Genomic DNA, 144,179 nt, shown 5'->3' with positions numbered 1-144,179 from the left:
CCTGGCATGGCCTGGGCGTGGCCCACGGAGCAGATCTCGGAATGTGCTATATAGCTCTTCTTCACTGTCAGGTGTCTCTTGTTACAGGGACCGCCTCCTGGGGTCCTGGTGGTGTTAGGGAGATGAAGTCCAGTTGAAAAGTAACAAGTGAGCCCCTAGCGCAGCCGGACATGGAAAGCACTACTGAATGCTTCTGCACTGCCAGGTGTCTTTCGTTCCAGGTACTGCCTCCTGGGGCCCTGGTGGTGTTAGGGAGATGACGTCAAGATGAAAAGTAACAAATTAGCCCCCAGCGCAGCAGGACATGCAATGCGCTATATAGTGATTCTGCCTGCCAGGTGTCTCTCATTCCAGGGACGGTCTCCTGGGGCCCTGGTGGTGTTAGGGAGATGAAGTCCAGTTGAAAAGTAACAAGTTAGCCCCCATTTTTCAGTGGCCTTGCAATGGATAATAGAAAGGTGCAGACAATACTCGATTGGCCTATTCAAATATATTTTAAAGAAATGCAGAGTTTTTTGGGACTTTTGGGACCAGTGTGAAAAAAGCTTCTCTTTGACATGGTTAGCCCTCACTTCTTGCCTGGTATATGATGTAGCCTAGAAGTTGTTAGTGCCCCAAGCCCCTGCTAACCAGGTTCGCAGGGTCAGAGCTCTTTCCCTAAACTGTTGCGATGCATTTACACGATTGCAGACACCTTTAGCTGCCCCCATAAGTCCCTAGTAAATGGTACTTAGATACCCAGGGCACGAGGTACTAAGAGTAGGCCCCTGAGTGCAGCAGCACCAATTGTACCACCCTCTAGGGCCATGCATCCAGATGCAACCAGCACTGCCATTGCATGCTGAGTGTCCTGATGCAAACCTAAAATGCTAAATTGACATGGCACATTGCCTGTGTGCACTGTCCACTGCACCCTGCATGCAATATAGATAAGTCACCCCTCTGGCATGCCTTCCAGCCCTAAGGTAGGGTGCACTATACTGTATGTGAGGACATAGCTGCATGAGCAATATTCCTCCACTGTGTCCTTCCCAAACCTGGAACATAGTGAGTGACAGAGCAGCCATTTTAATACATGTGCTGGACACTAGTCAATGCGAGTTTCACAGCTACATGATGGGCCACACTGAACCCTGGGTTGTTTTGTATCAAACAACTCAGAATGATAAATCCAAACTGGTCCCAGTGTTGCGTTTCTTATAGAATGTACCCAGGGGTCACCTTAGAGGTGCCCTCTGCAAAAGCTAATCACCTTGACATGGTTGCTGGCCAGTCACATCCAGCCTGCCACCTCCAGACACAAGTTTGAACCCTTGGGGTGAGGGCCTCTGCCCTCTTGGATGTAGAACAAAGCCCTTCCTCTGTGGAGTTGCTAACACCCCTCCCTCAAGAATGTGCACTGCCCTGTTGGCGAGCTTCAAAGGGCTTACTGCCCTTAAACTCGACCTTCTGGCCTGCTGCTAGGCCTCCACTTTTGAAAACCCCCACTTTTGGCGGGAGCAACAGCGGGAAACTCAAGCAAAGGACAGGAGGAGTGGCGCTACCTGGCATGCCTGCCCGCTAAGGTGTTTCATGTGAGGTGGACTCTCCATTTCATTTTCCTCCATCTTCGATGGAAGGAAAATAGCCAATCAAATGTAGGGAAGTGACCCCTGCTCACAACAAGTGGTCACTTAGTGGGTGTAACCACCCTGAGGTAGATGACCCATTGGTCACTAGTATGTTCCCCCTAAAATGCCCAATAAATACAATATTTAGTGGGTACCCCTAGACCAAAAATCAGATTCGACGGACAGAAGAAGACCAGCACCAAGAAGATCAAAGGCATCAGATCTGTGAACCTTCATCACCAAAAAAAAGGAGCCAACCCCTGCCTGCTGCACCCAGGGCTCGACAGTCGCCGCTGAGGAGCTACTGGACAACTGGAAAAACTCTAAAGAACCCCAGAGGACCTCCAGGCTTCACAAATTGCCAGCGAACTCCCTCCAGAGTGGAGGTGCACTCTAAATGCACAAATAACCAACAAGCTAGTGAGGTCTACTTCACTGACTGGATGCTAACTCCAGAACCGGAAGATGCAGCTGGACCAAGCTTCACACCGACAACAGTGATGACAAACCCTGCCAGTCTGCCAACTTTAGTGGCACTGCGATCTCTAGTGGCTGAACCGTACCAATACCCTTGGTATTGGTCCACCGACTTCGGACACCAAGAAAAACTGTCCACCTGGAACTGCAAAAGTACCAGGAGGAAGTCCTAGTCAAAGGACTTCAGAAGTGACTCAGACCTCCTGACATAGTGCCCCCATTGTCCTGCAAACAACCCTTGAACTGACTTACCTGGTGCTTCTGAAGGCATCCTTGCACACTGCTCCTGGATCACCGATTTGCTCTGCACCCGGCCACCCTGTACCGAAGAACCAGCTGTGCCCTAAAGGTCCCCAACTTGTTGCACCCTCAGCACTCCAAGGGGACCCCCAGGATTCACCTTTAAACTTACCTGTGCAGTGCTTTTCCAAGTGGTCCCCCACAGTGGCCCTGCACCAGCTCCAGAGATTTTTTTCCACTGCTCCCGCCTGAACCAGAAGCAGCTGCAACTTCCAAGCTGGCACAGTGTGCCCACCGATGATCCCAACCAACCTGCCAAAGAAGAACTTGGTAAACCGACTTTGTCATTTTATATGTATTTTTAAAGGTTATCCTCCATTGATATTTTTACTAAATTTAACAAATCTATAACTCAAAAAGTACTTGACCAGTTCTGATGATCTTGGTCTTAAAATGTATATAAAAATCTGAAGTATTTTTATAAATTGGTCTCGAGTTATTTCTTTGAGTGTGTGAGTTGCAAGATTGATGCTCTTCTCCAAGATTAGCCTAACTGCTCGACCAAGCTACCATAAAAATTAGAACAATAGGTGGTCTAGTTTTTGCCCCTGTAAACCAACGTGTGGTTGCCTGTTGGCTGAACTCCCTCCATGTGTGCCTAGCTTTGCACACTAGATAGAGAGCCAGCCTCCTACAACTAGCAAATTATTACAGAGAATTCATAAACGGTTTTTTGCAGCTAGTCTTACCCATTACTGATTTACTAAAGAAGAACCAAAATTTTCATTGATCACCAGAAGCCTTGATTGCTTTAAAAAAAATGTTTATTTGAGTTCATTGCAGCCCCAATTTTGCAGCAACCTGCTATCACTCAACTATTTATAGTGGAACATCCTGTAGCATTCTTTTAAGTATAATGCTGTCTAGGGGAAAATATTTACTCGGTGCTGGAGTAAAAACTCCTTGCCATTAAAGGAGCCTTTCTAGGATGGAGACATTTCCAACACCATGACTTCATACTCCCTTACATTCTTAGACCTGTGAATATAGTAGTCAATGCCGTATCAAAAAGTGATGGTGAGTATGTTAATCTGAAAAACTTAGACAGGATAATCAACTCTCAAGCCTTTGTTAATTCTCTGACTTTTATGTTTCTTGAAACAATTAGCACTGAAACCAGACACTCCAACTTATAAAAACTAAAAGAATTGCATCTACACCATTAATTAACACAAACTAACAGCTTAATCTTTGTTAGCAAAAAATATATATTTATTCCACCAAAACAATCACAAAGGTTAATAATACACCTATGTCATACTCCATTGATCTATGGCCATAGCGGGTGATGTGTAATAGAAGATCTTATCAGAAGAAAATCCTGGTGTCCGTCCCTCCAAAAAGATGCCAACATTTTCATAAAGACCTGTGAAGTGGACACCCAGAAGAAATCTGAAACACAGAATAAACTTGATTGCAATTAATACGAGAAATTCCTTCCAAGCCTTGGTTGATAATTTCTCCTGGTTTCATGATGGAATTACCTACCTAGGAGGGTTGTACAACCATCATAGTTACAGTGGATTCCTTTACTAAAATGGCCCGTTTTTCTGTCCTTCCAAAGCTACCAACAGCCTTAGAAATGGCCAAAGCTTTGTTGTGGACTCCCGTTATAGTAACAAAACTCCTGGATTTTGAGCAGCAGTACCATTTAGTATGGGAGACTGAGCCCAGTACCACATTGTGTGACAGCTGTGGCCTAACCCTTCCAGCTAGCTAGCAGCATCTCACCAATACCTAAGGTAGAAGTTATTTGTTGTAGCCTATCGCATGACACTCCTCAGTGAAGTCGTGGTAGAACAGATCATACCTCTTTCTCTTTTTAATACAAGTCTCATACATGCAAAACAGAAGCAGAATCTTGGTTCAACAGGTTTTATTGAAGCAACTGGAGATAAAATGTCCATGTTGACAAGCAGGACAGACCAAGAGCAAGCCAATTTTAAACGGTCAGTTTAAAAGTTTGACAAAAATTTGCTCCAAATTAAAGCCAAATGTTAGCAATAATCATGATCTTTTTAAAAATTACTAATATCATCAATTAATATTGAATTCAGGAAAGAGTCCAATTCGGCAAGTGACAAACTAATCAAGTTGTTGACAAGGAAAGCCAGGGAGCACTCATGTTCCGTTGCCACAGCTCTGGCCGAGGCGGCAGCATCCCATGTAGTGCCAGGTGTTGTAGCACCAAGAGTCACTTGATCCACAAAGGGTGGCTCACAGGAAGCTTCTCGTAGCAACCACAATCTCAATGTGCAATCCTGATAATGAGCCCTCATTGAGAACATTAACAGAACTGTGTCCAAAGAAGGTATGCACTGCATAGCAAGACACACTTCAGGTTTGTGTTCAAATGGGCGCCACAAGCATTTAAAGATGGGCTACACGCAATTCAGAACTGGACTGAATGACAAAGACGAGTTGGACTCCAGTTCTTCCTGGAGTGGTGCACCGAAATACTGTATCACACGTTCACAACACAGTTGGGCTGATTGGAGCGCATCAGTCCTTGTTGACATGGGGAAGCCGTTGCAAATGAAAAAAAGCACCAGCAAAATACCTCCAATTAATGCCAAAGTAACAGGGACTCCCCCCCAAAAAATCGAAAATATGGAGTGTATGACTGAAGTTATTGTGCCACATATAGAGGAGAAGGTGCTGACAAAACCAGAACCAAAAGTAATGTACAATCCCAGCCATGTTAGACACATTAAAAATGTGATCTATGAGTTCACCAAAATGTTTTGAAAAGTTTGTGTTTAAAGAGGACTGTATCTCTGCGGATGACCTTGCCACGTCAAGGGCATAGGTCTCAGGGGCAGATGTGAGCACCACATGTTTTTGAAACAAAAGGGCTTTTAGTCTGCTCAGCTTGTCAAAATTTACATTTGAAATAGCAATGTGAAGCCATACTTCTGCTACTTTTATCCCTCGCATGGGGGTAAAAAGTACATTTCCGCAACAATTTAGAATACCGAAACTATGTAGGAATTCCACAACAGCTTTCTTCATTCAGCATCACATAACTGCCATTCGAGAGCACCTGGAAGGCTGGACAAATCAAAGGGGCAGGAACACCCTTCAAATAACAAGCTAAATTCACAACTGAAGCATTTGATGCTTTGTGCAAGGACAGCTGTTTACTTATCATCGAATGACTTTCAGAAGTCTTGCATTCGCTCCCGCTAATGAAGACCTCTTTCATGCCCTTGAAGCATTTGTACGTAAAGGGTACCTCCTACACCTCCTGGGTGTAATTATCTCCTAGCTTTTCAAATCTGCCTACAGGAATGTGCTTTAACACGAGATGAACTGAAGTGTTGAAATTGGCTGATTAGTAACCCTGTGTATTGCCCAGACTGCTGATGGTATTTCTGCCACAGTGAAAGGGAAGTTTTGTAACTTTTGTATGTTTAGCATAGTATAAGTTGACTCTTTCTTAGCCATATTTGTTGCTTTTGTGTCAAATTAAATGAAGAAACCAGGTCCCTGGAGCTGACATGTTACCAGGGTATGCAACCACTTTTTAGAACTTGTATCATCCAACCTAAATACATAATGGACCTAAGTTGACTCTGTCGAGGGTCTAAAAATGACTTATCATTTTGTATGATGGCAACTACAAATTAAACAATATTGTTTAGTGTGGGAATGTGGTTGGACAAAGTGTTCATACCATTATCTACAACAGCTAGAGCTTTCTGGAGGTTTTCCTGATCTATTTGCTTCAATCGGGTGAGGTTTTTTTTGTGAAAGTTTCCAACTTTCGTTATATATTGCATATAAGAAGCACTTTGTGCATGGTTCTCTTGGACCCAACACTAAATCTTGTAAGTCTGTGTTTTCTGACAAGAGACTAAGGTGTTCTTTAATGGCTGCTAGTGTGGAAGATTTCAACCATTGTTGACGTAATTTGCCCACGCTATATCTGGTGATGATATCAGAGTGTCATGATGATATATAACAAGGGTCTAGTCTACACGCTCTAAAACCCCCTGTGGAATTTACAAAAAGCACATGACAACCATTGTTGTCATGCATCCATTCGCCACAGTAAGCACCCGTTTGGACCTGAAAGTGTCAAATTAAGTGTTCCATTTTGGATCCACCCATGTTCTTCAGTGACATTTAAAGTATTTTGGTATTTGTAAAATTTAGCTGGTGATGGGATACTGGGTGCATTCAGGTCCTTAATCTTTGCTAAGCCTAAACAACTTGTTTGTTGTACAGTTTAATTTAAGAATATAATTTGCATCAGGGAAAGGCATGCTGTAAACAAAGCTTCCCATCCCTGTATTTGCCAATTTCTAGTTCCCCACATGCTCTTTTAGTCAATCGACTTCAGCTAATATTCATTGCATTCAATAGCCAACTGGGAAACAAAGGAATCAGAATAGATTTGCTGACTTGGGAGTCTGTGTTTGCCCTACACATACCTCCTCACTGAGAAACCTTGGACTGCTCGACTTGTGTAACAGAGAGTCAGATGTGGAAGGGTCACTTGGTCAAAATACTCAAAGACCACAGGAGGCCAGAACCCTGGCCATCAGGTGTAAAAGGTCTCAACCACCACATTGGGCCCAGTAACTCCTCTTTGCCCCATGATCCTGTTTTGACAGAGTGGGTAATGCTTAACAAACATTTCATAAAAGTATTGGATTCATTCATTAGTGCTCCTTCAGAAATTCTTGATAATTACTCCAATTATGTGAAACGTGTACTGTGAAATTCATCATTTTTTCAATTATTTGTAGGGGGCCATGGGGCAAGCAGGAGTTACTGGACCCAATCATGGTGATTTAGACATTTTACTCCTGATGGTTCCAAAACGCTCGGTACCAGAGGAAGTAATCATCTAAAGGTAGCCAGGTGAGTAAAGTCTTGAAGATAACTGAAGTAGATGTCAGATCTGCTTATAAATGAAGAGACTTATTCAATGGTTTTGAAGCTGAGTGGTCCTTTGACAATGATGCATGTTTTGCCACGATGATTTTGTGCTTTGAACAATGTTTAAATTGAGAGCCTGCCCTAAACAGTGATCAAGTTGCCACCAAACCTGTCCTCAACATCATAGACTTCAAAGTTGACCAAAAGCCTTGTTGTTTCTCATCTTTTGATTTCTTTTCAGATTTCCACCTCTTGGACTCTGTTGCGACAGAGGAAGGGCCAGTAGAAGAGGGAGCCCAAATTCCACACTCCTCAGATGTATGACTCCAGACAACAAACAATACAGACTGCATGGTGGTCTTTCTGGACCATCTTTATTTCTAAGGAGGAACAGTTTACAAAACAGCTGGCTTTTTGTGAGGAAAACAGAAAAGAAACACCCATAGTCTTAAAAGATGTCAAGTGAATCAAACACCCAAAAGTTTTTTAAAAGGTTTTCCAAATGGCAAAAAGGCTGTGAGCTCAGTGCTGCAGGATTCTGCTGCCAGAAGCTGGAAAAAAACTGGAGCAACTGCCATTAACAGGCTGCGATGGGATAATGAGATAGAAATGTTAGTTTTTCAGCGACTGTGTGCTCCAACCTATCAAATTAGAATCTCCTAATATACTGCCCTCGTCACGCCAGTGGTGGAAATACCACTGCATTTTGAGCTCTGCAATGTTGACAGGTGATTTCTTTAACAAAGTGGTGCTGGTGACCAAGGTAGAGGGAAATTCGGTTACTCAAACTCTAGTGGAAACTATATCAATGTCAGTGGTGGGATTTCCACCACTAACTGTGTGCATGAGGAAAGTTCCCATCCAATCTCCTTAAAATGCTGGGGCCATTAGATATTATAGTTACAGTCTGATGACCTTTTTGAAGTCTTTCACACTTTCCATGGTAGTTTTGCACAAACTTAACTGTGGTAGACCTCGTGGAGGTCGAGTCACTTTAGTTTTGAAAGGTGGTTCACCAGTGTTTCTGACAGAACCAAAGAGGCTCAGACATTGTAATGTTTACCAATATATTAACCCTAAATGGGGCAGCTGTGTCCTCAGAGTTGTGGATCACAGTTAAAAACCTCCTCTAAATATGTAATCAGTTCAAATTAACACAAGACTCAAATTCAACTCCTTAAAGACAGAGATGAAATGCTCAGTTACTTACCGGTAATCTTCATTACTCCGATTCTTCCTTCCTCATCCCCTTCTAAACGCATGGAGTGAAATACCCTCTTCACTCCTCAGGTCACTTTTTAGAAAGCGACTTCTTTCCTTTCTATAAAAGTGAAGAAGGACATGTGCATATTGCACCTTCTCCCCTCCCCCAAAACTACCTGTATATCACCAAGCACCACCATAACGGCTGATGAAAGAACAGGGAGGAAGGGAGGGATGTACAGAAGGGGACGAGGAAGGAAGAATCGGAGTAATGAAGATTACCGGTAAGTAATCCTAGAATTACCTCCTCATCGTCCTTCCTCGTCCCCTTCTGAACGCATGGAGGAATGCCCAAGCAAGATCACTTTCAGCAGCCACACGAAAGAATCAAAAGAAACACAATCAGTGCAGTGCAAAATTTAATGAGGCATACAAAAAACAGGGGAACACCACAGGCTACATGCAGGATACCCGAAAAGTCCAAACACAAGGAGCCAACTCAGGAGGAGGAAGCAGTCACAACCAAAACCTCAGAGCCAAAAGACAATTCAGAACCCTGAGCAACGTGCAATCTGTAATGGGTAATGAAAGTGGAAAGAGATGGTCAGGTGGCAGCATTGCAAATATCCTGAAGTGGAACACCAGACCATTCAGCCCAGGAAGCGGCTGTCCCTCCAGTAGAATGAGCTTTGACCCCCACTCGGAATCGCTCTGCCCAGGGCCTGATAAGCAGAAAAGATAACAGACTGAATCCAGCGGGACAGGGTGGAGGAAGAAGGGTGACCACCTTCTGTACAGGCCTAAAACTGACAAAAAGGTGGTCAGAGGGACTAAACTCGGAAGACCTAGAGAGACAGATCTTCAATGCCCAGCCAACATCCAAAAGGGACAAGGAAGGGTCAGAAACCACAGCTGCCTGAGGGAGGACAGGGAGAACAATATCCTTGTCCCGATGAAAGGAAGAGTTCGCCTTAGGGAAGAACTTAGGATCCAAGGAAAGGAAGACCCGGTCCTCAAAAATGCATAGGTATGGAGGGCAACAAACCAAGTTAATAAGCTCCCCCAAATGCCTGGCAGTAGTAATGGTCACCAGAAAAGAACATTTCAAAGTCAGGAATGTAAGGGAAACAGATTCCAAAGGCTCATATAGAAGGGATTTCAGATGTGAAAGCACCACAGAAAGGTCCCAGGAGTGAAAAGGGTTCCGAAGGGGAGGACGAAGAAGGCTGAAACTCCAGAACAATCTAGAGGCTACGCTAGAAAAAGAGGATAAATCATCCCATGGAGCTCGAAAAGTTTTAATAGAGCACCATTGGAGTTTCAGAGTAGCCACTGAGAGACCTTTATCAAAACCCTCCTGAAGAAACTGAAAAATCATAGATGAAGGTGCAGAAACAGGAGACAAAGAGTGAATCCTGCACCAAGCATCAAAAGAACCCCAATGATGCGCGTAAGGCTTATTAGTGGATCCCCGTCGAAAAGACTGGAGTGAACGGGAAACCTGCAAAGAAAGTCCCTGTTTCATAAGGCTCTCCCTCTCAACCTCCAGACCGTGAGACGCAAATGTGCCAGAGTCTGCAGAGGGAGAAGAGGGACGGACAGAGGGAAAGGGGTCAGAGGAAGACACCACTCAGGCTCTACCGCAAGTAACGGAGAAGGGAGAACCAAGGTCTCCATGGTCAAAGGGGAAGAACCACAACCACTTCTGCCACCTTCCAGAGCAGGAGACAAGAACCGCTGGATCAGGCAAACCAGGGGAAAGGCGTAGAGAAGACCCAGAGAGCACTGACTGGACAGGGCATCGATCCCTAGCGCATCCTGAGAGAGAAACCTGGTGAAGTAGAGGGGAAGCTTGGCATTCAATGGGGTAGTAAAGAGATCCACTGCAGGGACACCCCACTGACTGCAAATCTGGGAAAAAACACCGAAGGAGCCAGGAAGAATTCTAGGGAGCACAGGAACACCTAACTCAGGAGGTCCACCTGATGATTCAGCACGCCCCGAATGTGAACCGCCTGTAACCCGAGGAGATGGCACTCTTCCCAGGATATGATGTGGCAAGCAAGGGGATGAGGGAGGGGGACCTGGTGCAGAACTGGCGATTGATGTATGACATTGCCACTTGGTGTTCCACCCTAATCACCACCAAGTGACTCTGAAGAGGAGCAGCAAAGAACTGGAGGGCATACCAGACCCCTTGAAGCTCCCTCCCAATTGGAGGATATCGAAGCCACAACCACAGACCAGAGACCCTGGGAAGTGAGGTTCCCCAGTACCACCCCCCAGCCCAGGCTGCTGGCATTGGTCGTGAGGACCAGAGGTGTCAGAGACCTATTAGGAAAACCATGGTCTAGGGAAGGAGGATGCAACCACCAGAGGAGATCCTGACCAATAGGAGCAGAAAGAGGAATGAGAGCCTCCAAGTTGCCGCCAGCCGGAGTCTAATGAAACAGGATATGGTGAACCACCGGGCCCAAATGAAGGCGAGCCCACAGGACGACACCAGAACTAGAAGAAGGAGACTGAGAAATAGGGGTTGACTGCCTACATTGAGAATTAAAGGCGTCCGACAGCTGATGACCCATGTCCTGTAGCTGAACGTCAGGTACAGGGGGATGATGATGACGAACCCCACCATCACGCACCCCTTTTGGAGGCAACGCAGAACAAACAAAATCCCACAGGGTGACCAGAAGAAAAAGCAACCTAGGACGCAGCGGGGGACCACCAGAAAGCCAGAAGAAAAACAGAAGGACCCCCGGTTGCAAAAAAAGACATCCGAGGGGGGGAGAAAAAAGGGAAGGGTAGGCAAATGTGGTAACCAGCCCTCAACACAGGAAACCAACATCCACGGAAAGTAGGGCAAATCAGGCACCCAGGCACACCAATCAGCGCTGGCCACCCGAGCAGGTCAGCACAAAGGCACCATGTTGTGGGGAACAACACCAAGCCCAGGTACCCAGGCAAAAGGTAAGGCAGAGGGAAAATCCCAGCGTGGGGGAGGGCAGTTCAATAGATACTTAGGATGCCATGCCCCTCCCCTACAAGGAATAGGGCGCCCGCAATCCAGGAGACACCAACATTCAATGAACAGGGTTCCCCCACAACCCAGGAGGCGTCAAACGCATCCTAAGGAATTAAAATGGTGCCCAGGGAAACCACACCGGGAGTGGCAAACAAAACAAGAAAATGACCGACAAGGAAGCCGATATGCACACAAGTAGAAGCAGCACCCATGCAGCCGCACTCACCGCAATGCAAGTTCAGAAGAACTCCAAGGGCTCCTCTGCAGCCCAAACTGCACTCGTGTTGCTAGAAACTAAGAGGTGCACAAAGAAAAAACCTGTAGTTCGGTGGAGAGGAGGAGGTATATGCACATGTCCTTATTCCCTTTCATAGAAAGGGAAGAAGTAGCTTTCTAAAAAGTGACGCGAGGAGTGAAGAGGGCACTTCACTTGATGCGTTCGGAAGGGGGCGATGAAGGACGATGAGGAGGTAATACGGTTTTACGAAAGTACAGATCCCCATAGAAGAAACTTGGCCAAGATTAGGGTTTACCTTTTACCAACCTTAATTTGCTAGCGCTGTTTCGGCAACCTTAATTTTGCATACTAAGGTCAGTAAATTGAATACCATTAAACTAGGTAGTAGTAACACTTGTTACATATGACTTAGAAACATCAGAAATGCAGACGTTTCATTCTTCTGAGGCTGATAGATTTAGTACCATAAAACTGGATAGCAATAATTTCTCTTATTTAGAACACAGACATGGCCAAAATTGCAGCATAAGTGGTTTATAGATAACATGCTTTAATAATGATATGCTACAAAGGCACATTTTTACTAAAGAACAGAACAATGTTACAACATTCTTGAATGTGCCGCTTTAAAATCTTTTCAGGCACGTGATTCAGAAAGTCAGAAGGTGGATGTTGAGTATGCAAGGAAACGTTATCTTCAAACCTAGATGATTTAGTAGTGCTCTGTTCACTGAATAAAGAAGCAGACCCAAGTGATGCTTTCCATTGCCTGAAATCGTCCTCAAAATGGTTTGACGAGGGGTCTTGGTGAAGGTGTCCTGAGGTAATGGCAAGCTCCAAAAGCAGACTGCACTGATGGAGGCCAACACATGATACATGCTCTTTGGTTTGCCACTATTGCTTCTGTTCATGTTGGTTCTCTCAAAGATGAGCTTATGAGGAAATCTTTAAATTGGTGCAAGTCACAGAGCACCTTCTAGCAAGATTAGTGCTACTAAACAGGGATGGTTCGTGTCCTTGGTGAAGAACAATGTAAATCTTCCCTTTTCAGCTTGTCAGACTGGACTAAAGGTGGTTTAATGATCAAAGAATGTGATAAAAATGGTTTGATTCATCAACATCGGCTTTGCAGGTCTTAGGGGCATATTTACATGTAAGTGACACATCAGCTCCAATGCGCCAGTTTCCTTGCATTGCCTTGCGCCCCCTTAACGACACCATGGTAGAGCTGTATTTACAATACAGCCCACCATGGCGCATGTTAGCATAAAAACTGTTGACGTTATTGTGGCACTTTGCTCGACTAGTGGCAAAAATGTTGACGCTAGTCCGACAAAGCTCGGGAAGGCCCATAGAAAGCAGCCTTGAGTGACTTTAGCAGGCGTTAAAAAAGGATGCTAGAATGGCACAGTGAAAATTCGGTAAATTTCACTGCGCCATATCTTTGGGGGCCCCACCTTGCATACATTATACCTGGTGCAGGTATGATATGGTGCAAGGGTGTACAAAGCGGCACAATGCTAGTATTGAGCCACTTTATAAATATGGTGCAGGGTGAGGACATGTTTAGCGCTGCCGTAGCGTCGAAAAAATTAAGCTACAATGGCATTAAGGGGCGCAAGGGGCTTGTAAGTATGCCCCTTAGTATTCTTCTAGGATATTTCAATTATATGCAAGTACCAAAAAAGTTGGGGGCTTATTTACAAGAGTCTTCAACCGCCGAAGCGTCACTTTTTTAGATGCTTCAGTGGCACAGGCCTCTCAGTCATATCTATGAGGTGGTGCAAAGCCACCCTGCGTGGCTTTGCATGGCCTCATAGGTTTTGAGGAAGGCAAGGCAGTGCTGTGTTGCCTTCTCTGCGTTAAGGTTCCTATGCAACACCCATGGATTTTGACGATGCCCCAGAGTTACAAAATCACATAAACCTAGAGCAGTGCCAAAACCTTACGCCTCCTCAGAGGAGGCGTAACAAGGAAAAATGTTTCAATTTCTCCTGTTTTTTACCTCTTTCCATATGTGCTGCATTCTGCAGCACACATAGAACAAGGAAAACACCTCCATGGAGTGGGTTTGTGCAGGAAGGTGTCCCTTCCTGCACAAACATAATCCTGCCAACAATACACCGTTACACCAGGATGCAAAAGTGTCTGCATTGGCAATAGGCACCGAATTGTGCGCCGGCACTGGCTGAAGGAACAGAAATGCATTGTATCTCGTAAATACGGTGCATTCCTGCTCTTTCAATTTTGTCATAGGGCAGCACAGCAAAAGGATTTGCAGCGCTGCCCTACACCATATCTTTGCGAATGAGGCCCCCAGTGCCAACTTAACTCACCTTCGGTGTTTCAAGCAAAATGACTTTTTGCAGTGTCAGGGCTCTTAGAGCTCTTTAGCTGGTCTCTATTTGATACCTCTGCTCTCAGTAAGTCTTGAGCTTGAGCACCACAGCCACCACACTCAATTGTCTTCAAGGCACCTGGTTTACAGTGCACATGTTAGTCTCTGAGGGGCATAATTATGAAATTGTGACGCAGCGCAGCAAAACAGCTTGCTGCCTTGCATCGCAGGAAAAGTACAGGAATGCACATATGCAGTTTCAAAGATTTAAGTGACCATCCTGCCTTAGAACAAAAATGGACGAGTGTGGTTATCTAGTCACGCCACACGGGGACAAAGTCACAAGTTCAGGCCGAATGCGATAAAGCATCTGTGTTTCTTCTTTCTCCTCTGCACCCCGTCCTGCGTGTTCTCTCTTCTTCTGTGTCCTTCTTTTGTGTTCTTCATCTGTATTCTTCTTTCTCCTCTGCACCCCGACCTGCGTGTTCTTTCTTCTTTCTTCATCTGTGTTCTTCATCTGTGTTTCTTCTTTGTCCTCTGCACCCCGACCTGCGTGTTCTTTCTTTCCCCTCTGCTTCTCAGGTCTCTCCTCTTCTGCCTGACTCCTCTTCTTGACTCTTCTCTCCTCTTCTTCTTTACCCTTCTTCTTGGCTCTTCTCTCTTCTGTTCTTGACTCTTCTCTCTTCTGTTCCTGACTCTTCTCTCCTCTCCTCTTCTGTTCTTCCCTACTCCCCTCCACCTCGGTTCTTCCTTACTCCCCTCCACCTCTGTAACCCCCCCTTATCTTTCTTCCCTACACCCCTCCACCTCTGTAACCCCCTCCCCTATCTTTTCTCCCCTCCCCTCTACCTGAACCCCCCACCCTCCACTTTCCCGCCGCCACCTCCTGCTCGGCCCCACCCCCGCTCCCATTCGTCGCCCCCCTCCTGCCCCCCGCCCCCAGCTGACCCCTCCTCCCCCCCTTCTCCCTCTTATGGCGGCTGCTGCGCGGCCGCGCCGCTGGCGCGCAAAGGCAAGCCCGTCTGCGCCCGTCCGTGCCTGGACCGCGCCCAGCGCCACGACCCCTGGCCCCCAGCACTCCCAAACCCCGCAGCACTGCTACGACCCCAACACCCTCCACGCCCTCAACCCGGGGCGCTCCAGCACCTGCTTCCAAGCCAACCCGAAACGTACCCACGGACCCTTCGCATGCCACACCTGCAAACTCACCTTCCACCGCGAAACCACCCCGGCAGCCAGCCCACGCTCCAACAACCACCTCAAATGCATCCTGATCAACGCACGCTCCGTCCACAAGCATGCCATTGAACTATGGGACCTCCTGGACTCCACCGCACCGGACGTTGCCTTCATCACTGAGACCTGGATGAACGCCTCTTCGGCCTCCCGACATCGCCATAGCCATCCCTGACGGCTACAAGATCTCCAGGAGAGACCGCACCAACCAAGTCGGTGGAGGAATCGCCATCGTCTTCAAGGAAAACAACTGGGAATGGCAATCAGGCCATGGTTCAGACCCACTGTATGGGAGCAAGGACCCACGTGTCGGCTTCGCTCTCTTCACACTGACCTCACCAAATATGGCTTAAGTAATCCACACCTTGAAGAACCTGTGCAGGTTAACCTTCCAGACCCTCACCAACTTCTAAACCTGTACCACCACATATAATGCAACTTGAAATGGAATACCAACTTCTCCAACCACGAAACAAAACATCTCAGTTGGCCAACACGACTCAAAGGGACATGGTATTTCTAGGTTCAAAGTTAAGTGATGAAAAAAGTTAAAAAAACAATACGAGTCTCATTTATCAATGCCTCTTCACTTCAGGCTATTATTATCTCTCTTGCTAATAAGGAAGTATCTTAAGACCTGTTTTTGAAGGAGAAGCACTCCAGCTGGTCACAACGTCTTCACCCTTCCCCTCCTAATATTGTTCACAATCCTACAGTGTTGTTTCATCTATTCGTACCTCCTTCCTGTGGAACTCTTGTTCCCCTGCCTGTGAAGTGCTCTGATGTTTCAAAACTAAACTTGCACTACGTGAATACTACTACACACACACTACCTAAAGGCTAGAGGGTTGGTTCCCAGACAGCTCTTGTGTGTACCATTCTGAATAAATGATGTACATCATAAATTTCACTTATGAAAGAGGGTGGAGTTGCAACCCTTTTTAGAACTCCTTCGCAATTACACCTAGTCTTTTCCAAACACTGAATTCTTTTGAAGACCTCACATTAAAGTTTTCATTACAGGTAATCTTTTTTTGTTTAAATATTGTTTATTGATTTTGAACAAACAGAAGTTTACCCACATTGTACATAATATACGCTGACCATTGTGTAGAAAGAAGATCGAAAGTACATATTGTATCTTGTAAAATAGAAGCTGTTTGAATGAGAGCCCAGCAAATTCAAGAAAATATGCATGGCAACAGCTAAATTGACTGTTTGCAAAGGGCTAGCATCGCTGCTGAATACAATTAGTCACTATTATTGCATAGGCATCTAGAGTGTCAGTCAGCATCACCCAAGAATGAAATACAGTAAAAGGGTACCAACAAATGTAATGAATAAAAAATAATGTTCTTGAATGTGGGGCGATCTTCTACTGAAGCCCCTGTGCCTGCCAGTGAATGGGGCAACCAAGCTGAAGTGGTACACTCTGAAGAAACGTTATGTTAATTTAATTTGATATCGTGCACAAATCACCCCTGGAGGGGTATCTCGGCTCTGAGGACAGCCGCAACAGCAGGGAGCAGAGCACAAAGTTAAACAAATCAGTCTTTAGTAATTTCTTAAATTTGCTGTAGACAGTACAAGCACGGATATGGAATGGCTAGTTATTTTAGTAGGTGTGAGACAGATACTAGAAAGATCCGCCTCCACACCTTGACCATCTGATTCATAGGATGGTAAGTAATGCTTCCTCCATGGATTGCAAATTCCTGAATGGATAGTAGCGTTTTGGCTTCCGGTGTAAGTAGCTAGAACCTTTCCCCATTAGAGCTTTGTGGGTTAAGCAGCATACTTTAAGTGCAATTCTCTTTCTGACCGGTAGCCAGTGCAGCATTCTCAAAAGTGGAGTAGAGCAGATCTCGAGGGAAGATTGCTTCTGAGCCATGCTGCTGTGTTTTTTATATCCTGTAATTTGGACAGTAGTGCCTCACTGGCGAAAGCCAATAGTGCATTATCATAGTCCAGCCTGCTAACAAGAAGAGCCTTACCAAGGTTTTCCTAGCTGCAAGTGGGAGAAAAAAAGGAAATGCTTTCCTTAGAAGGCACAACATATAGAAGCAGATACCCATTGTAGATAGGACCTGCTCTTTCATTTTTAGAGTTTGATCTAGCCAAACACCAAGATTGTGTACATCCTGACTGGGAGGAGGGGCATTATCTAGTTCTGATGGCCACCAGTCGGGGTTCCAGATTTGTTGGGATTTCCTAAAAAGTAGTGATCTCTGTTTTTCTGTGTCTATCTGAAGATAGTTATTTGACATCTACTCTGCTATCGCTTTCGTTCCATTGGGGAAGCATTCCTTCACTTTCTCTGTATCTTTCTCAAACAAAATGACCAGCTTAGTGTCCTCAACATAAGACAGAAGTTCAAAATAAAAGGATTTGATAACCTTGGAAAGTGGGGGGGGGGGCACATACATTTTTAATAGAGTGGGGCTCAAACATGCTCCCTGAGTGACCCCCTTGTCAATCAGCATGGTCCGAGACTTGAAGGCACCAAATGAGATATCTTGGGATCTATTTTCCAAAAAGTCATAGAACCACTCTAAAGTTGTCCCATAAATCCCTATCTCATTCAGCCTTTAAAGCAACCTGGGATGCAACACAGTGTTGAAAGCTGCGGACAGGTCTAAAAGCACAAGCATAGTTAGAGTGCTGGCATCCGGAGAACATCTTATGGAGTCTAACACGGCGACCAAGGCCGTCTTGGTGCTGTGCTCCGATCTGAACCCAGAGTGAGATGTTGCCAAGATCGAGCTTTCTTCAAGATAGTGTAACAGCTGTTTATTGATTGTTGATTGCTGCTGATTGATTGTTTATTGACCTTCCAGTGGCCTAAAAGTGGAAGCAGGGTAATGGGATGGTTGTTCGTGAGAATTGAGGAGTCAACATTAGCCTTTTTCTGAATAGGCATGACCTGTGCGGATTTCCAGGTTAAAGGAATTGTCCCTGTCTCTATTGATAAATTAAAAAGTGATCTGATTGCAGGTGCAATATGCTTAGAAAATAACGCTGAGATCCTTGGTGGGCATGAATCCGAATGTGAGCCGGATTTAGCTTTTTCTAATGATTGCTGTATTTGCTCACGTGAAAAAGTGTTCAACTTTCCCATGCTGCAACTACCGTTTCAGGGAGAGGAGATGAAATTCTATGTAAGGACCGGAGGCACAGATTACGCTATCTCTCTCTTTACTGATCCACACAGCAGCCAATCAAATTACAATAAATGAAAAAACTACACATCCCAAGATGCCTGTCCCACAGTCACATGGTCCAATCCCCAACTCCGACCTTTGCCCATAAATATCCTGACCCACGATGTCACTTCCTCTTTCTTTGCTGCTCCACAGCAGATAAGTACCTTTTCTTCTTATTCTCTATGGCAATTATATGTACTTGGTATGTGTATTTACCGTGTTTAGGTTTTATTAGCGATGCGATTCCGCTCGTTTAGTGCGTATTTATTTAGCGCTCCACGAGCTGTGTTGTATCGGCTTTTGCCATTTTTTCTGCCCTTGTTTATTGTGGAGCGGGAGCTGGCTACGTGCTGTGTAGGTAGTCCTTTTTTCTTTTCTATACTTCGCGCCCTCGCGCGTCGGACACAAGCGGATTGTCTCAGTTTCCCTTCTTCTGAGAGATCGGCTCGTGTTTTTAGACTCGCGCGGTGCTGGAGTCCTCTTTTTTCTGTCCCTTATTGCTCCCTGATGCCCAGTTATACAAAAAATAACGTGGGCTGTAAAACTAAAAAGGCTTTGCCTAGAGTGCTTCACAGGCAGCTCCCTCCACACTCTATTGGGCTCTATGGTTGCCTGTTAGGGGTTTGTGCACTCCCCCTATTGTTCTAAATAGATTTATACAGATTTACACAGTAAATATTACATTTTTTTCTGACTTCATACATTATCATGTCTCAGTGGAGTGATCAATATGCAGGGTATTACCCTGAAGAGATAGGTAACCAACTGGAGGTTAACCTTGTGGAAGCCCTTGATACTAGAGTTCAACAATCTGTTAACGATGCCCTGGTGAGAGCCTTAGGACCTTTTTCAGGTCAGCTTTTTTACTATGTCCATTCCCAGGGTTGGCTTCAAAGACAACAACCTCAACCCGAAGGGACAAAAGTAAAACCAAAATAAAAAATAAAAAAATTAGAAGGCTCTAACACAGGTACTGGTGATTTACACGCTGACGCTTTTGACAAATTGCGAAAAAACGTGGGGCTGAACACAACTATAGTTCTAAAAAGGATACTTCTTTTTCCCCGACCTCCTCGAATAATGATTCGTCATCTAATGACTCCGATGATTCGGATGCTCCGGGTCCCAGCAAAAAAGCCAAGAAGGTAGTTCCACCTTTTCATGTGTTTGATTTTGATCCTACTGAGATTGTGCACCCCAGAGCTTCCAATTGGATACCTTCTCCAGCGGTGGCACAATATGTCCAGTCCAATATTAGAAGAAGCTTCGACAAAGTGGTACGATCACGCCTTTGGCCGGAATGCCCTAGACCAGATCTAGAGGGTAAGGTCTCCGATACCCCTGAGATTGATCCTACTATGGTCACGTTCATGAGAAAATTTGTGAAAGACCCAAAAAAGGGTTTGGATAGGTCGTGGCGTAGTTGCCAGGACAAACTTCTGGACTTGACTGGTCCTTTGACAAAAATTCTTGAGATGGCCTTTATTGCTACAGAGTCAGAAACCCCTGTGGACACGGATGTACTGATTGGCTGGGCCCAGAGAGCCATTTGCCAACTTGGCAACACTAACTGCGCTATTTCATCAGAACGCAGGAATTCCATTCTCATGCGCATTGACCCTAAACTGTCTGATTTGGCTTCTTCTGAAGCAGGCCCTTCTGCCAATGGTCTTCTTTTTGGTTCTTCTTTTATTAAAGAGTTGGCTAAGTTTTGTTCCACTTTTTCTTCCTTGGACACAGCCCAAATGTCACTTAAGAAAGTGTTTAGACAGGGCCTTTTTGTCAGGGCCGGTCGTTATGGAGGACGCATGCCCGGCCGAGGAACTTTCAATGGTCCTCAGAACTACTACCCCAGAGGGAGAGGGGGTTTGGTATGGAGAGCAAGATTCCACCTTCTACCCTACGTGCTCCAGAGGAGGTCGTCCTAGATTCCGCAGAGGTCCCCGCAGGGGGCCACAAGGAGCAATACAAGACACAAGTTACTCAGGTGAGCATTATTCCATTCTCTCAAGTGATTCTTGGGAGCAGAGTGGGATTGTTTTTAGAAAATTGGAAAAAGATTACTGGGGATCCTTGGATTCTCCAGACTGTTTTGGGCTTTCGACTGGAGTTTCTCGGTACTCCCAAACAACTAAGCCCTCCTCTCCCAATCTGTTTTTCCCTTGCAAATCAAACTTTTATAGACAAAGAGGTTGAAGCATTATTAGACAAAGGTGCAGTACAGTTTTCATCCCCTCATCCTTCCGGTTTCCTCAGCCCCATATTTGTAGTAGACAAAAAAGGGGGAGGTCATAGTCTAGTCTTGAATCTAAAGGAATTCAACTATTGGATACTGTACAGACACTTCAAGATGGAAGGGATCCACATATTAAGGGATATTCTATTAGAAGGAGATTGGATGGTCCGCTTAGACCTGAAAGACGCATATCTTTCAATTCCAATTTTAACTCCACACAGGAGATTTCTGCAATTCCAGTGTCTAGAGTTTCTTGTTCTTCCGTTTAGCCTCTCGTCAGCCCCCTGGTGCTTCACGAAACTATTGAGACCAGTGATGGAATGGCTGAGATCCAAGGGAGTCCGATTGATCCTATATCTGGACGATATCTTACTGATGTCTCAGACTCCCCAATCCCTTCTAATGCATTTAAACTGGACCGTCAACCTTTTGCAGGATTTAGGTTTCTTGATCCATGAGCAGAAGTCATTATTGAAACTGACTCAGGTAATAGAATTCCTGGGATTCCAGATAGACTCAGTCCTATGTCAACTAATTCTCCCCTCTCAGAAAATTCACAGTATCAAGAGGGAACTGAGTTCTGTCCTTACCAGCCCGACTTTATCTTTGAGGACCATTGCCAGAATAGTGGGACTACTAGCCTCGTCTATTCAGGCGATATTCCCAGCCCCTTTACACTATCGTGCTCTGCAGAGACTCAAAATCAGACATCTTCAGCAGGGTCTGAGTTAATCAGAGCAGATTCCATTAACTGTCAAAGTGAAATCGGAGATTCAGTGGTGGCTCCAGCACATGGAAGCCTGGAACGGCAGAGCTATTTTCGGGTCCCAACCAGAAGTGGTGATCAAGTCTGATGCCAGTCGCTGGGGGTGGGGAGCCCGTTGCAACTCTCCAGTGACAGGGGATTGATGGTCAGAATGGGAACAGACTCTACACATCAACTGTCTGGAACTTCTAGCGGGCTCTTTTGCCATAAAGAGTCTTTCCCCGCAGAAGACAGATTGCTGCATTTTGTCACGGATGGACAATATCTCAGCAGTGAGATATGTCAACATGCTAGGGGGGGACAAAATCCAGGATTCTGGCAGAAATTGCCAAGGATTTTTGGCATTATTGTCTGACTCATTGCCTGGTTGTCCTGGCCTAGTGTCTCCTGGGAGACCAGAACACAATAGCGGTTTGGAATTCCAGGTATCTGACAGATTCCAGGGACTGGAAACTGGATCCAGTGATTTTCTCTCAGATAATCAGGAAGTGGGGCGCTTGCGAAGTATGTCTTTTTGCTTCTCGTCTCAACTTCCAGATTACAAAATGTTACAGTTGGCTTCCAGAACCTTTGGCACTGAAGACAGATGCCTTTCTCCAAGATTGGTCTCAGTTTCAAGGGTATGTTTTTCCTCCTTTTCTGATGATTGCCAGGGTACTGTCCCAGATGCGGAGTCAGAAGGCAGAGGTTGTTCTGGTGACCCCATTTTGGAGAGCTCAACCTTGGTTCCCAATAGCTCTACAGTTAGTTTGTGACCCTCTGCTTCTCATTCCTCCTCGTCGGAATCTTCTGTTGAATCCGGAGGGCCTTCAACATCCAATGATCTTATCAGGGAAGTTGACTCTGTTGGCCTGTATGATTTCAGGACAAGATGGAGTACCCCAGGCATTTTGCAGCAAGCTGCGGACTTCATTAAACAGGCTTGGGCCTGTAGCACTCATAAAAGATATTCCTCAGCCTGGCGCCAATGGAATTGTTGGTGTGATGGAAGAGGTGTCAATCCAGTGGAAGCACATATTGAGCTGATTGTTAATTTCTTAGCGTAATTAGCAGGCTCAGGGTTGGCTTATCGGACAATCAATAATTTTAGATCAGCCATTTTGGCAGGCCATATTCATATAGATGGTAAACCTGTTGGGGAAAATCCTTTAATCTGTAAATTGTTGAGTGGTATCCGTTTATCTAAGCCACATCAAGCAAAGTACTCAGTGCTGTGGGATGTTAACATTATTTTGAAATTTTTGGATTCTTGGCCTGTCAATAGATATTTGTCTCGCAAACAGATTTCAGCCAAGCTGACCATGTTATTATGTCTGATTTCTTGTAAGAGGGTTTCAGACGTTAAAACTTTGGATTTAGCTGGTAGGGTGTATTCCCCCAAAGGACTTACTTTTTCTATTACCAGAAGGACAAACACGAATTGCAGGTCAGTATCATATCCAATGTATCCAGATAATTCGAAATTATGTGTAGTTCAATGTTTAAAGGAGTATGAAGTAGTTACAGAAGAATTTAGACAAGATATTAATGGTCAATTATTGATTTCTTTGCAAAAACTTTTCAAACCAGTTACGTCAGCCACTTTATCTACATGGATGGGATGGTTAATGAATGAAGCGGGTATAGATACCAATCAATTTGGGGCTCATTCTGCTAGAGGGGCCATGGCCTCCAAGTCATATGCTTTAGGATCTCGTTTAGAAGACCTTATGAAGGCTGCTGATTGGGCTTCGGAGTTCACTTTTCGTAAGTTCTACCACAAACCTGTGGTAGACATGACTACTATGGTAATGGAACAGCTTTAAACTAGCATAATCTGAGCCTCCGTCCTGACATAGAATAAAAAGAATTCTGGCTTATGCGTCAAGAATTTTCAATTCTATTAAGGACACGGAGGCGAGGATTATCCCGCCCAGGGGAAGGTAGTGTATTCTTTGCTCAAAAGATTTGTTGTAATTGGATTGTATATTGTTAATATATGTTACCCACCCGTATTGCTTATATGTAATGATTATCAGTATTATGGACTGTGTTCAATCAGCAGGGTACTATCTACCTTTTTCTGTTACTATATTTATAGGTTCAGATCAGAAGACTTCTTCAATTTCATCTCTTCTTGATGATGAGGATTCCTTTATGCGATTTCTTATCCTTGGATTTTTTTCTCTGCAAGTTTGGGCTCCTGTTGAGCTCTATTGACGATTCGTTTGGATTTTCCAGGCTCATTGATCCTATGACTCTGTAAGAAGTTTTGTTTCATATATTGACATTATCTGACTTTATCAAAAAAAGAGGAAGTGACATCGTGGGTCAGGATATTTATGGGCAAAGGTCGGAGTTGGGGATTGGACCATGTGACTGTGGGACAGGCATCTTGGGATGTGTAGTTTTTTCATTTATTGTAATTTGATTGGCTGCTGTTTGCATCAGTAAAGAGAGAGATAGCATAATCCTCACCTCCGTGACCTTAATAGAAATTCTTGACGCGTAAGCTAGAAAATGTTTTATTCAACTTCATAATGATCTGATTTCGCTGGCTAGTAAAGGTTTGATGAATAAGCTTGATTTTGTCCTCAAAAAAGTCAGAAAGAAAAAATGCCACAAGGAAAAAAAATGGCAACAGCGGAAACAAAATCCAGAGAGTGCAGGAGACAATAGCGTACCAAAAGATTGCTTAAGGGAAATAGGAAGGAGGAGAATCAGAAAAAGAAGAGCAAGAAAACAAAGCTCAAACCTGGGAGCGGTGTGCCACACTCAGGAGATCGTTGACTGGGCTTCTGACCCGGAAAGGATCCTGTGACCTGGAAGGTTAAAGACTCCATCTTACATTGAGCTAATACAGCCTACAAGTAGAAAATGGTAGCCATGATGGATTGGGAAAAATAAATCCCATCCACCATGGTGCCCTGAGCCTTTAGTAAACCCTAGCCCAAGCATCCAGGCACCTGCCAGGGAGTCGCCAGAGATGGCAGCAACAGATGCAGGTTGTCAGAGTGTACCATTGACGACTTTGAACTCCGCTGCCCAGTAAGAAACCTTGTGGAGCGTGTCCGGACACTTGTGTAGTGCGGTGAATTTCAACAAGCACTGAGGGAAATCATGCAAAAAATGGTGAAGGTACTGATCTAGAGTGTATTGATACTATTAATAATGAATTTAGTGATGGAATTCACATTGGCATTATTGGAGCCTGTTCTAAATTGTTTGCTTTGTGCATGTGCAATCGATGTTAACTCATCACATGCTAAAAGCTTTAACTGGCTCAACTTCACTCTAAAGAGAAACAAGAAAATGGTCTCATCACAGTAGGTAAGAACATGGGCTAACGCTTTAAAATTCTAAACAAGGGTGTATGTGGACTCTCAGTGCTTGCTTGGGGGGGTGTAGGGCAGAAAGGGGTTACTGGGACTCAATCATGAGGATTAAGGTAATTTGCTAATAAAAAAGATCCAGGGTCTGTCCCACTAAGACTCAGTAAAGTGGGCCACGTACAAACCCTTCCATACTTGACTTTTGTGGGAGAGAGTGAGAGCAGCAACATGATTCTCAGGGAGGCAATGTTGGGATGCGCTAGCTTAGAACTTATTAATCAATCAAAAGACAATAATAGTAATTTCATTAATTAGGCTCAGTTGTACTCAGTAAATACTCAATTGCACTCAGTCTTTTACGGTATCTTACCCCTCCTTGGGTAGGCAATATACTTAGCAATGTAAGTCCCTAAGATGCAGTACTGTACCATTGTGGCCCTCCTGCACACATACGAAGATCTTCCAAGGAAGGACATATTCAGAACACTCACACTGGCCCAGGTACTGTCCTCAGTGGATACGGGGATTCTGGATGGTAGCCTTGAACATGCAGGATGCATATTTTCTGGTATTGTCCTGTAGTCCCATGGATATGACCTGTAGTTTGAGGAAGGCCAGGAGTAGTTTCAAATTGCCATGCTCCCTTTCAGCCTCACCAGAGCACCAGTGATTGCAGTGGTTGCATCTCACCTTCGAAGATTGGGCATACCAGTATTCCCATCCCTTGACTACTGGCTGTTGAAGGTAGGCTTGCCACAGTGAGTCGTAGACCACCCCCAGGTGAAACTCCTGACTTTGTTGGGATTCACGAACAATGTGCTAAAGTCTCTTTTGAAGAGGATTCCCTTCGGTTGAGCTGTCCTGGCTCTGGTACAGTTCAGGGCCTTACCTTTGTCTCAACAATTCCAGGGCATTTGAGTGATGATCCTAATGTTTCAGTTTCCGTCCTGGGTCTCAGTGAGAGTGGCTCTGAGGTTTCCTGGTCTATTGGCCTCCTGTGTCCTGCAACCATGCCAGGTGGCATATGCAAGCTCTGCTGTGGAATCTGGAATACCAGTTGTCCCAGCACCAAGGGAACCTGTCAGATTCCATCCAGCCTTTGGTGGAGACTGCAATAGATTTGCTTTGGTGGCTGATCATCCATAGTTGGACCAGCAGCAGACCTCTCACTCTTACCCCCCAGAGCTGACAGTAGTGGTGAATGCATTGCTGCTGGGTTGGAGAGGTCATCTGAGAAAGGGGAAGATCAGAGAACTCTGGTATCTGGAGGAAGACTGGCTCCACATCAACCTGTTGGAGTTGCAGAGCATTCATCTGGCTTTGAAGGCCTTCCTACTGTCCATCAAAGAAGGGCTGGTACTGGCTATCATGGACAACACCACTGCCATGTGGTATTGCAACAAGCAGGGCCGAGTAGGGTCCTGGGTCTCTGCCTCTGTAGTTGGCTTGGGCATCAAGGCAGTACCCACATCGTGAACCGCATGGCATGATCTTGGAATGCCAGGGTGGATAACTCAGCGAGCGTTACCTCGGGGATCACAAATGGTGGTTACATCTTCAAACAATGGGAGAACCGTGACTGCATCTTTTGCCTCTGCCTGAAAGTGTAGTGGTAGATCTTTTACACACTGATTTTCCAAGAAGGCTCTGTCTGGGAGACACATTTTGGCTAGAATGAAACACAAGACTTCTGTATGCCTTTCCACTCTCTGGTTTTCCTGCCCTGAGTTCTGCAGATCAGACATGACTGGGTCCCAGTCATCCTAGTGGCTCTGGATTGGACCAGATGAAGTTACTATTTTGGGTGGATTTCTGGTGAAGCATCTGGGCAGGCTTCTGCACCTCGACCTGTGCAATCCACAACTCTGCAGGACAATTGAGCGGTGGCAGCTGACTGCATTCGATCTACCTGCTGAGGCTGTGAATGTTACTCTTGCAGCATGGCCTTCCTCTATAAAGTCAATTTACGTTGAGCATTGGAACTAATTTGTGGCCTGGTGTGGAGTTTGCAATTCAGATCTGTTACAAGCCAAACTGTCAGATGCTTTATTGTTTGTTTTGCCTTTAGCCCAGCAAAGGTTTGAAGTGGGCACCATTAAGGGCTAGTTGTCCGCCCTTCCAGCCTTTTTGCTTTTACCGGACAGACCATCCTTTTTACTTGAATCACTTGTTATGATGAGGTTTTTAAAACATTTAACAAACGTTTCCTCTCAAACTGTTTGTAATGCCACAGTGACACCTTGATTTGGTCCTGATTTTTTCTCGTGTGTATTGCCTTCGAGCCACCTCTGGTAAGACTGTGGACCAACTCCACTAGGGCCAGGGCCGCTGCCACTGCATTGACACGTCAGGCTGCAGCATGGGTGTTAGCGCACATGTTCACCAAGCACTACTACCTTGACAGCCACTTTCAACAGCAAGGGAATTTCGTCTGTTTGGTCCTGTTCGACTTTATGTTCCGACCCCACTCCACAGACCCTCCACCTTGGGAGGTACTACTTGGCTATCTATTCTAAAGTTGAGGAATCTGAGGTTAAATAGGACAAGTTAGCTCCCTTTGGTAATGCTCCTTCTAAATTCACTACTGGTATGTCCAATTGTGTTGTGCTCTGTATCCAAAGGTATGGAAAGTGTCAAAAAAGAAACTGACAGCAGCGCCCAGGGGTTGCCACCTATATGCGGCTATACTCCGTAACTTCTAGGGCAAAACGAAGTCAACGTGGAGTCACACGGAAGCACTGCCGTGAAAGCTTCCAGATCTTGTCTGGCACCTGTACATATTCTGAAGGTGAGAAATTTTCTGTTAGAGTATCCATCAGAAAAAGCATTATCAAAGCTAAATAACTTGTTCATTGCTTGTTTCCTCTGCTTGTCACAATATCATGATTTCTTTGATCCAGTTTCAACTGAACCACACATGCACAAAAATAATACTGTTTTATGTACTCTACATGCAACACTTCAATGCCAATTCATAATCAATGTAAAATATGGAAATCAATAAATAATTAGTTCAGCTTCTGATCAACTTACATTTCGACATGTTTTAGGAGTCTTACAAATATTTTAGGAGAATTAGAAATATAAATGAAAATATAGGCAAATCATAGATTTAGTGTGTGCCCCTACTGGCCTGGTCGGGCTCCGGTGGATTATCTGTAGGGCAGATAACACACAGGAGGAAGTACGGCAGACGTGCATTAGCACATATAACTCTTTCCCAATTTTCAGTGTTCCTTTCCCCTAAACCTTCAGAAAAAGGGGACTTTTTAAGAGAATTATTTTGTTATACCACATAACAAACCCAAAGGCGTGCTTTACAGATGTTCAGGTTACATAAAATGTACAGTGCAGATGATTACAGTTCAAAAAAGTAAAGAGGTGTTAGCAAACGCAGCAAGTCTTGCTGATTCCAGAAAAAGGGTCTTTAGATGTTTCCACGTCCAATTTAGTCGCTTACCCTGTTTTTTTTGTGCTACAAGTAAGTTTGGACTTTAAATCTTGTGAATAATTGACAGTTTTAAACTCTATCCGCGCATAAAATTCCGCAGATCCTAATTACAAGACTGAGGCTCAGGCGGAGTTTGCGCTAATACTTAATTTGTAAAAACGTAAGTGCTGGTGCCTACAATATGTTATAGGAGTCTCCGGCCCATATTTATACTTTTTGACGCTAAACTGCGCTAACGCAGTTTAGCGTCAAAAAGTTTTGCGCCGTCTAACGCCATTCTGAAGCGCCATGCGGGCGCCGTATTTATGGAATGGCGTTAGACGGCGCAATCAGACCGGCGCTGCCTGGTTTGCGTGGGAAAAAACCACGTAGACCAGACAGCGCCGGCGTAGGGGGAAAATGGCGTATGGGCGTCTTAAAATGGGGCAAGTCAGGTTACGTCGAAAAAATCGTCTTAACCCGACTTGCGCCATTTTTTAACGACGCCCATCCCCCATCAACATGACTCCTATCATTGTAAAGATAGGAGTCATGCCCCCTTGCCCAATGGCCATGCCCAGGGGACTTCTGTCCCCTGGGCATGGTCATTGGGCATAGTGGCATGTAGGGGGGCACAAATCAGGCCCCCCTATGCCAAAAAAAATTATTAAAAAAAAAAAAAAAAAACTTACCTGAACTTACCTGAATGTCCCTGGGGTGGGTCCCTCCAGCCTTGGGTGTCCTCCTGGGGTGGGCAAGGGTGGCAGGGGGGGTCCCTGGGAGCAGGGGAGGGCACTCTGGGCTCATTTTGAGCCCACTTGTCCCTTAACGCCATGCCTGACCCAGGCGTTAAAAAGCGGCGCAAATGCGCCGTTTTTAGCCACGCCCACTCCCGGGCGTCTCTTTTGCCCGGGAGTATAAATACCACGTAAAGGCCTGGGAGTCATTTTTTAGACGGGAACGCCTCCCTTGCATATCATTAACGCAAGGAAGGGGTTCACGCTAAAAAATGACGCACATTCCGGGAACTTTGGCGCTATTCGCCTCTAACGCCATAGTATAAATATGGCGTTAGTTGGCGTTAGTTTTGCGTCGAAATTGCGTCAAAAAAAACGACGCAATTTCGGCGCAAACGGAGTATAAATATGCCCCTCCGTTTCCAGTTCTTGCACAGCCCCTATCCACCAGCTGTACCAGCTCCTTATACAACTGGCTTCACCCAGTGCCTCACATAGCATGCCTGTCAAGTGCCCTAATGTGATCACAGAAAAAGGGTCCTTATACCCTTCTTTAAGTATTAAAAGACTGCCATAATTGGAGAGCTGTGGGCACCTCAGAGCCACGATCACTGCTAATGTTGCACTATTGATAACTAGGCCACTACCTCAACTAACAAGTGGTTGGTTGTCAGAAACAACATGCATACAGGTTAAATAGGGCTTCGAGACACTGCATGTAGGCTTTTGTAGTGACTCAAACACCATTAGTAATTTGTGTGGGTAAATGGATTGTATAACATTATTACATGCACACATGGGCAGGGTATTGGGAGGGTTATGGATATCAGAAGATGGAGGGCGTGTTGCAGACTTTCCTGCAAACAGTTGTTGCCTGCTCATCCCTAGGCATATGCATGGATATCGATTCACCAAAATGCAAGAGGCGGCAAAAGTGATTTCACACACCCTTGAGCCGTAATGACATCAAAGAAAGTGACATCATATGACCTTCACCTAGGTGAGTTCAAAATAATTGATGCCACTTACGTTCCATAATAATTTTGTGATTAATGTAAGAACAAAATACAAACATCTCTTTTAGGTGCACCAATGTTAGGCTGCTTACATAACCTTTAAAATTGGTTGGGTGGCATACCTTGCCCTAAACTGTATTGATCGAAGCAAAGGGGTAGGTGTCTTTGGGGGGTTCTCCTCCCGAGAAAGTTTGAAAAAATAGGGTAAAAAAGTGAATTTTAAAGCAAAGGCTGTGAAAGGGTAATTGTTAAATATGCTTTCTCATGGTGTGTCAAACCAATGAAACACTCCCCCAGACTGATACCCTTTTTTGTGCAAAATATGCTATGTGCCCCTTGATGCCAAAAATAACACCTATTGTGTCAGAACCAGTATTTTGCCCTGGATGAACTCAAATGACACGGTGCCCACTTATAGCAACATTTACATACAATATGCCAGTCTCAGGATTTTGCTATTAATGCTAGTCGTATTCCACGGGTCACCCTTATGTCAAAATTTATTTTTAACATCTTAGGGCCAGCATTTTTCCATAGTTGTTCCCTCCTAAATGCCATAGCTGCCCTCCTTTACGCCATGAATCACCTCCGATGTGCCAGCACCAGCATTTTTCCTTGGGTGCCCCGTCTCAGAAATTGCCTCCTGTATGCCAGCATCAACCTTTTGCGATGAATGTCCCATATGTCACGCATTACCTGTAGTATGCCAGCTCCAGTATTTCGTAATGGGTACCTCTATAACCCAAGAATTACTTTTGGCATGTCATGGCCAAAGTTAATGGTAATTTCATGTTACGCTTTTCCGAAATTTCCCAATTATGCTAAGTGGCATATTAATTCAGCAACATTTTATAGCAGGATCATCGAAACAATGCAAATGACCAGAACACAAGCAACTGTTGTTTGCAGCACTTGTGATTTTTGTACAATGTTTTAAGCACAAAGGGGCAGATTTATGGAAAGTGACGCTGCACTGAGTGAAGCGCCACTTTTCCTGCCCCCCTTAGCATTCCCCTAACACCACCATGTGTGCGCTGTATTTAAAATACTGCGCACTATGACGCAGGGTAGAAGGCAATAGCGACATTTCTCATGAAGCCTTTGATGTACTCTGCAGGAGTAGCGCCAAAATATTGGCGCTGCTCCTGCCCAGTGTACAGGGCCCCATTCTAAAGAATAGAAGCCCCCTTCTAACACCTGCTTTTGAGCAGGCGTTAAAAGTTCCATAAGAAATGGCGCAAGGAAATCTCATAGATTTCCTTACTCTGTTTTTCCAGCTCCCCTTATGGGGGAATGCTCCTTTGCATACATTATGCCTGGCGCAGGCATAATGTAGCGCAAAGGGTTACAGAGTGGCACACATTTTGCACACCCTAATACTGCAAGATGTCAGCAAGAGTCCCAGCCCCCCAAAATAAGTGCTAGTGCGACCCATTGACAGCTTAATGGTTTGTGATATACTTAACAATTAAAGTATAGAATTACCATAAATATTGCTTGATAAAGTTGACAAATCTAATCTGTGCCTGCAATGGAGGCTTTTGCAATGGAGGCTCTTGCTATTTCTAAACAGGTTTGAGCTTATGTGATATTGCGTACCTCTGCCTGGCACGGAATTGACCTGTGTTGAGAGACCTACACTGGTGCTTGCACAACTCTGTGGGAGAAGCTCCAGGGGACCAAATAGATGCCGAATTTGTGGTACATCAAAAGAGCATAACATAACTATAACGTTGACTACTGGGGAGAGTGGCTATACTATACTTTATTAAATAACTGCCATATAGAACATTGATCAATGGAAGGAGTTAGGAGGAAAGTAATTCTAATCAAATTTATATGGGGCTTACTACCCTGACAAGGTGTTGAAGTTCTTTAGACAGGACAGGATGCTGCTCCAGGAAACCAAGTTTAGTTGTTAGAGTTTATTGTTGATTATTTGTATTAATGGTGTGCTTTCATGGATTCCGTCCTGTGCATTCAATTACAGTTCTTTGTGGCAGATTAAATTAATAAGAGTTATGTTTGATCATTAGTAGTAGGTATGTGAGTTCATGCAGATGGCTAGTTAGGTTAATAAATGAGCTAGAGGACCTGCAGGGGTATTAAGTACAAATTATTTATTGTCATCTTTGAAATGAGGTATGGGCAATTTGTAAAAATGCAAGAATAGAGATTAAGGCAAAGAAATATGTGACAGAGTAGATTTTGTTGAGAGAGAAGAGGCGTGTAGGAATGGGGCGCATGAGAATGCCATTTTAAGCCAATTCTTTTAAACTTATTTTTAATCTTTTGCTGGTGGGAGCATATATACCTTTTGTTCTTATATGGCTTCGAACCTACACAGGGTACAGGTATGATATATGCCTTTTTATGGGCAGAAGTATGGGCAGGAAATGTCTTAGACACCTCATTCAAGGCCTGCGACCTCAAAGCTCGCAAACCATTCCATTATGTCCTGACTTTCGACACACATACGGACATGATCTGTTGGAACTATGGCTAAAACCTGCCCTGAACGGGATGTAGAGCCACTTATCCCAGATGGGGTTGTCATTGCTGCCATCCTAAGCTCCTCTCTTTCAAGGGCTATCTTTTCCCTCTCCAGCTTTCTTTCCATTTCCTTCTATTTCTCCTACCACTCTCTCTGTTTCACCTTCTTTTCTCTCTGTTTCTTTTCCCTCTCACGATTTCCCTTCACAGGCCCATTCCTCCAATCTCTCCTGCCTCCTCTCCTCTTATTCCCAGTGAGCTTGACTGAGCCTCTCCCTCTTGAACTCTCTGGCATTCTCCTCTTCCTCAGTCTTCTGAAGAGCCAGCCGCAAGCTCAGGGTCTCTGCTAAACTCAACCCACCCAATGGATTTACTCCAGGAATTGGTGACAGTGGTACCCTAGAAATTTGAGGTGGCGTACACACCTGTGGCATTCTAGAAACTAAAAGGTGGGGAGTATCTTGATGAAACTCTGGAAATGCATTCTGCCTGTGTCTTGGATAGATCTGCCTTGAGGGGGTCCTAGAGCCTTATTCCATTGCACTTTCTCCTGGGGTTCCTAATATGGTTTCCTCCCCAGAGACAAAAACAGCCTCATCCTTTTGGCCCAGTGTCTCCAACTATTCCCTAATGAAATTAGCAAGCATCTCTCTGCTCCTTACTCATGGAAACCCTCCATCCTCTGTCCCTACATGAGTCCTTCATCTTATCCAGTACCATTGTGCTGAGGTATATTAAACCCTGGGGTTTCCGTTGTCTATGTGTGCTGACTTTAGGCGTAAAAACTGGATTTATTGTGCTACTGGCATAATTTAAGAATGGACAATGCCTCACGTGCATCCAAGCCTCCTAAATGTTAGGCGGCTATCCACTTGCCTCCGATTGTCAGGACCATTCAAAGAGCCACCAGCAAGCAGGAGTTACTTGGCCCAACCACAGGGACAAGTTATTTTACTTCTGATTTCCGGGAATGGTTTCTGATGACTGGGCCAAGTCCCCCTTCAGTACTTGACTCTCAGTGTTAGTGTAGGTTGAGTAGTCCAAGGATTCTCAGAGTGTGGGGTTAGATACAGGGTCGCACTTTTATTAAAAAAGGAGTATTTATTTATCAACACAAAGTAAAATAAAGCATTCACTAACAATACCCACACTATAGGGCTCTAGTGTTTTAACAGGTAGTTTCCTGGGTCACATTTCCCTCTCGCTAGCAGAGTGGGTATTCCCCATTACTATAGCAACATTCAGGTTAAGCTCCATACATCTCTGAGATTCAAGAGTCCCACTCTGACTCACATAGCTCAAAAGTGTTCCAGCCCCTAAGCAGTATATGGCAGGCAAGTCCCCCTGGGGCCATCTGGCCTGTAATAAGCCTTACCTGCACAAGCAGAATCTGCACAATTGGAGCTTCTGAGTGCCCTCTTTACAAGCACAGAATCTGCAGCGGCTTTCTCCAATAAGTTCTTCACAGGCGGCCATGGAGAGGGGAAGGTCAGGTGTCCTCGAACTCCTCACCCACGGTCCTGCAGAGGCTGTGCCAGGGTCCCCAGTGCTCCTCGGATGCTGGTAAGTTTCCTGGGATCCTCCCCACATGGTTGGGGGGCGAGGGAATTCAACACTCTTGGTTCTGGTCCTCAGTTGGGACTTTGGCCTACACAGGTACCACAGCAGCCTTCAGACCATGCTCCTTGAATTTTCCTAGTGGCCTCACAACATACGAGGTCACCATCCTCCCTCTGTACAAGAGCTATGGCCCGATAAGCACAGCAGTAATCTTCACGGAGGCCCCACATGGCAAACCGGGTTGCTGACTTCACTCCACAATGTGCTTCAGCCAGATCAGCACATCGGCCCCAACTGGCATATACAGTTGCTGACTTTAACTGGCACACAGGTAAGAGCCAGATCAGTGCAGCAGTCGTCTCCTCACACCTCATTACTGGGATCCAGTCACCAGGATCACTCAGTAGACCGTTTTCTCTCCATTCCTTTCCTCTTCCTCACAGAGCACACTGGTCTTGGCAAGCAGGCAGGCACTGGTGTTTCAGGCTCCAAGGGTAGGTGATTTCGGATTCCCTGGGTGATGTCCACTGACCCAGCACAAAGGCTGGCAAGCCTTAGTCCCACAGTCCTGGTCACAGGTAGAAGACCTGCAGAGCTTCATCTCCTTGCACAGTTCGACTGGCTGTCTGACAGTTGACAATATTGGTGGCTTTGAGCTTCGTTCCTTTAGCCCATTTCCAGACACTAAGGGCCTGATTCTAACTATGGAGGACGGTGTTAAACCGTCCCAAAAGTGGCGGATATACCACCTACCGTATTACGAGTCCATTATATCCTATGGAACTCGTAATACGGTAGGTGGTATATCCGCCACTTTTGGGACGGTTTAACACCGTCCTCCAAAGTTAGAATCAGGCCCTAAATGTGATTTAGAAACTTAGGCCCTCATTACGACGCTGGCGGTCGGTGATAAAGTGGCGGTAATACCGCCAACAGGCTGGCGGTAACTACTGCCAAATTATGACCATGGCGGAAAGATCTTAGAAGAAGAGCCAATGTACCACACTGACTGCCAGGGCAGAAACAACAGGCACCACGGCGGTAGCCGCCTACAGCCAGGCAGAAGTCAAAGTTCCACCCACCATATTATGACAAGACAATCCGCCACCTTTCCTGGGGTGGTACCAATGCCATCAAAAGCCTGGCGGAAACACTTTTCAGAAGTGAAAGGACTCTTCATTGGAGACGCAGGGAAGAACCACGCTGCCATGGAACCAGAACTGCAAGTTTTCCTGATGATATTCTATGTCATGCTCCACGATGAACACCAACGCCGGCGAAGACGACGACGGTGAGTACAGCCGCCTAGCACACAAGGGAGGGGGGAGGAAAACGAGAGTGACACACACACACCAGACACACACACCTTACACACAACCAGCTGCTCAAGAAAACAAGTTAATCCCTGTAAATAGGCTGAATAATGTAAGGACAACAGGAATTGACTGTAATAAGATCAACACAATATTCATAATAATGTTGCCAATGAAACATATATGTACTAATGTACAAAAAAGGGACACTGCCTAGTCCTCAGTTCCGGTGGGCCACAGGGCAAAGTCCAAGGCCCCATTCGTTATCTGCATCAATATGGAGAGAACACTGCAGGGGCATCAGTTGGCAAATAGGCAGACACCTCAGGGGGAGGGAGGGCACCTCCGCTGGATGCAGAAACAAGACCACTGGTTCCAGAGGGGGCAACATGCCCTGTGCTTGGTCCTGGGAAGTGCAAGGCCACAGTCTCTCGAGCGGTTGTCTTCCCCACTGGTTCTGGAGGGGGCAACATGCCCTGTGCTTGGTCCTTGGGAGTGCAAGGCCACAGTCTGTCGGGTGGGTGTCATCCCCACAGCTTCTGGAAGGGGCAACATGCCCTGTGCTTGGTCCTGGGGAGTGCAAGGCCACAGTCCCTCGGGTGGGTGTCTTCCCCACTGGTTCTGGAGGGGGCAACATGCCCTGTGCTTGGTCCCGGGGAGTGCAAGGCCACAGTCTCTCGGGTGGGTGTCATCTCCACTTGTTCTGGAGGGGGCAACATGCCCTGTGCTTGGTCCTGGGGAGTCCACGGCCACAGTCTCTCGGGTGGGTGTCTTCCCCACTGGTTCTGGAGGGGGCAACATGCCCTGTGCTTGGTCCTGGGGAGTCCACGGCCACAGTCTCTCGGGTGGGTGTCTTCCACACTGGTTCTGCAGGGAGCAACATGCCCTGTGATTGGTCCTGGGGAGTGCAAGACCACAGTCTCTCTGGTGAGTGTCCTCCCCACTAGTTCTCGAGGGGACAGGCTGCACAGCAGCCCATGGAGGCTTGATCACATTGCATCTGCGGGTGGTGATGGCTGCACTGTGGTGGTGGTGGTGGTAGTAGGAGGCTCCTGCTCAGCACCTGCACCCTGCGATGGCTGCACTGTAGTGGTGGTGGAGGTAGTGGGAGGCTCCTGCTCAGCCCCTGCACTCACTCATGGCTGCACAACCACGGTTGGTGGTGGGGGGTGTAGGAGGCTGGCCTGGCTTGTAGTGGTTACCAAGGGGTACTTACACTCTGTACCAGGTCCAGTTATCCCTTATTAGTGTAGAAGAGGTGTTTCTAGCAGCTTAGGCTGATAGAAGGTAGCTATAGCAGAGCAGCTTAGGCTGAACTAGGAGACATGCAAAGCTCCTACTATACCACTGGTGTCATATGCACATTATCATAAGAAACACAATACACAGATATACTAAAAATAAAGGTACTTTATTTTTATGACAATATGCCAAAAGTATCTCAGTGAGTACCCTCAGTGTGAGGATGCCAAATATACACAAGATATATGTACACAATACCAAAAATATGCAGTAATAGCAAAAGGAAGTAATGCAAGCAGTGTAAAGTTACAATAGATTGCAATAGGAGCATGTAGGTATAGGGGCAACACAAACCATATACTCCAAAAGTGGAATGCGAACCACGAATGGACCCCAAACCTATGTGAGCTTGTAGAGGGTTGCTGGGACTGTAAGAAAACAGTGAGGGTTAGAAAAATAGCCCACCCCAAGACCCTGTAAGGTAGGTGTAAAGTGCACCTACAACACCCAGAGAGCACAGAAGTCGTGATAGGGGGATTCTGCAAGGAAAACCAACACCAGCAATGCAACAACAGTGGATTTCCGGGCCTGAGTACCTGTAAGACAAGGGGACCAAGTCCAGGAGTCGCGACAGTGTCGAGAGTGGGCAGATGCCCAGGAAATGCCAGCTGAGGGTGCAAAGGAGCAGCCACCAGATGGAAGAAGCTTGGTGTTTTGCAAGAACGAAGAGGACTAGAAACTTACCCTTTGGAGGATGGATGTCCCACGTCGTGAAGAAGCTTCCAGAGGTGTTCCCACGCAGAAAGACCGCAAACAAGCCTTACTAGCTGCAAGGGTCACGGTTAGGGTTTTTGGATGCTGCTGTGGCCCAGGAGGGACCAGGATGTCGCCACTTGGATGAGGAGACAGAGGGGGCGCCCAGCAAGTCACAGAGCCCTCACAGAAGCAAGCAGCACCCGCCAAAGTAACAGAACAGGCACTTAGAAGAGGAGTGAACCGTAGTCCACCCGAAGTCAGAAAAGGGAGTTCCACGATGCCGGAGGACAAACTCAGAAGGTTGTGCACTGCAGGTTAGAGTGTCGGGGACCCAGGCTTGGCTGTGCATGAAGGAAATCCTGGAAGAGTGCAAAGGAGCCGGAGCAGCTGCAAATCACGCAGTACCCAGCAATGCAGTCTAGCGTGGGGAGGCAAGGACTTACCTCCACCAAACTTGGACTGAAGAGTCACTGGACTGTGGGAGTCACTTGGACAGAGTTGCTGAATTCCAGGGACCACGCTCGTCGTGCTGAGAGGGGACCCAGAGGACCGGTGATGCAGTCTTTTGTTGCCTGCGGTTGCAGGGGGAAGATTCCGTCGACCCACAGTAGATTTCTTCAGAGCTCCTGTTGCAAGAAGGAGGCAGGCTAACCCCAGAGCATGCACCATCACGAAACAGGCGAGAAAGGCGGCAGGATGAAGCAATACAAGGTTGCAGTAGTCGTATTTGCTACTTTGTTGCGGTTTTGCAGGCGTCCTGAGCAGTCAACGGTCGATCCTTTGGCAGAAGGTGAAGAGGGAAATGCAGAGGAACTCTGGTGAGCTCTTGCATTCGGTATCTGAAGAATTCCCCAAAGCAGAGGCCCTAAATAGCCAGAAAAGGAGGTTTGGCTACCTAGGAAGGAGGATAGGCTAGTAAGAAATGTAAGAGCCTATCAGAAGGAGTCTCTGATGTCACCTGATGGCACTGGCCACTCAGAGCAGTCCAGTGTGGTAGCAACACCTCTGTTTCCAAGATGGCAGAGGTCTGGGGCACACTGGAGGAGCTCTGGGCACCTCCCCTGGGAGGTGCAGGTCAGGGGAGTGGTCACTCCCCTTTCCTTTGTCCAGTTTCACGCCAGAGCAGGGCTGGGGGATCCCTAAACCAGTGTAGACTGGCTTACGCAGAGATGGGCAGCATCTGTGCCCATCAAAGCATTTCCAGAGGCTGGAGGAGGCTACTCCTCCCCAGCCTTCACACCTATTTCCAAAGGGAGAGGGTGTCACACCCTCTGTCAGAGGAAATCCTTTGTTCTGCCTTCCTGGGCCAGGGCTGCCTGGACCCCAGGGGGGCAGAAACCTGTCTGAGGGGTTGGCAGCAGCAGCAGCTGCAATGCAAACCCTGAAAAGGCAGTTTGGCAGTACCCGGGTTCTGTCCTAGAGACCCAGGCGATAATGGAATTGTCTCCCCAATGCCAGAATGGCATTGGGGTGACAATTCCATGATCTTAGACATGTTACATGGCCATGTTCGGAGTTACCATTGTGACGCTATACAAAGGTAGTGACCTATGTATAGTGCACACGTGTAATGGTGTCCCCGCACTCACAAAGTCCGAGGAATTTGCCCTGAACAATGTGGGGGCACCGTGGCTAGTGCCAGGGTGCCCACACACTAAGTAACTTTGCACCCAACCTTCATCAGGTGAAGGTTAGACATATAGGTGACTTATAAGTTACTTAACTGCAGTGGTAAACGGCTGTGAAATAACGTGGACGTTATTTCACTCAGGCTGCACTGGCAGGCCTGTGTAAGAATTTTCAAATCCCCCTATGGGTGGCAAAAGAAATGCTGCAGCCCATAGGGATCTCCTGGAACCCCAATACCCTGGGTACCTCAGTACCATATACTAGGGAATTATAAGGGTTTTCCAGTATGCCAATGTGAATTGGTGAAATTGGTCACTAGCCTGTTAGTGACAATTTTGAATGCAGAGAGAGCATAACCACTGAGGTTCTGGTTAGTAGAGCCTCAGTGAGACAGTTAGGCATCACACAGGGAACACATACATATAGGCCACAAACTTATGAGCACTGGGGTCCTGGCTAGCAGGGTCCCAGTGACACATTACAAACATACTGACAACATAGGGTTTTCACTATGAACACTGGTCCCTGGCTAGCAGGATCCCAGTGAGACAGTGAAAACACCCTGACATATACTCACAAACAGGCCAAAAGTGGGGGTAACAAGGCTAGAAAGAGGCTACTTTCTCACAGGGGGTCTGTGACAGCTGCTGGTGCAGGCTCCTTCCCCTTCTTGCTTGCTGGTGCAGGTTCATTCCCTTTTCTGCTAGCTGGTGCAGGCTCCTTCCCCTTTCTGCTGGCTGGTGCAGGCTCCTTCCCCTTTCTGCTGGCTGGTGCAGGCTCCTTCCCCTTTCTTCTGGCTGGTTCAGGCTCCTTCTCCTTTCTGCTGGCCGGTGCAGGCTCCTTCCCCTTCAGTATTTGTGGTCTGGAATCCTTTCCACCATGAGTAGATGCAGATGGAAGTGGGCCAGTGGACTGTGGGGCTGAGGTGCTTGGCTGGGTTCTTGATACCCTGGACACACGTGCAGGACAGGGGTAGGGATAGGGAAGAGTTCAATGGTGGAAAGGAAAAGCTTTTAAGGGACATTGGGACAGGAAGAGGGAGACGTAATGGGAGTGGAGGATAAGGGAGTGGTTGTTGGAGGTGTTTGCTGGATTTGGGTGCACGTGCATGGGTTGGAAGCTGTTGTGAGGTGGATGGATGTTGGGTGTCTGAGTGCTTGCATTTGTGTACTTTAGGAGGGGGGACAGACACAGTGGGAGAGGACACAGGGGACCTGTGCATGGATGCTGTGGAGGTGTCTGCCAGTGAGGGGTGTGTTCTGCTTGGTGTGGTGATGATGTCGGTAGTGGATGATGATGTTGTGCATGCAGGTGTGAGTGTGGACGTAACTGGGTCGGAGGCGAAGGAGGAGGAAGAGGGGGAGACAGTGGAAATAGTAGATGTTGTTGTGTCTGCAACTGAATGGTGTTTTGTGAGTGACTGTGGAATGAAGTGTGGTGCTTGTGTTTGCCTGTGACACTCTTGGGTGTTGTCTTGAGTGCATGCTAATCAGGCTGTGTGCTTGGGATGGGTTGGGGTTGAGGAGAGGGGACTGGGAAGTGGAAGTTGGATGGGGGCGGTAGAAACAGGGACAATGGCTGCCATCAGAGAGGAGGCCAGAGCCTGAATCGATATCTGTTGGGCCACCAATCCAGTGTGAATGCCCTCCAGGAATGCATTACATTATTGCATCTGGGCTGACAGCCCCTGGATGGCATTCACAATGGTTCACTGCCCTACAGAGATGGATCTCAGGAGGTCAATAGTCTCCTCAATCAGGGAAGCAGGGCTCACTGGGACAGGGCCTGAAGTGCCTGGGACGAAGGAGATGCTCACCCTCCTGGGTGAGCGGGCACGGGCAACTCGCTGAAGGGCTGCTGGGAAGTTGGTGCTGGTACGGGGGTGGCGGCTGTACCTCTAGCTGGGGTGGTCACAGAGGTGTCCGCCACCACCAAGGAGCTCCCATCAGAGGAGGTATCTGAGTCTGTATTGTCCCCTCCAATCTCCACCATTGTGCTCCCCTTGCCCTCCGTCGCACTGGTGTCCTCAGCCTCCTGGGTCTTGTGGGATACAGCTCCCTCCGTCACCGGTACCTCTGCTCCTCCGCAAGATGATGCTAATGCACATAACGACAGGATGACATAACAAGAAAGGGGGGGTAGAGTGACAAAGGACACACTGGGTCAATGACTGCACCAACACCATTGTTGGCGTACACAGCACCCTCACACACAGGGAACAGGCCCTACACACTGTGCATTGCAGTACCAGTGATATTGCTAGCCACCAAGGTATGAGGAGGGGCACACACTGCCAATTGCAGCACACCTGGGACCCATGCAGCCCTGGGCAGTAGTGGATTCTAACAAGCTAGGTAGCCATTATTTTCACTTCAGACCCCTAGCCACCAGAGGACCTACGCTGCTATGTCTGGCCTGGCCTAGGGGCACCCCCTGACACACACACCACTCAGACACCGCCTTACAAGGCATCAGCTGTAATGATAGCCACTGTACTCACCCCCTTGTGGCTGCTGTGTTGCCCTCAAGCGCCCATTCAGCTCTGGATAGGCCACGGGCAGTATGCGGGCCATCAGGGGGGTCAGGGTTCGACGGGCACACCTTCCTCATTGGGAGGCCATCCCCAGCTGGGCATCTGCGGTCTTCTGTGCCCAGCGTCTCAGGGCCTCGCACTGTTTGCGACAGTGGGTGCTCCGCCTGCCATAGACCACCAGGGTCTGCACCTCCTTGGCGATGGCAAGCCATATACCCTTCTTTTGATGGGCGCTGACCTGCAGAGGCAATACAAACAGGAGAACATCTATACACAAACAGTCCAGCCTGTCACACACATGGCCCATCATATCCTTTTCCATCACCATTGGCACATACATAGGCCAGCTCACAACATGTACACCGCCAACAGATAATCCCCCCTTACACAATGCCTTCACACACATCTCCATGCATCCATGCCACATGCATCGTGCCCATAGTGTACTCACCTGTTGATCTGGAGGCCCATACAGCAGTCCGTACTGGGGTAGGGCCCAATCCACCAGTTGCTCCAACTCCTCCGAAGTGAAGGCTGGGGCCCTTTCCCCGGTCACACGGGCCACGGTAGGTTCCAGACACAGGTCACAGCATCACATGCAGTGTAGGTCCTCTCCTATGGAAGGTCAGGTAACAAGTGAGGAATATGATAGAAAATGGCAGTCATGTCCGCGGCGGTGCATACTGCCACTGCCAGCGTAGATCGCCATTGGCCACTGTAACCCATGAGGCCCAATATTAACCAATGAGGAGTTGCACGGCGGCTCCCGACCGCTTCCCGCCACTGCCACAATGTCAGCGGAATTACCTCACTTCTATCTGTCCCTCCACACAGGACAGGCGGACGCCATTTCGGGGGAGAGGCAGCCCTATGGAATAATACTGTATCACAGGAGAAATAGGCACATATTGGACAAATCACACTGACCTATTACATGTTCACAGAATGCAAACTACCATTGTGGCTCCATTGTTCAGTTTGTGACAGGCTCCTCACTCTTTAGTCCCATAGATTCCTACCACTGCGGATGAATAGGAGATGGAGACATACCCCCGTGTACAGACCCCTGGTGGACTTGGCTACACTGGAGGACAGACACATAATACTCACCGATAGACTGGACAGGGCCACAATCACAGAGCTGTGTGCCCAATTGGAGCCTGGCCTGATATATGCTATTCGTCATCCCACTGGGATCCCCCCTCTTGTGCAAGTGCTATCAGTACTCCATATCCTGGCAACTGGTTGTTTCCAAGTGACAGTGGGCTTGGCAGCAGGAATGTCACAGCCAATGTTTTCAATAGTGCTGACAAGAGAATTATCTGCCCTGATAAAACACATGTGCAGCTACATTGTATTTCCCCAGGTTGAGGATTTGGCTACTGTGAAGGCTGAGTTTTATGCAATGGGACATATCCCCAATATAATTGGGTTGATTGATGGAACACATATTCCATTTGTCCCCCCCACGCCAGAATGAACAGGTGTTCAGGAATTGTGAGAGTTTCCACTCCATGAATGTGCAGATGGTGTGCTTGGTGGACCACTACATCTCCCACGTCAGTGTAAGTATCCTGGGTCGGTGCATGATGCCTTTGTCCTAAGGAATAGCAGCAATCCAAATGTGATGGCCCAACTACAGAGGCACAGTGTGTGACTTATAGGTGAGCCCTGGTTCCCACCCAGTATATGTTGGTGTATGTGTATGGTGTGGGCCATGTAGGATAGTGTGTGGCTAAATGTTGTCCCTCAATAATTGCTGGTGACTCTGGTTACCCAAACCTATCATGGCTGCTGACCCCAGTGAGGAATGCCAGGACAAGGGCAGAAGAATGTTATAATGAGGCACATGGGTGAACCGGAAGGATGATTAAGAGAACCTTTGGCCTCCTGAAGGCTAGGTTTCGGTGCCTGCATTTAGCAGGTAGATCGCAGTGCTGCTCACCCAAGAAGGTCTGCCAGATTACCTGGCCCTCAGACGCCATGTCCCTTTTCTGTAGGAGGAGGAGACTGGAGATGCTCCCTGTGGCAGCAGTGGACCCTGTGGACAGTGAGATGAGGAGGCAGTGGATGAAGATGAGGACAACAGAACATCTGTGAGCTGTCAGTACTTCCAATGACACACAGGTAAGACAGTGTAACTTTACATTTCAATGACTTTGGTTGTATTCTGTGTGGCATTGTCATGCTGGTAATTCCCAATTCACTGCCAACTTACTGTTCCCTCTGGATATTCATTTTGCAGATGTTGGTGATATGACAGATAGTCCTGGTGTGATCACTACAGCCAGCTACAAGTCACTAATCTATGCTCATTCTATGTACAGTTCATTTGCAATGGTTGTACCTATTTCACACAATACATATTTGATATACATGACATACTCCAAATAGATTTCTTTCAAAGGGTGTTTACTGAAGTGCTAACATATAGGGGGAAAGTCCAATGGGATGGGGTGATGATGGAGGAACGTCCAGGGTACTGTTCCAGTCTGTTTGTAGCACAGATGCATTGTCCAGGAGGATATAGGAAGGGGAGCAATGGCAGTTCAAGGTGGACAGGGTGATTGAGTGGGACACAAGGGGGACAATCAGGAGGGTCTCATTTCCTGGAGGGGGTCTTGGCAAGTGTCTCTGGCTTCTGTCTGGATCGCAGGGAATGTCTGTGGGTGGTTCACCTTCTGCAGGGGGAGGGGTGCTGCTGGCCTGTGAGTCCTGTGGTGGGGCCTCCTGGCCACTAGCGGCAGCGGAAGTGGAGGGCTGTTCAGATGACTGGCTAGTGGCAGGGGCCCGCTGGTGTCAGACTGCCTCCCTCATAATATTGGCCATGTCTGGCAGCACCTCTGCTATGGAGATCAGGATGTTGTTGATGGCCTGCAAGTCCTCCATGATCCCCTGTTATTGTCCCTCCTGCGGCTTCCTGTTCTCCTGCACTTTGTCCAGGATGTAGCCCATCGTGTCCTGGGAATGTTGATAGGCTCCCAGGATCTCGGAGAGAGTCTCCTGGAGAGTCGGTTCCCTGGGCCTGTCATCCCCCTGGTGCATATCACTCCTCCCAGTTTCCCTGTTGGCCTGTTCCTCTGTCCCCTGAACCATGTGCCCACTGCCACTGATCCCGGGCTCCCTGATTGTCTTGGGTATGAGGTGTGGCCTGGGGTCGCTGTGCAGGTGGACACACTGCTGATTGACCGTGGGTACGCTATGTGGGTGCTGTGGTGGTTTTTCCTGAAGGGTGAGGCTCTGTGGTGGTGGTGTCATCACTGTGGGCCTCTTCATTTGGGGGACTGGATAGTGCTGGCACCTCCTCTCCGGTGACATTGGCTGGGGTACCTGTGGGGATGTAAATGATGTGTTATGGTTGATGTGAATGACATATTATACCTCCCTGGCACCCCTCTATGGTTGTTTTTTCCCTGCCAGCTTTCACTTTTGTATAGTGTATGGTAGGATTGTTAGTTCTCTATGCTGTGCATGCTTTAGTGATGAGTGTCCATGCAGTGCTGTGAGGGTTGGCCATGCATTGATACAGCATGCAGGGCTTGACATTGGTATTAGTGAGATGTGATGGTGAAGTGTGTGGGGTGGAGTGGAGTGAGGATAGGGGGGTAATAGTAGAGAGTTGATTTACCAGGGTCCAGTCCTCCTCCAGCTCCGGCCAGACCCTCGGGATGAAGTATTGCCAGGACTTGCCCTGTCAATGCTGTGAGTTGTGGGGGACCACCGCCAGTCCTTTGTATAGCGAGCTGGTGTCTTGCTGCTATGAAATGCACCTTCCCCTGTAGATCGTTTTACCTCTTCCTGATGTTGTCCTTTGTTCTGGGGTGCTGTCGCACGGCATTCACCCTGTCCACGATGCTCCGCCATAGCTCCATCTTCCTAGCTATAGATATTTGCTGCACCTATGTTCCAAATAGCTGTGGCTCTACCCTGACAATTTCCTCCACCATGACCCTTAGCTCCTCCTCTGTGAAACAGGGGTGTCTTTGTGGTGCCATGGGTGTTATGTGAGGAGTGTTGGTCAGAGTGTGTTGGGTAATGCTTTAGGGTGTGTGATGTGGAGTGCGTGAGTGGTGTATGAGTGTGAGTGGTATGTGGCTCTAGTTGTCTCAGTGATCTTAGTGTCTCTCTGGTGGCAATTATTTGTAATCGTAAATGGTTGTGGGTACTGTGGGTGTGTGTTTAATAGTGGTGTGGGTGTGGTGTTGTGGTGTTTATATGGGTGTCAGGTGTGTGTTGTTTGACTTGTCCAATATGGTGTTGTTTTGTCTGTGGGTGCCCATTGTGAGTGCGGCGGTATGTACCGCCAATGGTTTACCACCGTTGAATGTCCGCTGTGGTTATTTGTGGTTCATAATGTGGTGGGCGTTGTTCTTTTGGCGTAATGGTGTAGGTTTTGATACCACCACTTCATCACTGACCTTTGGTCTGGAGGATTTGTGTATGTGGCTGAATTCTGTCGGATTGCTGTGTGTGACGGTAAGCGGCATTTACCACCAATGTCATAATGAGGGCCTTAGTCATGAAATTTATGTTGGGGGTCTGCTTCATTTTGACTTGCCCTCACCTCTTCCCTGCCCTTCCTCCAGAAAGCAGTCTGAAACAGCAGGAGCAACTCCAAATCTAATACTCACATAAAACAGGCCAAGGGAGTGGCTAGACATTCACACCTGGGTGTAAGCCATAGTGATATGTGTATCAAAATGTTGTCCCTGAGCATCAGCCCTACACTTTATTCATCTCTTATCAGCCCCATCTCCTTTCTGAGATGTGCCCAGGTCCATACCTAGTGACCTACCTCTGAATCAAAATATACAGAAGAGCCTGGCTCTCCCTTCCTCCAATGTGTTCCACCAAGTTCACAGGAAAGCAGCAATCCACAAATCTGTCTTGGGGGTGGGGGCATTCCTCTACCTCCTCATGTTCCTCCAGTTAGCCCTGGGACTCCCAAAATGGAGCCCAGAATCACAGGCACACATACACACAGCATACGCAGATAACACACAGGCACTGCACAGAACTACGGGCCATATTTATACTTTTTGACGCAAAACTGCGCTAACGCAGTTTTGCGTCAAAAAAATTAGCGCCGGCTAACGCCATTCTGAAGCGCCATGCGGGCGCCGTATTTAATCAATGACGTTAGCCGGCGTTAGCCGCCGGCGCTGCCTGGTGTGCGCGGAAAAAAACGACATACACCAGGCAGCGCCGGCGTAGGGGGATATGGGGCTTGGGCGTCAAGAAATGGGGCAAGTCAGGTTGAGGCAATTTTTTCGCCTCAACCCGATTCGCGCCATTTCTTTTCACTCCCAACCCCCATAGAAATGAGTCCTGTCTTAGCAAAGACAGGAGTCATGCCCCCTTGCCCAATGGCCATGCCCAGGGGACTTCTGTCCCCTGGGCATGGTCATTGGGCATAGTGGCATGTAGGGGGGCACAAATCAGGCCCCCCTATGCCACAAAAAAAAAAAAAAAACACTTACCTGAACTTACCTTAATGTCCCTGGGATGGGCCCCTCCAGCCTTGGGTGTCCTCCTGGGGTGGGCAAGGGTGACAGGGGGGGTCCCTGGGGGCATGGGAGGGCACCTCTGGGCTCCTTCAGAGCCCACAGGTCCCTTAACGCCTGCCTTTTGCAGGCGCTAAAAAACGGCGCAAAAGCGGCCGTACGTCATTTTTTTTGACCCGCCCACTCCCGGGCGTGAATTTTGCCCGGGAGTATAAGTCCGACGCACATGCCTCGGAGTCGATTTTTTTGACGTGAATGCCTACCTTGCATCTCATTAACGCAAAGTAGGTGTGCACGCAAAAAAATTATGCAAACTCCATGGACTTTGGCGCTAGACGTGTCTAACGCCAAAGTATAAATATGGAGTTAGTTTTGCGTCGAAATTGCGTCAAAAAAAACAACGCAATTCCGGCGCAAACGGAGTATAAATATGCCCCTTCATCCCTCTGTATTGTACCATTTACAGTCACACATACACTCAGCACATGTGTATAATAACCTCAAACTGCACAGCGCTGCATCATTTCTGTATTGTACCATTCACAGCACATGCATAAAATACAAATGCACTGCGCAGCACTACACCCCAAAATGATGTAGGCAAAGAGTGAGGTAAGCACACAGTAGGGGGCCTATAAATATGTGAGCATGTAGGCCTCACTTCAGTGACACAGATAAAATGGCCTGATCACTCCTACTGATCATTACACGGTATGCTGCTACCACCTCGCTTGTGCTGCTCACCTCCTGACATAGTCAGTGATGACTCCTATGACCTCCTGGACAGCATCTGTTGCCCTCCCCTGTGCAGTGCCACCTGTTGCTGCTGCTGCTGCCTCTGCCTCGAGCGAAATGTCCCACGTCCCAATGACTCAGTTCGAGGCCCACCTCCACCCACAGGCTCCCGTCTGCACCTTATTTCGGGTGGCCTAGTGACCATCCGCATGTAAGTATCTTCTGTGTCTCTTTACTTCTGTTTTTTTAGTTCTGTTTTATTTTCTGTCTTTTGTGCCATTTTTTCCTTCTTGTCCCTTTCTCTCTCCTTTCACTCTCCCCGCGTTTTCCCCATGCCACTGCTGCCCAACAGCCCTCCCTCTCACTTTTTCCACCCTCCCGCCTACCAGCTGACCAGACCCCCGCTTCCCTTCCCTTCTTAATGGCGGCCATTGAGCACTGAGAGGCCAACTCCTCTGACCTCCTAGTCAGAGTCTGTTGCCCTCCCCTGTGGAGCTCCACCTGTTGCTGCTGCTGCCTTGAGCAAACTGAGAGCCTGCCTGACTCTCAGTTTGAGGCCCAACTCCACCCACAGGCTCCCGCCTGTGCCCCATCCCTGGTAGCCTAGTGGCCCTATGCATGTAAGTATCTTCTGTCTCTATTTACTCCTGCTTTTACTTCTGCCATTACTTCTGGTTTTATACTTCTGTTTTATTTTATTTTATTCCTTTTTTCCTTCTTGTCCCTTTCTCTCTCGTTTTACTCTCCCCACGTTTTCCCCCCATTGCTGCTGTACCCGCAGCCCCACTCCCCTCCCTCCATGCAAAGCGCTTTTCCTGCCCTCCCGCCGCCCAGCTAACTGGACCCCTGCCTCCCCTCTTCTTAACGCAGCCACTGCACACTGAGATGGCAACTCCTCTGACCTGGTAATCATCTGTTGCCCTCCCCAGTGCAACTCCACCTGTTGCTGCTGCTGCTGTGTCTGTCTCGAGCGAACTGAGAGCCTGCCTGACTCTCAGTTTGAGGGCCACCTCCACCCATAGGCTCCCGCCTGCTCCTTATCCCTGGTGGCCTCATGGCCATCTACATGTACGTATCTTCTGTCTCTCTTTACGATTTTATACTTCTGTTTTATTTTCTGTCTTTTATTCAATTTGTTCCTTCTTGTCTCTTTCTCTCTCCTTTCACTGTCCTCGCATTTTTTCCGTGCCGCGGCTGCCCCTGCGGCCCTTCCCCCTCCCTCCATGCAAAGCACTTTTCCCACCCTCCCGCCTGCCAGCTGACCAGACACTTCCCCACATCTGTGCTCCCTTCTTAATGGCGGCTCTTGCACACTGAGAGGGCAACTCCTCTGACCTCGTAAATGTCTGTTGCCCTCCCCTGTGCAGGTCCACCTGTTCTGTCTTTTATTCCATTTTTTCCTCCTTGTCTCTGTCTCTCTCCTGTCACCCTCCCCGTGTTTTCCCTGCAGCCCTGCCCCCACCCTCCCTGTGAAGCTCTTTCACTGCCCTCCCACCTCCCAGCTGACCGGACCCCTGCCTCCCTCCCTTTCTTATGGTGCCTGCTGAGTGCTGAGAGGGCGACTCCTCTGATCTCCTAGTCAGCATCTGTTGCCCTCCCACGTGAAATTCCACCTGTTGCTGCTGTCTCTACCTTGAGCGACCTGAGAGCCTGCCTGACTCTCAGTTTGAAGCTCTCCTCCATCCGCAGGCTCCCGCCTGCACCTCATCCCTGTTGGCCTAGTGGCCATCTTCATTTGAGTATCTTCTGTCTCTCTTTACTTCAGTTTTTTTCCTTCTGTTTTATTTTCAGTTTTTTCTTACATTTTTTCCTTCGTGTCTCTTTCTCTCTCCCTTCACTCTCCGCGCGTTTCCCCGCACCGCAGCTGCCCTGGCAGCCCCACCTCCTCCCTTCCTGCGAATCGCTTTTCTGGCCCTCCCAGCTGCCTGGACCCCCTGCCTCCCTCCCCTTCCTAATGGCAGCCGCTTTGTGGCCATGCCGCTGGCATGCCGTAGGTGCGCCAAAGGCAAGCCTGTCTGCACCCGTCTGCACCTGGACTGCGCCCAGCACCATGGACCCTGGTACTCATTCCATCCGCCGGTTTGATACCAATACTCTATGCGCCCTCAACCCAGGAAGATCCTCATCTTGACACCTAGCTGACCTCAGGAACACTCATGGACATTTTTTATGCTGCGCATGTTCCTGCACCCTCCAAGGACCACCTCACGATCCTGTACCAAACACAGATGAGCACCTCAAGTGCATACTCCTCAACACACGGTCCCTAGTCAAGCACGCAGTTGAAGTCTGGGATTTCCTCGACTCGACCACCCTGGACGTCTCCTTCATGGAGACATGAATCACCCCCACCTCGACCCCGAACATCGCCCTGACCATCCTGGACAACTACAAAATAACAGACAGGACAGAGCCAACTGGCCTGGGGGAGACATTGCTATAGTCTACAAGAACACCCTCTGCCTGACAACCACCTACGAGTGAAAGTCTGTGCTAACACTTGTACATCTACACATCCAGATTCAGACCAACCCCAACTATGTCCTCTGAGTCACATTAATCTACAGGCCGCCTGGACCCTGACGCCAATTCTGTGAAGACTTCGCCGACCTTGTCGTTCCCAAAGTGCTCATCTCTTCCAATTACATCCTAGTCGGCAACCTCAAATTCCACCTTCATATCCACAATGACCCGAAGACCACAAACCTCCTGGACAACCTCACAACACTCGGCTTTAAAAAGCTTGTCAATATCCCCACCCACAGCTGAAAAACTACAGACCCATCTCTGCGCCTGTTCCCAGCCAAAGTTATGAAAAAAGACGTCAACTAGCAACTTACCGAATTCCTCGAGATACACCAAATCCTAGACCCATCCCAATCTGGATTCAGAAGCAACCACAGCACTGAAAAAGCACTCCTAGCAGCCACCGACGGCATACACACCATACTGGACCATGGACTCATCCTCCTCGACCTCTCAGCTGCGTTTCACACCATCTCCTACTCCACCCTCTGTGCCAGACTACATGACGCCGGCATCCAAGATAAAACACTGGATTGGATCAGGTCTTTCCTCACCAGAAGAACACAGTGTCAGACTACCGCTGTTTATGTCAGAACTCAAAGACACGGGGGCGTGGCCGGGCCACGAAACAAGATGGCCGCTTAGAGCGAGAGCTCCGTGCCGAGGCGGTCCCGGAGGGGCGACGGGGGTGAGAAGACAGCCGGACAACACACCGGGTTCGGTGCCCCTCCACCCCTACAACAGCGGCGACACGGAACCATGTCCGGGGACCCCGTAGGAGCGGGACGCAAGGCAGGAAACTCGCGACTCGCCCCAGGCCGATAAGGCCTGGAAAAAGGGGGCGGAGTCGCGTCTTCGGAAGACCGCGGACGGCATGCCCGTAGCAGCAAGGAGCAAGCTGAACAGGCCGCAGGGACTGCGGGAGTCGTGACGACCCGCATCCATCTCCCTACAACGCCAACAAACACCCGTGGACCTTCCCCCCCCCCCCCACAGGGAGACGGGAAGACACAGCAAAGGGGTGCGGCGCCTTCGACAGCCGGGAGAGAAACCCAAAGAGAGGTAGGATCGAATCTCTTCAAAATAAGAACGGCATCGCCGGAGGCAGAGGCACGACTTCTCTCCTCTTTTCCATCACAGAGGGACAACAAAAACCCTCCCGCTGAGATAATAAACTTTCTCCCCCCCCCCTCCAGACAACTAATACTGAGGAGGGCAGAGGGGCACGACGGGAGGCACGTGGAGGCGAGGGGACGAGAGGGGTGAGCGACTGGGGGGGCACCGGGGATGAGGAGAGCCAAGAGAATAGAGATACAGGAGAAGGGAGTGGACTGACACCAGTGTAAGCCACCGAACATCTATATCCTTATCGGAATCTACGTAGGGAATCTCGGGCCCCACGTGGTCAGACTCTGTAGACAATTGAGGCGATGCCCGGCAACAAACCGAACCATAAACCTGTCAGCAAGCCTGCACGACAACTATTATTCTCAGAAGCGCTACAACACAAACGCCTAACCCCCACGAAGATAAACCCTCAAACATCGCCACCTTTAAACGAGTTCACCACGATGCCTGATAAAGATCAATCCACGACTATGGACAGGATACTACAAGAGATCACCACCGTCAGCCGCCGCATAGAGGGGATGGACGCCTCTATAACTTCATTGACACTAGAAACCAAATCCATGCGATCTGACATTGCCGGCTTTCAATCTAGAGTGACAGGGCTAGAACAACGCATGGGATCACTAGAGACGCAGATTAACACGTCTCAGGTGCGAGAACAAGACTTCATCTACCTCAGGAGCAAACTAACGGACATGGAGGACAGGAACCGGAGAGACAATATCCGCATACTTGGGATCCCGGAAAACGAAGAAGGCTCGGATATGCAGACTTTTCTGACCTCCACTCTTCCAAAAATGATTCCATTGGACTTTGACCCGCCGCTAGAATTCCAACGGGCACACAGGATAGGCCCAAAACGCTCTGACAACTCCTCAAGGCCCCGCCCAATCATCGCATGTTTGCTGCGGCATAATCAAACCCGACAAATACTCCAAGTAGCACGCAACCACGGCCCTTTCCGAATAGACCAGCACGAGATCCGAATAACCGCCGATTACTCCAAGGAAACCAACGAACGTAGAAAGGCTTTCCTAGACCTACGACCCCGGCTTCGCAAACTAGAGATGAAATACGGTCTCTTTGACCCTGCAAGAATGTGGGTTACAAAAAATGGAGTATCCAAGGACTTTTATAACCCCGACGAATTGAGACTCTTCCTTGACTCTTTCCAATTCCAGCCTATGGACTCTTACAACACAGACAGTGAGCATGACATTGCAGGAGGCAGTGATAGGGCCGAAACCCCCCACTTGGGAATAGAACAGGTGAAGACGGCTCTACACGACACCGGAGCCAGTCATAGAGGTAGAGACATGGAGAGACTAACTAGATCATATGATGACAGGGGTCAGATTTTACACGCAGTAGTAACCCACACCCAATTATCGGAAAGAGACAAATCCCGCTCCCCTTTAAAGCCTACAACTGGGTCTTCTTGAGAAGGTAACGCGACAAGACGACTTATGGGACTATCGCCAGAGAGTCGAAAATAACAACTATAGACTCCGCGGAAGGATGAGTACCTTTCCAGATCATATGTGTATTACTATTGTAATTGTCTAAGACTGCTAGTATCAATGTTAAAACCAGATACATGAAAAATATATGCTCTTTATGACTAGAGCCGAGGCCCTATAATGGAAACTACCAGTAAATCGTTATTTGCCCTCAGTACACAACAGATGACGATTACTAGAACAGGGATCAGACCCCACCAACTCACTGTATGTTGAATAAGGGCCCGGTCCCGACCCTATAACCCTATAACAAGGTAACAAGGTAACAGGGGCATTAAACAGATAACAAAAAATAAACACTAATTAACTATCATGGAACTTACCTTACACTCCACACACTACAAAGTATCTCATGGTAGTAAACAACAAAGTATGTGAAACTTTCCTAATACACACCACACTCGACCAGCGCCGACATTAGACCCGTTTAGCCCCCATTATCACCCCAAGGGATGGGACTAGACAACGTAAAGATAAATTAATTCCAATACAGGGACACACAATACGATATAACCTGAAACATATCAAAGCTCCCACTACTTGACTTTACCTTATTCTACAATAAGAAACTGGGGAAAAAAAAAAAAATAGAACACGAGGACATAATACAACATAATACCGCATAACAAAGCGAAATATTAGGACATTCTACACTGCCACTCCACACCACATTATAACATCACAATGTAAATTATAAACTATTAGCTATTCTTTTCCCCAGATGTTCGTACCTACCCCCTTCCTAATCATTATTACTATCTTAAACTATCACCAACAACAGAACGACTATGATGGTGGCACATACCAAGCAAGACCTTAGTAGGTCAGTATTATGATGTAATAATACACGGCAAGGAGTTAGTAATAGGATGAGATACGCACTATCCTCGCGTAACCCGGGGCTCAGCTACACTCATTACCTATCCTACGATTAATAGAGAGACGTTTGGCATAATGGCTCCTAACATGATAATGTGATAAGATGCCAGGATATGTTATGTTGATCAACCTAATATGTCATTGAACAGTTGTAAGGCGAGATGAGACGAGGCAGTGTTATAGTTGAAAAGAAATGCTCAGGAAGTATTATATTATACTGTATATTGGTATCTTTATGTACCCATGCATACGCGAGAACTATAATACTCTGTTTGAGCTCTCTCTCCCCCCCCTCCTCTGCCCTGCCCCCCCCCCCTCCCCTCGCCAGCCGGTCTCGGTCTTTCTGTCTGCCCAGTCCCTACTTTAATTTACGACCCTATCTTATGAACTCCTAAACACCCTACGATACCATACAACATCAAGTACTAGGCACAACATCCTAAACACCATACCCCATCAACACCCGACACCCCCTCCCTCCTCTCCAGCGCCGCTCAGGAACTATAGTTATTAACCGATCATTACTTCTGCCAATATACACTTTAGTTATATAACTAATACACTAGCCACTAACCACCGATGAACAGACCCACTTCCCGATACATAAACATAAGTACTGCTGTGTGCCCCCCCCCCCACCCCTCCTTATCACCGACATATCGATAACTGGCTGTCTGCTGTTTCCCCCCTTCGCCCCCCCCGATCGAGACCGCCCGACGGCACAAGAGCTCCGAGAGAAATCGGTCCCGCCGTTTACAGACCTAACGAACGAAGGAGGTTGGACTCCTAACCTCCCTCATCCCTACCCTTCTCCACTTCTTCCCCCAAATTGCACGCTCTCTTGCTATACTCTCAATCTCAACTTCAGCACACGCATCCATCCCTTCCCCCCCTTCTCCCTCTTTTCTTCTCCCTCTCATTTCTCCTTGCCTTCTTTTTCCCTCATATTTCCCCTCCATCTGGCTCTCGTCCTACTTATATTACCTCTCTTCCTTCACCCTCTCCTCTCTCTTCTCTTTCTTCTCCAGAGGATTCCCTTGGCCTCCACCAGCTCCTAACCCCCGTATAAAATAAAATAAAATAAAACACCGTATCATATCGAAACACAACTCCCACTCTAACTACTAAGTCAATATCTCCCACAGGGTGCTTACTTACTCACAATTATCCAATATGTCGAAGCCCCACCCTCAAGCGACGCGACCATTACGCATACTCTCTTGGAATGTACACGGCATGACGAGCTATGTTAAGCGGAAAAAGATACCGTCCTATTTTCAATCCAAAAAAACAGATATAGCCCTGATTCAAGAGACACACCTTGACACTCTGGAATCCAGTAAACTTAAACGGGATTGGGTAGGGAGGGTTGCCTTCAGCTGCCGTCCAACGAGTCAGGAATCTGGAAGTAACGGACCCCGCAAATGTGGAGTGGCGATCCTAGTGCGTAAATCCCTCCCGGTCACTATCATTAAAACCTGGAATGATACGGAAGGAAGGTATATATTTGCTAAATTAAAACTAGGGGACACTGTTTTATACGTGGGATCCGTTTACGCACCAACCGGCCCAAAACGCCCATTCCTTCTACAGCTAAATCGCCTCCTGACAGAAATCGGAACTACTCGATACATAATCGGGGGAGATTGGAATCTCGTCCAAGACGCCATAATGGATAGGACAGGCCCTGTCGATGTATGTAACAATCACGACAGAGCGCTTCTGACAGACCTGACCACTGACGTCGGTCTGGTGGACTGCTGGAGAATACAACACCCGAAAGATAAGGAATATACTTTCTTATCCACCGTCCATGGCACCCAATCGCGTCTGGATTATTTCTTAGTATCACACACTGTAATCCCTCATATACAAGACACCTGTATCCTAGACAGTGGGCTCTCAGATCACTCCCCAATACTAATCCGGATCCAGGTGGGACTCTCCTTCTCTGGTCGTAAACCATGGCGATTGGCTGTACACAGATATCGCTCTCCACAAGGGAAGGAACAATTAAAAGCTCATGTAACCACATACATGGCCGAGAATTCAGGCACTGTATCCTCAAAAAGGATCCTATGGGCGGCAGCAAAAGCAACCCTAAGAGGGAATATGATGCGAGATGCAGCACTGGCCAACAAAGACAGAATAGCCCGCCAAACCACCTTAGAGACCATGATACGGGACCTCACTAAACAATATACCGCCCAACCATCCCCTAGGCTGCGACACGCCTTAGAACAGGCCCGCATGGCACACAATGAACTCTATACATCTCAGGCGGAATACGCACTGCAAAAATTGCGAGGCCGCCATTACGAACAAGGGGAAAAAGCAGGTCGCCTCCTAGCGGCGCAGCTCCGACAAAGAGAGGCAGCCTCTGCCATTGCGGCCATAACATCTTCTTCAGGAGCAGTGCTAACTCGCCCACAAGACATTGTAAACGAGTTCGCCAAGTACTACCGACATTTGTACACTCCTGAAACAACGACAGATCAAACACAAATAGAGACATTCCTTGCCGCAGCCAATCTACCCCGTCTGTCTGAGGCAGGCAGGGCCCTCTTGGACGGTAACATAAGCAAAGAAGAGATAACCCAAGTTATAACAAGCCTCCCCTACCATAAATCACCAGGAGAGGACGGATTCCCTGCGGAATTCTATAAATGGGCTGGGGAGGAGGCAATAACCGCAGTACATGAAGCACTGACGGAAGCATGTCAAGAAGGCTCCCTGGGCGCTCTATCCAATAAAGCCACGATTGTCATCTTGCCTAAGCCAGGGAGGGACCCCCTTCTTTGCGGCAGTTACCGTCCTATCTCCCTTTTGAATGGGGATGTCAAACTCCTAGCCAGTGTTCTAGCAGCGCGGCTCCGCAAGGTGATACCATCGTTGATTCACAATACCCAAGTAGGATTTGTACCAGGCCGTACCTCCAGAAATCATATGCGAACTCTTTGCCATACACTGTTAGAATCCATTCAATTACCTGACGAAGCCCTAGCCCTGTCCCTAGACGCGGAGAAAGCATTCGACCGCATTGAGTGGCCCTACCTATTCACAACCATGAAGCATTTTGGCCTGGGGGAACAATTTATCTCTAAAGTACGTTTATTATATGACCACCCCACAGCACAGGTTAACTGTGGGGGCATCATGTCAGACCCATTCCCTATCGGAAGGGGCACACGCCAGGGATGCCCCTTGTCGCCACTTCTATTTTTATTGGCCATGGAACCCCTAGCTGCCACCATACGAAATTCTCACCAAATAAAAGGGATCCATATCACCGGGGGCATATCCAAAATATATCTCTACGCAGACGACATTCTGTTAACAATGTCCGATCTAGAAACCTCGCTCCCAGCACTACTTTCCACTATAGAAGACTTTGCATCCCTATCCGGATATCGGGTAAACTGGGATAAAAGTGAGGCACTACCATTATCCCGCATAACGACGAGGGCAGCGATACATGGCCTTCAATTCAAATGGACCCCGACCCGCCTTAAATATTTAGGAACGTTTATTAACAGAGGTCTAGAACATATGGTCAGGGACAACATAGACCCCCTTATATCTAAAATGAAACAAGACTTTGCCAAATGGTCCCTACTAGGCCTGTCCATGTGGGGCAGGACACAGGCGGTCAGAATGGTCACCTTACCACGCTTCACATACGTGTTAGGCATGCTTCCCCTACAGATACCTCTTTCCTCACTCCGATTAATAGACGCATCCATAAGGGCCTTCGTCTGGGGCTCCTCACGCCCAAGACTGAAACCTGCAATAATACTGGCACGACGGCTCTACGGAGGATTAGGACTACCCTCGGTAGAACAATACTCTCTGGCCCTCCAACTCTCACAGCTAATATATACGCTTCCGGATATAGCCGATCCACCGCAATGGGTGATCACAGAGAAACTCCTATATGGACAGTATACGGAGATGGGAGGAACATACGCCGACCACGTTCCCTTAACTAACCCCATCCTCAAGGCTACAAACACAGCGTGGTGCAGAGCCCATCGACTACTAGGAGTACACCCCTCCCTGCATACTCAGGCTCCCATAGCAGGGAATAAAAGCATTAAAATAGGAGGGACTATTCTCAGATGGCCCCAATGGTCCGACGCAGGTATTCACAATATATCTCACATAATAGATGGAGATAGCTTCCGCACATTCGCCTCCCTCCAGGAAGAATTCGGTATCCAAAGTAACCAGGAGTGGCGATATCTACAGCTCAAACACTGTATGCGGAGAACATTAGGAACCCCCCCGTGGCTGCTCAAAACCTCACCCATCGTCACCTATCTTCAGAAATGGGGCCGACAAAAAGGCGTCTTGGCTGGCCTCTATGCCGAATTAACTAACCACCTTTACTCTCAGCCTTTACTTGAACGACTACGCTTAAAGTGGCAGGACATACTAGAGATAACCTACACGGACGAAGAATGGCCAGACATACTAGAAGCCCTCGACAGGGGCGTACGTGAAGCACGCCTGAAATGTTGCCTATTTAAAATCCTTCAGGGATGGTACTGGACCCCCGTTAAACTTTTCAGGGCAGGGTTGATACCTCACGCGAACTGTTGGAGATGCACAGAGCCATATTGCGACCAACTTCATATCTTATGCCACTGCCCCACGGTACAGTCACTATGGGACGCGGTACGCCTCGCCTTATCGGACTTCATACAGATACCAAAACCGACCCCACCAGCATTTATCATTCTACATGACATTCGCCCGTATCCCTCCCTATCGCGGGCACATAAACGATTAATCCATACGGCGCTAGCCACGGCCAAAATATGCATACTCCGGCACTGGAGATCTAGCATTGCCCCCACACCCATGGAATGGATGACGGCCATGTATCAAACGGCTACCCATGAACGAGTGATTTATAACCTACAGGACCAAGCAGAACAGTTTGAGGAGGTCTGGCGCCCATTCTTGAAGAGACCATGAAGCGGCTGGTGGATGACCAACGGATGATCAATGTTCAATGATCAATGATTAGGGAATATTGATTACCAATCACCCTCTGAGAATCCTAGACTCCGGAAACACATTTAATCTCCTATTGCCCCCTCTCTCTCTCCCTAACTACGCTATCCTCTCTTCTCTCTCTCTTTTTTCTCTCTCTTTATCAATCCACAGGCCTCTAATTTTGTCACATGCCCGAGACCCTGAACTACCCAACATAGTAATACAAGTCGCTTCCTAACACAAACAAGGACTGAGAAATCAACTCATATAAGATGTAGACACTCTCTAACCGACCTTACCATACCTATCATACATATTATCTACCCCTAGATAATAACTTGCTACAGACGGAGAAGTACAGAACGATCTACTCTTAGGCCTGAACAAGCTAGTCTCAGGATACAAAGACCCCCTGCCTACCTCGAGTCTCTTCATTCTACATTCCCCCGCGATTACCTTTCCTCTTTCTCCCTCTTTCTTTCCCTTCCCTCCCCCTCCCCATTTCATATGACTATTTTGCCTCTCCCCTATACCAAGACCAACCCCTCCTACACAACCCTATCCTCGCTCCCCCTCCCTTTACCACCCCCCTCACCTGTTTTCCACTCTTCTTCAAAATAAGGGTACACAACTCAACTATGCCACTGGGAATTTTTACTTACCTGACTGTACATGTATATATGCTTACAATGGAAATAATTGTGGTAAACGAACAAAAACAATGTTTTGAAAGCTAAACAGTTTGTTTATATGCTGTATGTACCGCCTTATATATTCTTAATAAAACTTTTGAAACTTAAAAAAAAAAAAAAAAAAAAAAGAACTCAAAGACACATGCTGCAAAGCGTCCCAAGGATGATCACTCAGCCGATGACTCTCAACATCTACATGGCCCCGCTAGCCAAGATCATCAAACTACACGGGCTAAACATAATCTCCTATGCTGACGATACCCAACTGATCCTCTGCTTATCCAATGACCCTTCAAAGGCCAAAAGACATTTCCACAACAGGATGAGATCAGTCGCCACCTAGATGGAAGCCAGCTGCCTCAAACTCAACTCGGACAAGGCGGAGACCCTCGTAATTGGCTCCACCCCTTCCACCTGGAACGACTCCTGGTGGCCCACCACACTGGGAACGCCCCGCTCCCACGGACCACGCATGCAATCTGGGCATCATCCTGGGCTCCTCTCTATCCATGACCTGCCAAGTCAACGAGGTCTCATCTCCATGCTTCCACACTCTCTGACTCCTTTGAAAGATTTTCAAGTGGATCCCCTCTGACATGAGGAAGACAGTCACCCATACACTCGCCACTAGCAAACTGGACTACAGCAATGCACTGTATGCCGGAATCATTAAGAAACTACAATCAAGTCTAAAAAAAAAAGAATGCAGCAGCCAGACTAATCCTGGACATCCCCTGACACAGCCACATCTCCTCCCTCCTCAGAGACCAACACTGGCTTCCAGTTAACAAGCGCATCACATACAAACTCCTGATCCACACCTACAAGGCACTACACAACAGAGGAACGCCATACCTCAGCCACCACCTCTGCTTCTACGTACCGAACAGACATCTTTGGTCTTCCCAGCTCCCCTTCGCAGCTGTTCCCAAGATCCAGAAAAGCACAGCAGGCAGAAGATCCTTCTCCTACCGCACAGCCCGGACATGGAATACGCTACCTCTCAACCTGCGGCAGACCGCATCACTGAAGCAGTTCAGGAAGGACCTCAAGACCTGGCTGTTCGATTGAGCAGCACCTTGAGACTATGTGTGATTAGCCACGCATTAGAAATCACTGATTGATTGATTGATAGCAATTCACCACTATGAAGCACTTTGGGTGTCCTTCCCAGTCCAAAAAGCCTGCTAGCCCTGAGACAAGCCTATATCATGGCACACATGCATGATCCATGTTGCCCATGACAACAAAAATCAGCACCAGGCACTCAGGGCAGGAGTGCATGTCCATCACCATGCTCCAGCAACTTAAAGATAAAGAGTTTGATTACCACATTATTAGTTTCAAACAGTAGTTTTATTGTTATTACCTCACACCATATTGTGTTGGAAATAGTTCTTCTTAAGCCAATTCTTGACTGTTAGACCTGACAAACTTAGGGTGGTCACACAAACCTTTTGCCTGCCTCCCTCCACTTTCTTGACACTGTTTTTGCTCGCTTTAGGACTCTACACACTTTACCACTGCTAATCAGTGCTAAACTGGATATGCTCTCTCCCTAACACATGGTAACATTGGTTCACACCCAACTGGCATATTTGATCTACTTGTAAAGTGCACTACATGTGCCCAGGGACTTTAGATTGAATGCTACTATTGGGCCTGCAGCACTGGTTGTGCAACCCACATAAGTAGCCCCTTAACCATGTCTCAGGCCTGCCATTGAAAGGCCTGTGTGTGGAGGTTCACTGGCACTTTGACTTGGCATTTAAAAGTACTTGCCAAGCCTTAAACTTCCCTTTTTCTACATATAGGTCACCCCTAAAGTAGGCCCTAGTTATCTCATAGGGCAGAGTGCTGTGTAGGTAAAAGGCAGGACATATACCTGTGAGTTTTATATGTCCCGGTAGTGGAAAACTCCTAAATACGTTTTCCACTGCTGTGAGGCCTGCTCCTCTCATAAGCTAACATTAGGGCTACCCTCATATACTGTTTTAGTGGTAGATTCTGGTTAGAAAGGAGTATACAGGTCACATTTAGTACGGCCAGAATGGTAATACAAAATACTGGTGAGGTTGTATTTTATATTACTATTTTAGAAATACCACTTTTAGAAAGTGACCATTTCTCTGCGCTTAAAATCGTTCTGTGCCTTACAGCCTGTCTCCAATCCACAGCCCACCGGATTGACACATCAATGAGCTGGAACGATGCAGCCCGACTTCCTGTGTGAGGAATCGACGCAGCGCCTGCCGTGCAACAGAAACTCCTGCACATTGCTCACCGGATCAATGCAGCACCTGTGACTTTGGCCAGCATACCCAGGATTTCCACGCATCGTCCCTGGGCGTCAAAAAGACACCACATCACAAACAGGATTCAAGCCTGCATGCCGAAATTTGATGCAAAGTCCTTAGTACATAGAAAAGAATCAACGCATTGTCTGTGTGCTCCCGGAAATCTGACGCACACCCTTCATTTTCCTCCTCTGCAGTCTCCATGAGTGTAATTTTGATGCATACCAGGTACTTTGTGCACACAAGAGACAATTGTTGCTTTTTAAAGATTTAAGACTCTTCTTATAATTTCAAAAAAGTTATGTTTCAACTTGTACTTATCAAATCTTGATCGTATTTACCTTAATTAATTCACAAAAATATCCGATATTTTTCTAAACCTGTGTGGTGTAGTTTTGTGGTGTTTTCACTGTGTTATTGAAAGATTTATTGCACAGATACTTTACACATTGCCTTCTGAGTTAACCCTGACTTCTCAGTGCCAAGCTACCAGAGAGTGGGCACAGCATAATTTGGATTGTGTGTGGCTTACCCTGACTAGGATTGTGGTCCCTACTTGGACAGGGGTGTATACCTCTGCCAACTAGAGACCCCGTTTCTAACATTATCTTTTTAACTTTTTATTCCTTTGCTGGTTGGAGCATGCATATCTTTTGTTCTTATGTGGATAGGAACCTACATTCGGTGATCGGGTTGATATACACTTTTCTATGGCATACGTATTGGCAGAAGTTGGTCTTGGGAATGTTTTTTTTTTATTTTAAACCGTGCTTTCTTGCTGATGAGTTCTGTATTTTGTAACTTGGGACTCCATTTTCCCTCCCTTCTACTTGAAAGCTACTACTTTGTAAGCCTGCACTCTAGCAATTGGATTTGTCTAACTGCTATAAGCACCTCTTCTTGAAACAGAGCAGCAGCAAGGATGCTACTCTGGGTGTGATTACCACTGTTTTTATTAGTTTCAAACAGTATTTTTATTATTACTGCACTCATCTTGGAGATCATTCTTTTTAAAACCATTTCTTAACCCTTTTAATTTTTTGTATCCTTTGCGGGTGGCGGCATAAATGGTTTTTGTTCTTAAGTAGCTTGGAACCTACATGGGCAGCACTCTACCAGTAAGAGGTGTCCAACTGGCTATGAGGACTTTCTATTTCAACAGGGCACCAGTGCAGCTGCACAGTGGAATCGTGCAGCGGAAGCGTGCAGCAAGCGCATCAAAGGCAATCCTGTTTGTGCCCGTACTCACCCAAACAGGGCCAGTGGCAAGGGACCCTGCTGCTTTCTTATCCTTCTCAAGGGCTTAACAGGTGGCCAAAAAACAGTGAGTACTCACATTTGCCCTGCTCTTGAGAAAACTCTCAAAGGCAATACATTATTTAATCCTATTACTCAGATACTGAAAATTGTGTGGAATTCCAAAGCATTACCTGGAGAGTGAGAACTGGTCATTAATTCTGCAGACTTGCTCCAGGTTACTTACCTTACATGCATTTGCTTGGAGTTTGGCATCTGATTGGAATGGACACCATTGTGGCCAAAAGAGATATCGCCCATAAATGGAGATTTTCTGTCCTTCCCACCACACCTGAATGGCGTGCGGGAATGGACCGGTGCGCCAAACTTGAGGAACCCATGTATGTGGCTAGGAGATGCCCGTTCCCCCTCTCCCATTACTTCCTCCATGGATTCCTTCACTACCACCCTCCAACACTGCCCCTCATCACCCTGTAGCCCGGCACGCTCACATACATTTCATTTATTGGAAAGTGCTGGTTGGGGGTTGGAGTTGCTCCTAAGAATGTATGAAGATGCAAATCCGGCGGTCCGACCACCAAACTCATAATGAGGTCCTAAGTAACTAAAGGTGAGCCTCTACACTTCGAGGAGGGAGGGTCGCTTGTGCATCTATAAAATACACCAAAGTAGAAGAACTGTAGTTACTTTTTCTTTTCCAGCCTTGGATATAAAGCTAGAAACGCTGACCTTAGTTTTAATGATGGCACGCTGTTAATGCCTCCAAGAAGTAGTACTGACTGAAAGTGTGATGACTTGTCTATGGTAGCTGTACTGCTGATATTACAAAAGGTATCCACGCATTGCGGTCAGCTATGTAGCTGCCATACGTCTGGTAGAATGTGCTGTGAGGGATCTTGTAAGCAGACATCCTGCTTCTGGGTGGAAGAATGCGATAGCTACAGTAACTCATCTGGAAATTCCTTGTTTAGACAATGGATGGCCTTTGGAGAACTAGAGAATACTACTAGCAATTGATACCACTTTTTGAACTCTTTTGTCCTGTCCAAGTACAATTTCAGGCACCTGCGCAGGTCTAGAGAATGCAAGCCTCTGTCACCTGCATCAGAAGGGTGCTTAAAGAAGTCTTTGCGCATGACTGGTTTGTTTACGTGAAGTCAATAGAAACTTTGGCTACGAATTCTGAATTAGTGCTCAGTGTGACACAATCACTGGTGAATGCATATAAGGCTCTCTTTGAAGTGAAAGCTTAGCGGCGCAGCTTTGCGTCAAAAATGTTAACGCCGGCTAACGCCATTTCGATGCGCCGTGCGGGCGTCAAATTTATACTTTGACGCACGGCGGCGCAACCAACAGGTGGGAGTCATTATTTCGTGACGCACACAGCGGCGTCAAGTCGTAAAGAAAACCAACGTTTACGCGACGCACAACACTGTGGGTCGATTTACGACAGCGCAACCCGGAAAGCGCTGTTTTTTTTTACGCTATAGCGTCAAATTTACCCGCGAACACTGCCCTTTCAGCAGAGGAGAGCCAAAATGGATCCCAGATGCCACTACAGACCCCAGGAAGATGACAGCAGACCTGGAACCAGCCAGGAGGACCCATACCGGAACCAGGGCATTTTCAGAAAAAAAAAAAGTGTCGCTTCAGTGCAGAGGAGCAGGAAATCCTGGTTAAAGAGGTGACAGAACACCAGCACCAATTGTTCATCACCTCTAAATTGCCAATCAGTAGGAGAGAGGCCATATGGCAAAAAATTGTGGACAAGATCAACAGTGTGGCTGAAGAACGCAGAACAGTCACCGAGTGTAAGAAACGCTGGCATGACTGCAAACGTAGGACAAACGAAAAAATGGCCAGGAACAGGAAGGCAGCACTGCAGACTGGAGGGGGGAGTCCAGCACACCAGGAGGCCCTGGACCACATGGAGGAGATGGTCGCAGCCATCATCCCTGAGGAGATCGTCACAGGGATTCAAGGACAGGACAGCGCAGACTATCACGACACAAAGCACATGCAGGGTAAGTCGCATGGGGAATTAAAATGCACTAATGTTAACGGCAAGCGGGGGGAATACCTACTACACAATGCATGTAAGTCAGCATATATATGAAGTGGCATGGGTAAAGGGGCACGGCAGGGGGGCATGGCCAGCACAGACTGAAGATGGGGCACGACAAAATACAGCACCAACAACAGTCCCATGGGGCCATACTGTCATGACAACAATAGAGCCAAGGGAAAGCAGCGACAGGTGGGAAGGCCACTATGTCAAACTCACATCCAGGCACTCGTCTGTCAAATGTATCCTACATCAACTAGGTCCCTATCAGTAATCCAGTAGCCAAAACAACAACTGCAATGTAACTGCGACAACAGTTGACAATAACACCTCTGATCTCTGTGCAGCTATAGTAGCAAATGGCAGGAACCTCCCCATGGAACATACATACCTAAATTAGGGGGTGAGGATGACATCTGCAACTATTTATAGAAATAAGACAAGGGCACCAGTACACTCAAATGCCAATGCCCATACTTGACACATACATAAGCCAAAGTAAACAGCAATAGGAGCCACACAGCACTAAGGACACACACATGCTGCATACGTCAGGGTCCCTCACGTGCCTGGCTAACAAGGCAACATCACTAATGTCATACTGCTCAGACAACAACATTGCAACTGGTCACTGAAATACACCTGCACAGTCGGACAACCAAATAGGACTTTGATACGATAAACAGGGCAAACCAATTAAACACACATTACCCAACATCATCTCGAAACATCAACAATGTTTACATCCATACCACATCCTAACATTGCCATGCATAGGATATGCCACATTTAATGTACATTTCGGTCAATGTGAATTAAAAGTGTTTGGGGCAGGTCCTGAGAGGCAAGTGTGCTGCCAGGGCATTCACAACACCCACAGCCAGTCAAAGTGTAGTGTGGTAAGTTGTACGTATACTTTGCGCATTAGCTTCAGGCTTTAGGCCTTTGTGCACTTTGCCCTGAATGTACTTTTACTGATTTGCTTACATCTAAGAGCCTCTGAGCACTTTGCACTAAATGCTTTTTATTAGGCTTCGTATCAGTTAATTTTGAAAATATCCAGTTCTATGGTGTTGTTTTTTAGGCAAATCACACTGTTTTGCCTACTTCAGCACTGGAGTTCGCCAGAACATATTCACTCTGCGCCCCAGTCAAGGATACAGTTTGGTACATTGCCGATAGACGTGGTAGGGGTTAAGATTTGGCAGTCCTGCGTAGGGACACTTTGTCATCACGATGACATGTTACTTATAAAATCACTTCCTTGTCCCAAGACACGCAAGAGGGAGTTTCCGAACAGAGAACCACAACTAGACGCTGCCTGCCTTGCTGCAGATGCTGAACCAGATCACAGGCCATTGCTCTGATATGAGGGCTGATGTCTCACCAGTGATTCAGATAGGCAAGCTCGAAGCTTAACATGCTGTGCTCTAAATAGAACAAGCAGAGGGAGAGTAGAAACAGTTAGGCACCATGATAGCTTTGTTCAAATGTTTAACTCTCCTGCTGACTATTTCAATTCTACCATGTTGTATTGTTTGGCTTATTGTGGCTCATACCTAAATATCTACAAGTCAGTAGTTCAATGAAATCATCGTATAAAACAAATACTGTCTTTGTCATTTGTGTATGAGATCATACTGGAAAAGAGAGAATTGGTTTGGATCTGAGTGACCACGACTTCCCTGAGAAGTTCCAAAGATGTCATGCGCTCGGACGTCTAATCATTTATTTGCCGTGGGAGACATGAGGCACTGCTAGTTAGCCAGAGCAAAAAGAAAGAATCAGGGTGACAGAGTTATTTACAAGTGGGTCAGACTCAGTCCCCCACACCATTAGCTATCCTGCTGCCTAGAAAGCCAGTAATCTCATGTAGGATAATGAGAGCCCACGCAACAAAATGTCTCTCCATAAGAATAGATATACACAGAGGGACGAGTAAGACAAAAAGATGGCTATTCCTAAATTGGTACAAAGCAACACCTGGAGGCAATTAGGCAGACAAGTCTGATAACTCTATATCATACATGTGACACACAGGTGAGCCATAGGCCTATAACAATGCCCATATGAAGGACAGCAGATACCAAGACAAAAACAGAGCACAAAGTTAAGGCATCCAAAGGCTTGCATCTGATTGCAAAATTGTCACAACACAGACACACTAATTGTACCCTCTGTTTCATTGCAGATGAACATGGATCTCCTGCCGATATGCCTGTCCCTGATTTCCCTGATGACATGGATGACGAGCCCATAAACATTCCACAGGAGACCATCCAAAAGGTCCTTGAAAACCTCCAAACCCCACCTTCAGTCACAAGGAGGAGCACAGAAGAAGCAGCCACCACAGTAGAACCACCCGCCACCCCAATTGTAAGACCTGCCAGCTCCAACACAGCTGAGGACTCTGACGACACTGGCACCAGCTTTGAAAGAACCGTAGTTGGGGTACAGCGGGAGCTGGCCAAGGAGGTGCGGGTGGGGATGCAAAATATGGCAGCCAGCCTTGAGGGGGTGCGTTCGTGCATGATGTCTTCTGCAGATCAGGCAGCTGCTATGCAAGCCCTAACATCTCTCTTGCAGGAACTTGCCAAAACACAGAAGGAAATCAGCACAGCTGTCATCCAGTTGACACAACATCTACAACTGCAATCAAGTCAACGTGTGAACGAATGCAACATTGAACCCCTCAGGGCCGACCTGGCTGCCTACCATCGTGATGTGGCTACCATTCTCAAAAACCAGCAGGCCCTCCTTGCTGCAGTACTGCCCTTAATAACTCCACAGGGAGCTGCCCCGGGATGTCTGCCTCCATGTCTTCTAACACCGAGGTGTGTGTTGCCTCTTCACAACCAACAACAACAAGGACAAACCAGGCACATCAGAAGAAGAAGACATGGAACAGATCACATTCTCACGGAAGAGTACCCGGAAGCACTAGTCCCTGCACCATGGCCTACTTTGACCAAGGTCCTACGTTTTGTTAAATGCCAGTCTCACTACAACTACACTCAATGACTGTTCTGCAATCCACTGTCTGACTTGTCACCATTGCCAGTGAATGTCTCTCTCCTACTATTTGCCAATTCCTGTCCCTCTGCACTGTCTGTGACATTAACCCAGCATGTCAGGAGCCTCATCCACACACCTTCTGTAGGATCACCATGTAAGAATGCACCAGAACGGACCCTGCAAACATGGACAATGGACATTTTGCACTTCAGCACCTATAAATAAATAGCACTTGCACACCTATTATGTCTCTGTGTTATTTCATACTTCAACTGTGCAGTACATAACTCCAAAGTGCCTGTGTGGCAACCATGTAGATTGTCAATACAACTGTCTTGACATCATGTAGTCTGAAACATCTGTGCAGTGGCCAGGATTGCATCATAGCCTTACCATACTGAGGAGAATAACTGATGAAGTGACTAACCACACACAATCATGCTGTGTTGGACAGAATGATGCACCATCTATAGCAATTCTAGTCAACTAATGGTGGCTGAGAAATGTAGGCACCATGCAATACTAAAACATGAAAATATGCTGCTAAATGTGAGGAAACATTAACAAAGACCACTGCATCAATCACCCTTTCTGAGTATACTTCCATGAAGGAAAGTCATGCTGAATTAGTACACACATGATGTAGGTCAGCAATGAAGGCAACAAGACAAGAGTGTTAACAACTCCTCATCTACAAAGATCTCCCTGAACTTCACACTGCAGTCCGACCTATTAAATTACCCACAATAACAAGTCTGGAAGCACACTTTGTGAATTAGAATACATACTCACCAACACAAAACCTTGGTGATCGATGCAAACTACCAATGGTGGGTCTCCCAAATGGTGGATACTTACCAAGTTATCACACGGGTAGCTGGCATGTTAAACTTCCATTTCCTGGGGATGGCGAGCATAGGACACAAATGTCATACAAAAACATTCACTGATGTCAAGGCCATGATAAAGTAGCACCTAACGCATCATGTAAAGGGTTAACTATATATTTATTACTATTTATTAACACAAGAGGCAACTAAGGGAAAAGTAATACCTACACTAATCTAACCTGACTTCTACTAACCCACAACTGTCCCTAACTAACCTAAGCTAAACTTACTGTACACATGTAACGAAACGATCTAAACATCAACCCCCCACCCACCATTATGAGACAGGACACATGCAGGACAACACTTACTAACCTACACACATACTATACTATCCTAAACAAACATATATATATAGATATTTTTTTTTAAACTAACAGGAATCCCAACATTGCCCCCCACCCACACAAAAAAAAAAGATATAAAGAATAAGGACCCCCCACCCTCTTCACTAACACTAACTAAGCTAATTACCTATACTAACCTAAAACTAATCCCCAAAACCCAACTATCATTAGAAAATAGGAAAGAGGAGAGAGGGGAGGGGTAAAAGTTCTACACGGCAAATGTCCTAGAGGTTTGCCCTCCGTAGGGTCCGCCTGATGGAGCGAACCCTTTTTTTTATATAGGCCACATCCTGGCTCAGCTTGTCCACCTTATTGAACACCTTGTCCAATTTACGTCTCAATGCCAGGAATGCGGCTGGGTCCACAGGAGGGGCTGATGCAGTTTGTGTGCCGGCCGAGGTGAAGCTTGTGCCAGCAGTTGACTGCCCACTGGACTGTCCTGGTTGTAGAACATGGCTGGGTCCAGGTCTTGAGGATGAGCCAGGGTCTACTGTTCCCGACGTTGCTGGGGCCACTTGGGGAGACCTGGTGGATGTGGTGTTGGTGGCTGTTGTGGGCAATGTAGGCCGACCCTGTGGTGAGGCCCACCATGCCCCAGAGGCCCTCTCAAATTGGTGTCTATCTGCGGCACTCATGTTTGCAGCTGTGAAGAGAAATGGCAAATATTTACCTTTGGAATTGCATTGGGTGGAATAGCACAATGGCTTATTTGAACATAACTAGTAATGTATTTGTTGCAGCAATTGTCACAGCATAGTTCACTTAGAGGCTCAGAGGAAGTACATGTGAAGCCTGCATACATAAGGGCATCTCACACCTAGCATTACCATGTCTCTACATGATGGATGACATCACCCTAAACTACTCATCCAAATTATGCCTAAGGCATCTGACATTATGGCTGCACCTCTTCCGCATACTGACTTCACTACATATGTCCCTCTATGTGCTAACTATCTCAACCCTCACTCAATGCCATTTGTAATTTGTTGGTTGCTAATATTGAACCCATGGGCCATAACCGAATGTGTACCTCAGGGGCCAGATGTAGGAAGATGGAAAATTTCAACTTGCAATTTGCTATGCAGAACGGTGTCTCCCACACCGTCTGCGAGTCGCTATGGGGTCGCAAAGACCAACCTCATTAACATCAATGAGGTGGGTCCCAATTTGTGCCCCCTTAGCGACTATGGGCACTCACGGGGATGGAGGCCTGCTGGGAACAGCAGACCTCCATGTCCGTGACTGCTTTAAATGAAGCAGGTTTTTTTTTCACAAGTGTAGCCCGTTTACCTTAAAGGAAAACAAGCTACAATTAGAAAAAAAATAAAAAAACTTTAGTGTTGGATTTTTTCAGGGCAGGTACTGGTCCCTTGGACCACTGCCTGCTCGGAAAAAATACTTTTGGGTCCACTCACAAAGGGGAAGGGTTCCTATGTGGACCCCTTCCAGTTTGCGAGTGGGTTAGCATCCACTTCAAGTGGATGGTAACTGCGACTCCCTTTGCGACCACGTACTCGGTCGCAAATGGAATTGCATACCACTGCGAGTCGCAAATAAGAAGGGAACAACCCTTCCTATGTGCAAGTCGGAAATGCATTTTGCGAGTATGTTCCGAATCACAAAATACATTTCTGCATAGCAAACAGACGTTTGTGTCTCACAAAGGGCAATTTATGCCATTTGCAACTTGAAAACTGTTTGCTACATCTGGCCCTAGGTTCTAAACAAAGTTGCAAAAGGTCACAAGTACGTGTAACGTACTTGTTGCTACAGTCCTAGGTACCCTGTTTCCCATTAACATGGCAGTCTTTGAGGGTCGGGTGGGAATAATAACCAACAATCCCATATTCAATGCACACCCAGGAGTGTATAGAAAGGTCAACAAGTATGTGCCTTCACACACAACACCTATGAAGGGCTAGCAACACGTTGGAGTCAGCCAAACATTGTCATATCCAAGGTCCACACATGTCAAAATGCTCTGACTTAGGCCAACATCACATACTATCAGTGAGGCATGTTTTACAACACACACAGAGGAGCAAGAACACCCATGATCATGAGTCGACTGAACACCTAGGCCATTGCACTCTAGTCACACACACTTCTAATTCAACTAGTGGAAGTACATGCCCCCGGAAGATCCAACCTACAGTGTACATAGTGCATCCTCAACTAGGAAGCTGCACATTTCATCAAAGCCATTTGCTTAAGCCATCTGGGAGAATGTCATTCTGATATGCAGACTCAGTTCAAGCCAAGTCCCAGAGCAACTCTTACATTAACCAGTGTATTCCACATGACTCATCCCATTCCCCATAGCGGCCCAACTGGAATGACCTACAGCCCCTAAATCTGAGAGATGGATAAGTATTGGTCTACAGAAACAGAAGTGATATTTGAAATCCCACTAAAGCAACAATGCCAATGAACGGGCAGTGCATCAAATCATGAATTCTGTTGAACACACAGTAGTCCATCATGCATCACTAGCAAACAATAAATATAGCACTCAGGCCACACTCACTGTAGGTATCGGGGTCCTCAAAATGTGCCACCTCTCCCACGGTGTACAGTGCTGGTCCACCTGTAAAGCATGAAAGGAAGAATATACTCAGACTCGGTGCTCTGACAAATAATTGCAGTTACTATGACACTGTGTGAATATGACATGGTAATTATACACTTTCCCACATGCTCATACTGCATGGATGAATTTTTATTCAACATTAACATTGGAAGACTCTCCTGCTACAGTTACGGACCCTACTACACACATGCACTGGCCAGGACAGTCAGGTGTTGTCAAAGATACCCCTCCATTAGTATGTCCCAACAATAATGGCTTGCATACATCTCATCATGTGCATCCCAGAGAGACATCCAAAAGCTGGTTACATGAGGACTGCATGACCCCTCACAATCAAGCAGGCTAGGTGGACATTTTCAACACACAGCAACCAGACACACATGTGACATATGTGTGGACAACATAGCTGACTTCATGTGATGTGAAGGCACCACACATTTATAGCATCATCTTGGGTATACAATTTTCTGTCTAGTTATGGCGTCAACATATGTAGGTATGTTGTTTCTACATGACTTTCTCACTGGCCAATATGACCTGTAGGTTTAAGATAGAGGCATTAACGTGTCGCTTGTCTGACACAAAGGCAACACTACATTACATACAGCTACAGGCATCCGCTATGTGTTGAAAACATGAGCCATCTGACTGCTAGCATTGGTCTTCCTACACATTGTGCAACAAATACACATTAGGTTTCCCTAGCATTATACACAGTCAGCTACTTATCTAGCAGATTGGGTAACAATCATCACATGTCCCCACACAGATTTCATTTATTCACATGTAATTGATTTGTACTCACCAACATATCCACCAATCCTGATTCCCAGGTGGTCAAGCAGGTAGTGCTCCCTGAATATGAGATCAGCCCAGCGGTGCTTCAGTTGATGCTCATTCCTCAAGCTCCCGTACACCCGGACCAGGTGATGGCACACCTTCCCCCAGCGGACTTTCCGTGCCTGCGTGTGATACCCCTGTATGACACGGCCTCCAGCATGAGTGGGAGGAAATGGCAAACGAGCCAAATGAATCCCCCCAATTCCTCCTCACCCATCCTGGCAAGCCGAGGCCTACCTGACATATTTACTAATTTTAAGTAGAAAAATAAGATAGACAAGTAAAAGTGGGAAATTGGGAAAGGTAGAGTAGTAAAGGAAAAATAAAACTTAAGGAAAATAGCCCAACTAACCCCAAAGTTAAACTAACCACAACAGACTCCCACAGACAATACAAACAAAAACAGGATTGGACAAAAGTACACTAAACAGACTAAGACAATATTAGACAACAAGACTATGATCACAAAAAGACAAAATACAAGGTACACAGGACACAAAAGCAGTTAAACACAGGACTACACTTTTGACACAACCACACAGTCTAGATAAATCTGAGACTGCAAAGTGAAAGTGAAAGTTAACTCACAGTACAGATTTTGTAAACAGGATATCCTATTACATCACTTCCTGCATAAAATGGCCGCCGTTTTTATTTTCCCGTTATGCGTCATATTTTCACGCATACACATTGTGCTTCATATTTTTTGACGCATAACATTGCACATAATGCAGAGTCAAAATTAATTTCTTCATTGTTCCCTTACATTAGTGTGAGGCTGAGTTTACAGTTCTAGTGTAGAAATAATAAATTAATAAGGTACATGACATGTCCACCATATTGTCCATGTAGCGTCAAATTTCCACGCATACAGCATGGGTGTCATAATTTTTTCACGTACAGGAGTGCACAGGATGCAGAGTCAAATATATATTTTCGAATGTTTCTCCTATTTTGCCATGAAATCATATTTTTCATATCATATTTTTGGACTCTGCATTCTGTGCACTCCTATACGTGAAAAAATTATGACGCCCATGCTGTATGCGTGGAAATTTGACGCTACATGGAAAATATGGTGGACATTTCATGTACCTTATTAATTTATGAATGTTCATATCATATTTTTTGACTCTGCATTCTGTGCACTCCTGTACGTGAAACAATTATGACGCCCATGCTGTATGCGTGGAAATTTGACGCTACATGGAAAATATGGTGGACATTTCCTGTACCTTATTAATTTATGAATGTTCATATCATATTTTTTGACTCTGCATTCTGTGCACTCCTGTACGTGAAAAAATGATGACGCCCATGCTGTATGCGTGGAAATTTGACGCTACATGGACAATATGGTGGACATTTCATGTACCTTATTAATTTATGAATTTTCATATCATATTTTTTGACTCTGCATTCTGTGCACTCCTGTACGTGAAAAAATTATGACGCCCATGCTGTATGCGTGGAAATTTGACGCTACATGGAAAATATGGTGGACATTTCATGTACCTTATTAATTTATGAATTTTCATATCATATTTTTTGACTCTGCATTCTGTGCACTCCTGTACGTGAAAAAATTATGACGCCCATGCTGTATGCTTGGAAATTTGACGCTACATGGACAATATGGTGGACATTTCATGTACCTTATTAATTTATGAATTTTCATATCATCTTTTTTGACTCTGCATTCTGTGCACTCCTGTACGTGAAAAAATTATGACGCCCATGCTGTATGCGTGGAAATTTGACGCATTATTAAATTATGTCTTCATTTTTTTAAGTTGGGGAAGGAAATTTGTAATGGCCAAATGGTGCTATGTGATACACATTTGTGGTTAGCTATGACACATGTCCCTTATTGGATGTATAGAAGGCATTCACACTGTAATAATTATGATACCCTCCAAAAATTTATTAACCGTATTAGTACACATATTTTGGGTAATTGCTGATGTCTGTTTTGAAATGATGAATGGGATACAATGATGTATTCCTTCTCTAAAATGTACCCACAATTATCATGGTAATGGATTTACCTATATTCCAAACAGGGAGTGCAATAGTCACTTACATTTTTTATGGGGCTAACCATGTCCTATTATGATTTTGTGTATCTGATTTGTGTTTGACTTTTGACATGTAGGCCTCATGCGCCTTATGCATGTGTTTAGTTCACAAGTACATGATTCTTGTATATTTGGGGGGCGGTAGAGGTGGACTTAGGCCCCCAGCACCCTAGGCATTGCCCTTCCAGATTTGCTGATTTATCCATGGCTTTCATTTATTGTGTTATGCAAAACCCGCAGCAGCAGGCTAATGTAAGGGCATAGGGTATGAATCACTGTTAGCCATTCATTCATCTCATTTGCCCATTTGACGTTTGCACTTTTGTTGATTTGGAGCAATCTGACATACCATTTTGCAATGACTATGATAGCAAAATCTCAGCGTTCCTCATGTGCTGATGACAAATAGGTTGTTGATGTATGTGGCCCTTTATGCATTACATGGTTTAGTGGCATGTTACATTTTGCCTGCTAGGTTCGAACTGGGACACTACTGTGATGGGCAGCTTGCAAATATTTGGTTGATTGGATGACATATGTTTATATGTGTGTGCAAATGTGGATCCACTATCACCTGTCTGGGTGTATGTTGTCACTGTAACTTCAAGGTCTCCTCATGAGTTAGTGGCAGCTAATGTTGTTCCAATTGGGTATTGTTTATATAAAAAATTTGAGAGAAGCCATTGAGGACATGGTCACGTACACATGGATGGTCCCACCCTGTCACTGAACACATGTAATGAGACTTTCAAATGATCTCCATTTTTGGTCTGAGTGAGAGACTGTCTCAGGTGTCTGGATCAGGCATGTGTAATTGGCACATTTGTACTCCTGTTGGCCTCGGTGGATGGTAATGTATCATGTAAAATCCTACCCTCTGTGCAGACATTTGTGATGTTTTCTTTTTTGTGTGATGAGTGTTATGTCATTATTGCTCAATGAGACTACATTCTTCTTCAGCAATTTCAACCTAAAGGTGGTCAGAAATGAATAGGCCAAAGCATGATGTGGTGTTTGTTATCTGTGTTTATTTACAATAGTGCAATGATTGTTGATAGAAGAATTATGAAAAAAAATTATTGACAAGCTGTTGGCGCCTATGCACTCCTGCTGCCGTGTTTTGTTGTTCCCCCTCCTGTTGAAGGTCAGCATCCCCCTCTTCGTCATCTTCAGGCATGTCTGGGTTTGGTTCAAGGAGGGGAATGTTCCTTTTTACACAAATGTTGTGCAATATGGCACAAGTGAGTATGATCTTACAGACCATCTCTGGTGAATAGAGTAGGCTCCCGCCAGTGATGTCAAGGCAGCGGAACCTTGACTTTAGGATCCCAAAGGTCCGCTCAACAATGCTGCGTGTCCTCTTATGGGCGTCGTTGTATGCCCGCGCTGCAGCAGTAGTGGGGTTCCCAAATGGTGTCATTAACCAAGGCTGGATGCCATACCCCTGATCAGCTGAAATAGAAACACAGAATGGGATCAATTGGATGTAGAAAGCACTCTTGTACAGACCTTTGATTGCAGTAGTTGTCTTGTGTTGTCTGTGACTCTTTTGTGTACTAATGTGACAACCTATACTTGTAGGGTGAAAGTTTTGCATTGGGTTTTTTCCTTGGCTGAGCAAGTGTTTGTTAGCTAGCCTTTTGTCAGCAGTCTGTATTTTTTTTTTAATAACAGTGTGCCCTCCCTTGCATTGTGACTTGTGATACAGGTGTCCGTGTGTCTTCAATGGGGGTGAGATGATAGTTCCATGCAGAGATAAAACATGAAAGTGTAGTTGAAACGTTCATATGAAAGTACCCTGGACATCCCATACCTTAAGACTTATGCAATGTGTTAATGTACAGGTTATTGTGACACTTCCAATTTGCAATGTGACATTTAGGCAACCACACTCATTAATGTCTTCACATTAAGCTGTGGAGTACATTCCAATGTGCGACAGGTTCAATGGTGACTTCTGACACATGGCTAGTGATGTGAGTACCTCAGTGTGTTCCTGGCTAGGTGTTGCTAATGTGGTGTATGTGTTGTTTGTCCTAGAGGGTTGCTGTGCAGTGTGTATATGAGTTAGATTTTTGTCCTTACCAACAAGTAGTCCATTGCCATACCGTCCATCCTGGAAGTGTAGGTTGATGGTGCTGTGACGGAAGATGAATGCATCATGTACACTCCCAGGATATTTAGCCACGATGTTGCTGATCAATCCCTGGTGATCGACTATGGCCTGCACGTTGATTGAATGTGTGTGCTTCATGTTGCGGTAGAGGTGTTCAGTCGCAGCAGGTGGCACAAGGCGTACATGTGTGCAGTCGATTGCACCAAGGACGTGTGGGAAGCCACTGATGGCGTAGAACCCCTGTTTAGTTTCCTGCTGCTTCTGCAGTGTGTTAGGGAAGCAGATGTGGCGGGGTGTCAGGAGAATGATGGCATCCAGTACTTTTGGCAGGAATGCAGAGAATGATGGTTGGGATATTCCACCAACCAGGGCACCAGTTGTCTGAAACGAGCCACTTGCCAGCAGGTGAAGTACGGCAAGCAGCTTTGTTTCTGTCGGTATGGTGCGTGGTGTCACCAAAGTGGGGGCCAACTGCTGTTCGATATTTCTCAGCAGCTGCTGAATGGCCTGCCAGTTCAACCGGTACCTCTGGATGATGTCGTGTTCCCTGAGGCCATGCAGGGTTGTTCTTGGGCGGAATATCCTCTCCTGCCTTCTGCGCTGTCTTTGGGGTCCCTGCTGTTGTTGTAGTGGCTGCTGTTGTTGCTGCAGGGCTCTGCGTCTACGTGCACTTTGAAGTAAAATCACCTCCATGTCTCCCTGTTGCTGCTCTGCTGCTCTGCTGCTCTGCTGTTTGTTCTGTGTTCTGATTAAATACAGGTGTGTTTGCCCCATTTTAACGCCTGCCCTGACCCAGGCGTTAAATTTTGACGCACATCGGGTTTTGCGCCATTTTTTTGCTCCGCCTACTGGCCGGGAGTCGTTTTTGCCCGGAAGCATAAATACGACGCGCGGCCGTGTGCGTCGTTTTTGGGATGGGAACGCCTACCCTGCATGGCATTAACGCAGGGTGGGGTGCCGCTTCCAGAAAACGGCGCACACTGCGGATTTTTCTTGTGCGCGGCCTCGGGCGTCGGGGTTTAAATATGGGGCAACGTTTGCGCTGATTGTGCGTCAAAATTTTTGAAGCACATTCGGCGCAAACGGAGTATAAATATGCCCCTAAGTGCAGCACCACTTTTCTTAAATCATGGCCTTAGTCTTTTATTTTGTTAGCGGATAGCCTGTGCAAAAATGTTTCTTCAGTCTGCAGGAATCTCTCAATGAGAATTTTTGTTGTATTCATGAATGAGACTGATAGCATCTAAGGGGCATATTTATACTCCGTTTGCGCCGAATGTGCGTCAAAAATTTTGACGCACAATCAGCGCAAACGTTGCCCCATATTTAAACCCTAATGCCCGAGGCCGCGCACAAGAAAAATCCGCAGTGTGTGCCGTTTTCTGGAAGTGGCACCCCGCCCTGCGTTAATGACATGAAGGGTAGGCGTTCCCGTCCAAAAAACGACGCACACGGCCGCGCGTCGTATTTATGCTTCCGGGCAAAAATGACTCCCGGCTGGTAGGCAGAGCAAAAAAATGGCGCAAAACCCGATGTGCGTCAAAATTTAACGCCTGGGTCAGGGCAGGCGTTAAAATGGGGCAAATACACCTGTATTTAATCAGAACACACAGAACAAACAGCAGAACAGCAGAGCAGCAACAGGGAGACATGGAGGTGATTTTACTTCAACGTGCACGTAGACGCAGAGCCGTGCAGCAACAACAGCAGCCACTACAACAACAGCAGGGACCCCAAAGACAGCGCAGAAGGCAGGAGAGGATATTCTGCCCAAGAACAACCCTGCATGGCCTCAGGGAACACGACATCATCCAGAGGTACCGGTTGAACTGGCAGGCCATTCAGCAGCTGCTGAGAAATATCGAACAGCAGTTGGCCCCCACTTTGGTGACACCCCGCACCATACCAACAGAAACAAAGCTGCTTGCCGTACTTCACCTGCTGGCAAGTGGCTCGTTTCAGACAACTGGTGCCCTGGTTGGTGGAATATCCCAACCATCATTCTCTGCATTCCTGCCAAAAGTACTGGATGCCATCATTCGCCTGACACCCCGCCACATCTGCTTCCCTAACACACTGCAGAAGCAGCAGGAAACTAAACAGGGGTTCTACGCCATCAGTGGCTTCCCACACGTCCTTGGTGCAATCGATTGCACACACGTACGCCTTGTGCCACCTGCTGCGACTGAACACCTCTACCGCAACAGGAAGCACACACATTCAATCAACGTGCAGGCCATAGTCGATCACCAGGGATTGATCAGCAACATCGTGGCTAAATATCCTGGGAGTGTACATGATGCATTTATCTTCCGTCATAGCACCATCAACCTACACTTCCAGGATGGACGGTATGGCAATGGACTACTTGTTGGTAAGGACAAAAATCTAACTCATATACACACTGCACAGCAACCCTCTAGGACAAACAACACATACACCACATTAGCAACACCTAGCCAGGAACACACTGAGGTACTCACATCACTAGCCATGTGTCAGAAGTCACCATTGAACCTGTCGCACATTGGAATGTACTCCACAGCTTAATGTGAAGACATTAATGAGTGTGGTTGCCTAAATGTCACCTTGCAAATTGGAAGTGTCACAATAACCTGTACATTAACACATTTCATAAGTCTTAAGGTATGGGATGTCCAGGGTACTTTCATATGAACGTTTCAACTACACTTTCATGTTTTAACTCTGCATGGAACTATCATCTCACCCCCAGTGAAGACACACGGACACCTGTATCACAAGTCACAATGCAAGGGAGGGCACACTGTTATTAAAAAAAAAATACAGACTGCTGACAAAAGGCTAGCTAACAAACACTTGCTCAGCCAAGGAAAAAACCCAATGCAAAACTTTTACCCTACAAGTATAGGTTGTCACATTAGTACACAAAAGAGTCACAGACAACACAAGACAACTACTGCAATCAAAGGTCTGTACAAGAGTGCTTTCTACATCCAATTGATCCCATTCTGTGTTTCTATTTCAGCTGATCAGGGGTATGGCATCCAGCCTTGGTTAATGACATAATTTGGGAACCCCACTACTGCTGCAGAGCGGGCATACAACGACGCCCATAAGAGGACACGCAGCATTGTTGAGCGGACCTTTGGGATCCTAAAGTCAAGGTTCCGCTGCCTTGACATCACTGGCGGGAGCCTACTCTATTCCCCAGAGATGGTCTGTAAGATCATACTCACTTGTGCCATATTGCACAACATTTGTGTAAAAAGGAACATTCCCCTCCTCGAACCAAACCCAGACATGCCTGAAGATGACGAAGAGGAGGATGCTGGCCTGCAACAGGAGGGGGAACAACAGAACACGGCAGCAGGAGTGCGTAGGCGCCAACAGCTTGTCAATAATTTTTTTTCATAATTCTTCTATCAAGAATCATTGCACTATTGTAAATAAACACAGATAACAAACACCACATCATGCTTTGGCCTATTCATTTCTGACCACCTTTAGTTTGAAATTGCTGAAGAAGAATGTCGTCTCATTGAGCAATAATGACATAACGCTCATCACACAAAAAAGAAAACATCACAAATGTCTGCACAGAGGGTAGGATGTTACATGATACATTACCATCCACCGAGGCCAACAGGAGTACAAATGTGCCAATTACACATGCCTGATCCAGACACCTGAGACAGTCTCTCACTCAGACCAAAAATGGAGATCATTTGAAAGTCTCATTACATGTGTTCAGTGACAGGGTGGGACCATCGATGTGTACGTGACCATGTCCTCAATGGCTTCTCTCAAGTTTTTGATATAAACAATACCCAATTGGAACAACATTAGCTGCCACTAAATCATGAGGAGACCTTGAAGTTAGAGTGACAACATACACCCAGACAGGTGATAGTGGATCCACATTCGCACACACATATAAACATATGTCATCCAATCAACCAAATATTTGCAAGCTGCCCATCACAGTAGTGTCCCAGTTCGAACCTAGCAGGCAAAATGTAACATGCCACTAAACCAGGTAATGCATAAAGCACCACATACATCAACAACCTATTTGTCATCAGCACATGAGGAACGCTGAGAGTTTGCTAACATAGTCATTGCAAAATGGTATGTCAGATTGCTCCAAATCAACAATAGTGCAAACGTCAAATGGGCAAATGAGATGAATGAATGGCTAACAGTGATTCATACCCTATGCCCTTACATTAGCCTGCTGCTGCAGGTTTTGCATAACACAATAAATGAAAGCCATGGATAAATCAGCAAATCTGGAAGGGCAATGCCTAGGGTGCTGGGGGCCTAAGTCCACCTCTACCGCCCCCCAAATATACAAGAATCATGTACTTGTGAACTAAACACATGCATAAGGCGCATGTGTGGCCTACATGTCAAAAGTCAAACACAAATCAGATACACAAAATCATAATAGGACATGGTTAGCTCCATAAAAAATGTAAGTGACTATTGCACTCCCTGTTTGGAATATAGATAAATACATTACCATGATAATTGTGGGCACATTTTAGAGAAGGAATACATCATTGTATCCCATTCATCATTTCATAATAGACATCAGCAATTACCCAAAATATGTGTACTAATACGGTTAATACATTTTTGGAAGGTATCATAATTATTACAGTGTGAATGCCTTCTATACATCCAATAAGGGACATGTGTCATAGCTAACCACAAATGTGTATCACATAGCACCGTTTGGCCATTACAAATTTCCTTCCCCAACTTTAAAAAATGAAGACATCATTTAATAATGCGTCAAATTTCCACGCATACAGCATGGGCGTCATAATTTTTTCACGTACAGGAGTGCACAGAATGCAGAGTCAAAAAAGATGATTTGAAAATTCATAAATTAATAAGGTACATGAAATGTCCACCATATTGTTCATGAAGCGTCAAATTTCCACGCATACAGCATGGGCGTCATAATTTTTTCACGTACAGGAGTGCACAGAATGCAGAGTCAAAAAATATGATATGAAAATTCATAAATTAATAAGGTACATGAAATGTCCACCATATTTTCCATGTAGCGTCAAATTTCCACACATACAGCATGGGCTTCATAATTTTTTCACGTACAGGAGTGCACAGAATGCAGAGTCAAACAATATGATATGAAAATTCATAAATTAATAAGGTACATGAAATGTCCACCATATTGTCCATGTAGCGTCAAATTTCCACGCATACAGCATGGGCGTCATCATTTTTTCACGTACAGGAGTGCACAGAATGCAGAGTCAAAAAATATATGAAAATTCATACATTTATAAGGTACATGAAATGTCCACCATATTTTCCATGTAGCGTCAAATTTCCACGCATACAGCATGGGCGTCATAATTCTTTCACGTACAGGAGTGCACAGAATGCAGAGTCAAAAAATATGATATGAAAAATTATGATTTCATGGCAAAATAGGAGAAACATTTGAAAATATATATTTGACTCTGCATCCTGTGCACTCCTGTATGTGAAAAAATTATGACGCCCATGCTGTATGCGTGGAAATTTGACGCTACATGGACAATATGGTGGACATGTCATGTAGCTTATTCATTTATTATTTCTACACTAGAACTGTAAACTCAGCCTCACACTAATGTAAGGGAACAATGAAGAAATTAATTTTGACTCTGCATTATGTGCAATGTTATGCGTCAAAAAATATGACGCACAATGTGTATGCGTGAAAATATGACGCATAACGGGAAAATAAAAACGGCGGCCATTTTATGCAGGAAGTGATGTAATAGGATATCCTGTTTACAAAATCTGTACTGTGAGTTAACTTTCACTTTCACTTTGCAGTCTCAGATTTATCTAGACTGTGTGGTTGTGTCAAAAGTGTAGTCCTGTGTTTAACTGCTTTTGTGTCCTGTGTACCTTGTATTTTGTCTTTTTGTGATCATAGTCTTGTTGTCTAATATTGTCTTAGTCTGTTTAGTGTACTTTTGTCCAATCCTGTTTTTGTTTGTATTGTCTGTGGGAGTCTGTTGTGGGTAGTTTAACTTTGGGGTTATTTTTCTTAAGTTTAATTTTTCCTTTACTACTCTACCTTTCCCCATTTCCCACTTTTACTTGTCTATCTCATTTTTCTACTTAAAATTAGTAAATATGTCAGGTAGGCCTCGGCTTGCCAGGATGGGTGAGGAGGAATTGGGGGGATTCATTTGGCTCGTTTGCCATTTCCTCCCACTCATGCTGGAGGCTGGGGGCCGTGTGATACAGGGGTATCACACGGAGGCACGGAATGTCCACTGGGGGAATGTGCGCCATCACCTGGTCCGGGTGTACGGGAGCTTGAGGAATGAGCATCAACTGAAGCACCGCTGGGTTGATCTCATGTCCAGGGAGCAGGACCTGCTGGACCACCTGGGAATCAGGATTGGTGGCCATATTGGTGAGTACAAATCAATTACATGTGAATAAATGAAATTTGTGTGGGGACATGTGATGATTGTTACCCAATCTGCTAGATAAGTAGCTGACTGTGTATAATGCTAGGGAAACCTAATGTGTATTTGTTGCACAATGTGTAGGAAGACCAATGCTAGCAGTCAGATGGCTCATGTTTTCAACACATAGCGGATGCCTGTAGCTGTATGTAATGTAGTGTTGCCTTTGTGTCAGACAAGCGACACGTTAATGCCTCTATCTTAAACCTACAGGTCATATTGGCCAGTGAGAAAGTCATGTAGAAACAACATACCTACATATGTTGACGCCATAGCTAGACAGAAAATTGTATACCCAAGATGATGCTATAAATGTGTGGTGCCTTCACATCACATGAAGTCAGCTATGTTGTCCACACATTTGTCACATGTGTGTCTGGTTGCTGTGTGTTGAAAATGTCCACCTAGCCTGTTTGATTGTGAGGGGTCATGCAGTCCTCAAGTAACCAGCTTTTGGATGTCTCTCTGGGATGCACATGATGAGATGTATGCACGCCATTATTGTTGGGACATACTAATGGAGGGTTATCTTTGACAACACCTGACTGTCCTGGCCAGTGCATGTGTGTAGTAGGGTCTGTAACTGTAGCAGGAGAGTCTTCCAATGTTAATGTTGAATAAAAATTCATCCATGCAGTATGAGCATGTGGGAAAGTGTATAATTACCATGTCATATTCACACAGTGTCATAGTAACTGCAATTATTTGTCAGAGCACTGAGTCTGAGTATATTCTTCCTTTCATGCTTTACAGGTGGACCAGCACCGTACACCGTGGGAGAGGTCGCACATTTTGAGGACCCCGATACCTACAGTGAGTGTGGCCTGAGTGCTATATTTATTGTTTGGTAGTGATGCATAATGGACTACTGTGTGTTCAACAGAATTCATGATTTGATGCACTGCCCGTTCATTGGCATTGTTGCTTTAGTGGGATTTCAAATATCACTTCTGTTTCTGTAGACCAATACTTATTCATCTCTCAGATTTAGGGGCTGTAGGTCATTCCAGTTGGGCCGCTATGGGGAATGGGATGAGTCATGTGGAATACACTGGTTAATGTAAGAGTTGCTCTGGGACTTGGCTTGAACTGAGTCTGCATATCAGACTGACATTCTCCCAGATGGCTTTGGCAAATGGCTTTGATGAAATGTGCAGCTTCCTATTTGAGGATGCACTGTGTACACTGTAGGTTGGATCTTCCGGGGGCATGTACTTCCACTAGTTGAATTAGAAGTGTGTGTGACTAGAGTGCAATGGCCTAGGTGTTCAGTCGACTCATGACCATGGGTGTTCTTGCTCCTCTGTGTGTGTTGTAAAACATGCCTCACTGATAGTATGTGATGTTGGCCTAAGTCAGAGCATTTTGACATGTGTGGACCTTGGATATGACAATGTTTGGCTGACTCCAACGTGTTGCTAGCCCTTCATAGGTGTTGTGTGTGAAGGCACTTACTTGTTGACCTTTCTATACACTCCTGGCTGTGCATTGAACATGGGATTGTTGGTTATTATTCCCACCCCACCCTCAAAGACTGCCATGTTAATGGGAAACAGGGTACCTAGGACTGTACCAACAAGTACGTTACACGTACTTGTGACCTTTTGCAACTTTGTTTAGAACCTAGGGCCAGATGTAGCAAACAGTTTTCATGTTGCAAACGGCATAAATTGCCCTTTGTGAGACACAAACGTCTGTCTGCTATGCAGAAATGTATTTTGTGATTCGGAACATACTCGCAAAATGCATTTCCGACTTGCACATAGGAAGGGGTGTTCCCTTCCTATTTGCGACTCGCAGTGGTATGCAATTCCATTTGCGGCCGAGTACGTGGTCGCAAAGGGAGTCGCAGTTACCATCCACTTGAAGTGGATGCTAACCCACTCGCAAACTGGAAGGGGTCCACATAGGAACCCTTCCCCTTTGTGAGTGGACCCAAAAGTATTTTTTCCGAGCAGGCAGTGGTCCAAGGGACCAGTACCTGCCCTGAAAAAATCCAACACTAAAGTTTTTTTTTTTTTTTCTAAGTGTAGCTCGTTTTCCTTTAAGGTAAACGGGACTAAAAGCAGTCACGGACATGGAGGTCTGCTGTTCCCAGCAGGCCTCCATCCCCGTGAGTGCCCATAGTCGCTAAGGGGGCACAAATTGGGACCCACCTCATTGATGTTAATGAGGTTGGTCTTTGCGACCCCATAGCGACTCGCAGACAGTGTGGGAGACATTGTTCTGCATAGCAAATTGCAAGTTGAAATTTTCCATCTTCCTACATCTGGCCCCTAAGGTACACATTCGGTTATGGCCCATGGGTTCAATATTATCAAACAACAAATTACAAATGGCATTGAGTGAGGGTTGAGATAGTTAGCACATAGAGGGACATATGTAGTGAAGTCAGTATGCGGAAGAGGTGCAGCCAAAATGTCAGATGCCTTAGGCATAATTTGGATGAGTAGTTTAGGGTGATGTCATCCATCATGTAGAGACATGGTAATGCTAGGTGTGAGATGCCCTTATGTATGCAGGCTTCACATGTACTTCCTCTGAGCCTTTAAGTGAACTATGCTGTGACAATTGCTGCAACAAATACATTACTAGTTATGTTCAAATAAGCCATTGTGCTATTCCACCCAATGCAATTCCAAAGGTAAATATTTGCCATTTCTCTTCACAGCTGCAAACATGAGTGCCGCAGATAGACACCAATTTGAGAGGCGGGCCATGCGATACAGGCACATCCTGCAGGTGCAGTCTGGGTACTGGAGGATGGCCCGCAAATATCAATCTGATCGGGCCTCTGGGGCATGGTGGGCCTCACCACAGGGTCGGCCTACATTGCCCACAACAGCCACCAACACCACATCCACCAGGTCTCCCCAAGTGGCCCCAGCAACGTCGGGAACAGTAGACCCTGGCTCATCCTCAAGACCTGGACCCAGCCATGTTCTACAACCAGGACAGTCCAGTGGGCAGTCAACTGCTGGCACAAGCTTCACCTCGGCCGGCACACAAACTGCATCAGCCCCTCCTGTGGACCCAGCCGCATTCCTGGCATTGAGACGTAAATTGGACAAGGTGTTCAATAAGGTGGACAAGCTGAGCCAGGATGTGGCCTATATAAAAAAAAGGGTTCGCTCCATCAGGCGGACCCTACGGAGGGCAAACCTCTAGGACATTTGCCGTGTAGAACTTTTACCCCTCCCCTCTCTCCTCTTTCCTATTTTCTAATGATAGTTGGGTTTTGGGGATTAGTTTTAGGTTAGTATAGGTAATTAGCTTAGTTAGTGTTAGTGAAGAGGGTGGGGGGTCCTTATTCTTTATATCTTTATTTTTTGTGTGGGTGGGTGGGTGGCGGGCAATGTTGGGATTCCTGTTAGTTTAAAAAAAAAAATATATATATATGTTTGTTTAGGATAGTATAGTATGTGTGTAGGTTAGTAAGTGTTGTCCTGCATGTGTCCTGTCTCATAATGGTGGGTGGGGGGTTGATGTTTAGATCGTTTCGTTACATGTGTAGAGTAAGTTTAGCTTAGGTTAGTTAGGGACAGTTGTGGGTTAGTAGTAGTCAGGTTAGATTAGTGTAGGTATTACTTTTCCCTTAGTTGCCTCTTGTGTTAATAAATAGTAATAAATATATAGTTAACCCTTTACATGATGCGTTAGGTGCTACTTTATCATGGCCTTGACATCAGTGTAGGTGAATGATTTTGTATGACATTTGTGTCCTATGCTCGCCATCCCCAGGAAATGGAAGTTTAACATGCCAGCTACCCGTGTGATAACTTGGTAAGTATCCACCATTTGGGAGACCCACCATTGGTAGTTTGCATCGATCACCAAGGTTTTGTGTTGGTGAGTATGTATTCTAATTCACAAAGTGTGCTTCCAGACTTGTTATTGTGGGTAATTTAATAGGTCGGACTGCAGTGTGAAGTTCAGGGAGATCTTTGTAGATGAGGAGTTGTTAACACTCTTGTCTTGTTGCCTTCATTGCTGACCTACATCATGTGTGTACTAATTCAGCATTACTTTCCTTCATGGAAGTATACTCAGAAAGGGTGATTGATGCAGTGGTCTTTGTTAATGTTTCCTCACATTTAGCAGCATATTTTCATGTTTTAGTATTGCATGGTGCCTACATTTCTCAGCCACCATTAGTTGACTAGAATTGCTATAGATGGTGCATCATTCTGTCCAACACAGCATGATTGTGTGTGGTTAGTCCCTTCATCAGTTATTCTCCTCAGTATGGTAAGGCTATGATGCAATCCTGGCCACTGCACAGCTGTTTCAGACTACATGATGTCAGGACAGTTGTATTGACAATCTACATGGTTGCCACACAGGCACTTTGGAGTTATGTACTGCACAGTTGAAGTGTGAAATAACACAGAGACATAATAGGTGTACAAGTGCTATTTATTTATAGGTGCTGAAGTGCAAAATGTCCATTGTCCATGTTTGCAGGGTCCGTTCCGGTGCATTCTTACATGGTGATCCTACAGAAGGGGTGTGGATGAGGCTCCTGACATGCTGGGGTAATGTCACAGACAGTGCAGAGGGACAGGAATTGGCAAATAGTAGGAGAGAGACATTCACTGGCAATGGTGACAAGTCAGACAGTGGATTGCAGAACAGTCATTGAGTGTAGTTGTAGTGAGACTGGCATTTAACAAAACGTAGGACCTTGGTCAAAGTAGGCCATGGTGCAGGGACTAGTGCTTCCGGGTACTCTTCCGTGGGAATGTGATCTGTTCCATGTCTTCTTCTTCTGATGTGTGTGTTGCCTGGTTTATCCTTGTTGTTGTTGGTTGTGAAGGGGCAACACACACCTCAGTGTTAGAAGACATGGAGGCAGACATCCCGGGGGCTGCTCCCTGTGGAGTTATTAAGGGCAGTACTGCAGCAAGGAGGGCCTGCTGGTTTTTGAGAATGGCAGCCACATCACGATGGTAGGCAGCCAGGTCGGCCCTGAGGGGTTCAATGTTGCATTCGTGCACACGTTGACTGGATTGCAGTTGTAGATGTTGTGTCAACTGGATGACAGCTGTGCTGATTTCCTTCTGTGTTTTGGCAAGTTCCTGCAAGAGAGATGTTAGGGCTTGCATAGCAGCTGCCTGATCTGCAGAAGACATCATGCACGAACGCACCCCCTCAAGGCTGGCTGCCATCCCCACCCGCACCTCCTTGGCCAGCTCCCGCTGTACCCCAACTACGGTTCTTTCAAAGCTGGTGCCAGTGTCGTCAGAGTCCTCAGCTGTGTTGGAGCTGGCAGGTCTTACAATTGGGGTGGCGGGTGGTTCTACTGTGGTGTCTGCTTCTTCTGTGCTCCTCCTTGTGACTGAAGGTGGGGTTTGGAGGCTTTCAAGGACCTTTTGGATGGTCTCCTGTGGAATGTTTATGGGCTCGTCATCCATGTCATCAGGGAAATCAGGGACAGGCATATCAGCAGGAGATCCATGTTCCTCTGCAATGAAACAGGGTACAATTAGTGTGTCTGTGTTGTGACAATTTTGCAATCAGATGCAAGCCTTTGGATGCCTTAACTTTGTGCTCTGTTTTTGTCTTGGTATCTGTTGTCCTTCATATGGGAATTGTTATAGGCCTATGGCCCACCTGTGTGTCACATGTATGATATAGAGTTATCAGACTTGTCTGCCTAATTGCCTCTAGGTGTTGCTTTGTACCAATTTAGGAATAGCCATCTTTTTGTCCTACTCGTCCCTCCGTGTATATCTATTCTTATGGAGAGACATTTTGTTGCGTGGGCTCTCATTATCCTACATGAGATTACTGGCTTTCTAGGCAGCAGGATAGCTAATGGTGTGGGGGACTGAGTCTGACCCACTTGTAAATAACTCTGTCACCCTGATTCTTTCTTTTTGCTCTGGCTAACTAGCAGTGCCTCATGTCTCCCACGGCAAATAAATGATTAGACATCCGAGCGCATGACATCTTTGGAACTTCTCAGGGAAGTCGTGGTCACTCAGATCCAAACCAATTCTCTCTTTTCCAGTATGATCTCATACACAAATGACAAAGACAGTATTTGTTTTATATGATGATTTCATTGAACTACTGACTTGTAGATATTTAGGTGTGAGCCACAATAAGCCAAACAATACAACATGGTAGAATTGAAATAGTCAGCAGGAGAGTTAAACATTTGAACAAAGCGATCATGGTGCCTAACTGTTTCTACTTTCCCTCTGCTTGTTCTATTTAGAGCACAGCATGTTAAGCTTCGAGCTTGCCTGTCTGAATCACTGGTGAGACATCAGCCCTCATATCAGAGCAATGGCCTGTGATCTGGTTCAGCATCTGCAGCAAGGCAGGCAGCGTCTAGTTGTGGTTCTCTGTTCGGAAACTCCCTCTTGCGTGTCTTGGGACAAGGAAGTGATTTTATAAGTAACATGTCATCGTGATGACAAAGTGTCCCTACGCAGGACTGCCAAATCTTAATGTCTATCAGCAATGTACCAAACTGTATCCTTGACAGGGGCACAGAGTGAATATGTTCTGGCGAACTCCAGTGCTGAAGTAGGCAAAACAGTGTGATTTGCCTAAAAAACAACACCGTAGAACTGGATATTTTCTAAATTAACTGATACGAAGCCTAATAAAAAGCATTTAGTGCAAAGTGCTCAGAGGCTCTTAGATGTAAGCAAATGAGTAAAAGTACATTCAGGGCAAGGTGCACAAAGGCCTAAAGCCTGAAGCTAATGCGCAAAGTATACGTACAACTTACCACACTACACTTTGACTGGCTGTGGGTGTTGTGAATGCCCTGGCAGCACACTTGCCTCTCAGGACCTGCCCCAAACACTTTTAATTCACATTGACCGAAATGTACATGTAATGTGGCATATCCTATGCATGGCAATGTTAGGATGTGGTATGAATGTAAACATTGTTGATGTTTCGAGATGATGTTGGGTAATGTGTGTTTAATTGGTTTGCCCTGTTTATCGTATCAAAGTCCTATTTGGTTGTCCGACTGTGCAGGTGTATTTCAGTGACCAGTTGCATGTGTCCCCTCCTCAATGCTGTTGTCGGAGCAGTATGACATTAGTGATGTTGCCTTGTTAGCCAGGCACGTGAGGGACCCTGACTTATGCAGCATGTGTGTGTCCTTAGTGCTGTGTGGCTCCTATTGCTGTTTACTTTGGCTTCTGTATGTCTCAAGTATGGGCATTGGCATTTGAGTGTACTGGTGCCCTTGTCTTATTTCTATAAATAGTTGCAGATGTCATCCTCACCCCCTAATTTAGGTATGTGTGTTCCATGGGTAGGTTCCTGCCATTTGCTACTATAGCTGCACAGAGATCAGAGGTGTTATTGTCAACTGTTGTCGCAGTTACATTGCAGTTGTTGTTTTGGCTACTGGATTACTGATAGGGACCTAGTTGAGGTAGGATACATTTTGACAGACGAGTGCCTGGATGTGAGTTTGACGTAGTGGCCTTCCCACCTGTCGCTGCTTTCCCTTGGCTCTATTGTTGTCATGACAGTATGGCCCCATGGGACTGTTGTTGGTGCTGTATTTTGTCGTGCCCCAGCTTCAGTCTGTGCTGGCCATGCCCCCCTGCCGTGCCCCTTTACCCATGCCACTTCATATATATGCTGACTTACATGCATTGTGTAGTAGGTATTCCCCCCCGCTTGCCGTTAACATTAGTGCATTTTAATTCCCCATGCGACTTACCCTGCATGTGCGTTGTGTCGTGATAGTCTGCGCTGTCCTGTCATTGAATCCCTGTGACGATCTCCTCAGGGATGACGGCTGCGACCATCTCCTCCATGTGGTCCAGGGCCCCCTGGTGTGCTGGACTCCCCCCTCCAGTCTGCAGTGCTGCCTTCCTGTTCCTGGTCATTTTTTCTTTTGTCCTACGTTTGCAGTCATGCCAGCGTTTCTTACACTCGGTGACTGTTCTGCGTTCTTCAGCCACACTGTTGATCTTGTCCACAATTTTTTGCCATATGGCCTCTCTCCTACTGATTGGCAATTTAGAGGTGATGAACAATTGGTGCTGGTGTTCCGTCACCTCTTTAACCAGGATTTCCTGCTCCTCTGCACTGAAGCGACACTTTCTTTTTTTTCTGAAAATGTCCTGGTTCCGGTATGGGTCCTCCTGGCTGGTTCCAGGTCTGCTGTCATCTTCCTGGGGTCTGTAGTGGCATCTGGGATCCATTTTGGCTCTCCTCTGCTGAAAGGGCAGTGTTCGCGGGTAAATTTGACGCTATAGCGTAAAAAAAACCAGCGCTTTCCGGGTTGCGCTGTCGTAAATCGACCCACAGTGTTGTACGTCGCGTAAACGTTGGTTTTCTTTACGACTTGAAGCCGCTGTGCGTCACGAAATAATGACTCCCACCTGTTGGTTGCGCCGCCGTGCGTCAAAGTCTAAATTTGACGCCCGCACGGCGCATCGAAATGGCGTTAGCCGGCGTTAACATTTTTGACGCAAAGCTGCGCCGGCGCAGCTTTGCGTCAAAAAGTATAAATATGGCCCTAAGAGTCCAAGGTCCATGGCACCTGGAGAGGAGTTTCATTGACGATCCCACATGAATGAGTGGCACTTCTGCAAATAGAAGTCGGTCCATAAACCTGTAGCATCTGGACAACACTGAAGCCATTAGAATATCAGGCATGGTTTTAGTTTAAACTTTGCCATAACCTTCACGATCAGGGGAAGTGGAGAAAAAGTATAAGTCTAGGACCCCAACTATGCATTCAAAGAAACATTTTGCCAGGACCAGGTCTATAGATATCTGCGTGTGTAGAATTGACATTTTTTGTTTGCTTGTGTCTAAAGCAGGTCCAGCTTTGGCTTTCCTTTTGAGTCAAACACTTTCTTTATGAACACGGTTGTCCCTACCACGCTGCCGGCAGTGGCGGTAAAAACCACCAACAGTGGAGCGGTCCGGACCGCCAAATAATGAACCAATTGAAACACAGGCATACAGAAAACTACCCACCGCCAGTAGAGGAGTGCCGACGACGATGGCAGAGTCCACCCCCAGGCCGATGGAAAGGCCCACCCCACCCATCAAATAATGAAGCACTAGTCCGCTGCCAGTTCCGAGACAGGAACCACCACCACGCAAGTCCAGGCGGAAATGAACCAAATCTAATGAAACACTCACCGGAGGCCCACACAACGCACCTTAGCAGACATAGATAGAGAGCAGCAGATCATGCCAGCCCTGCTCCTTGCCATATACCTCCACGAACGAGACCGCCGATGAAGACGACGACGGTAAGTACCGCAACTTGCGAAACAAGGGAGGAAAGGGCACAGTTACATACCCACCCACTCCACCCACCCAGCAACGCCTCCATCCCTTCACAGCAACACAGCAACACAACCCATACACCCCACAGCAAGAGGTACTTACCTGAAACAATGCAAATCCAACTTGACCATAGCACATACAAATGTCCCATACCCACAAACAATGAAATGAAAGACCAGGGTTCAACAGTGTGCCGCCAAAACACAGGCCACACATAAATATTTATTACAGCTCACAGAGCCAACTATTTCCAACAAGGCCAATGGCCAATCCGTATCGCAAGAAGTCCCATGGGCCACAACGTTCCCAAACTGACTCCCAGAAGTGCACGGTACTCCACCTAATGGGGCAACATTGGGGCATCCAGGCACCTCACGGAACAGGGGTAGGGGTGGTGAGGGTGGGGATTTGCACAGGGGTGGGGCTTGGACTTGCGCTTGGAAGGTGGAGGGGGTGTGGGTTTGGCTTTGGAAGGTGGGGGGGTTTCGAGTGGGTGGAGCCAGATGGACTTTGCTTTGCGTGGGGCTTCTTCTTCTCTGGGGAAGGGGCACGGGAATGAGAAGGGCGGAGAGATATGGGCTGTGAAGTGGAAGGAGTGGAAAGGACAAGGAGATGTGCATGCTTAGGGACAAGATGGGGTGGGCCAGTGGGTTGGAACAGGTTAGCACAGGAGAGGAAAAGTTTTTTCGGAGCAATTGGGGTGGTCATGGATGGGGGCGTGGGAGTGGAGGCAGAGGGTGTGGACGTATGTGGTGTAGGGGTGCGTGCAGTGGGTGCAGGTGACTGGACAGTATGCTGAGGCGTGGTGGATGTGTGATGGGTGGGTGTCTTGGTGTGGTTGTGAGTTTTTGGAGGAGGGGGGTGGACACAGTGAGAGAAGACAGGCTGCCAATGTGGATGTATGTTGTGTGGGTGTCTGCAAGTCTGGTGAGTGTGCTGCATGTGTCAACTACAGTAGTTGTGGTGAGTGCAGGTGTTGTGTCTGGGGTGCATGTATGGATGTCTGCTATTGTGGTGACAGCAGTAAGAGGAGCAGCAACAGTGACTGAAGGTGCAGTGCATGAGGGTGTGCATGTAGAGGGGACAGACAGGGAGGCGGAAGAGGTGGGCACACTGAGGGAAGTGGATGCTGCTGTTTGTGCATGTGTATAATGGCTGTGTGAATACTTGTGGTGGGAGGTGTGGTGCTTGTGTTTAGAAGTGTGTTTCTTGTGTGTTGAGGTGCTTGACTGCGTGTCAGATTGTGTGCTTTGGATGGGTGAAGGGAGTGGGGTGCTGGAAGGGGTAGAGGAGGTTGGAGGGGGAACAGAATGACCAGGGAAACTGGCTGCTGTCCAAGAGGAGGCCAGAGCTTGAAATTATCTCTGTAGGCCAGAGACGGCACTGTGAATGCCATCCAGAAAGTCATTGGTCTGCTGCATCTCTGATGCTAGCCCCTGGATGGCATTGGCAATGGTTGTCTGCCATACAGAGATGGTTCTCAGAAGGTCAATAGCCTCCTCTGTGAGGGCAGCAGGGCTGGCTGGGGCAGGGGAGGAGGTGCCTGGGGCGAAGGAGACGCCCACCTTTCTGGGTGAGCGGGCACGGGCAACTCGGTAGGGAGCAAAAGGGAGGGCGGTGATGGAATGGGGGGTGGCAGAAGATGTCACTGTAGTGGTGTGGCCACTAGGGTCCCCCATTGGGGAGCCCCCATCGGAGGAGGTATCGGAGTCACTATCTCCAGTGGTAGTTGCCTCCCACGTGGGACTCCCCTTGCCCTCCAACCCACTGGTCCCCTTGGCATCGGATGACTCTGCCGCTGCTTCCCCACTTGCCGGTGCCTCAGCTCCCTCACCAGATGTTGCTGATGTACAAAAACAACACAAGAGAACAGGGATGGGGAGACAAACCAGGAGAGACACTTGTAAATAGCTGAATGGAGGTACATAGTGGCCAGACATACACCAACCCAGAAGACACCCCCAACAGGCATCACCATTCACTATGCCCATGACCATGCCCCTGACTACTGACCAGAACTCTGCTCTACACCCATCCCCTGAACTACCTAAGGACCCAATGTGTAGGAGACCTGATCAAGACACCCCTACACCCTACGGGGGCCATCATGTAGATGGAACACAGTCCGAGTCCCTGCCTCTAAGCAGCATGAACCCTAATGCACACACAGACATAATCAAGGCTTAAGATTGCGTCACGAGTGCTCATCCCCTTGTGACTGCTGTGCAGCCTTCAAGCGCCCATCCAGGTCTGGGTATGCCACAGTCGGGATGCGTAGCATGAGGGGGAACCCCTTCCACGTTGGGAGGACTTCCCCAGCTGGGCCTCACAGATTGTTCACGCCCAGCACCGCAGGTCCTCCCACCCCTTCCTGCAGTGGGTGCTCTGCGGTTGTAGACCTCCAGGGTCCCCATGTCCTTGGCGATGGCATGCCAAAGTGCCCTCTTCTGGTGGGCGCTGACCTAAAAGGGTGACACAGAAATGGAACACAAAGGTCAGGTACTTGCAAAATAGGTACAGCTGGCTATTCGTCCATTATGGGATGGACAGTACTGTCAGACTTACAGGACATACGCATGCAGCATGCCATGAACCATGGACCATGCAGGCTCAGAGGTGCACACATATGTCCTTACAACACCATCCATTACACCCAAACAGTGCACCCCAAACCCTGACTCACCTGTACCTCTGGCCGTCCATAGAGCATGGCATACAGGGGCAGGACCCCGTCCACTAGCCTATCCAGTTCCTCCTGGGTGAAGGCCGAGGCCCTTTCCCCTGCAACACAAGCCACTTCCATGACCAGAGGCAGGACACAGCAGTACACACAGTGGAGTACCTGTGCGCATGAATTCAGGGAGTCAAGTGAAGTATAGATGACAAATTTGCGTACGTACTGTGGCGGTGTGCACCGTCACCGCCGGCCGCGATCATGATACACCAGGATTCCCCATTGGCATCCATGTTAACCAATGACCGTGCGAACACCGCCTTACGCCGCTGGGTCAACCGCTAACGTTATGAGGTCACTTCCACAACGACAGCTCTGGATTACAGGGGTTAGGCATTTTGGCATTAACTACGCATCTATAAATAATAATTGTGCACAATGCAGGCCCTATTTTCCACATAAAGCACCTATGCATGTGAACATTTAAAAACAACACACATGACAAACACTGTTCCCTCATTGAGGTGTAGATGAAGATCTGTCAAGAACATGTTACTGTTGAGTCCCTACAATCAAGTATGCAGTACACAATTAATGACAATGTGTGCCTATGTATGTATGTTCCTCACAGGTGTTTGAAATCCCTCGTAGGTACCAACTCTTGTGGCGAGGAAGGGCACCATCGGTGTACAGACCACTTGTGGATATGCGGACCATGGTGGAGCGTCAGATCATAATCAGTTACAGACTCACAAGTACTTGAACTTTGTGCATTACTGGATCCTGCACTAACTCCGGGAAATCGTAATCAGCATGCAACCCCTACTGAAGTGCAGGTGCTCTCCGCACTCCATTTCCTGGCCACGGGCTAATTTTAAGTGACAATGGCCATGGGTGCTGGATTTTCACAGCAAAATGTTCAGCATGGTACTGACAAGATTTCTAAATGCATTTGTACGACATCTGTAGCCCAATGTGAGGTTTCCCCAAAGTACTGACCTCCCTGCCATCAAATCAGACTTCTATGTGTTTGCAAACATTCCCCATGTGATCGGTGCCATAGATGGCACCCACATACCGATCATACCCCCAAGAGTGAGTGAACAGGGGGACAGAAACAGAAAGAACTTTCATTCCATGAACATCCAATTGGTATGTACTGCAGACCAGTACATCTCACATGTGAATGCTATGTTTCCAGGTTCAGTTCATGATTCCTTTGTGCTGAGGAACAGTAGTGTGCCACACAAGATGGAACAACTACAAGAGGACAGAGGGTGGATCATAGGTGTTTCTGTCACTAACGGACACCTAGCAGACAGCCAGGCTGTCTGACTCAGAAACTTGACAATGACTACTCTGTATTGCACCTTTTTCTAGGTGATTCTGGCTATCCAAACTTGCATTGGCTCCTGACACCAGTGAGGAATCCTGGGACGGATGCAGAGAGGAATTACAATGAAGCCCATGGACGTACTAGGAGGGTGATAGAGCGAACAGTAGGTCTCATGAAGGCTAGATTTCATTGTCTACATATCTCTGGGGGTTCCCTGGCCTATGGGCCTGAAAAGGTGTGTAGAATCGTGGTGGCCTACTGCATGCTGCACAATGTGGAAGTGAGAAATTCTATCCCCCTCTTGGAGGTGGAGGGTGCTGTATGTCCTGACCAGCTACCTCAGAGAGGTGAGGAGAGTGATGGTGATGATGAGGAAGGAGAAGATGTCAATTCCAGGACCCAACTGATACAACTCTACTTCCAGTAACTATGTGGGACTAAGGGCTGACATTGAGGTTTGTGACACATACTGTCAGTGTGGTTTGTCATTTAGAGGGGTTTTGAATCTTCTATTTGAAACTGGGTCCAGGTCTTCCTGGTACAGAATACAATTTAGTGCATTTAGTTTGGGGCCACATTTAGGCAACAGGAGTCCTTTCATGCAACACATTGCCAATAAAGTGCTTATCAGCCAGTTGCATCCATACTTCACTGTTTTCACATTTTATGACAGGGGACAGTGTTACAGGTGTGATATGTGTTTTATTGGTGGCAGGGAGTGAATAGAGCAATTAACAGTGATGGCAAGTGGTCATGGGTGGTTGTCCTCAATGCCAACATGGTGGCAGCCTTGTTGGTAGTATTGATGGATCCATCAATGCTTACATTAGTGCATATTGCTTCTTCTCACTGTGTGGTGGTTGATTGAGTGGGATGGTTGCTGTGCAGATTGTTGCAGAGTTACTTCTTGAAGGGGGCCTTGTTTTTTGCAGGGGTTCCAGTGCCATATCTTGGCCTCAGGGTCTGTTTGGGTGGCTGCTGTTGACCTTGAGGGGATGACATGGTTGGCCCTTGGGTTTCCTCTGAGGGTAGTTCCTGGGATGTTGCTGATGATGGTGTAATTGTCCGGTCTGTGTCCGGTGCTGTAGTGGGGGCCTCCTGTCCTGTGTGGGTCTCAGACTGGGTTTGTACCAGCTGCAGCAGTGCTCCCGCTATGCTGCCCATTGTGGCGTTGTAAGGTTTCCATTGCTCCATGGCCTATTGGTGGTGTTCCTGATGCATCCTCTGGCTGTGCTCCAGGGTGGATACTATCTGTGCCAACCTGTCATGGGTATGCTGGTAGGCCCCTAATACCTCAGAAATCACGTCCTGGGGTGCTGCATCCATCATGTGCTCCCCTCCCCGGCCCACTGAGGCCCTAGCACTTGCCCTAGCCCCCTGTGCCTGTGTCCCCTGCACAGGTCTGGTGGTACCACTTGTACTGGGGCCCTCACCTTCTAGCATGTTGGGAGCGGGAGACTGTGGCCTCTGTACCTGTGTTCCACCTGTCTGTGGCCTGGATACACTGGTGTGGAGACGCTTGCCCTGGGCTGCTATTCTTGGCTGGGTGGTAGAGGTGTCAGTGGTATCCTGGGTGGGGCTGCTGCATGGTGACAGCCCAGGACTGTGTGAGGGACCTGCCTGCTCATCTGTGTCCAGGGATCTTTCCCCAGTGTCCTGTGAGGTGCCTCTGTCTCCATGGGGGGCACTGGCACTCCTTGTCCCATCCGTGGGGGTGACATGGATGGTGGTGCCTGTTGGGGGATGTAGACATGTCTGTTACAAATGCATGAACGGTTGGGGTGCACATGACTAGGCTATTTCGTGCTGGTGTCACTTTTTGTGCCTTTGTGAGGTTTTCACTGCATTTTGCTCAGGGTGTGGAGTTGCACTGGGGGGTGTAGTTCTATTGTGAATCCTTGCAGGGGTAGGTAGCTGTGCACAGGGGGAGGGGTGTGGGCCTGTTAGTGGGTTTGTGGTCATGCAGGGGGGTGGATTCAGTGGCTGGTGCCTGGGTGGGGTATTGGTCCTGGTGGGTGTGGGTGTGGGTGGGGTGGTGCATGCATTACAGGTTTGGTGTATAAGGGATAAATGTAGAAGACTTACCCGAATCCATTCCTCCAGGGAGTCCAGTGAGTCCCTCAGGGTGCAAAATGGCCAGTACCTTTTCCTCCCAGTCGGTGTATTTGGGTGGTGTTGGTGGTGGTCCTTCGCCAGTCTTCTGGACTGCAATGTGATGCCTGGATGCCATGGCCCTGGCCTCCCCCCGCAGGTCGTTCCATCTCTTGCGGATGTCGTCCCTGGTGCGTGGATGGTGTCCCACTACATAGACCCTGTTGACAATGGTCTGCCATAGATCCACTTGAGCCACGTTCAGGATCTCGTCCACCATGGTCCTTAGCTCCCTTTCTGTGAAGCGTGGATGTTTGGGGGGTGACATGGTGAGTGTGGTGAATGGTGTCGGGCTGGAAACGCGGTGAGAGTGCTCTTCTGTGGGTCGGTGTGCGTCTCGTGTATTGTTGCGTTCGGTTTCTGCTTCTGATGCTCTTTGTCTTCTCTGGCCTGGTTTTGTTGCAAAGGATTGTGGGGTGTGTCTATGAGGGTTTTATGGGGTTATGGATGTGTGTCAGGTGTGTGGGTTTCAAGCTTCTCCAATGTGTGCACTTCTTGCTGTTAAGTCCACTTGCCGCCCGTGGCGGTCGGCCACGCCAGTGGTAGTCCGGCCTCCACTGTCCTCCAAGGTTATTTGTGCATCATTATTTGGAGGGCGGGATGTGGGTGTGCTCGGCGGTGGAGGGGTGGAAGGTCCAGCATTTCTGCCGACAAGGTCATGGCGGTGACTGGTGGTCTGATGATATTTAGCGGGGTTGAGATTTTGGTTCATTATATGGCGGGTTTCTATTCACCGCCAACGGCAGTCTTCTGTTCACCGCCGCCACAGCGGGTGGCATAGTTTACCGCTGTGTTCATAATGACCCCAGGAATTTTCTACAAGTCTCACAGGCTTTCAAAAGGCATTTCTTTTGAGGGAGAAAGAAGTATAGGCCCTCATAATGAACACAGAGGTCGAAACTGCTGTGTTCATGCTGGCGGTCTTACAAGTGACCGCCAGCTCCCCCTGAACCCCGCCTGAAACATTGGGCCAGATGTAGGAAGCCAAAAAATTGCCAGTTGGAAATTGCGAGTCGTTGCGACTCACAATTTCCGACTCGCAAAATGGTACCCAACAAGAAAAAGCGACTTCATTTTGCGACTCACAAATGAAGTCCCACCGCAGATTGCGAGCCTGCTGTTAGCGAGGTCGCAAACGGACTCGCAAATTGCGAGTGGGTGTCGCAAATTGCGACTGTGCCGCAAATTGCATGCAGGTGCAGCAAAACAGTCTGAAAAACACTTCCTGGCTCTTGCTGATGACATCACAGCCAGGAAGTTATCAAATACACCTGGGAGGAGGGAGCACCACACCCTTTTCTAACTGCTGAGCAACCACCTGGAGGAGCAGCAGCACGAATGGAAGACTCAGGCAGTGCAGGCAGGAAGAGAAAACTGAAGTTCTCTGAAAAGGGACTTGAGGTGCTGACAGAGGAATGCTGCCAGCACCATGACCAGCTGTTTGGAAGGGCTGCCCTGAGTGTTCCAGACACGGAAAAGAGGAGAATCTGGCAAGACATCCAGGAGAGGGTCAACGCCATAGGGGTGAGCCACAGGAGTATAGAAGAAATAAAAAAGCGGTGGTATGACCTGCGCTCCAGGACAAAGGAGAGGGTGGCAGAGCGCCTCAGGGAGATGAGGGGCACAGGAGGAGGCCCATCCACCGTCCCACCAACCACACCCATGGAGGAACTGGTAGAACAGACCCTTGAGCCTGAAGCAGTGTCAGGAATGGGAGTACTGGACACGTCAGCGCCAGGGACATCAAAAAGTGAGTACCATGAAACATGCATGTACACCCATAACTGCCATACCCCCACCCACCCCGTACACAGCAGCATGGACAACCAAACTAGCTCCATTCCAGACTTGCAACCACCTAAATGGTGCATTATGGGCAACGTAGTACAGTAGTCAGCTTTTAGGCAACTGTTTATTAGGAGGCATACAACAGATGTTAGATACTGACAGTGTGTTCCCTATGTCCCACAGGTGTCCCACAAGACACCCCCACCAGCCACACCGTCCAGGGTGCAGAAAGCAGCCAACAGGCAGCACAGGAGTCTGAAGCAGCCACTACAGGGCCCAGCACCACACCACCACAGTTCCCTCCAGCTGAACCAATGGACATGGTGGAAATAGACACAGCACCAGGTCCCAGCCACAGTGTCAGACAGCAGGACCCTGAAGCACCACCGTGTCGCAGACACAGACTCCATGTCCAAGCAGTGTCCCAGGAGGATGGAGGTGACTCATCCATGTCCGCAGCTGAGGCAGCCCTCATATCTGGTCAGCGCCTGCAAACAAGGCAGATGAGAATCATTTCTGGGGCAATGCAACGGATGGAGCATAATTTCACCAATGGGCTGGCACAAGTGAACACACAGTTCACACATTTGAACGATAATGTCAGTGACCTTGCTCTCTCCATACGGCAACTGGTAACAGAACTAGTGTCAGAGAGACAGAGTGCAAGGCACCACGAGCTGCAACTGGTACACAGATTGGACCGCATGGCTGCATCCATTGTCCATCTCGTAGTCAACACCACAGGGCTGTCACGCCGTACTGTGAGTTTGCAGGTGGACTTGGGCCACTTTGCAGGGGATATGGCTCGGGGACTGGGTCGCATTGGTCGCATTAGCCTCGCTGTGGACATGCTGGAGGCTAGACAGGTGGCTAGGGGCACGGCAGAGATGCCTTAGGATAGTGAGGAGGGGTCCACCGTCAGCAGCGCATCTGCCACAGGCACACGTGTCTTGAGGAGTGGCAGTTCACGTCAGGGGTCTGCTGACACACCGAGCACTAGCCATGCTGGGCATCCCAGGCGGAGGTGTTAGGCCCATGCACTGCAGGACACATGAGGCACATGAAGTGAATGTGTCCTCATTGCAGGTGGACATTTACAGCCCCTTCACAAAAGTTCAGTTCTTCACTTATTAGGTTCACATAATAAAACTTATTGTTTGTTCCACTTCACAACTGGGCTCTTTGTGTGTGACATTAGTGTGTGTGGTGACAGTTACCAGGTACCTTCCAAAGTATTTGTTTGCAAAGTGGTCCTGTCTCTGTCTGCCTTGATTTGCAATGCTTCTATCCCCAGGATGGCGATGTGGTAGCTCTTGCTCTTCATCCTCCGAATCTGGGTCTTCAGGGGTGAGATGTAGCCCACGTCTAGTGACAATGTTGTGCAGTATAGAGCATGCGCCAACTATCTTGAATGCTGTTATTGGGGCATACTGGAGCGCACCTCCACTTCTGTGGAGGCATCGGAATCTCGCCTTTAACAGTCCAAAGGTCCTCTCTATGACATTTCTGGTCCTCCTATGTGCACTGTTATATCGCCTCTCATTCTCATTGCTGGGTGTTAGGTATGGGGTAAGTATCCATGGTCGTAGCGCATATGCACTGTCACCTGTTTGGCAAAAATGAACAATGTTAGCAGGGCATGGATGGTTTCTACAGTGACCTGTGTGTATGTCTTTAGGGTGTCTGCAGCAATACCTAATAGATATCCGTCTCCAAACTCCCCACGTTCTAGGCGTTGGTGTATCCCACTGTGCCTGAAAATGTACGAGTCATGTCTACTCCCTGGAAATTTGGCTACCATGTCAGTGATGACATAATGGGCATCACATACCACCTGGATGTTCAGTGAGTGGGTACACTTCCGGTTGCGGAACAGATATTCCAGATTTGCAGGAGGGCATATTTGTATATGTGTCCCGTCTACACACCCTATCACATGAGGGAAGTTGGCAATTCTGTAGAATTCCAACTTAGTGCTGTTGATTTCTGCCTCATTCCTGGGTAGGTATATGTATGTGGACATGTGTGTGAGTATGGCATCTAAGAAACATCTGAAGAACCGTGAGAGTTCACTTTGGGATACACCATCAGCCACAGCAATGACCCCCCGATAGCTACCCGAGGCCAAGAGGTGCAGTGGGCATAGCACCTGCACATGTGTGGGGATGGCGCTGCCGCGCACAGTCTGGCGTTGAAGCTGCGGATTGAGTAGATCTATTAATTCTAATATTGCTGCACTGCTGAGTCTGTATTTATTATACATCTCCTCCTCAGTTTGTTGGAAAAGTGTCTGCCTGGTTCTGTATATCCTCTCCTGTCTCTGGCTCCTCCTCCTCCTCTGCTGTGCGGCGTGGACTCTCCTCCTTCTTGCTATCACATATATTTCAGCCATCTTGAGTAACCCAGATGCCTTCTGGTTCTCCTTTTATACTTTGGTTATGGTTACCACCTGCTCTGAGTTAGTGGTAATTTGGGTGTGCAAAATGGGCTTTTTGCGACTTTTTCATTTGGTTTACAACTCGCAAATTGCGACTCCCTATTTGCGAGTCACACAATGGGGTCGCAGAATTTGCGAGTCGGTAATGGCTCACGTCGCAATTTGCGATTCGGAAATGGGGTTCTTGCATCCCATTTCCGATTTTGCGGGGTCGCAAATTGCGATTTGGGCCATTTGCGACTCACAAATTTTTGCTACATCTGGCCCATTGTTTCCGCCCGCTGGCACCGAGGAATGCCTGGCCGGGATTTTGACGCCAGCTCCACATGGAGCCAATGCCTCTGTGCGGTGGGTGCAGCTGCACCTGTCACGCAGATCACTGCCCGTAAATCGGGCAGTGACCTGCACGATGGGGCACTGCACAGGAGCCCTTGCACTGCCCATGTCAAGTGCATGGGCAGTGCAGGGGCCCCCAGGGGTGCCCGGTGCACCCCTTCTGCCAGCCTTCCCACCAGGGAAAGGCTTGTGACTGCAGGATCATTATCTGAGGGTCAGCACCGCTGCCCTGTCGGATGATGATGCCGCCTGCCGCCAGGCTGCCTGACGGAGGCAGCCTGGCAGTGAGTGAGGGGCACCTTTGGCCGCCCTCCAAGGGTGCATTATGTGGCGGTGTGGGCCGCCATGCCGGCTGGTGGGTTTTCCCGCCACAGCCGGCATGGCAGCCCACATCGCCTAGATCATAATGACCACCATAATCTTGAGGTTAAAAATAGACTAATCTATTTGAAGATTGAGCAAATCTCCTGGTCTCCCTTTCCAAAAGATGAGGTGAAAAAACCTCTAGGAGGAACCCAGGCCAGTTCCATCTCATTGGTTGAATTTTGGGATTTTTTTCAATGAGGTAACTGTGCTGCCACAATGACACTAATTTAATTCCTTACATGTATGTTATATTCTCATACTGCTATTGTAAGGTTGCATAGGACAATGGTTTAAGCATGTGAGTGTACGAAAGATAGAATGTTGGAGAAGTGTAATTTTACAACAAAGAAAGTCACCCGGTGCATATGAGGGTACTTTTTCAACTGGAAGGTCGACCAACAAAAAGTCACTTATAAATGTTATCCAATCTTTCATCCAGAAATGATCATTTAATTGAGTGAAATAGCCAATAGAAGACTCTGTATATTTTAAGGTTAAAATGTAGATTTCAAAGAAGAACAGAAGTTCTAAATTTCTCATTAACTGATTCGTCTGCATGGAAGCTATGAAAGACAGTGTACACACTTGCACACACCTACACACTAAGGGGCATATTTATCCTCCGTTTGCGCCGGAATTGCGTCTTTTTTTTTATGCAATTTCGACGCAAAACTAACTCCATATTTATACTTTGGCGTTAGACGCGTCTAGCGACAAAGTCCATGGAGTTTGCGTAATTTTTTAGCGTGGACACCTACTTTGCGTTAATGATATGCAAGGTAGGCGTTCAAGTCTAAAAAATTGACTCCGAGGCATGTGCGCCGTATTTACACTCCCGGGCAAAATTCACACCCGGGAGTGGGCGGGTCAAAAAAAAATGACATACGGCCGCTTTTGCGACGTTTTTTAGCGCCTGGAAAAGGCAGGCGTTAAGGGACCTGTGGGCTCTGAAGGAGCCCAGAGGTGCCCTCCCATGCCCCCAGGGACACCCCCTGTCACCCTTGCCCACCCTAGGAGGACACCCAAGGCTGGAGGGACCCATCCCAGGGACATTAAGGTAAGTTCAGGTAAGTCATTTTTTTTTTTTTTTTGTGTGGCATAGGGGGGCCTTATTTGTGCCCCCCTACATGCCACTATGCCCAAAGACCATGCCCAGGGGACAGAAGTCCCCTGTGCATGGCGATTGGGCAAGGGGGCATGACTCCTGTCTTTGCTAAGACAGGAGTCATTTCTATGGGGGTTGGGAGTCGAAAAAAATGGCGCAAATCGGGTTGAGGCGAAAAATTTGCCTCAACCTGACTTGCCCCATTTTTTGACGCCCAAGCCCCATATCCCCCTACGCCTGCGCTGCCTGGTGTACATCGTTTTTTTCCACGCACACCAGGCAGCGCCGGCGGCTAACGCCCTAAGGGCCATATTTATACTTTTTGACGCAAAACTGCGCTAACGCAGTTTTGCGTCAAAAAAATTAGCGCCGGCTAACGCCATTCTGAAGCACCATGCGGGCGCCGTATTTAATCAATGACGTTAGCCGGCGTTAGCCGCCGGCGCTGCCTGGTGTGCGTGGAAAAAAACGACGTACACCAGGCAGCACCGGCGTAGGGGGATATGGAGCTTGGGCGTCAAATAATGGGGCAAGTCAGGCTGAGGCAAATTTTTTGCCTCAACCCGATTTGCGCCATTTTTTTCGACTCCCAACCCCCATAGAAATGACTCCTGTATTAGCAAAGACAGGAGTCATTCCCCCTTGCCCAATGGCCATGCCCAGGGGACTTCTGTCCCCTGGGCATGGTCATTGGGCATAGTGGCATGTAGGGGGGCACACATCAGGCCCCCCTATGCCACAAAAAAAAAAATAATAATACTTACCGGAACTTACCCTAATGTCCCTGGGATGGGTCCCTCCAGCCTTGGGTGTCCTCCTGGGGTGGGCAAGGGTGACAGGGGTGTCCCTGGGGGCATGGGAGGGCACCTCTGGGCTCCTTCAGAGCCCACAGGTCCCTTAACGCCTGCCTTTTTCAGGCGCTAAAAAATGGCGCAAAAGCGGCCGTACGTCATTTTTTTGGACCCGCCCACTCCCGGGCGTGAATTTTGCCTGGGAGTGTAAATACGGCGCACATGCCTCGGAGTCAATTTTTTAGACGGGAACGCCTGCCTTGCATATCATTAACGCAAAGTAGGTGTCCACCCTAAAAAATGACGCAAACTCCATGGACTTTGGCGCTAGACGCGTCTAACGCCAAAGTATAAATATGGAGTTAGTTTTGCGTCGGAATTGCGTAAAAAAAAACGACGCAATTCCGGCGCAAACGGAGTATAAATATGCCCCTAAACTACTCACCTCATGCTCTATAACCTGTATATCGCTGACATGACAGAGGCCTTAAACAAATTCAACTGCTATCCTCCCAAATTCGGAGCCCACCTTATGATACACCTGCTCTACGCGGATGACATTGTTAAGTGAAACTAAAATCTGCCTCCAGCGCCAACTTTCCTGCTTGCACAATTATAACGTCAGGAACAGTTTTGAAATAAACCACAAGAAAACGATGATGGTTATCTTTGGAAAGAAGATGGCAGGTGGCACCTTAACTGGGAACAGCTTTTGCACATTCGCTGAGTATAAAAACCAGGGCATCCTTCTGGACATTTAAATCTCACCTTCTCACACTGAAAAGGAAAGGCACCAGCCTCAGGCTCACCCTTATTACACTCCCCCAGATTCTTAAGGCTCCGAGCCTATACCTCTTACTCCAGGTGATGAAAGCAAATATCTCCTCTGCGCTGTCTTATGGAAGTGGGCATTGAGGCTGCACTGCTGGACAAGATCAACAAAATCTACAAAGCTGCACTGCATTTACCAAACCGAGCCACTAAGGCTCGAGTAAAACAATCCTGGGATTCTTCAAATGTTGCCGCAATAAACTATTATTCATATTCTTTGCATCTGCCCCTCACTGCTTCAGCTGAGAAAAACTTGCTCCGCAGAGACTTTGCCTGAGAGTTCGCACTTACCGTCAGACTGTAATTACCTGCCTGGACTCAGAGAACATAATTTTAAATGTTAAAACAATTAAATTCCTCCAGGTCGCAGAGACAAAATTAGGGCCCGTTTATACCACCGGCCTATAGCCAGGGCCCTAAATCTGCTTACAGCTTGATACAGCTGCCACTACACATCTGAAGTCTTTTAGGGACACCGTACGGCTGTCGGTGCACTATGAATAGGTTCTAACCACCAGCTTGCCCCCAGCATACAACACATCAAAAGTCAAAAGCCAATACCTGTGCTGGCCTGAGTCGGGCCCTTAAAACTCGCTCAGGTCATCATACAGCTGCTACTAAAAACACCTGTTCCCCCCAGCACTTTTCACTTTGCATTTGCCATGGCCTAAGAATGAACACCATGAGGAGCCCCAACTCATCGTCTGAAGCTACAGGGGGTCGCTCGGTTGCTGCTCCCACCTCTTTGCTCCATCACATTCACTCTGGTGGTCAAAAATAACGCCTGGCGAAATGCTATGAGCTGCCTGACGGTGTATTTGGGGACAACATTTGTCCTTCATGCATTTTGTACTTTCCCTACCTGTCCAGGTTTAAAGAAAAGTACCTGATTAACAATGAATACCTTCCGGTGCTGTTACCAGTTTGATCAACATCGACAGCTTGCCTTTTCCCTTAGCTCCTCTTTGATTTACTGTCTGCAGGAGCTTAGTGGCAAATTTCAATGAGCTTACTATTGTTCAATATGCCAATTTATAAACTATTTTGATTTATACTAATGATTTCCACTTTATTCTTTTCAGGTCCTAACTAATTCCTCTGGGGGCTCGGGGTCATATTCTATGTCACTAAACAGTATTTAACGTTCTATTGTAAACTGATTGCTCTGATGGTATTAACATGATATATTTTAGTAAAGGTTTTAATTAACTGTACAATAAAGGTACATTTGAAACACTGAACTATATCACACACATTCCATGGGGTATTGTTTTCTGAAGCTCACTGGTATTAGAAAGTTTGATCCTGCTGGAGATATGAGGCTAGGGATACGTTATTTTGTATTATACAATTTTATAGGACAGTCAGCCATCCAGGAGCTTCTTGGTACAGATTACTCGAAAAATAACTTTAGACTTGTTTTTGAATTTGGCAGGACCCTAATGTTTGAAAGTGCAGTCCTAAAGACTGGAAAAGGCATAATTGCCAGGGTAAATCTTTTAAAAATTACAGATTTGTAGGTCTTTGTATGGTGACTGTACTGATCTATTAAAAATGTATCTTTAAAATGGAAAAATAAGAAAATGGGCCACAATCATGTAGTGCCATATGACCCATGCACGAAGACTTAAATTGAATTTGTTGTTTTATTGAGTTTGAAATGTATGTTGACACCTGAATGAGCCCGTAACAAACAATGGAATTCTCAATATGCTGTAGCTTGAAAAGTATGTTAATTGGCAAGTCCTATTCGTTTTCAAAAGACATTAAGGGACATATTTAAACTTTTTGTTGCACAACTGTGCAAATGCAGTTTTGCACCAAAAAGTTTCCCACCGGCTTGCACCATTCCCAAGCTCCAGAGTGTAATATTTAATGGAATCGTGCAAGCCGGTCCTACGCTTGGGCTAACACCAACAAAAATGACGCTAGGCGGGTGGGGGTGGCAGTACGGGAATAGGAGGTTGTGCGTCAAAAAATGACTTTAGGCTGGTTAAAGGCAAAAAAAAATGCCGCTAACCAGTCTTGCGTCATTTCCAGGTGCACAACCATTCTAAAACATGACTCCTGTCTTAGAAAAGACAGGAGTCATGCCCATCACCACAATGGCCAGCACAGGGGACCAGTGCACCCTGGGCATGGCCATTGCACCCAGTGCCAGGCAGGGGGGCCCTTTTTAGAGTCCACAATGGCACTTAAAAAAAAATGACAAAAATAGTTCCCTATACTTACCCTACTTACATGGGATGGGGTCCCCCATTCTCTGGTGTTCCCTCTAGTGTGTGTGGAGGTGTTCCTGTGGCTGGGGTGAGCACCTGTGGACCCTTTCCATGGCGTTTGATCATGGAAATGGGTCCACAGGTTCCCTAATGCCTTGTCTGACCCAGGTGTTAAATAATGGCTCTAAACAAGCTTAACACGATTATTTGGGTCTGCCTCCCACCCGTGCGTCATTTTAGCACGAGGAGATAAATATGGTGCTGTGGGGATAGCATAATTTTTTGGATGGGGACTCCTACCTTGTATCCCATCGACGCACGGTGGGTTCACACATCCATAAAATGGTGCAAACGCCAATATTTTGACGCTAGATAGGTCTAACGTCAAAATATAAATATGGAGTTACGTTTGCACCGAATTTGCGTAAAAAAACAAAAATGCAATTTCAGCTCAAACAGAGTATAAATATGCCACTAAATGAGCAACAAGCCTTACCAGGAAGTAGGGAACTATTTGCCACAAAAGCCAGGGTTAAACAGTAGATCACAAGAAATCAACTTGGTGTGAGCATTCATGGAGATCGTATCATCCAAAGAGATGTCTAAGTTTCAAAGAACATTAACTTAGAGAGTGTAAGAGGCATCTTCTAAAAAACTATGAGGCTCAGAAATGTGTTGGACCTCCATGTACCGGGTCTTCCATTTTCTTTCTATTAAGTTTGAGATAATTAGCTGGCATCCAAACATGAATTGCTCTTAGAACTGCAGAGAGAGCAGTCATTTCAAACTTTGCACTACAAACAATCTATAAGATAATTTGTGTGTTGTTGGCACACGGGAAATATCTATAAAGGCCAAAAGCCAGCGCTCAGCCAATGGACAAACACATGCATTGAAGAGTGCAGGGTTGAAAGATAAACCTTGGGGAGCACTACCAGTGATTGTCTGGATACAAGTTTCGTAAGTTAATTAGGTTGCAGAAAAGTCTGAAATCTGAGTTATTTATCTCTTTCTATTTGCTCTTCTTGATTTGATGGTTTTCTTCCAATGTATGTTTCTGTCCCGTGCAGGAGTATTTCTGTCTCACAATGTTCCTATTGGATGAGCTGTATCCCTCAACTGAGTACTAGTTTAAAGGTACTTTTTTCTTTTATTGTAAGCAGTCCATTCACAAAGGTAAACTTACGATTGTTTGTTATTCACAAAGGTATTTTACTATTGTTATCTTTATGACTGAAGAGTATTCACACATAAAAATATAAGGCCATATTTACGGCCTGGTTTGTGTAACTCTTGCATCATGCAATGTGGTGCAAGAGCAACACAAACCTTGAGCCAGTTTTTTAAAGTCATGCAAAGCCGCTTTGTATGGCTTAGAATGGCTTTAAAAATCTGGAGTGATGCAATGCAGTGCAAATTGCTGTGTTGCATTACTCTGCGCCAAGGAGACGTTCCATGGGAATTGTATGGGTGTTCCCAAGAAACTCTCATGGTTTTGATGCACTTCCAGATCTACCAAACCTGGGAATGTGCAGAAAAAAATATTTCTCCACAGGAGAGGCGTAACAAGGAGAAATATCTTTATAAGGGCTTGGAGTGTGCCTGTTGCTTACCATTTGTTTACTTGCATGACACTCTTCTTTACATCCTCCTAACTGGTTACTGTAGGCCTAACATCATTTTCATTCTTTTCTGTGGAGCAGGGACCAAGCACTGATTGGTTCAACTTAAGTTGAAGTGCCCATTCCCTGCTCCCAACGTGACTGAGGTACTGTTTTAGTTTTATTCTTTTTAAAACTACAAACAGAAGGCATGTGACTTGCAAAAACGTGCCCAGCAGGACAAATCAAATTGCAAAGTTTTAATTTCTATAGTTAACTTTGCTTTATTTTGCCAAATCCTCTTTTCTCCCTTTGCACTCATGATTATTTTTAGTTTTTGCTCCTGGGTGCTCTTCTCAAAAGTTGACGATTACCTTGTTCTAAATATTGCAGAGCGGCATTGTTTCTTTCTGATGTGCAATTTTCTAAATTATGCTTTAACACTCAATTGTGTGGTACATCCCAATTCCACACCACTCTTATCCAATCTACCCCATTCCAATCCCTGCCAATCCATCACACTCATCCCACACCAATCCACTCAATCTAATCCACCCCACTCCAATCCAATAACCTCAATTCACTCCAGTCCACCACACTTCAGTCCTTTCAAACCACTTCACTCCAATCTCCTCCACTTCAATCCAAAGAAATCTGCCCCAATCAAGTCCAAAACAATCTGCCCTGCTCCAATCCGACAATCCAAAACTATCTGCTTGACTCCAACCCAAAATAATCTGCCCCATCCAATCCAAAACAATCTCCCCCACTCCAATCTACCTCATCCAATCCAAAACAATCTGCCCCACTCCAATCCAGTAATCCACAACAATCTGTTACACTCCAATCCAAACCAATCTGCTCCACTTCAATCCACCCCATTCCAAACCACTCCAATCCACCACAATCACCTCACACCAATCCACTCAATCTAATCCACCCCACTCAACCCAATCTCCCAGACCAATCAAATAAACCCCACTGCAATCCTTATTACTAACCCCTAGTCAACCACACTCCAATCTTCCCACCCCACTTCAGTCTGCCCCACTCAAATCCAAAATAATCTGCCCCACTCAAATCCAAAACAATTTGCCCCACTCAAATCCAAAACAATCTGCCTAATCCAATCCAAAACAATCTGCCTCACTCCAATCCAAAACAATCCTCCCCCACTTCAATCTGCCCCACTCCAATCCACATCACCCCAATCCAATCCATTTCACCCCAATCCAAACCATCCCACTCCATTCCAATTCCCCTCACTCCAGTCCACCCCACTCCAATCCAGTCCACCCCACTCCAATCCAGTCCACTCCAACCCGGCCCAGTCCAATCCATCCCACTCCAGTCCACCTCACATAAATCCAATCCATCCCACCCACACAAATCCAATCCACCCCATTCAAATCCACCCCACTCAATCCAAACCACCTCACACCATTCCACTCTACCCCAATCCAGTCCACCCCACGTAATCCAATCCTCCACATCTACTCCAACCCACCTGATCAAATGAGCCCCTCTCAATCCAATTCACCCTTCTTCAATCCAATTCACCCCTCTTCAATCCAATCCACTTCACCTGAATGCAATCCACCCATTCCAATCCTCCACACCCGAATTCAGTCCATCCAGTCCAGTTCACCTCACACTATTTTAATCAATCCCACTCCAATCCAATGCACCCCGTCCAGTCCACCCCACTCCATTAAACCCCTCACTCCAATTGAATCCACCCCACTCCAATTCACCTCACTCCACCCCAGTTCACCCCTATACTCTATTCCACCCCCTCTACTCCAATCCACTCCACTGCACCGCAGTCCACTCCACCCAACCCCATGTCAGTCCACCCCATTCTACCTAAATCCATTCCCTCCAACCCATCCCACTCAGTCCAATCCACACGTCACTCCAATCTGTCCTACTCCAATCCAATTCACCTTAATCCACCCCACTCCAGTACATTTAAGTCTACCTTAATTCACCCCACGCCAATCCAATTCCAATCCAAACCACCTTAATCCACCCCATCCACAACAATCCAGTCTAATCCACCCCACCCCACTCCATACCAATCTGATTCACCCACCTCCAATCCAACCCACTCCAGTCCAAACCACCACACTCTAGTTCAATCCACCACAATCCACTCCACTCCAGTCTAATCCACCACACTCCTCTTCAGTCCACCCCATCTCAATCCAGTCCACCTCAATCCAATCTACCCCACCCCAATCCACCCCAATCCAATCCACCCCAATCCAGTCCACCTCAGTCCAATCTACCACACCCCAATCCACCTCAATCCAATCTACCCCAATACAGTCCACCCCACTCAATCCAACTCACCCCATCTAATCATCCCTCTCAATCCAATCCACCCAACTCGATCCAATTCCCCCACTTCAATCCAGTCCATCTCAATGGAATCCACTTCATTTAGCCCCAATCTAATCCACCCCACTCCAGTTCCGTCCAGCCCAGTCCAGTTCACCTCACCCCATTTCAATCCACCCCACAACAGTCCAATTCACCCTGTCCAGTCCACACCACTCCATTCCAATCCTTACTGCAATCCAATCCACCCAACTCCCCTCCAGTCCAACCCCCTGTACTCCAAACCACCCCTCTACTCCAATCCACTCCACTCCAATCCACTCCATTCTACCCCAGTCCAATCCACCCCACCCCATTTCAGCCCACCCCACTCTACCCCAATCAACCCTCTACTCCAATCCAATCCAATCCACTCTATGCCAGTCCAATCAACCCCACCCCAATTCAGTCCACCCCATTCTAGCCCACTCCAATCTATCCAAACCACCCCACTCTAGTCCAATCCATGCATGTCACTCCAATCTATCCTACTCCAATCAATTCACCTTAATCCACCCCACTCCAGTACATTTCAGTCTACCTTAATCCACCCCACACCAATCCAATCCCACTCCAAACCACCTTAATCCACCCTGCTCACACCAATCCAATCCACCCCACCCCACTCCATACAAACCCAATTCACCCCACTCCAATCCAACCCACTCCAGTCCAAACCACACCACCCCAGTCCAATCCACCCCAGTCCACCCCACTCAAATCCAGTCCACTCCACTCCACTCCAGTCCACCCCACCCCACCCAATCCAGTCCACCTCAATCTAATCTACCCCACCCCAATCCACCTCAATCCAATCTACCCCAATCTAATCCACACCACTCAATCCAACCCACCCCATCTATTCCACCCCACTCAATCCAACCCACCCAACTCAATCCACTTCACCCAACTTCAATCCATCCCACCTCAATGCAATCCACTCCATTACACCCCAATCCAATCTACCCACCCCATTTCAATACACCCCAACCCCAATTGAGTCAACATCAATTCACCCTACTCCACTCCACTCCACTCCATCTCAATCCATTGTAACCCAATATATCCCACTCTACCCCAAGCCAATCCACCACACCCCAGTTCAGTCTACCCCACTCCAATCCATCAACCCACCTAGTCAATCTGCAAAAATCCCAGTTTTTGATCTCTCTGTTAGCCTTCCTCATAAACAAACCCTGCTGCCTCTGTTCCCATTTGAGTGGACAAAAGACAACAAACCTTGCCTGGGCATCTCCCTGGCCCAGACCCTCCCTAGAACAGTGACGGCTAACTATACGAATCTGATTTCTCTAGTCCAGATAGGCCACCTCTTGACATGGTATTGTTTCTGCCTTTCTTGGATGAACAGAATTGCAGCATTAAAATGACCATCCACCTATGCATCCTCTTCTTGTTTCAGACCTTACCACTAACTCCACCCCACAGGGTGATATGTTTCCCTCCAGCTTGATATAGACAGGTTTATCTGGGACAACAAGAAACCCCGCCTCCACAGACATTTAATGTCTCATCTGAAGTGTGCGGGTGGCCTGGCTGTACCTCAGCTGCTTCATTACTATCAGGCAGCCCAGCTGCAATATATAATAGAATGGAACCGACCGATGTCAGTGAAGCATTTGGTCCTTCATGGACCAATCCAGTGCAGGCTCCCATATTTGGAAGCAAGTGTGGCTGCCTTGTAAGCACAGGGCGTGAAGCCTTTGCTCCTCACCAGTTTCACGCATGACATTTGAGGTATGGTATTCGTGGCGGTTAGGGCAGGCGTCACTACCTTCCCTTCCCCTATGACCCCCATACTGGCTAATCCCGACTTTGCCCCTGGGATGCAGCTAGAACAATTCTCAAGATGGCGGGAGGGATAATGCAAATGAATGGGCTGTCTTTTTGACACCCAAGGGATTATACCCTTTGACCAACTGAAAGCCGACTATTCCTTCACTGAATCTGATCAAGTGCACTACCGCCAGCTTCATCATTAGCTATCTGGGTTGGAGATTAGGCCAGAGGCAGGAAGACCAATGTTTTCCTTTGAATGATGGATTCTGCTTAAACAGGGCAACAAGTGTCTTATATCCAAGCTCTATGCCTTCTTGGGCAGGTAGGAAAACCCACTCAAAACTAAGGGACAGATTCCCTGGGAAGCAGAGCTTGGCAGAAGTCTCTCTGCTAAGGAGTGGGTTGATAGTTTTTTACAGAGTGCACCACACTACATACAACATGGCTGGAACTGAAACTGCATATAAAACTACCCCTAAATGGTACATGACATCACCACAAATACATCAATGGATTGCAACACATTCAAAAGAGTGCTGATGGGGATGTGATGCCCTGGGAAACCTGGTCCACCTTCTGTGACACTGCCCAAAGCTCACTCGGTATTGGGAACAAGTCCTGCAAGACACTGACAAAGCCTTCAACACCTTTATTTCAAGGTTCTCCACCTACCTGATACTGGCCCTCCCAAATCCCTTGACTTACCCTTTGCTTTTTATCAGTGAGAGGCAGATGGCTCTGGCAGTGGCTCATCGGGTCATTCTATCTCTTTGGGGGCACCAACAAACCACCAGAGTACGTCTCCTGGCTGCTCAAACTTTGGTTTAAACTGGGGGTGGAGAGGCTGGCTCTGACGGCTGAGTCGGAATCTGCTACATACTCTGACCGGTGGGCTCCCTTCATACACCTTCTCTCTTCTGAATTCTGAGAATTAATGTGCCCAACTTACTTGAGGCCCCTGCATTTGATTCCCGACCAGTCCCTGGAGTCTTCCACATCCCGTATTAATAACTCCAGAACACTTTGTATCCACATCTTTAATCAGCACTGGGCCAAAACACATGCCTCATTATTCACTGTGGCACTGAGGTTTGGAGAGGGGGTATGTTTCGTTTTGTTCCTTTGAGTACATTATTCTTCATTGCCTTATACTTGCTGCCAGCCCCAGGCGTTTACTGAATATTTGACTTAATTTGCTTTCTTTGCTTACATACGGCTGGCGATGAGGGTTGTAGACGACCAGGCTGTGTACTCACTGATACTGGCTATATTACTAAAAAGAATTGTTCCAAAATGACTTTGAAGACTTTAAAAAGAAGAAAGTGGCTGGAATTTCTGCTAAATATGCCACAACTACTTGGGACACTTCTTCTGAACAAGTTGTGGGTGAAAACTCTGCTCAACACCACAGCAGAGGTCACAATAGTTAACCAGACTCTTCAAGGGTTTCTGGTGTTGAGACTGACTAATGACTTCATACAAGCTGAAACTACAGATCAGGGGCTAAGCCGTCCAGACAGACTTTATGATTTGGACATCAAAATTATAGGTGATATACCGCACACTAAAGTAATAGTCTGGCAGAACTTGACTAATGTATATAATATTCTCTTGGCTGAGGCACATTGGTCACCTGATTTTGTTAGAAAAGTCCCACAGGGGGAGGATGTACTTTTACTATCCTTTTCTGTCTTTGTTTCCAAAGAAGTTAAAGAAACATATGCCGCAGAGTGGGATCTTGCACAAGATCCAGGATTATATCTCAATCAAGCAGGCTGCTTCCCATGTAACATCAATTTTACAAGAATGTGACTCAGAAGCATTGATGACATTTACCTCACAGTTGATGATTTAAGCACACTCTTGGCCAGAGTGGGTTGAATACTTCTAGGATTTGCCTACCATGGCTATAAATTTAATTTCCCAAAATGAGAAATTACTTTTGTCAGTGTCCTGTTTCTAGGATATAAATTGTCAAATGAAGGCAGAAGCCTTACACCAAACATCTTGGAGAAGTGTGCTCTCTTACAACTATCAAATACCCTAAAGCTTCAATAACTTCTAGGCTTTCTAAACTTTGGTAAAACATACATTTCAGATAATGCACAATGGGTTAAATCGTTGCGCACTTTAATTCATCCTGATTTTTCTGACAAGCATTGGACTGCAGAATATACTTCTATTCTCAGAACATTGGAAACAGATATGGTTGCATCTCAAATTTTAAATACTCATGATAACACTACTAATTTAGCAATCTACATAATTACAGGTTCCAGTGGCTACACATATGCCACCTTTAATGAAGGTGAAACTGTACCGACTGCATATAAATCACATTCATATTCCAATGCAGAAATGTATTTTGCATCCACAGAAATAATTCTGACTGAAGTTCAAATAGCTGTCTTAAAGGAAAATCCATTTGCTGAGGGAAACTGCATAATTGTTATATCTCCCATCCCGGCCTCAGGGACTGTCACAAATGCAAGCATCCTTAATGCAAAAGCTTTACGTCCACGATGGATCTAGTGGGCCACTTCCTTAAAATCTACATATGTAGATTTTGTTTTTGACCATAGATTGAGAACACAGGAATTTCTCCAGTACGAACAAGAATACCACATGTCAAATTAAATTTGGCCTCTAGGTCAGTGTGAGTATATAGTGTATACTGATGGGTCATCCCCGCCTGTGGTTGGTACTAAGCATAAGTACTCAGCAGCATGTGCTGTTGTAAAAGGTGTCATGAAAGATGGCGATTTTTTGTCACCAAAAACATACAAAGAATTTTTGAGTACCTGTACCTTTCATCTGGCTGAATTGAAAGCTTTGGTTCAGGTACTGCAGAATACAGATCCAGAATTCTTAACACTTATAGTGTGTGATTCCTATTAATGTGTCCAGTCCTATAATGACAATTTATATTATAGATGCTTTAATGGATTCCACGATTCTAAAGGTAACGCTATCAAGCAGAAATTGCTTTGGGGAAAGGTGGCAGCTCTTAAACATGCTTTACATCTGCCTCATGTCATTCACACATTGAGTCACCAACGTGTTGGTGTGCTCGTTGTAGGGAATTCATTGGCTGATGAAGTGCTAAAGCGACTGTTGAGACTGTTGTAGTAGCTGCGATTACTTGTTCACATACGAGAATAGATGATGACATTACGACTGGGGTCATCGATTCGAGTAGTAGCACACCCCTATCAAAAAATTATCCATCAAAATATTCCTATTTGTTGCATGTCCAAAATACTCCATTTGCCCGCATTCCCCTGGTGGGTAATCGAGTAATATCCAACCAGAGCCACAGGTTAGAATTAATGATTGCTGCTTATGGTGGCTATAGTTTTCTTGTTACAGGAATGTTACTGGTGACAAGGTTTTTACAAATAGACTAAAAATATGTTTTGTTGTGACAATTGTCAACACCGTTGCATGGCCACCGCAGACACCATTTGTTGTCTCATATTAGAAACTACAATGTGTCTACTTAGATCATTGCAGACCACCCCATATGAATGGTCTGTTACATTTATTTTATTGGCTGTTGATTCATTTTCTAGATTTCTATGGGTGTGGCCACAGCAGTCAGCAGGCGCTCAAACTGTTATGAAAGATTTGTAGGTATTTATTGGTACATATGCAGTGGCGGCCTTCCACTCGGACAAGGGACAGGTTTTTGCCTCTATGGCTTACTGGGATGCCATTGGTCCCCTGGGAGTATTCCATCCTCTATCATCTTGATGGAAAGTCAATAGTGAAATGGAAGAACCATAACTTAAAGCAGTCCTTAACAGCTAAAGTATTACATTTGGGTGTTAGTTTGACCCATCACCTCAATGGAGTCAAGAGAGCTTTAAATAATAGGCAAAGAAAATTACTAGGTGATCAGACACCCTTTGAGGTCCATTCTGGGGTCCAAATGTATGTTCCAGATAGTGATAAACCTGGCAAAGTGGTGGCAGATGTGTCCTTTGGCATCAGTAAACGTTTCACTCTCTTACAGGAACTGCAAGACTTCTGGGATGAGCGCTTGAATATAACACCTAAACGTTCAGCTACTGAAAAGTGAAGGAGCAACCGGCTACTTCGAGGTGGATTCTAAAGTAGGGGATCTAGTCGTGGAGAAGATTGTAGACAAGAAAAAGTTTGGCCCGTCCTACTGTGCTACGGTGCCTGTCCTTGCTATTCAAGATACTCAGACTATAATTTTGCCATGGTTTTCGGGTTGTAAATAGAAAAAAGTTTCTATTGATTTGATCAAATTACATCATGTGGCCAGTTCTCTACAGTAGGTCAGGAAGGTTTCTGGGTATTTCCTTATCTCCTCTCCCTCCCCTGCAAGAGATCACTCTACATGCGTTAGGCAATCCAGTGCTGAACATGAGGTTCTTATTTTTGCACAGACTGCCTCTGGGTATTTTGCTGACATTGATGATTTCTCTTCACATTTTTCACATATTTCCTTGCATGGTGCACGTGTGTTTTGGTTGGAAAAACTTATGTATTCCTCAATGGTCCTACCTTTATATTTTTCTTTCCATATTTTTTCTCTTCATCTGGATTGGATTTGTCACAGTGATTTTTCCTGCTGTTAAATGGACACTATCTCCCAGATCGCTCTTCTCCAGAACTGGTAGCTGAAGTACTTATGTCACGTTCTTCTTCACATAAGGTCTGAAGAGACTTGTCCATTGAAAACATTACTGCATTTCCTGTCCATGTTGGTACTGTTTGGGGTACCGTCCCAATAACATTTTTGGTGCCAAAGAGACTTAGGTTGCCATATATGACATTCTCACCTCAGGTTCCATTTCTTATTAATGGAATGTTGCAACTGTTTCAAAAATGCTATATGCTGAATTATAATCCTACACAGTGATTGAAAATAAGGATCTGTGTTTGGATTCAGCAAACTATGGTGAACTGTTTTGCTACCATCATTATGCATGACACAATTTACACAGAGCTAGTATTCCAGGTGCTGATTTTAGAAACACTGCTTAACATCACCTGTAGGGAGTGCCTAACAATATTTGGAAATGTTTCCTTACCCGGTTTCATTTCATTATAGGCTTATGCCTTCCCCAGCTAATAAAAATATGCTGACACAATGAAAATTGATTTAATCTGATTCCTTTATTTCCAAATTGACCCTCAAGGGTTATGAATATTGGAAAGACAACATTGATTTAAAATTGATTTGGGGTACATGAGATTTGCGGGTCCAGGGCATTGATGTTTTATTCAGGGCTTGCCTGACCCCCTAGACAAATGGTCTTCTAAACAAAACAGTACAACAGATTAGGGGGTTCATTACAACATTGGCGGTAAAAGCCACTTACCGCCGTGCAGAAGACCACCAACACACCGCCGCGGAAATCCGCCACAGCTATTATGACCCACAGCTCGGAATCCGCCAAAATTCAGTGAGGTCAGTGATAAACTGGCGAAAACAAAACCTCCACTGTCACGCCAACAGAAATACCCCCACACTATCACAACCCACAAATCCACGCGGCAGTCTTTGAACCGCGGTAAACCATTGGCGGTACACACCACCGCGCTCAAAATACACACATATTTACAAAACACAGCCACATTGGACAATTCAAAATACACACACCTGATACACATACACACACCACTCCCACACATCCAATACAATATAAAACACACACCCACATCACCCACAAACCCCTAAGACAAAAATCCCGAAAGAAGGCCAGAGAGAGACACTACAATCCTACAACCAAGCATTCACAGGCACACAACCACATCACCCACATAACATCCACGCACCCCACACAACACACCACTAAATATCACCACACATATCACAACAAACACCACCCCACACATCACCCACACCACCCCATAACACAGCAAAGACACCCCAGGTTCTCTGAGGAGGAGCTCAGGGTTATGTTGGAGGAAATCATCCGGGTAGAGCCACAGCTATTCGGATCACAGGTGCAGCTCATCTCCATAGCTAGGAAGATGGAGCTATGGTGAAGAATAGTGGACAGGGTCAACGCAGTGGGACAGCACCCAAGAAATAGGGATGACATCAGGAAGAGGTGGAACAACCTACGGGGGAAGGTGCGTTCCGTGGTATCCAGACACCACCTTGCGGTACAGAGGACTGGCGGCGGACCCCCACCTCCTCCCCCACAATTAACAACATGGGAGGAGCAAGTCTTGGCGATTCTGCATCCTGAGGGCCTCGAAGGAGTAGCTGGAGGAATGGACTCTGGTAAGTCAAACCTTAACTATTACAACTCCCACCCTACCTGCATGCCATCACATACCCCCAAGCTCACCCCCATCACTCCAACTCCTCACACATGTCCCACTATCACAAACCACATATCCCAACACCAAGCCCTGCATGCAACACCAAAGCATGGGCACCCATCACCAATGCATGGCCACGGGACATACCCATACGCCCCCCAAGCCCTCATCACACAAGGTCCCACACAGGAATGCAAGCACTGGGGTACACGGTCACCCAAGCATTGCACACCATGGTACACACAGATGCAATAATCATGCCTTTACACCCCTGCAGGACCCCTACCCAACGTCACCGCACAGGAGGGTCCACACATGTCCACACCACCAACAGAAGAGGCCCACAGTGATGACAGCAGCTCTGTCCAACTGGATCTAGACGACCAGCCCGGCCCATCTGGGACCTCGGGACAGTCGGTTCCCCTCACACAGTCACAGGCCACCACAGAGCTTCCCCCCTCTGGAAACAACAGCACAGCACCCACCCAGCGGGCCCATACCTCTGTCTCCAGGACACGTCAATCAGCAGTGTGTCCACCACTACAGGGAACCCAGGCTAACCCACCACCCCAACAACAACAGGGACCTGGGGTCAGTGGCAGTGGGCACACCATTCAGGGGACAGAGGCCCAGGAACACAGGGGAACTAGGAGGGTTGCTGTGCGACAGGGGGAGGACAGGCCCAGGGAACCCACTCTCCATGAGGCCCTCTCCAACATCATGGGAGCGTACCATCATTCCCAGGAGACGATGGCAACGGTACTGGCCAAGTTTCAAGAGACCCAGCGGCTGCAGGAGGAACAGTATTTGGGCTTCAGGGAGGAACTCAGATCCACCAATTCCACCATGTGCACCATCGTAGGGGTGCCGAAGGAACTCGTGAACACCAGGAGGGACACTGTGGCACAACAAGGGGCCCCTGACACTAGCCTGGACGATGAACTGCACACCACCTCCGCCGGCGCTAGTGGACAGGAGGCACCGCCGCAGGACCACCACACCAGCACCCCACCCCCTGCAGATGTAGAACCACCCCGCAAACGGTCCCTGAGATCCAGGACAAAGACAGAGAACGATGCCAGGACCCCCGCCAATAAATGAGACCGCCCTGAATGTCATCCTTTTGTCCCACCTTGCCATCCCGTCCATCCTGAAACTGCTCCAGCTCCACTTCCTATGCCCCTTTGGACAATGCACCTGTGAGACTGATAGACTGGACTCTGCCATGGACATTCCTCCACCATCACCCCTCCCCATTTTACAGCACCCTCCAATATTGAGCACTTAAATAAACACCGTTAAAGCACAAAACAATCTGGAGTCTGTCTGTGATTTCGAAATAGTGTATTAGCAATTACAGTGACAAAATGCTCTTTCAATTGTAATGTCAACATACCTATGTCACACAGCTCTAGTCCATGAGGAAACAAAGCAGATGTCACACAGTGGGACCCACATCTGTGAAATCATAAGGGAAAGTGTCAACTCAGTGACCATACACTGGGTGAAAAGGACAGACAGTAGAGAGGTAGTAGTGTTAAAGTACATGTAGTAGGCAGTTTTGTCTTCTTACCTGTGTCTCACTGAAAGTATTGCAGGATCACAGAGTTCTTGTTGTCGATGTCCCCTTCTTCTGCTTCCTCGTCTTCACTGCCCACAGGCTCCACAGTTGCCACAACACCTCCATCTGGACCATCCTCCTGCAGAAAAGGAACCTGTCGTCGCAAATCTAAGTTGTGAAGCATATAGCAGGCCAGGATGATCTGGCACACCTTCTTTGGTGAGTAGAATAGGGAACCACCTTTCATATGGAGGCACCGGAACCTGGCCTTCAGGAGGCCGAAGTTCCGCTCTATAATCCTCCTAGTTTGCCCCTGTGCCTCATTGTAGCGTTCCTCTGCCCTTGTCCTGGGATTCCTCACTGGGGTCAGTAGCCATGACAGGTCCTTGTCCTGGGATTCCTCACTGGGGTCAGTAGCCATGACAGGTTGAGGTAACCAGAGTCACCTGAAAAAGGCAAGGGACAACTGTTAGACACACCCTAACCTGTAGGGATATCCCCAGACCCAGACAACTATTCCCACTGATTTGGTTCCAGGTGCTCAACTAATAGCCACACCCGGTGCCTCTGAAGTTGCCCCGTCACATAAGGGATGCTGCTATTCCGCAGGATGTAAGCGTCATGCACTGAGCCAGGGAATTTGGCATTCACATGGGAGATGTACTGGTTTGCCAAACACACCACCTGCACATTCATCGAATGATAACTCTTCCGGTTTCTGTACACCTGTTCACTCCTGCGGGGGGGACCAAGGCCACATGTGTCCCAACAATGGCACCTATGATGTTGGGGATATGTCCCAGGGCATATAAGTCACCTTTCACTGTAGGCAAATCCTCCACCTGAGGGAACACGATGTAGCTCCGCATGTGTTTCAGCAGGGCAGACAACACTCTGGACAACACGTTGGAAAACATAGGCTGGGATTTCCCTGATGCTATGGCCACTGTTGTTTGAAATGACCCACTTGCAAGGAAATGGAGTACTGACAGCACCTGCACTTGAGTGGGGATCCCTGTGGGATGGCGGATAGCTGACATCAGGTCTGGCTCCAACTGGTCACACAGTTCCAGGATTGTGGCACGATCTAGCCTGTATGTGATGATTACATGTCTTTCCTCCATTGTCGACAGGTCCACCAGCCGTCTGTACACCAGAGGATGCCGCCATCTCCTCACATGTCCCAGTGGATGGTGCCTATGAAGGACAACAACGAGCACAGAGTCAACCAACTCAGAAGTACGTACACACAGCTTACACAGAACACGATTCATAATCCGAAATAAGCATGTATGAGTGTTGAGGCAAGGCCTAGTTATGTGTGACGCAGTTAAAAATGAAGCCATGTGGGCCACTGACATGGCGGCTGCCTGACCTGTAAAGTGGGACAATGGGATATGCGCTGGCATTGTACACTGTCGCGGTAGGCGGTCGAAGACCGCGGCGCAATTCTGCATTGGTTAACATTGGACCCTATGGGTCCCAGGAGCCAATGACGATGTACGCCGGCGGTGACGGTACGCACCGCTGCGGACATGACCGCCATTTTCTATCTGTTCAATCACTCGATACCTGATCTTTGACAGGAGAGGACCTACACTGCAAGTGCTGCTGTGACCTCAGTCTGGAAGAGACAATAGCTCGTGGGTCTGGGGAAAGGACCCCTGCCTTCACATCGGAGGAGTTGGAGAAACTTGTGCATGGGGTCCTCCCCCAGTACACGCTACTCTACGGTCCTACAGACAAACAGGTAAGTACACTGGGAGGGGTGCCCGTAGCACCATGACCCCCCTGATGTTCAGGATCCCGGCAGTGGCGTACCCGGAGTTGGATGGGCGCTTGAGGGCATCACAGCAGCAACAAGGGGGTGAGTACACTCTCATTCTGCTGATACAGCGCGCAGTGGAGGTGTCTGGGTGGGGGAGGTGTGCTGTGGGTTCTCCTAAGCCATGGCGAGTGTGCTAGTTAGGTCTCCTTTTTCAGGCAGACCCTGTGGCACCCCACTCCACCTGGGTACAGTGCCAACTACACCTAGTCAGGCTCCTGTGACATCCATGTGTGCAGATGTCGGCCATAGCCTTTTAGGCCATGTCCCAGGGATTGAATAGTGGACCCCAAGTGCGCGGCGTAGTGCAGGGGACTTCTGTGTCTGTCGTGTCCGCCAACAGTAGCTGTAATGCATGCACTCAACATGTCTTTCTTCTGTTGTCCCACGCTTTTTGTGGTTTCCCTGTTCTTGTGTGCATTAGCATCATCAGGTGGAGAAGCAGTGGCACCGGAGCAGGAGGGAGCTGCATCCCACATGGCTCTGGAGGGCGACACTACGGAGTCGGATTTCACCAGTGGGACGGAGGGCGGGGGGAGCTCCACGGCGGGGACAGGAGCTGACACCAGTGATACGGACTCGTCCTCTGATGGGAGCCTCCTTGTGGTGGCGGGCCCATCTGTGCCCCCCCATCTACAGGTACAGCCGCCACCCCCCCTTCCAGCACCGTCCTCCCAGCAGCCACTCAGCCTTTGCCCCGTGCCCGCTCACCCAGGAGGGTGGGCATCACCTTCGCCCCAGGCACCTCAGGCCCTGCCCCTGCCACCCCTGCTGCCCTCAGTGATGAGGCCATTGACCTCCCGAGGTCCCTCACTGTTGGGCAGTCTACCATTTTGAATGTCATACAGGGTGTAGAGAGGCAGTTGCAACAGACAAATGTATTCCTGGAGGGCATTCATTCTGGTCAGGCAGCCCTTCAGTGAGCTTTTCAGACTGGGGCCTCAGCACTGATGGCAGCCATTGTCCCCGTCTCTAGCCTCCCCCCTCCAACTTCCTCTACCCAGACCCACACCCCTGTACCACAGCCTATCCCAAGCACACTATCAGACCAGCATGCACACACCTTAGCACACAAAGGAAGCTCAGGCAAACATAAGCACCACACATCCCACAGGCACTCACACAAGCATCACACACATGCAGACAGACAAACATCCACTGCCTCCACTGTGTCCCCCTCCTTCTCGTCTCCCTCCTCCCTCCCAGTCTCGTCTCCACTCACACCTGCATGCACTACATCTACAGCCACTACTTCCATCACCAGCACACACACCACCACACCCCGCTCACGTGGAGTCACCACCCCCACTACCATTCACACATCCCCTGTGTCCTCTCCCAGTGTGTCTGTGATGCCTCCTCGCAAGATACACAAACCCACCCAACAGCCATCCACCTCATGACAGCCTCCAGCGCATGCACCTTCACCCAAAGTCACCAAACGTACACCTCCTACAACCACAACCTCTTCCTCCACTCCGAAACCCCCTCCAGCTACCAATCCCATTGTTCCTAAGAAACTTTTCCTGTCAACCCTTGACCTGTTTCCCTCACCTCCCGCACCCCGTCAGTCTCCTAGGGCCCGACTCTCCTGATCCCAACCTAGCACCTCAGCCACAACATCTCCGGGACCAGTGGTGCCAGTAGTCACCGGATTCTGGAGTGCACCAGGCAGCAGGACAGCCAATGTGGCAAGGAGCCACAGCATGGACAGTCCCCAACCTGTCAAACATCAAAGGTTGGCCAGTGCCCGGCAGGAGAGGGGGAAGACTCCAGCCACCAAAGCTGCTCCCAGGGGTGTCAGCTGCGACACCTTCCAAGGTGGGGAAGGGGCACAAGAAACCCAGCAAGTCCGGGAAGAGCAGCACGGCAGAGAAGACCGCCATCAGCCCCGCTGCCCAGGAGGCCACCGCCATCAGCCCCGCAGGCCAGGAGTCCACTGCCATCAGCCCCGCTGGGCCAGACAGGACCGCCAGCACCAGCCCCGCTGGGCCAGACAGGACCGCCAGCACCAGCCCCGCTGGGCCAGGCAGGACCGCCAGCAGCTGAGTCGCTGCAAAGGACCCTGCTGCAACAAGCACCGCTGAACAGGACACCGCTGCCTCAAGCACCGCTGAACAGGACACCGCCGCCACAAGCACCGCTGAACAGGACACCGCCGCCACAAGCACCGCTGAACAGGACACCTCCGCCACAAGCACCGCTGGCCCATGAGCGCCAAGGACACTGACCCTACTGAGTCCGCCACAAGCAGGATGAAGCACTCTGGGCACAAAGCCCCCTCCAGAACCAGTGGAGAGATACATCCACTACCTCTGTCCTTGGCTGGATGAAGCACTCTGGGCACAAAGCCCCCTCCAGAACCAGTGGAGACTGTTCTCCACTTGAGAGACTGTGGCTTTGCACTCCCCAGACTTGAACAGTGGGCAAACCACCCACTGTAGAGACTTGAGAGACTGTGGCTTTGCACTCCCCAGGATTGAACAGTGGGCAACCCACCCACTGTAGAGACTTGAGAGACTGTGGCTTTGCACTCCCCAGGACTGAACAGTGGGCAACCAACCCACTGTAGAGACTTGAGAGACTGTGGCTTTGCACTCCCCAGGATTGAACAGTGGGCATGGGGCCCCCTCGTGGATTTGGCGTTGTGCACTCAACTGGCAGAGGTGCCCCCCCTTTCCCGTCCCCCTGAGGTGCCTGTTTTATTGCTATATGATGCCCCTGCAGTGTTCTCTCCGTCATGTTTGGGTATTGAGTGTGGGCCTCGCCCATGCAGTGTGGGCCCATTGTTCCTCGGACTTCAATGGAGAAAGTGTCTTGAATTAGCTAATAATAAAAACTTAAATAAACCTAGCATTCACTCTATTGCACGGTTTGACAATTGGCAACAGTATGTTAATCTCACAGAAGGGCAGCTTAATGAAATGTTGCAGAATGGTACATACAACACTTTACTTTTTGGTTCAGATGGGTGGTTGGTGTGGCTGTTGAAACTAATGACTAGAATTCACATTTTATAAACTCTTCTACAGGTTTTAAAGCAGGCAGACCAGATCCCCGGTATATTCAGTCACAACACTTGGCTATGGTAGCTACCTATAGCGTAGGAAAGTTATGCCAGCAATGGTTAGATCATTCCACTTTGTCTGCAATTAAACAACAATTGTCTCTTCTTTCAGACAACATGGATTTACAAGATCTTTATTAGGTCCCAGATTTCCCCATTCTACACATTTCATATATGTCAGTCAGTCAGTCAGTGAAAATTACTTTATTTCAGCTACAAGAGCCACAAAAGCACAGCAACAATAAATAATAACACAGAATTAAATAAAATATATACAGTACATCTGATTAGATAAAATAATAAAATTAAATAAAATTAAATACACTTAAATACATTCCTAGAGTAAGTTTATACATTCTTGCTAAAACCATTATACAGATAGTAGTTTCCCTCTGACAATCCAACTTGCCCTAAGGAATTTGGCAACAGCAATCACTAGCATAGGGCGAGTGTCTGATCTAAGAATTCTGAGAGCTAGGTCGGACCGGCAAACTCCCAGCAGTCTACAAGCCGGGGCCAGCCATTTCCTGAGTGAGGCAGTGTATGCAGGGCAGACAAATGGACGTGAGGGAGGTTTTCAATGGGTGCTTTACAAGCTGGGCAGATGGTTGTTTCGTCATGTGACCAGCACCTAGTAAATAGTCTTAATGGCAGGGTGCCAATACGGAATTGGAAGCACAACTTCCTTTCTCTTGACACCGTCATTATGTCCCAGAAAGCCTCATATTTGCACATCTCTTTTAGGTTGGTGAAGTCACATGATAGTGTAGAGTGAAAAGCAACCCTCATGACTTTAGAGTCTACCATATACAGTACAATTTTTTAAGATCACTTTTTGAAGGGAAGGAAGTAGTGGTTGGGGAATCCCAAGGTTCTCTAAGCCCAAGAGATTAAAGTAGCCCCTTGATGTGTCTGAACCAGGGGATACTATGAGATTGGTCAGCTTCTAATATGACCTGCAGGGCTATAGTAAAGGAGGCAAGTTCCGGGGTGGTCCAAAGACGCCACCAATACAAGAGGGGGTATAGGCGGGCTTTGTGGTCAATGCGTTTCATGCCTAGGTCTTTAAAAAGGGGAAACAGTGGCGTACTTGGCGCGAGGGACACTAGATTTCTTAAGAAATTATTTTCAGAAACCTTTCTTTCTTGGGCTTTGGCGTAGCCCCAAAGTTCAGCCCTGTAGAGGGCTGAACTTACTGCCTTGGTTTCATATATCCGGATTGTGGGGTGTATTGGTTTAGTATGTGAGAGGTTAAAATCCTTCATTAAGACCCCCGTTGTTTGCTTTAACTTCAGTGCTTGCTTTGCAATATGTGATTTCCAAGACATTTTTTCAGTTAACATTATGCCCAGATAACTAAAAGTGCCAACCTTTTCAAGTGGCGTTCCGTCGAGAGTGAACTTTCCTCTAAATGATCTTTGTGGATTTAGTGTCATCAATTTTGTTTTAGAGGCATTGGTTTCAAGACCCCATGTGGAGCAAAATTCCTCAAAAGGAGTTTACATAATCCACTTGGGGTCCTGGATATCAGGAGTGTATCGTCTGCGAAGAGCAGGACCGGAATTTTCTGTGTGCCCAGCGAAGGTGCATCAGCCTCCAGTCTGAGTAAAGAGGGGACGATATCCTTCATGTACAGGGAGAACAGGGTGGGGGCAAGGAAACACCCTTGTCGCACACCCCTTGACACCTGAATTCTGTCAGTTAGCTGCCCCCTATCGTCCCACCTGACACGTGCATGGTTACCCTCATGAAGCCGAGTTAGTAATACAAGAATGTGCTCAGGGATTCCCATTAGGGAAAGAACTTCCCACAGCTTGTTATGAGGTACTAAATCGAATGCGGATTTCAAAGTCCACAAAAGCAACATACAGGTTCCCTTTACCAATAAAATCGTTTTTCCAGTATAAGAGCAGAAACCTAAGGGCTTGCTCAGTGGTAGATATTTTTTTGCAAAAACCTGCCTGGAGGGGACTAAGGATGTTGCGTTCCGTCATCCAGTCTTGAATCTTGCCCAGAAGGCAATGACAGAACACTTTCTGCACACAGTCTATTAAGCTTATTGGCCTATAATTACTGGGGAGGCCTCTGTCGCCCTTTTTGAAAACTGAGACAACAATGGCCCCCTTCCAAGGCTCTGGGATTGGGACCCAGATGCTATTGCATTTGCTATGATGGTGATATATCTTGACCAGATTGCTATATCGGTTAAAAATAGCTCTGCTGGAACACCATCCACACCAGGTGCCCTACCATACTTTAGAGAGCCTAAAGAGTATGCTATGTCCGCTTGAGGAAATAGTTGCAACACTGGAGGGGTATGTGTTAGGGTGATATTTGGGCAAGTGTCCTTATGTCGAGAGGTAGAACTATCATGGTTGTAAGAATACAACCCACTAAAGTGGTCTACCTAGTCGTTTGGTGCAATACTAGTTGTAATGTTCAATTCGCTGTTTGCAGGGCTGCCCACTGCCAGGGACCAAAATGTGCTGCACTTTCTCTCTTGTGCAGCGTCACAAAGTTCAGCCCACCATTTGTCATCTTGTTCACGTTTAGCTTTGTCGATAGCTGATTTGTAAGACTTTCTGGCTGAGCTAATTGCATTTACATCCTTAGATTTATAGCTTGGATTAAATGCTTACTTTAGGAGCGGCACTCTTTGTTAAACCAGTGATGCCTACCCTTGAGCCTCTTACTATCAGAGGCTATGTCAGCCCTTGAAACAAGATAACTACCTACGTGAGGCACTCAAATAAATTTCAATGAAAGCATGTACCTGTACATCAAATAATATAATGAAGTAATTCAACAATCCAATTTAAGCAATACGATCAGTCCATAGATATGTGGTTGAGTTTTTTATAGTTTTTTTGCAGGAAAAATTCTCCCGAAGATGGAATCCCAACGTGTCCAATCATTGAAGCTTCACAGAATGATTTGAAACGCAATCAAGCCAACACGTGTTTCGTCACGGGGAAATAACCCCCAACGACATCTTCAGGGCTGAAAATTGCACAAACACAACACTTGAGTGGAGAAACAAAATACTCAGATATTGAAACGGGTGGCAAACACCCACTTTTGTTAAGTATGAACAGAGCAAAAAGAAAACAAGAAAAGACAGAGCAGTGACAGCCACAGATGCACCTGAACGCCACAAAAATAGAAACTAAAAACTCCAAATGTGAACTATACCCCATAAACATGATGGACCACAAAATACCTTATATAAGAAGCACTATCATATAACAAAGGGCTGCTAAAGCAGAGTAAAAATTGTGCACGGAAATTCGTGGTCCTAAAAGCTAAGACTACGATTCAACAACCAGAAAACCTCGAGCAAGTTCCTAGTGTAAAGTGCTAGTGAAACATGCAGACAGATATAACCACCAAAAAGCCATGCAGAATATCAAATGGTGTATTAATAGCGTGATCTCATCAAAAGTGGAGTATCTGTATCAGTCAAAGTTACCTCTAATGTAGAAAAATCGTAGTGTGACAAACTTCCATATATATCTGTAAAGTAACAACGCCACGGTCCGGGTCAAACTGAATGATATACATGCGTATATTAATAATGGCATCAACCCGTGTACAGATTAATCGTTCGTTACCAAGCTCACCACATAAATAACACAGGTAATTTATACATCAAAATACCTTAATAGGATTCCTCGTAAAAGTGCCAAGCTATCCGTATTAAAATCCCGACATGTTCGAATGTATCGCACAACTTAATCCTAGAAAAGCTGTAAAGAAAATAATCCCAAATAGCTAGTTTAACAAGGAACAGTTTCAACAATTTGGTCATCCTGAATGGTTTGGCATTGGATTGTGGTAATGATTTATGGAAGTCGTTGTGTCTGGAGAAATTAGCTGCTTGACTATTGCAATTAAGGAATTAACCATAGACTTAGGCCCATATTTATACTTTTTTACCTCCGCATTTGCACTGCTTCTTAACGCAAAAGTGGTGCAAACTTACAAAATACAATTGGATTTTGTAAGTTTGCGTTGCTTTTGCGTCAAAAAGCGGCTCAAATGCGGCGCTAAAAAAGTATAAATACAGGCCTTAAGTTCTGACACCTCCCTCTTTAAATCTTGTATGCATAATATATTCTGTGCACTTGACTGGGCTGAGTGCTCATTTACATCTACAACTACTGACCCGCCCACCCTGATGCATGGGTCAGGGTCGTCCTGTGATTCTGAGATATTTATTAAAGGGGTAAATCGGTTGATACACTGAGTAGGGTCACTGGGATCAGTTGGAGGCTTATCCGCTGATAATGGGAGAGCGTGGGTGATGACATCCCTACCCTACCCCTACCCTGTGGAGGCTATAACCTGTTGGCAGCGTTTTACAAATATGTCAGCAATTTTCTTGTGACCAGAGCCTTCTTGACAGGGGAGCACTCTCCCCCACTTCTGTTGGGGCCGCTATCCGGGGAGGAAGTTAAGATTCCTTCACATTCGTCAAGAAGGTTTTCGATTCTGTCCAAAGCACAGTTATTGGCTACATGCTTATGTCTCTTCTGCTTAGTTTTTAACACTGCCCCTGCCCCACCCTCTATTGCTTTCCTTTTGCCCACTGAACTATAATTGATTGATGTGTTCTATAAAAAGTTAGTTCAATGATGCACCTACAAAAAGGTGCAACAGTGGCAAGAGTCAACGGTGCCTCCTTAGAAAAATGTTAGTGGGTGGCTCAACCCAGCCTCCTCCGGCCTACGTCGGGCGTGGACGGGCCCGCTCTTGGCCCGCGCCGCAAAGTGCACCTAATCACTATATAGCGCTCATTGGTCTGGTCAAGTGGATGCAGGTGCTGGTGAGATGGCCGCCTCCTGGTGCCACAAATCAGTCTGGGATATGTAGTCCCTTTCAAAGTTCCAGGTGCGTCATATATGACACTTATTGTGAAATTTTGAAAATTTCCCAATAAGAAGCTGCTGAACGGTTGCAACAACTGATAAGGAAAATTTAGAAAAAGCATTGACTGTTGTTGATAATGGCATGACTACATTGTCTACTCATATTTATTTACATCTATGCTTCAACATAATCAAAGTCAATTAAGATCGATTTTTCAATTGAGTTGGAAATGCAGAATCAAACAGTGCCATCAAAATATTTTAATGTGACAGAATTGTCTTTGCCTTATAAATTGCCATGTATGGCGGTGTGGCCTGGTGAGAAACCTTCCTGTAGCTTTTCCCCAGAGCTCCCTGCCAGCCCCTGAAAAATCCTTCATTTATCCTAACAATCTCACCCCCACGAATGAGCATCTAGAAGAAATTGCCCCCCATCCCATAGTGGCTGCCTCCCTGTTGAACGCCACAAACCATTGTTTGTAGTGGCCTCTGACTTTGACCCATCTCGTGGCCCGGCATGGTTGGGATGGTCCTTGCTGTGCGGTGGGTGTGTGGAACTGAGTTTTGGGCCAGCGAGGTAGCCCATAACAGAGGATCACTGCTGCTGGGTAGTGATTTGTGCTGTCTGACACTGCAGCGTGGTGCTGACGGAGGGGACAGCACTAGCTTGGCGGACTATGCAGCTGCTGGACTTTGTCTGCAGCGGTTTGGCTTGGAGATGACAGTCGGGCCTGGCCGGTCTTGAAAACAGTCAGCCAGCGGCAGGACCACAAGTGCCTCCTCTGTTGATCTGCCTGGAGGTGAGGACAGGTCCAGTGCCTCACGGATGCTTATCTGCGGTGTGGGCCTGAGGACAATCGGCACGCAATTGGTTCCCGCACATAGCAGTGCCCTCCACTTTCCTGGATTAAGATTTGCTGCTGAAACTTCCTAAAGAACCAGTGAGTACCTGCAAGAGCTATTGTGGGCCCCAACTTGTGCTAGAGGACTTTGGTCAACAGTATTAATGCTTTCCCCTGTGCACCTACTAAGGTGAAAAACTTTAGTTTACTTTATGGATAAAAAAACAAACTTGTACTGCATTTACCTTGATGCACTGAGGCTGTCTACATGCTGGAGTGTGAGGCAGGGTGCTCCCTTTCTGTTTTTCCAGCATTAATGCTCTCCCCTGTGGGATCCCTGCATTTCACCTCCGACCTGGACAATGGGTGCATTTGAGGGTGGAGAGGCAGACTCTTGGACCCCAGGCTTTGGATCAGCCCCCAATGAGTCTCTCGATATCTTGCCCATGGGGAGTACTCATTGGAATGTCAAAGAGGTGCAGGATCAGTACCATGTAAAAGACCATTGGCAGCATAGGCCCGGGGGCTATTAATGCGCAGTTGGTTCCTACCTTTGATGGTGGCCCTCCTTCCCCGGTCTGAGATCTGCAGGCCGAAGTATCCAGTGAGTACATGAAAGTCATATTGTGGGCCCTGACATACTCTAGTGTATTTCGGAGTAAACACTTCCCCCTGTGGGGTCCCTGCATCTTCACTCTGCCTGAACAATTGATACACTTGCGGGTGAGGAGAGTCAGACACTTATGTCGTGGGCCTTTGATCAGTGACTACCAGGTATCCTGTCAATAGCCTCTTGGCTTTTTATATTGAGTGGTCAGTATGGCAAAAGATAAACTCACCAAGACTAAATAGAATAGACAATTATGCCCACCTCAAGCCACAGGATGGTGCGAGGGGGGAGCCACCCATACAGCCGCCACCTTGGGAGGCCTCAGCTCTAATTATGGCTGATCTGGTGGAAGTCAAGTGGTCCCGAGAGATCATGTCGACAAAGATCACCACAGTAGCACTGGAGGTGGGCATACTATGAGCCGATTTCAGGGAAATAACTTAGAGAGTCACAGAGGCAGAGAGCCAGATCGCAAAACTGCAACTAGAAGTGTGCTCCGTCAAGAAAACAATCGCAAAGCTTCAAGCACAGTCTGTCTGATCGGGTAAGGTACATGAAGGGCTGTTCCAAGAGGAATAATCTCCAGTTTGTGGGTTTTCCAGAGAAAGCAGTGGGGCAATCTGCGGAACTATTTTTAAAGGAAATAATCCCTACAGTTCTGAAACCCATGTGCCTCTCAAATTGTTTTACTATTGAGTGTGCTCATCATGTATTGGTATCCATGCCCAAGCCGGGGAGTACTGCCTCATGCCATTATTGCTCTTGCTGTCCTGTTTATTTTCGTTGATAGGGATGACTGGCCAGACTCTCTGGGCCATGCACCCCTCAGGCCGCGACCGCCTAAGGGTCAGTTGGTGCTGGAACCTCCCAGAGAAGATCAAGGTCTTGGAGGCCCTCAGTAGACTCTGGTAGCAGTGCAGGTTGTCAGTAGGAAGGAAATATACTGGTGTGCCCCAACAGAACCCTGAAGACCTCTGATTTTGTGCCGGACACCGGAGACTCCTTCCAGGGCCACAAGGAAGGTGTTGAATATTGAAGTGATGGCACAAACCGATTACAGTCACTGACCATGTAACTAGCACAATGGCTATCTGGGACCACTGCTTTGGGCCTGAACTTTATTTTTGTTTGGGGCCCAGGTCTTCGCAAATCTGCCTGTACTTGCTTGATGCTTGCTTAGGCACAACACTAGATACACAAGAACTATACAAGACTGTTTATGCAGGGGGCCGTACCTTTGGTAGAGACCAAAGAAGGACTACGAATGTCAAAAACGGCAGACATCTTGGTAGTAATATTTATCAAAAGAGACAAAACAAGAAAGTCGGGTGTTAAATGCTATCCACTGATATCAGTGGATAGCATTTAACACCCGACTTTCTTGTTTTCCCTCTGCGTACAAATAGTATTCCATGTACTCACCAATGCCTCTTTTGATAAATATTACTACCAAGATGGCCGCCGTTTTTGCCATTGATAGTCCTTCTTTGGTCTCTACATCCATCCTCGGTCATGGCCGAGCTCCGAGTTGAACGCGAATGTCCGCGGGCTTCATCCCGTCTATTTATAACCCCACGGGAAGCTGTGCAACTGTTTTCAGGCACGCGACCCTGGGTAGGTTTACCGACGAACCGGAGGGAGACTGGAAGTAAGTTGCGTTCTGTCCTGGGAACGATTGTTGTATTATAAATACTCTGACAGCATTTTTACTCCCCTGCATGAGTCTGTGACGGCTGAGATCCGTTTGTTTAATCCATTTGCTGTCCTACCCATTTGGCCCCTTTGAGTTGTTTTATAGAGACTCGTTCTCCATGTGTGAGGCATAATGATTTCTATAATCTAAAACTGGTTTTAGAAGCGTCTACTGTGCATGTAGTGACCATTGTAATTTTTTTTCATATTTCCAGCATATCCTGCCATTTACCAGACGTGTTCTAACAGAGCCCAGTCTTACCCTGGGGCATGGTGCTTATATTTATATTTATATTTGAAGCTAGATCCACATCACCATTTTTTAGCTCGTTTGGGAGTGTAGCTTGGTCACTTTTTGTACATGTTGTCCTCATAAATTCTTGTTGAACGATGGACCAACGTGTACCATTTGCTTGCAATATAACATAATTTTTTTATACCCAGTATGTTCCCTTTGGCTTGAGGCTTGCGCGTTCCTAGGATGCCTTTTCTCTACAATGGGATGGTAAGCCTTCTGTGTCATGTTTATTGTGTCACACTTTGTTTCGGGGTGATCACTTTTATCACTTTTCTTTTACCTGGTAGACACCAATGCATGTCTATTTTTCTATTTTCATGCAGGGCGACCTACTGACCAATTGACGGTGACAAATAGTCTTCGTTCAGTAAGTGACTTTTTAGCACTTATTTCTTTTTATATAATTAGGAGAAGTAGTTATTACGGTCCTAATGAAGCGCAAAGGGATCATTTTTAGACCACAGCGGCGAGAAACATGTTGACCACACTGTGTTAGGACTAGGTACACTACCTTTTTCCTTTCCATGGAGTACAGTGGGACATTATTCCCCGTATTAACTCTGCTTGTTTCTTTTTTAATCTTGGCCTGATCCTTCTTCTGAGTTATTAAATTATGATGCCTAAGGCTCAGAGTAAATTTTAATCCATTTGTCTCTCCCATCTTTTTCTTATTGTCAGTATTTTTTGCAGACCTTGGGGGTCATTATAACATTGGCGGTAAAAGCTGCTTACCGCCGTGCAGAAGACCGCCAATACACCGCCGCGGCCACGGAAATCTGCCACAGGTATTATGACCCACATCTCGGAATCCGCCGAAATCCAGACACCCACACAAGTCTGCCACACCAAAGGTCAGTGATAAACTGGCGAAAACAAATCCTCCACCGTCACGCCAACAGAAACACGCCCATGCTATCACGACCCACGAACCCACGCAGCGGTCTTTCAACCGCGGTATTCCATTGGTGGTACACACCACCGCGCTCAAAATACACACACATCTCCAAAACACCGCCACATTGAACAGTTCAAAATAGACACACCTGATACACATACAAACACCACTCCCACACACCCAACACAGTATAAAACACACACCCTCATCACCCACAAACCCCTACGACCAAAAATTATTGACGAGAGACTGCACAGCATAGACAACCCCACCACACAGAGGCACACAACACCATCACCCATACAACATCCACGCACAAAACACGCCACACCACTACACATCACCACACTCATCACCACATACACCACCCCACACATCACCTGCACCACCCCATGGCACGGCAAAGACACCCTAGGTTCTCCGAGGAGGAGCTCAGGGACATGGTGGAGGAAATCGTACGGGTAGAGCCACATCTATTTAGAGCACAGGTGCAGCACACCTCAATTGCAAGGAAGATGGAGCTATGGCGAAGAATAGTCGACAGGGTCAACGCAGTGGGACAGCACCCAAGAAATCGGGAGGACATCAGAAAGAGGTGGAACGACCTACGGGGGAAGGTGCGTTCCGTGGTATCAAGACACAACATTGCGGTACAGCGGACTGGCGGCGGACCCCCACCTCCTCCCCCACAACTAACAACATGGGAGGAGCAGGTCTTGACCATTATGCATCCTGAGGGCCTCGGAGGAGTCGGTGGAGGAATGGACTCTGGTAAGTCAAATCTTAACTATCATATCCCCCACCCTACCTGCATGCTATCACAGACCCCCACCCTCACCCCCTCCCCTATCACTCCAACTCCTCACTAATGTTCTAATAACACAAACCACACATCCCAACACCAAGCCCTGCATGACACAACAAAGCATGGACACCCCTCACTAAAGCAAGCCCACTGCACATACCCATAACACCCCCCTAACCATCATCACACAAGCCCCCACACAGGAATGCTAGCACTGGGGTACACGCTCACCCACCCATTGCACACAACATGACACACACAGATGCAATAATCATGCTTTTACACCCCTGCAGGACCACTACCCAACGTCACCAGACAGGAGGGTCCAGACATCTCCACCCCACCCACAGAAGAGGCCCACAGTGATGACAGCAGCTCTGGCCAACTGGATCCAGATGACCAACCCGGACCATCGTAGGCCTCGGGACAGTCGGTTCCCCTCGCACAGGCACAGCCCAACACAGACCTTCCACCCTCTGGAAACACCAGCACAGCACCCACCCAGCGGGCCCATACCTCCGTACCCAGGACACGTCAATCAGCTGTGTGTCCACCACTACAGGGAACCCAGGAAACCCACCACCCCAACAACAACAGGGACCTGGGGGTAGTGGTAGTGGGCACATGGTCCAGGGGACGGAGGCACTGGAACACAGGGGAACTGGGAGGGCTGCTGTGCGACAGGGGGCGGACAGGCCAAGGGAACCCACTCTCCACGAGGCCCTCACCTCCATCATGGGAGCATACCACCACTCCCAGGAGACGATGGCTACGGTCCTGGCCAAGTTTCAGGAGACCCAGCGCCTGCAGGAGGAACAGTATTTGGGGTTCAGGGAGGAACTCAGAACCATCAGCTCCGCCCTGGGCACCATCGTAGGGGTGCTGAAGGACATACAGAACACCATGAGGGACACCTTGGCACTCCAAGGGGCCCCTGACACTAGCATGGACGATGAACTGCCCACCACCTCCGCCGGAGCTAGTGGACAGGACGCCCCGCCACAGGACCACCACATCAGCACCCCACCCCCTGCAGACGGATAACCACCCCGCAAGCGGTCCCTGAGATCCAGGAACAGGACAGAGCACGAAGGCAAGACCCCCGCCAAGAAATGAGACCACCCTGATTGTCATCCCACTGTCCCACTTAGTAACCCTGTCCATATTGGAATTGCCTCAGCTCCACTTCCTATGCCCATATGGGCAGTGCACATGTGAGACTAATAGACTGGACTCTGCCATGGACATTCCTCCACCATCACCCCTCACCATTTTACCACCCCTCCAATATTTGGCACTTCAATAAACACCCTTGAAGCACAAAACAATCTGGAGTCAGTCTGTGATTTTGAAAATGTGTATTAGCTAGGATAGTGACAAAATCCGTTCTCAAATGTAATGTCAACAAGCAGATGACACACGTTGGTAACCACACCTGTGAAACCGTAATGGAAATGTACAACTCAGTTACCAAATACTGCTTGAAATTGATAGACAGGATAGAGGTAGAAGTGTGAAAGTACTTGTAGTAGGCTAGAAAGTGTTCTCACCTGTGTGTCACTGGAAATATTGCTGGATGACTGAGTCCCTGTTGTCAATGTCTTCTTCCTCTGCTTCCTCCTCATCACTGTCCACAGGCTCCACAGCTGCCACAACACCGTTATCTGGACCATCCTCCTGCAGAAAAGACACCTGGCGTCGCAAAGCAAGATTGTGAAGCATACAGCAGGCGATGATGATCTGGCACACCTTCCTTGGTGAGTAGAATAGGGAACCACCTGTCATATAGAGGCACCTGAACCTGGCCTTCAGGAAGCCGAAGGTGCATTCGATCACCCTCCTAGTCCGCCCATGCGCCTCATTGTAGCGTTCCTCTGCCCTCGTCCTGGGATTCCTCACTGGGGTCAGTAGCCATGACAGGTTGGGGTGACCAGAATCCCCTAATGGCCGCACACGGTGCCTCTGGAGTTGACCCATCACATAAGGGATGCTTCTATTCCATAGGATGTAGGCATCATGCACTGAGCCAGGGAACATAGCATTTACCTGGGAGATGAACTGGTCTGCGGAACATACCATCTGTACATTAATCGAATGATAACTCTTCCGGTTCCTGTACACCTGTTCACTCCTGTGGGGGGGGACCAAAGCCACATGGGTCCCATCAATGGCACCAATGATGTTAGGGATATGTCCAAGGGCATAGAAGTCACCTTTAACAGTATCCAAATCCTCCACCTCAGGGAAAACGATGTAGCTCCTCGTGTTTCCGCAGGGCAGACAACACTCTGGACAACACGTTGGAAAACATAGGCTGGGGCAACCCTGATGCCATGGCCACTGTTGTTTGAAAAGACCCACTTGCTAGGAAATGGAGCACTGATAGCACCTGCACTTGAGGGGGGATCCCTGTGGGATGGCGGATAGCTGACATCAGGTCAGGCTCCAACTGGGTACACAGTTCCTGGATTGTGGCATGGTCAAACCTGTAGGTGATGATTAAATGTCGCTCCTCCATTGTCAACAGGTCCACCAGCGGTCGGTACACGGAGGATTCCGCCATCTCCTCACATGTCCCAGCTGACGGTGCCTAGGAAGGACAAGAGCGACCACAGAGTCAAGCAACTCAGAGGTATGTACCCACAGCTACACAGAACACGAAACATAATCCAAAAAGTTGTCTGTATGTGTGTTGAGTCCAGGCCTAGGTATGTATGACGCAGTTGAAAATGAAGCCATGTGGGCCCCTGAAATGGCGGCTGCCTGACCTCTAAACTGGGACAATGGGATGTGAGGTAACTGCCTTGGCGTTGTACACCATTGCGGTAGGCGGTCGAAGACCGCGGCGCAATGCTGCAATGGTTAACATTGGACCCTATGGGTCCCAGGAGCCATTGACGAAGTGTGCCGGCAGTGATGATACGCACCGCCGCGGACGTCACCGCCATTTTCTATCTGTTCAATCACTCGATACCTGATCTTCGACAGGAGAGGACCTACACGGCAAGTGCTACTGTGACCTCGGTCTGGAAGAGACAATGGCACGTGCGTCTGGGGAAAGGGCCCCTGCCTTCACTGCACAGGAGTTGGAGAAGCTCGTGGACGGGGTCCTCCCCCAGTACACGCTACTCTACAGTCCTACAGACCCGCAGGTGAGTACACAGGAAGCATGTTGAATGGGCTATGCCTGGGTGGAGAGGGCTGGTTGTAAGAAAGAAGGGGGCAGAGTTCTGCGAGCAGAAAGGACTGTGAATGCATGTGCCACATGGCAAGGGTAGGGATGTGGGCCACTCACTTCGACGGTGCAGTTGGTAATGACTTCTCTTCTCCCCCTGTACATGTCATGTAGGTCAGTGCCCACCAGAAGAAGGATATTTGGCGTGCCATCACCAAGGACGTCCGGACCCTGGGGGTCCACCAGAGACAGAGCACCCACTGCCGTAAAAGATGGGAGGACATTCGCCGCTGGAGCAGGAAGACAGCGGATGCTCAGCTGGGGATGGCCTCCCAACGTGAGAGGAGTGCCCGTCGCACCATGACCCCCCTCATGTTCAGGATCCTGGCGGTGGCCTACCCGGAGTTGGATGGGCGCTTGAGGGCATCACAGCAGACACAAGGGGGTGAGTACAACATCATTCTGCGGACTTCGCGCGCAGTGAAGGTGTCTGGGTGGGGGAGGAGGGCTGTGGGTTCCCCTAGGCCAGGGCGAGTTCCGTAGGCTAGGCCCCTCCATAATGCAGGCCATGTGGCACTCCACCCCACCTCTGTAGAGTGACAAGTACAGGTATCCATGCCCCTGTGTCATCTATGTGTGCTGATGTCCACCATAGCCATGTAGGCCATATCCCAGGAACTGCATCTGTAGAGCCCAACAGCGCGGCATAGTGCAGGGGGGTGCTGTGTCTGTAATGTCTGCCAACGGTAGCGGTAAGCCATGCACTCAACCTGTCTTTATTCTGTCGTTCCCCCCCCCCCTTTTTGTGCTCTCCCTGTTCTTTTGTGCATCAGCATCATCAGGCGGAGGTACAGTGGCACGGGAGCACGAGGGAGCTGCATCCCACATGGCCATGGAGGGCCACACCACGGACTCTGAATACACCAGTGGGACGGAGGGCGAGGGGAGGTTCACGGCGGGGACAGGATCAGCAACCAGCGACACAGACTCGTCCTCCGATGGGTGCTCCCTTGTGGTGGCAGCAAAATCGGTGCCCCCCACTTCTACAGGTACAGCCGCCAACCCCCCTACCAGCACCGCCCTCCCAGCAGCCCCTCAGCCTTCGCCCCGTGCCCGCTCACCCAGGAGGGTGGGCATCACCTTCACCCCAGGCACCTCAGCCCCTGCCCCTGTCACCTCTACTGCCCTCAGTGAGAAGGCCATTGACCTCCTCAGATCACTCACTGTTGGGCAGTCTACCTTTGTGAATGCCATCCAGGAAGGGCACTGATGGCAGCCATTGTCCCTGTCTCTAGCCTCCCCCCTCCAACTTCCTCCACCCAGACCCAATCCCCTGTACCCCAGCCTATCCCAAGCACACCATCAGACCAGCCTGCACACACCTCAACACACAAGGGAAGCTCAGGCAAACATAAGCACCGCACATCCCACAGGCACTCACGCAAGCATCACACACATACAAACACAGCAGCATCCACTGCCTCCACTGTGTCCCCCTCCTCGTCGTCTTCCTCCTCCCTCCCAGTCTCATCTACACTCTCACCTGCATGCACTACCACTACAGCCACTAGGTCCCGCACCGGCACACCCACCACCACACCCCGCTCACCTGCACTCACCACCCCCAGTACCATTTACACGTCCCCTGTGTCCTCTTCCAGTGTGTCTGTGATGCACCTGCACCCAAATCAACAAAAGTTACACCTCCTACAACCACCTCCTCTTCCTCCACTCCCAGACCCCTTCCAGCTACCTGTCCCAGTGTTCATCAGCAACTTTTCCTGAGCAACCTTAACCTCTTTCCCACCACCCCCCTCCAATTCATAGATCCTGTACTAGCACCTCAGCCAAAAAATCTCCGGTACCAGTGGTCCCTGTTAGAGGTATGGGGAGTGCTCCGGGCACCAGGGCAGCCAGTGTGACACGGAGCCACAGCACAGCCAGTCCCCCCCCCCTGTGAAGCACCAGAAGTTGGACAGTGCCCGACGGGATAGGGGGAAGACTCCAGCCGGCAAAGCCGCTCACAAGGGTCCCGGGGGGACCATCTACTCAGCTGTGACTCCTCCCAAGGTGGGGAAGGGGCAGAAAAAATCTCCAAAGTCTGGGAAGAGCAGCACGGTGGGGAAGCCCGCCATCATCCCCGCTGCCTAGTAGGCCACCGCCAGCCCCATCGTCACTGGCCAGGAGGCCACCGCCAGAGTCAGTGCCCAGGAGGGCAGTCCCATCGTCACTGGCCAGGAGGCCACCGCCAGAGTCAGTGCCCAGGAGGACCCCGGCAACCACAGCCCCGCTGGGCAATGAGGGACCGCCATGGCAAACACCGATGCGCAGGTCAGAGACTGCAAAGTCAAGCACCGCTGAACAGGGCAAGCACCGCTGGACAGGGCAAAGACCGCCATGGCAAGCACCGCTGAACAGGGCAAGCACCGCTGAACAGGCCAAAGACCGCCATGGCAAGCACCGCTGAACAGGGCAAAGACCGCCATGGCAAGCACTGCTGCACAGGTCAGAGACAGCAAAGTCAAGCACCGCTGAACAGGGCAAAGATCGCCATGGCAAACACCTCTGAACAGGTCAGAGACAGTAAAGTCAAGCACCGCTGAACAGGGCAAGCACCGCCAACTCAAGCACCGCTAGCCCATGTGCGGCAGGGGCAGTGACGGAACTGGGACCGTCACGGGGAGAGTGATGCACTCTGGGCACCAGTCCCCCTCCAGAACCAGTGGAGACATGCATCCACTCCGTCTGTCCTTAACAGGATGAAGCACTCTGGGCACCAGTCCCCCCCCAGAACCAGCGGAGACATGCATCCACCCCGCCTGTCCTTAACAGGATGAAGCACTCTGGGCACCAGTCCCCCTCCAGAACCAGTGGAGACTGTTATTGACTTGAGAGACTGTAGCTTTGCACTCCCCAGGATTGAACAGTGGGCAAGCCACCCACTGTAGAGACTTGAGAGACTGTGGCTTTGCACTCCCCAGGATGCTACAGTGGGCAAGCCACCCACTGTATAGACTTGAGAGACTGTGGCTTTGCACTCCCCAGGATTGAACAGTGGGCAAGCCACCCACTGTAGAGACTTGAGAGACTGTAGCTTTGCACTCCCCAGGATGGTACAGTGGGCAAGCCACCCACTGTATAGACTTGAGAGACTGTGGCTTTGCACTCCCCATGATTGCACAGTGGGCAAGCCACCCACTGTAGAGACTTGAGAGACTGTGGCTTTGCACTCCCCAGGATGGTCCAGTGGGCAACCCACCCACTGCAGAGACTTGAGAGACTGTGGCTTTGCACTCCCCAGGACTGAACAGTGGGCAAGCCACCCACTGTAGAGACTTGAGAGACTGTGGCTTTGCACTCCCCAGGATGGTACAGTGGGCAAGCTACCCACTGTATAGACTTGAGAGGCTGTGGCTTTGCACTCCCCAGGATTGAACAGTGGGCAAGCCACCCACTGTAGAGACTTGAGAGACTGTGGCTTTGCACTCCCCAGGATGGTACAGTGGGCAAACCACCCACTGTATAGACTTGAGAGACTGTGGCTTTGCACTCCCCAGGATTGAACAGTGGGCAAGCCACCCACTGTAGAGACTTGAGAGACTGTAGCTTTGCACTCCCCA

The sequence above is a fragment of the Pleurodeles waltl genome, chromosome 1_1 (genome assembly GCF_031143425.1).
Source record: "Pleurodeles waltl isolate 20211129_DDA chromosome 1_1, aPleWal1.hap1.20221129, whole genome shotgun sequence".
Lineage (NCBI taxonomy): Eukaryota > Metazoa > Chordata > Amphibia > Caudata > Salamandridae > Pleurodeles > Pleurodeles waltl.
The sequence above is the reverse complement of the archived record's forward strand: the minus strand, read 5'-3'. Positions refer to the sequence as shown.